This window comes from Bos javanicus, chromosome 1, assembly GCF_032452875.1.
Source record: "Bos javanicus breed banteng chromosome 1, ARS-OSU_banteng_1.0, whole genome shotgun sequence".
Lineage (NCBI taxonomy): Eukaryota > Metazoa > Chordata > Mammalia > Artiodactyla > Bovidae > Bos > Bos javanicus.
Genome location: NC_083868.1, coordinates 35,379,114 through 35,523,292, shown reverse-complemented (window position 1 = coordinate 35,523,292; position 144,179 = coordinate 35,379,114). Strand labels below are relative to the sequence as shown.

General features: G+C 38.1%; 2 protein-coding genes across 8 annotated transcripts; one reads left to right on the top strand and one right to left on the bottom strand.

The window, feature by feature from the left end:
- Positions 1-65,416: 65,416 nt before the first annotated feature.
- LOC133257155 (uncharacterized) lies at positions 65,417-83,137 on the bottom strand. 3 transcript variants are annotated; one of them, XR_009739450.1, is made up of 4 exons: positions 82,516-82,602; positions 81,971-82,101; positions 71,312-71,439; positions 65,417-65,604 (listed from the first exon to the last, which is right to left on the bottom strand). XR_009739450.1 is itself a non-coding variant. In XM_061432729.1 (3 exons), exon 1 carries the CDS (start codon positions 83,135-83,137, stop codon positions 82,535-82,537), a length of 603 nt encoding a protein of 200 aa, XP_061288713.1. In that variant the 3' UTR covers positions 79,208-79,846; positions 81,971-82,101; positions 82,516-82,534. The 3 variants fall into 3 exon arrangements, 1 of the variants encoding a protein (XP_061288713.1); XR_009739465.1 differs by lacking the exon at positions 65,417-65,604 and adding an exon at positions 67,009-69,423; XM_061432729.1 differs by lacking the exons at positions 65,417-65,604; positions 71,312-71,439 and adding an exon at positions 79,208-79,846 and having other exon boundaries at positions 82,516-83,137.
- A 167-nt stretch (positions 83,138-83,304) lies between these two features.
- On the top strand, positions 83,305-141,844 carry VGLL3 (vestigial like family member 3). Of its 5 annotated transcripts, none has more exons than XM_061432611.1 (4): positions 83,305-83,442; positions 95,567-95,684; positions 106,400-106,933; positions 132,274-141,844. In XM_061432611.1, exons 1-4 carry the CDS (start codon positions 83,317-83,319, stop codon positions 132,315-132,317), a joined length of 822 nt encoding a protein of 273 aa, XP_061288595.1. In that variant the 5' UTR covers positions 83,305-83,316; the 3' UTR covers positions 132,318-141,844. The 5 variants fall into 5 exon arrangements, with proteins under 5 accessions (XP_061288595.1, XP_061288344.1, XP_061288256.1 ...); XM_061432360.1 differs by having other exon boundaries at positions 95,402-95,684; XM_061432272.1 differs by having other exon boundaries at positions 95,399-95,684.
- The last annotated feature ends 2,335 nt before the right edge of the window (positions 141,845-144,179 follow it).

The window sequence follows — 144,179 nt, the reverse complement described above, 5'->3', positions numbered from 1 at the left end:
CTTCAACACAATTTCAGATTCTCAATATTGACTGTTCATTAGGATCACTTGGGTGTTTAAAAATATCCCAGTGCTCAGGCCTCATGCCCAAGCTATCATATCAGAATCTCTAGGGGTGGGATCCAGGAATCAGTAGGTTTAAAAGCTCCCTCAGATGATTCTAATGTGCAGCCAAAGTTGAGAATGATTCATTCAGAGAAAACTGGGATATTTCCAAGCATGGCTAGTTAGAGGATGAATGCTGCCTTGTCAACAGCACTTGACAAACTACATCAAAAATAATTCGGGGTGATGAATAAGTCAGAGCTTTGCCTATTCATATTCTTTATAAAGAGTAGGAGTTGTTTTTTATTTACTCATCCATGTGGGGCTTCTCTGGTGGCTAAGTGGGTAAAAGAATCCACCTGCCAATGCAGAATGTGTAAGAGATACAGGTTTGGTCACTGGGTCAGGAAGATCCCCTGGAGGAGGAAATGGCAACCCACTCGAGTATTCTTGCCTGGGAAATCCATGACAGGGGAGCCTGGTGGGCTGAAGTCCACGGGGTTGCAGAGTCAGACGTGACTTAGCAAAAAACCAACAATTCATCCAGGTAGATTATGATACAAATGAGAAAGCCCATATAATAAAAAAATGAGTGGTGGAGGTTCGGGTTGGGTGGAATGTGTGTAGCTGATCTATGCCAACTTATCAAAGCATTTGTATATATATATCCTATTGTTTTTTCAAGTTTTTGTTGGGGAGGAGTCAAAACCATTTGATCTTAGTATCAATTCTGGAAGAAGCCATCTCTATCAATTTGCCATTTCCTTTTGTTTTGCAATAATATGGAAGTAGAATTTAAGCATAGAAATGAGCCTCTATAGTAGTGAGTTTCAGTATTTCTTCTTCACCAATGGACAACGTAAGTAGCTTTACCCATAACCTTTGACAAGTTAGAAGTAAAGCTGAGGTTAGAATCAGACACCTTAAGTATAATGTTCTAGAACACATGCCATTGCTTAAAAATGTTTTTCTAGGTATACTTTTCTTCTTTTTAAAACTTGGATGGTCTGTATAAATATCTAGTGAGTTCACATTGAAGTCCTCTAAAGTTATTTCTTTCGTCTCAGGCTTAATGATTTCCCATTAAGATTATTATATAGAAAGAGAAAAAAAGTAGAGACCGACAAGATTAATGTATCACAAGCTCTTTGCCTCACTACCTGGTTTAAAAAGTATTAAATCATTGGAAAGCAGAGTTATTCTCAAATTTTACTATGAGTACAACATGAAAAATAATGTTAAAAAGGGACAAGATGTATTGAGTCAATTAGTACTGTATTCAATTTTCTTGTCAGTCAATGTCTATTTTGAGACTAAGATGATGGTTATAGATATGTATGCTCCATATCTACAGTTGGTAAAATAATTGATGTTTAAGAGGACAGGTTTGGAACAAAGGGGAAAGATTTTTATAGAGGTTTTTTCTTTGGAAAATGAAGAAGTGAATAATAAAAAAATGTTCAGATCTTCTGACTGATAAAAGAATAAAAGGGATTGTGAGAGATGCTTAATGGAAGACTAAGGGGGGAGATTGGGATATAGAACAGTGATTAAAGTTTTGTAATCTGACTTTGGCTCAAGAGTAATTGGGTTTGAATAGAAAGTTTGCCACGTCTTCAGTCCACAATTTGGGGCAAATTGCTTATAGTGTCTATATCTCAGTTTTCTCCTTCTCTGTAAATTGGGAGTAAATTAACCCTTATTTTATAAGTTGATGTGATAGCTAAATGCGTTTATGCCTAATAATCAATTTTAGAAATAGAAATAATCTCTGTCTAATATACTTATAAATACCTAATAAATATTCAGCTAGTATTAGCTATCATTCCAGGAAATGAAATTATGCTGGGAAAGAATGACATTGGCTGGTTAATAATATGGAGAAGTAATCTTATCCATAGGTAATAGAATCTGGTATGAATTGTATATTAAATATAAAGTTCAGTTCAGTCGCTCAGTCGTTTCCGGCTCTTTGCGACTCCATGAATTGCAGCATACCAGGCCTCCCTGTCCATTACCAACTCCCGGAGTTTACCCAAATCCATGTCCATCAAGTCGGTGATGCCATCCAGCCATCTTATCCTTTGTCTTCCCCTTCTCCTCCTGCCCTCAATCCCTCCGAGCATCAGGGTCTTTTCCAATGAGTCAACTCTTCACATGAGGTGGCCAAAGTATTGGAGGTTCAGCTTCAGCATCAGTCCTTCCAATGAACACCCAGGACTGATCTCCTTTAGGATGGACTGGTTGGATCTCCTTGCAGTCCAAGAGACTCTCAAGAGTCTTCTCCAACACCACAGTTCAAAAGCATCAATTCTTCGGTGCTCAGCTTTCTCCACAGTGGAACTCTCACATCCATACATGACCACTGGAAAAACCATAGCCTTGACTAGATGAACCTTTGTTGGTAAAATAATGTCTCTGCATTTTAATATGTGATCTAGGTTGGTCATCACTTTCCAAGGAGTAAGCGTCTTTTAATTTCATGGCTGCAATCACCATCTGCAGTGATTTTGGAGACCCCCAAAATAAAGTCTGATACTGTTTCCACTGTTTCCCCATCTATTTCCCATGAAGTGATGGGACCAGATGCCATGATCTTATTTTTCTAAATGTTGAGCTGTAAGCCAGCCTTTTCACTCTCCTCTTTCACTTTCATCAAGAGGTGCTTTAGTTCCTCTTCACTTTCTGCCATAAGGGTGGTGTCATCTGCATATCTGAGGTTATTGATATTTCTCCTGGCAATCTGGATTCCAGTTTGTGCTTCTTCCAGCCCAGCGTTTCTCATGATGTACTCTGCATATAAGTTAAATAAACAGGGTGACAATATACAGCCTTGACAAACTCCTTTTCCTATTTGGAACCAGTCTGCTGTTCCATGTCCAGTTCTAACTGTTGCTTCCTGACCTGCATACAAATTTCTCAAGAAGCAGATCTGGTGGTCTGGTATTCCCATCTCTTTCAGAATTTTCCACAGTTTATTGTGATCCACACAGTCAAAGGCTTTGGCATAGTCAATAAAGCAGAAATAGATACTTTTCTGGAACTCTCTTGCTTTTTCCATGATCCAGTGGAAGTTGGAAATTTGATCTCTGGTTCCTCTGCCTTTTCTAAAACCAGCTTGAACATCAGGAAGTTCACGGTTCACATATTGCTGAAGCCTGGCTTGGAGAATTTTGAGCATTACTTTACTAGCGTGTGAGATGAGTGCAATTGTGCGGTAGTTTGAGCATTCTTCAGCACTGCCTTTCTTTGGGATTGGAATGAAAACTGACCTTTTCCAGTTCTGTGGCCACTGCTGAGTTTTCCAAATTTGCTGGCATATTGAGTATAGCACTTTCACAGCATCATCTTTCAGGATTTGAAATAGCTCAACTGGAATTCCATCACCTCCACTAGCTTTGTTCGTAGTGATGCTTTCTAAGGCCCACTTGACTTCACATTCCAGGATGTCTGGCTCTAGGTGAGTGATCACACCATTGTGATTATCTGGGTCATGAAGATCTTTTTTGTACAGTTCTTCTGTGTATTCTTACCATCTCTTCTTAATATCTTCTGCTTCTGTTAGGTCCATACCATTTCTGTCCTTTATTGAGCCCATCTTTGCATGAAATGTTCCTTTGGTATCTCTGATTTTCTTGAAGAGATCTCTAGTCTTTTCCATTCTGTTGTTTTCCTCTATTCCTTTGCATTGATCTCTGAAGAAGGCTTTCTTATCTCTTCTTGCTATTCTTTGGAACTCTGCATTCAGATGTTTATATCTTTCCTTTTCTCCTTTGCTTTTCACTTCTCTTCTTTTCACAGCTATTTGTAAGGCCTTCCCAGACAGCCATTTTGCTTTTTTGCACTTCTTTTCCATGGGGATGGTCTTGATCCCTGTCTCTTGTACAATGTCACTAACGTCATTCCATAGTTGATTAAGCACTCTATCTATAAGATCTAGGTCCTTAAATCTATTTCTCACTTCCACTGTATAATCATAAGGGATTTGATTTAGGTCATACCTGAATGGTCTAGTGGTTTTCCCTACTTTCTTCAATTTCAGTCTGAATTTGGCAATAAGGAGTTCATGGTCTGAGCCACAGTCAGCTCCCGGTCTTGTTTCTGCTGACTATATAGAGCTTCTCCATCTTTGGCTGCAAAGAATATAATCAATCTGATTTCGGTGTTGACCATCTGGTGATGTCCATGTATAGAGTCTTCTCTTGTGTTGTTAGAAGAGGGTGTTTGTTATGACCAGTGCATTTTCTTGGCAAAACTCTATTAGTCTTTGCCCTGCTTCATTCCATATTCCAAGGCCAAATTTGCCTGTTACTCCGTGTGTTTCTTGACTTCCTACTTTTGCATTCCAGTCATCTATAATGAAAAGGACATCTTTTTTGGGTATTAGTTCTAAAAGGTCTTGTAGGTCTTCATAGAACCGTTCAACTTCAGCTTCTTCAGCATTACTGGTTGGGGCATAGACTTGGATTACTGTGGTATTGAATGGTTTGCCTTGGAAACGAACAGAAGTCATTCTGTCGTTTTAGAGATTGCATCCAAGTATTGCATTTCAGACTCTTTTGTTGACCATGATGGCTACTCCATTTCTTCTGAGGGATTCCTGCCCACAGTAGTAGATATAACGGTCATCTGAGTTAAATTCACCCATTCCAGTCCATTTCAGTTTGCTGATTCCTAGAATGTCGACATTCACTCTTGCCATCTCTTGTTTGACCACTTCCAATTTGTCTTGATTCATGGACCTGACATTCCAGGTTCCTATGCAATATTGCTCTTTACAGCATCAGACCTTGCTTCTGTCACCAGTTTCATCCACAGCTGGGTATTGTTTTTGCTTTGGCTCCATCCCTTCATTCTTTCTGGAGTTATTTCTCCACTGATCTCCAGTAGCATATTGGGCACCTACTGACCTGGGGAGTTTCTCTTTCAGTATCCTATCATTTTGCCTTTTCATACTGTTCATGGGGTTCTCAAGGCAAGAATACTGAAGTGGTTTGCCATTCCCTTCTCCAGTGGACCACATTCTGTCAGATCTCTCCACCATGACCCGTCCATCTTGGGTTGCCCCACGGGCATGGCTTAGTTTCATGGAGTTAGACAAGGCTGTGGTCCTAGTGTAATTAGATTGACTAGTTTTCTATGAGTATGGTTTCAGTCATCCCAAATAGAAAGAAAAGGAAAAACAGCAGGAGGAAATCATCACTGGAAGAGTTTAAGAGTTCCCAAAGACAGAGGAACATAAATTTGCCCACTGCAAAATCTACCTATGCCCCTAGAACATCCTATCATGGTATTTCAAATGGGCAAAATTTAGAACCTACAAACTTCCAGAGAAAAATACAAAACAAATACCAAATAACAAAATCAAAACGATGGGAAAAAAAAGTACAAATATATAAGCCAGACTCAAAATGGAGTTCTCAACAACAACCCTGGAAGCACAGAAGACAATGACACAGTGCTTCCAATGTTGAAGGAGCTCTATTTTTAATCTAGAATACTATAGTACCCCAATTGTCAATGAATTGCTAAAATAGAGCAAAAAATACACTTGAAATATCTCACCTCCTAGTCACAATTTCTCTGGAGGCTACTGCTCAAATAAAACAAGGGAATGAAGCAAGACATAGAGAGCCTTGAAATAAAACAGGAAACATAGGAGAAAGGTAAAAGGAATATCTAGGAGAATTTTGAAAGGAGATGAAAACCAGGCCTGGAAGCGAAATTAATTACACTGGAGCAGGTCACTAGAAGATTATCCAAGAAGCAGAAATTGAAAGATATCTCCTTTGTGGAACTTTAGATAAAGATAACACCATGCAATGAGTTTGGGATAAATGGAAAAATAAGCAATTAAAAAACTAGGTAAGTACAGATTCCAGGAATGTGAAACGCTGTAGAAGAAATTAAAGCTCCACTCTGATAGCTTATGATGAACGATGTCAGATTCGTGATCTCTGAGGAAGAAGATTTAGCTTCGGGGATCAGAAAGTGAAAGTGAAGTAGCTCAAACATGTCTGATTCTTTGCAACCCCATGGCCTGTAACCTACCAGGCTCCTCAGTCCATGGAATTTTCCAGGCAAGTGTACTGGAGTGGGTTGCCATTTCCTTCTCCAGGGGATTTTCCCGGCCCAGGGGGACCAGGCTTAATCACTTGAGCTTTAGTGTGGCAGAAGTTTTATTACAGTGAAAAAGAGAGAAAACGTCTGACACAGACATCAGAATGGGTATGAAGAGTGCCTCCCCTCTCTAGTGTTATCAAGGCCTTGAATACTTTTACCAGACCCACTCCCTCAGCATACATCTTAAATTAACAAGATTGGAATTAAAAATAGAAAGGTCTTACCAGACCCACTCCCACATATGTCCTCAAGCAAGATACAGTGTTTTTATATAATCATTTAGTTCAGTTCAGTTCAGTCACTCAGTCACGTCAGACTCTTTGCAACCCCGTGGACTGAAGCACACCAGGCTTCCCTGTCTTTAACCATCTCTCAGAGCTTGCTCAAACTCATGTCCATTGAGTAGGTGATGCCATTCAACCATCTCATCCTCTATCATCCCCTTCTCCTCCTGCCTTCAGTCTTTCCCAGCATCAGGGTCTTTACTAATGAGTCATTTCTTCGCATCAGGTGGCCAAGTATTGGAGTTTCAGCTTCAACATCAGTCCTTCCAATGCATATTCAGGATTGATTTCCTTTAGGATTGACTGGTTTGATCTCCTTGCTGTATAAGGACTCTAATGCCACAGTTCAAAAGCATCAGTTCTTTGGCACTCAGCTTTGTTTATGGTCCAACTCTCACATCCATATATGACTACTGATAAAACCATAGCTTCGGCTAGATGAACCTTTATCAGCAAAGTAATGTCTGTGCTTTTTAATATGCTGTCTAGGCTGGTCATTGGAGAAGGCAATGGCACCCCACTCCAGTACTCTTGCCTGTAAAATCCCATGGACGGAGGAGCCTGGTAGGCTGAAGTCCATGAGGTCACTAAGAATTGCACACGACTGAGCGACTTCACTTTCGCTTTTCACTTTCATGCATTGGAGAAGGAAATGGCAACCTATTCCAGTATTCTTGCCTGGAAAATCCCAGGGACAGGGGAGCCTGGTGGGCTGCCATCTATGGGGTCGCATAGAGTCGGACACGACTTAGCAGCAGCAGCAGCTAGGCTGGTCATAGCTCTTCTTCCAAGGAGCAAACATCTTTTAATTTCAAGAATGCAGTCACCATCTGCAGTGCTTTCAAATCCATTCACTTTCTTGCACCTCTGCCATCAATATCCTAGTCCAAGTCACCAGGGTCTCTTGACTGTATTATTTCACTGGACATCTGTTTTTTAATTTATATTTGTATCAAACTTATATGTGCATACATGAATGCTGCATGAATTAAACATTCAAATAGTATAAGAGTTGCAATATACCCACATCACACACCCAGGTTATCCTGGCATCTTCCTCCCCATTTCTCATCTCCAACCATTTTCAATCTATTAGTTATTCATTGAGCATTTATCTCTAGACCTCTACAAAATAAGTATTGTTATTTCTTGATTCAGAGTTGAGAGAGTTAATTCCTCAACTCTGGAATAGGTAGGTTGATAAGAAGTCTGGGCTCCTCAAAGAGGAGAAAGGGTTCTGGGGCTCTCGAGGAGGAGAAAGCAGCAAGCTTTTTTTTTCTATATTTTTTGTCTTAGTCACATAAGATGCTTTTTCTTAAACTGAGTTGTTATGACAATCTTTAAGACTGGCTTCCTTTAAGCCAAGAGTTACTGGCTCAAGGGTATGTTTTTCCTTAAGCTCTGCACTAATGATTATATGAAGGTCAAGAAGCAGCAGTTAGACCTGGACATGGAGCAACAGACTGGTTCAAAATTGGGAAAGGAGTATGTCAAAGCTGTATATTGTCACCCTGCTTATTTAACTTACATACAGAGTACATCATACAAAATTCCAGGCTGGATGAAGCACAAGCTGGAATCAGGATTACTGGGAGAGTTGTTGATCAACCTCAGATACGCAGATGACACTACCCTTATGGCAGAAAGCAGAGAGGAACTAAAGAGCCTCCTGATGAAAGTGAAAGAGGAGAGTGAAAAAGTTGGCTTAAAACTCAACGTTCCAAAAAAAAATCATGGCATCGGGTCCCATCACTTCATGGCAAATAGATGTGGAAACGATGGGAACAGTGACAGACTTTATTTATTTTCTTGGTCTCCCAAATCACTGCAGATGGTGACTGCAACAATGAAATTAAAAGACACTTGCTCCTTGGAAGAAAATCTATGACCAACCTAGACCCTGATGCTGGGAAAGATTGAAGGTGGGAGGAGAGGGGGATGACAGAGGATGAGACGGCTGGATGGAATCACTGACTCAATGGACATGAGCTTGAGCAAACTCTGGGAATTGCTGATGGACAGGGAAGTCTGGCATGCTGCAGTCCATGGGGTTGCAAAGACACAGACATGACTGAGCAGCTGAACTGAACTGATATGGGTGATGAGGAATACTGAATCATCAATTTATACTTTTAGGTTTCTTCATGAGCAACAGTGTGATAAACATCACCAGAAGGAAAAGAAAAACAATTAAGAGCATACAAGTTCTCTTTAATAATTACTTAGAGAGATTTGACATGGGTATATTGAATAATGACTCAGTGTAAGGGTCTGGAGCTCAAAGAAAAATCTAGGCTTGACACATTACTGGGAGTACTGGCCTGGTGTGACTCATTAATTATTCCTTCAACATCTGGGATGGTACATACGTAGAACCAATTACCAGAAAATGTAGCAAATAAAAACAGTCTTTCTATTAGCTGTTTATGAACACAGATGGTGTTCATAAACACCCTTCTCCTCCCTGCCCTCAGATTCCAGCTGATCTTTCTAAACCTCTGGCCTCTTCTCTAAGGTCCAGTTGTTTATGTTCCTCAAGGTCATAAAAATGGTGCATCTCAGTCACATCGTAATGGTGTAATCTTACTGTCTTCTCCATAAGAGGATATTTAGTTCTGTTTCTTCAACCTTATAAGTTATAAGTTAAAAAAAAAAAAATCTCTTGACTCTTTTACTCAGTTTTATGATGCTGTCCTCCCGTCAAAATGCTTGTGGGATGAGATGGTGTGGACTATCCTTCCCTGTTAAAGTGACATTGAAGGCTGCAAGTTAACCTGGAATAAGAATTTACAGTGAGAACAGAAGAGAGTATAAAAAGGAGTCCTGAGAAATTTCAACACTTAAATGTTGAGAAGAAGAGAAGCAGAAAAATTGTGAAATAGTGGACAAAGAAAGAAGAGAGGAAAGCCAGGAAAATTTAGTGTCCTTGAAATCAAGATAGAAAGAGTTTCTGTGAAGAAGAAATCAACTACATGGAAAGTTAATGGGAAGTTGTTTTTAAAGTGAGTCACTAAAAAGATCCATTAGATTGGACAAAATTGTGATTTTCTAATATAAATTCAATGGGGTGATAGAAGCCTTGGTGATATTAAAGAATTGTTTAAATGGAAGCTCTGACTTCTCACTTTCTCTTTAGATATTTTAAAGTCTTGAATAGTAATTTGTCAATGCTTAGTATATCCAGGGATTATGATGAGTGTTTGGTTTAAAATAAGAAGTGGTAGTAACCCTTTCATTTGAGTTTTTCCCCTTTGGAAATTGATCCACATAGCTTATACTGTGATTTCATTTTAAATATACACACACTCACATATGGAACCACATATGGCTAATAACTGAATGAAATGTTAGTAATAAAAACAGACAAAAAGCTGCTTTTTCTTATATTTAACCAAATAAGTTTGTTTTGTTTACATTTTGCTAGAGAAATGTATACTTTAGTGTGTAGTACTGAATATAACACTGTAAGTACAAATTTAATTGGAGAATTATACAGAAGTATATTTTGGTATAATAAAAAAATCAAACGTTGCTTAACTTGCAATATCTTACTGTTTATTAAGCTTCTACTTTATGTAAGACTCTTGCAATTATGTAACTGTATTTGTATATTAATCCTTTTAATACAAAATAAAATTGATGAATAGGATTAGAAACTAAGTGGGTTAATTTTGAATTTAGAAAGCCCATTGCATAACAGTTTGATTTGTAGGCCAACAATTGCAGGACCCACACCTATTAGGGTCTGGAAGCATTCAGGTCACGTTGCTTCCAGGATTATTTGATATCCTTCTATTTGAATAGTCTTGGCTTATGTTAAAAGTCTTTAGTCTTTCTCTGTGTACATTAGAGGAATGCTTAGCAACCTTGTGGTTGTGATACTTTTTAAACTCTTGGGTCACTTTCAGTGAATATCAGTTCAATCAACATTGGTCTTGAGAAGACTGATTTACTGCTTTGCATTTAGAACAAGACCAACATATCCCTTCCTGGTCTCAGGGAAGGCACCTCAATCCCTACTCTCTCTTCTTTGCTGCATTTCCTCCTGTAACGTCTATTAGAATTCTGTAGCAAAGGAAGACAACCCCAAAGTGTTATCCTTGTAAACTGTACCCTTCTCAATGGTCTTAAAAGACCTGCCATCCTGTTCTATTTAGATCATCCCCAGAGAGTTTTTTTACCCATCCTTTTAGCTGTTTCAGAGGGTTAAAGGAGCTAAACTTTTATTCAGTGTCCCTACTTGACTGCTGCCAAATCAGGCTTTACCACTATAGCATATAACAAACAACAAAACCTTGGAAAAAGGAGAGAGGCATGGCCAAAATTTTATTTGACTCAGTAAAAAATTGGAGAGCTGATAATTTTTTGCTTACAGCATAGTTGGAAGGAGAAAAAGTTATAACAGGGTTGTAATTTAGACCAGCTAAAACTATTGCCCAGAAGCTTCTAGATCTTTGTTTAAACCCATGCTAAGGGGTAAGGTTGGTAGTAGAGTAGAGGCAGCAGCAATGTGATAATGAAAGGTCGGATTTGCCATGGCCTTTGTATGACCTTGGAGAACTCATCTCTCTGGTCTGAGATTTCCTAATCAATAAAATGTGAAGGTTCTACCAAGTGGCTGCAGGGTATCTATTCTGCTCTTATATTCAAATACATTACCCTCTAGGATGCGCCTTAGTGGAGAGCTCTGAATATCTGGTTGGTGATGATATTACTTATAATAATTTCAGTGACTAATTAGTGCAGACTTAAAGAATAGATTTTCAAAACAACTCTCCCTGGTGCTTCAATACAGCAATACTTCTTTATTGCATGTTTTCATAAATATGCCCCACGATGCAATGTTTCTTTTTTTTTTTTTTAACCTCCTGGAATATAACAGTTTCAATTACTTGCCACATATCTAATGTTTTTAAAAGGTAAAGGACATTTACTTCCTTCCCCCAAATGTCATTTTACTTTTCTCTCAAATGTAATTGTATTTTAATAGTCAAGAGTAAATAAAAATATTTTAAAATGATAAGGTTTTAAGATTAAGAAGAGTGATATCACCAGAATTTTAGGATTAAACAGCTAACAAATAATTAGGCTAAAATTTTTTAAGTTGTGTCAAGTATTTATGGAGGCAAAGAAAATTATTTCCACAAAATCCTAAAATGAATAAATTTCTCATTTGTAATACACTAATGCTATAGAGTCAGACATGACTTAGCGACTAAACAACAACATTGCTATGTAAGACAATGTTTTATATAATGAATCTTCCCAAATAATGATGCAGTAAAAATATGTGTAATGTGATTTTAAAAAATCAGAATTAACGAAATGCATGGAGTTGGTTCATGGAGTCCATTCAGAGGTGTGTGCTGTCAGCCTGCTCATTAGTGCCACATTCTTTCCTTGGGTTCTTTGAAAGATGATGGGCTGTACTACTGCAAAATGTTAACAACATTCTTGCTGAAAAGCTGTTGTCTTGAGAGCTTTCCTGCTGTGTTGTTAATAACAGTAAGATCTTAAATGGAGCTATTACCTCCACTCCATACATCACAATTGTTTTTAATCAAAAAAACATTAAAATGAGCTAATTGCCACTGAGAGATTATTCCAGTTAAAAGGAATTTTAAGCTGACCTTAAGCAGTCAGACTTGGAGTAGACACATATATTGCTTTTGGGGAGGAGGCAAAGATTTCATTCATACATCAAAGGATTTCCATTAAGAAAGGTAAAAAACACTGATTCTACATTTATTACTGAAGGAAGAAAATACACAATCTCCATCAATACATAAGTTTCATCACTGAATTTCTGCTATGGGTTTACAATGTTCCATTCTGCTACCCAGAATCCTGGGAGGCAGGAAAAGAAAAGAGTTCTGGAGAGGGAGATATTGTTATTTATTTATCAACTCTACCTTTGAAGATTTTCAGTCCCTTTCAATTATTACCTGACATTTTTTTAATCTCAAAATATTTCACAAACCCTCATATGATAGTAAATTTGAATGGATAGCCATTCCCTTCTCCAGGGGATCTTCCAACCCAGGGATTGAACCCAGGTCTCCTTCATTGCAGGCAGATTCTTTACCATCTGAGCCACCATAGAAGCCTGCCAATTTTATACTTAGTGTCCATTAATTATAAAAACACAAAGAGCCAAAATCTATAATAAATTCAGAAACCCTTAAAAAACTATTTTAAACAAAAAATTGTAAGTATAAGTGAGTTGCATGTGTGAGATCAAGCTTATTCCATCTCTAGGAAATTCCTGGGGCATTTATGGATTTGCACATATTCAGGAGGTACAACCCTCAGATGCTCTAAGTCAATAATGTTTCTCTCAATGGTTCCCTTCAGATTTTCCATTACTCAGTCTGACTCTTTGGGACCCCATGGAGTGCAGCATGCAAGGCTTCCCTGTCCATCACCAACTCCTGGAGCTTGCTCAAACTCATGTCTATCGATTGGCAATGCCAGCCAACCACCTCATCCTCTGTCGTCCCCTTCTCCTCCTTCCTTCAATCTTTCCCAGCATCAGGGTCTTGGAGGAGTCAGTTACTTGCATCAGATGGCTAAAGTATTGGAGAGTCAGCTTCAGCATCAGTCCTTCCAATGAATATTTACAACTGATTTCCTTTATGATTGACTGGTTTGATCCCCTTGCAATCCAAGGGACTCTCAAGAGTCTTCTCCAACACCACAGTTCAAAAGCATCAATTCTTTGGTATTCAGCTTTCTTTATAGTCCAACTCTAACATCCATACACGACTACTGGAAAAACCATAGCTTTGACTAGACGAACCTTTGTTGGCAAAGTAATGTCTCTGCTTTTTAATATGCCATCTAGGTTGGTCATAGCTTTTCTTCCAAGGAGCAAGTGTCTTAATTTCATGGCTGCAGTTGCCATCTGCAATGATTTTGGAGCCCTAGAATAAAGTCTCTCACTGTTTCCATTGTTTCCCCATCTATTTCCCATGAAGTGATGGGACCAGATGCCATGATCTTCATTTTTTGAATGTTGACTTTTAAGCCAACTTTTAACTATCCTCTTTCACTTTCATCAAGAGGCTCTTTAGTTCTTCTTCACTTTCTGCCATAAAGGTGTGTCGTCTGCATATCCGAGGTTGTTGATAGTTCTCTAAGCAATCTTGATTATAGCTTGTGCTTCATCCAGCCAGGCATTTTGCCTGATATACTCTGCATATAAGTTAAATAAGCAGGGTGACAATATGCAGACTTGATATATTCCTTTCCCAATTTGGAACCAATCCATTGTTCCATGTCTGGTTCTAAATGCTACTTCCTGTCCTGCATACAGATTTCTCAGGAGGCAGGTAAGTTGGTCTGGTATTCCCATCTCTTGAAAAGTTTTCCACAGTTTGTTGTTATCTACACAGTCAAAGGCTTTGGCATAATGAATAAAGCAGAAGTTTTTCTGGAATTCTCTTGCTTTTTTCTATGATCCAAAAGATGTTGGCAATTTGATCTCTGGTTTCTTTGCCTTTTCTAAATCCAGCTTGAACATCTGGAAGTTCTCAGTTAATGTACTGTTGAAAGGCTGGCTTGGAGAATTTTGAGCATTACTTTGCTAGCCTGTGAGATGAACGCAATTGTGTGGTAGTTTGAAAGTTTTTTGGCATTACCCTTCTTTGAGACTGAAATGAAAACTGACCTTTTCCAGTTCTGTGGCCACTGCTGAGTTTTCCAAATTTGCTGGCGTACTGAGTGTAGCACTTTAACAGCATCACCTTTTAGGATTTGAAATAGCTCAACTGGAATTCCATCACCTGCACTAGCTTTGTTCATAGTGATGCTTCCTAAGGCCCACTTGACTTCGCATTCTAGGATGTCTGGCTCTAGGTGAGTGATAACACTATCGTGATTATCTGGATCATGAAGATCTTTTTTGTATAGTTCTGTGTATTCTTGCTACTTCTTAATATCTTCTGCTTCTATTAGGTCCGTACCATTTCTGTCCTTTATTGTGCCTGTATTCTCATGAGATGGTCCCTTGATATATGTAAGATTTTTGAAGATATATCTAGTCTTTCCCATTTTATTGCTTTCTTGTATTTCTTTGCATTGATCATTGAGGAAGGCTTTCTTAGCTCTCCTTGCTAGTCTTTGAAGCTCTGCATGCAAATGGCTATATCTTTCCTTTTCTCCTTTGCCTTTCACTTCTCTTCTTTTCTCAGCTATTTGTAAGGCCTCCTCAGTCAGCCATTTTGCCTTTTTATGTTTCTTATTCTTGGGGATGGTCTTGATCAATGCCTCATGTACTATGTCACAAACCTCCATCTCTAGTTCATCAGGCACTCTGTCTATCAGACCTAATCACTTAAATCTGTTTGTCACGTCTACTGAATAATCATAAGGGATTTAATTTAGGTCATACCTGAATGGTCTAGTGGTTTTCCCTACTTTCTTCAATTTAAGTCTGAATTTTGCAATAAGCAGTTCATGATTTGAGCCACAGTCAGCTCCCGGTCTTGTTTTTGCTGACTGTATAGAGCTTCTCCATCTTAGGCTGCACAGAATATAATCAATCTGATTTTGGTGTTGACCATTGGGTGATGTTCATATGTAGTCTTCTCTTGTGTTGTTGGAAGAGGGTGTTTGCTATGACCAGTGTGTTCTCTTGGCAAGACTCTGTTAGCCTTTTCCCTGCTTCATTTTCTATGCCAAGGCCAAATTTGCCTGTTACTCCAGGTGTTTCTTGACTTCCTACTTTTGCATTCCAGTCCCCTATGATGAAAAAGACATCTTTTTGGGTGCTAGTTCTATAAGGTCTTGTAAATCTTCATAGAACCATTCAACTTCAGCTTCTTTAGCATTTCTGGTTGGGGCATAGACTTGGATTACTGTGATACTGAATGGCTTGCCTTGGAAACGAACAAAGATCAATCATTTTTGAGATTGCATCCAAGTACTGTATTTCAGACTCTTTTGTTGACTATGAAGGCTACTCCATTTCTTCTAAGGGATGTGGTTCTCTTTCTGCACTGTAATAGACTCAGTGACTGAGATTCCTGTTTGCTATATGCTACGGAATATTAGACATATGAAATAGTGCTTTAGTTGTTTTAGGTGAGTCATTCTGAAATCAATAATAAATACAGCTATTTAAAGACTTCACCAATATTATGGGTTATGCACAATTCCTGGTTCAGTAGCTATTTCTAGTCTACCACTTTTCTCTGACTTCAAGAAACATTGAATGTTGTAGCATGTAAAATTGATGCATTTTATAGCTACTTTTGAATCTGCTTTAATTTTTTAAATTAATAATACATTTTTTTCCTTTTCTATTTTTGAAAAGTGACTCAATATCTTTCTTACAACTGTAGCTATGTTCTATTTGAAAATGACCAAAAAACAAAAAAAGGGCTTCTCTGGTGGCTCAGTGGTAAAGAATCTGCCTGCCAATGCAGAAGATGCAAATTCACTCCCTGGGTGGGGAAGATCCCCTGGAGAAGGAAATGGCAACCTACTCCAGTATTCTTGCCTGGGAAATCCTATGAACAGAAGAAACTGGCAGGCTGCAGTCCATGGGGTCACCAAAGAGTTGAATAAGACTTAGCGACTAAACAGCAACCACTGAGAGTAGGTTTGCTTTTGATACTGTAGATAGACAAATGTTAAGAGCCGTGGGGTCAGGGACAGGTTACATCAAAATGTCTTTGTTCAAAGTCAGTGAAACTGATGAAATTCTGCTAAACAAAATGTAGGTGTGACTGTCCTGACTACAAGTTCTAATATTCAGCTGAGTTTTAAAAGATTTAGTTATATCTGATTGACCTCAGTCAAAAGTGCTGGTGTGATTGCAAAGATGTGCTAATTGATCAGCCATTGCTCAGAAGGCCTTTAGGAAAAGACATGACATATGCTCATGTAACATCAGTTCAACTCTCAGCATGTTGCCCTAATTACATGCTTCGGTGTGTGTGCTTAATGACAAGTGGAATGAATGCCAGAACTGCCTTAGAGAATACAAGGCTACTGGTTCTTTCCTGGATCCTAGAGATTTCATCATATTCAGAAGATGGTCTCATGAACTGAAGCACTATTTCCTATCTTCTGATTGTCTTTATTTTCTGAAAATTTATATTATTTTTTTAAAGACATATTTCTTTGAGTTATTTGATTTTATTTGCCTGTTTTATTGTTGGGGCCAGGGATACTAAGTTGACAGGCAATTGGATAACATCACTTCCTCCATGGCACCAGTAATGAAGAGGCCATAAAAGAAAAAGAGGAAACATAAATGGTGAGATGGATGAAATCACTGATAACCTGGCCTCAGTTACCAGTGTTTTCTGCTCAACGTATTATGTTGCAAATCTCATTAGGTACAGAAATTCAATTTTTATGAGCCTTGACATCTTCCTTTTCTTTCAAAATTTTTTTTTTAAGTAAAGAATATGAGATTTGTTCATTTTGATTCCCAAGGTGAATACTATCAAACTCACAAAGTATAATCTTCAGTTTCCTTCTATTTCATAGTCCCATCCCCCCAAATCATTTTCCTGTTTTTTATTCATAATTGTGTATTCGTTTTTTCTCCTTTCCTTTTTTTTTTGAACTGCAGTGTGAGAATGGTGGTATCTTAGTTTCCTGGGCAGGGATCAAATCCCCATCCCCACCACTTGGAGTCTTTATAACTGGACCATCAAGAAATCCTAATTAGTTAAAATTTTCCTATTGATGTGTAGTTGATTTATAATGCTGTGTTAGTTTCAGGGGAACAAATTACATCAGTTCTACATATACTGATGTCCACTCTTTGCTTTTTAGATTCTTTTCTCATATAGGTCATTACAGAATATTGAGTAGAGTTCCCTGTGCTATACAGCAGGTTCTTGTTAGTTATCTATTTTATATATGGTAGTGTGTATATGTCAATCCCAACCTCCTAATTTATCCCTCTCCACATCCCTTGGTAATCATAAGTTTGCTTTCTACATCTGAGATGAATTGCAGGCCTCACAAAACCTGAACCAACCCCTACTTACATAGTATAAACTGGTAGTCCCTCCAGGGCTCTGGTATTTACATAGAGCCCAAAGCCTTAAACAAACAGATGAAATGGTTATAACTGAATTTCAGATATGTGGAAATTAGGAACAAAAAACTTTTCCAGAATGCAAAGGAAAATATTTTTGTATCTATATAGTAATTTACCAGTGGGGTGAATTTACAGGGGAGTCCTCTAAATTGTTCTCCTTTGTTTTCTACTTGATGACTAGGCCTTCTTATGCACAAAATTGGCAATTAATAATAATAATGATGGCAGGAATATTTATAAATCATTGAACATTTAATAAATACCAGAAACTTTGCTGACCTATGGCTTCCACTGCAAAATTTAAGAACAGTAACTGAAGAAGTTTCCTGAACATCAGGTATGGACCAGGATGTAAAGAAAAATTCAGGTCCGGAGGTAGCTTATAGGTTCAAAAGATGCAAGGGAATAGCTTTTATTTATATACTTTTTACAGAAGTATAGTTGATTTAATTACTGCTGTACAGCAAAGTGATTCAGCTATAGATATATACACATTCTTTTTTAAAATATTCTTTTCCATTATGGTTTATTGTAGACTATTGAACTGTGTCATGTAGTAAGACCTTACTGCTTATCCATCGCATATATAAAAGACTACATCTGCTAACACCAACCTCTCTTCCACCCTTCCTCCAAATCCTTCCCCCTTGACAACCACCAGGGGTTTTCTCTGTCTCTGTTCTCTATGTCCATGATTCTATTTACGTTTCATAGATGGGCTCATTTGTGTCATATTTTAGATTTCACCTGTAAGTGAAATCATGCAGTATTTGTCTTTCTCTTTCTGACTTACTTTACTTAGTATGATAATCTCTAGTTGCATTCATATTGCTACAGGTGGCATTATTTCATTCTTTTTTTATGGCTAAGTAGTAGTTCATTGTATTGTTGCTGTTCAGTTGCCCAGTCATGTCCTACTCTTTACAGTCCCATAGACTCCAATATGCCAGGCCTCCCTGTCCCTCACCATCTCCCAAGTTTGTCCAAGTTCATGTCCATTGCATCAGTGATACCATCCACCTGTCTCATCCTCTGATGTGCTCTTTTCCTTCTACCCTCAATCTTTCTCAGCATCAGGGACTTTTCCAGTGAGATGACTGTTTGCATCCGATTACCAAAATACTGGAGCTTCAGCTTTAGCATCAGTCCTTCCAATGAGTATTCAGGGTTGATTTCCCTTAATAGTGACTGGTTTGATCTCCTTGATGTCCAAGGAACTTTCAGGATCTTCTCCAGCACCACAGTTCAAAGACATCAATTCTTTGGCTTTCTGATTTCTTTACGGTCCAGCTCTCATGGCCATTTGTGACCACTGGGAAGATCATAGCCTTGACTATACAAACTTTGCTGGCAGAGTAATATCTTAATTCCAGCTTGGAACTCATCCAGCCTGACATTTCTCATGATGTGCTCAATTTATAGGTTAAACCAACAGGGTGTCAGCAGACAGCCCTGTCATACTCCTTTCTCAATCTTGAACCAATCAGTTGTTCCATACAGGGTTCTAACTGTTGCTTCTTGACACACATACAGTTTTCTCAGGAGCCAGGTAAGATGGTCTGGTATTCCCATCTCTTTAAGAGCTTTCCATAGTTACTATGATCCACATAGACAAAAGCTATATATATATATATATATATATATATATATATATATATATATACACATATATAAATATATATATATGCCACATCTTTATCCATTCATCTGTTGATGGACATGTAGTTGTTTCCATGTCTTGGCTCTTGTGACTAGTGCTTCTATGAACATAGAAGTGCATGTATCTTTTTGAATTATAGTTTTGTCCAGATATACACCCAGGAGTGAGATTGCTGCATCATATGATAATTCTGTTTTTAGTTTTTTGAGGAACCTCCATATTGTTTTCCACAGTGGCTGTACCAACTTATATTCTCACCAACAGGGTAGGAAGGTTCCCTTTTCTCCACATTTTGTCCAACATTTGTTATTTGTAGCCTTTTTAATGATAGCCATTCTGACTGGTGTGAAATGATACTTCATTATAAGTTTGATTTGCATTTCTTTAATAATTTTTAGCAACATTGAGTATCCCCTTATGTGCCTCTTGGTCATCTGCATGTCTTCTTTGGAGAAATGCCTGTTTGGGTCTTCTGCCCATTTTTTGGATAGTGTTGTTTGTTTTTGTTATTCTTGAGCTGTATGGGCTATTTATATAGTTTGAAAATTAAGCCCTTGTCAGTTGCATCATTTGAAGATATTTTGTCCCAAAGGGCCTCCCTTATAGCTTAGCTGGTAAAGAATCCACCTCCAATGCGGGAGACCTGGATTTGATCCCTGGGTTGGGAAGATCCCCTGGAGAAGGGAAACGCTACTCACCCCAGTATTCTGGCCTGGAGAATTCCATGGACTATACAGTCCATGGGGTCACAAAGAGTAGGGCATGACTGAGAAACTTACACTTTCTCTCTGTCCATAGATTGTCTTTTCATCTTGTTTATAGTTTCCTTTGCTGTTTGAAAGCTTATAAGTTTGTTTAGGTCCCTTTTATTTATTTTTGTTTTTATTTCTACTTAAGAAAACATTGGTATAATTTATGTCAGAGACTGTTTTGTCTAAGAGATTTTTACAGAATTTTAACACTAGAAAAAACAGTCACTATTTTGAGCCAAATTTTTAAAAAAATATTTAAAAATAAGTAATCAATCTCTTTTTACCCCTTAAACAAACACATTTCAGAACACAAGACCAAAGAGTCATAGAATATTCCAACTAAAAGCCCTTGAATTACCAGTTTCAGTCTTTTCCTTATTTTGTGAAGATCCTCTCTACCATCTTAACAGAGAGACCACTTAGCTTCAGCTATGTCTACTCTTGTAAACATTTTCATTATTTTTGGCCAAATCTGTGTCTCTCTGGCAGTCAGTAAACTATAGCCCTCTAGTCAAATTCTGTATATGCTTATGGCCTGCAAGCTAAGAATGGAAATCACGCTTTTGAATGGTTGAGAAAAATGAAAAGTAATATTTAATGACACAAGACAATTAACAATAGTTAAATTTGTGCCTTTAAATAAAATTCAGCAGAACATAGCCATACTCACTGCCTATTTATTCACTATGGCTGCTTACAGGCTACAGTGGCTCTTTCATTCTCTTACTTTAAAATTGGAGAGTATTTTACTTTGCCTTCACAATTTTTTCTGAATTGAGATAATTACAGATTTGCATTCAATTGTGTGAAATAATATGAGATCCCTTGTATATTTTTCCCAGTTTTCTCCAGTGGTTATATTTTGCAGTACTGTAGTTTAACATGGCTCATTATATTGACAGTGATACTGTCCACCGATAATATTTAGATTTCCTCAGTTTTATTTGTACTCATTTGTGTGTGTGTATAAATTCTATATAACTATTGTCACTTGTAATCACACGTTCAGAAAACTTATTATTCCTATGTTTTTTTCTGAAAAAAAAAATTAGATGTCAGCACTAAATGACTAATGATTCAAAATAAACAGAAAAAATCCAAAATTAGAAGATTATATATTATAAAGGCTGTGTGGTCCTTGTCCATATTACTTTGTTTACCTCAATTAATTACTTCTATTTTGGTGGACAAAACCAACAGTTGTGACTTTTGCTAAGTCTACACCTCAAATTAATAAGAAACATAATAATATTCAATAAGATTTTAAAAATATAATCTAAACATTTTCTAGCATCTCATTTATTAAGCCTTTTGCTTTCCATTAATCACAGTCTTTGTACTACTCATCATTATTTTTCTAATTTTTCCTACACTTTATTACATTCAATTTTTAAATTTTTTATTTTGAAATAGTTGTAGATATTAAACAATATATGGACATTCAGATTTTGCTAGTTTTTCCACTAATGTTTATATTTCTGTTCCAAGATTATATCCAGGCTCCACATTATATTTAGTTATTATTTAATTTGTCCTTAATTCCAGTTAGAAGAACAGAACACTTACTCAGTTTAAAAAAGCATATTTTAAAAATTATTGTTATTCAAGAAGAGTACTTTTGAAAAGAACTGGTTTGGTATTATTTTCTAACTCAACAGGCAGCTCTGTGAAGTCAACCAAAATGAATACATAAAAAATTGTCTTATTTTTAAAAATATGAAAGTGAGACCCATCTAGTGGACAAAATATTGTATCACACAATAACCAGATGCAACTCTAACTTTCTGCATGTACATGTAAATCATACGGGTACACATGTAAGTCAGTCAAATATTTTCTTCTTGGATTTTCTCCTGAAACAAAAATTTTTATAAGTCAGTTCATAATCCAGTATTATCTCTATTATGAAAGGATGCATCCAGAAACTTCTACACATTGTCTTGAAAATACTAATCTCAACTCTCATTTACATATTTTTCAAACACAGCAGAAATAATTAATTGAAAAAAATTTACTTATTTACACGTGTTCTATTTTCTTCCAGGTAATGGACTTTTACAATTTTGGAAATTACACTGAGTAAAGGTCTTGGAGTTTTGCGTATATTTTCATAACTTTACATCACTCTGTGACAAATAGGATTAATTTCTGCCTGATGGCCAATCTTAAACAATGAAGTGAAAGCTACCAGCAATAAATCAAACTATTTTTACTACAGATAACTAGCCTTCCAAGTGAAATGGAACATATTCATAATTTGTTTGATAAAACGATTTGAATTCCTCTATTTAAGGGGGCAAGTAGAATGAGCTAATTATAATATATTATAATATATACTAATATATTTCCTTCTTTTGAATTGAGCACTTTTTGGCAGACAAGTAATGGACAAAAGGAAGAGAATATTTCATCTAAGACACAGGTTCTGAAAATTTTCAGTAGATGCAACCACCTTAGTGATGGGTTAAGGGAAGGAACTCATGAAGCCTAAACAAAGAAGGCAAATTAAATTGGAAGCTGTTCAAGTCAAAATCAGAGGAGAATAAAATATAATTTTGTAAAAAGATAAAATTTTCCCTTAAGGTAAACAATGGAGTGCACCTTCTGGTTTCATTTACATTTATATTTATCCAGAGTAGTTTTCTCTCAGGGAAAACAATTTTTTCCTCTTTCAGTAAAATCTGTAAAATGTAAACTGTTAGATATCTGTAGACTCTTCTAGAATGCACAGCTGGAAAAACAAGGATATTTAAACCCTCAAATGGTTTGGGTCCATTTCAAGGTTTTGTTCTTGGCCTTATGAACGAACCAAAAAGTTGCCCTTGGCCTCTAAATTTGGGAATAACAATTTAAAACCTTTGAATAATGTGTTTCATTGGTGTGTATTTTATATAAAATTTGTCCATTTAAAACAATTAGTATTTAGCAACTTTAATAAGGGACTAAAACATATATATGGATATTAATAATATTTGGTTTCTTTTCTATGAAAATGACACCTTTTCTAAGCTTACACATGAACTACAATCATATCTTTAGGCATATTGTTTTATCTGAAAGTTGATAATTTTCAATTTAATATTCCAAATGTGGTTGAAAATTAATGTTTCAATATATTTAACATATTTCATTGTACAAGATGGTTTAAAAAAAGAATCTTTATGCATAAGCACTCATACAGTAATAATAAAAAAATGATATTATCTTTTGTAACAATGTAAATCAAACCTGGCAGCTGGTGCTTGGCAGTTTAAAGAAGACACACAAAATTATTCTTACGAATTATGATGAACAACTAAACCCAAAGCGACCCCTGGCACAACTGGCTAATAAGTTAGTCAAAGAAAGAATTACTAGCAATTATGTTTTCTGATTGCTTACCAGCTGGCAACAAAATCTGTAGTTGATGTAGTCCTATGTATGTCTGTTTTCTTTGCTAGCTTCTTGTTTTGGTGCTTAAAGCACCAATGACAAAACTTTTTACTTTTTACTTCAGAATCAGAGTCTATGTTCAGTCTAAAATATCTTCTGCTTCTGCCTTGTTAGCTCATGACTATAACTACTATAATGTGTATAAGGTTAATGTGTAAAAATCAACTGTTGTGAATTTTCTGTGAGCCTTTCTGGAAGCATACTTTCATGGATTTGGGAGGAAACTGGCAAACCAGAAGGAGAGAGGAAGACTTGATGAGATAAGAGAAAAGATATAATGTCCAGGTCCAACTTCTTTCCACCTCACCATTTGGCCTGTAGCCGCGTTGGGCTTCCCTTGTGGCTCAGCTGGTAAAGAATCCACCTACAATGGGGGAGACCTGGGTTTGATCCCAGGGTTGGGAAGATCCCTTGAAGAAGGTAAAGGCTACCCACTCAGTATTCTGGCCTAGAGAATCCCATGGACTGTATAGTCCATGGGGTCACAAACAGTCAGACACGACTGAGCAACTTTTACTTTCAGCATCAGTTGAAGTAGTGGTTTTAGATCCTGCCACTTGTCTCTGCCTCATATCCTGTTTGTAACATGGGACAGAATAATATTGTTAAGATATTAACTATGTCTCCTTTTCTTTCTCCCACCTGGATTTATTATTTCCCTTCCTCCCAACTCCAGTAAATAGACCTTGCCATGTTCATCTCTTCCAGGAGGGAAGCATCAAAACAAAAACAAATGCCCACAACAGCAACAAAAACAATAACAATTCTTTTAAAAGAGACTATTTGAGATTCTTCTTGGCCTTGGTTTTCAGATATTTAAGGCCTTGGGAGAATGAAGAAGATTTAAGATATAAAGATACATGAAAGAAAGATAATTATCTTTCCCACCAACTCTCCCAATAGTAAGGACAAGAAATGGAGAAGACAGTATAAGAACAGAGGCTAGGAGGGATGTGAGGAATGGAGAGCGATTGATTGGGGTGCCCTCCATCTGTGGGTAGTTTCCTGAGAGGTTGACATCAAGACCTAACATAGGCATCATTACAGCAAGTTCTGTAACATGTCATAGGGGCATGTATGTTAAGTCGCTTCAGTCATGTCCAACTCTGTGCAACCCCATGGACTGTAGCCCACCAGGCTCCTCTCTCCATGGGGTTCTCCAAAAGAAGCACCATATTAATAGCAAATAACAAACCCACTAGAAGGGGCCATGGGGGTAGGAATTTCAGTACTGAGCTTAATAGTCTGATGTCCAGTGACCACAGGCAGAAAGACAGGAATGAAATTATTAAAGATGTGGTTTACCACCTCTTAAGCACTTGGAATTATTTAATTCTCCCAAAACTTAAACCCAAGCCCAGGGAAAGGGGTAAGGGGACTAAATTGACTTACAACAATTTTATCCTACACTTATAAGATGAATGCTCAAAATAAGATTAATTTTGTTATAAAAAAGTAAAGTGTATTTCTTATACACTGAGTTCTTGCATACTTACCGATTGATATTTGCATCTACTATCAACATAGGACACAAACTCCTTGCAGTGAAGAAAGGTGAAAGTGAATGTGTCACTGCTCAGTCATGTTTGACTCTTTGCGACTCCATGACTATAGCCCACCAGGCTCCTCTGTCCATGGACTTCTCCAGACAGAAATATGGGAGTGGGTAGCCATTCCCTTCTCCAGGGGATCTTCCCAAGCCAGGGATCACACCTGGGTCTCCTGCATGGCAGGCAGATTCTTTACCATCTGAGCCACCAGTAAAGGAAGGCTTTGCACTGTTGGCAAAGGTAGCAACATTAGAGCAAAGTTGGAAAGATAAGTAGGAACACTCCAGATGAATAATGGATGAGGGGCATTTAGGGAAAAGGAGACTACACACAACACTGAGAAAGGAAAAGGGAGAATTGTATGTCTGAGTAAGATCAAGAGGTAACACATGGAACTCAGTCACCTAGATATTAGTAAGCAGAGAGCCCCGAGGATGCAAAAACAAACACAGCTGGAACATTCAAGTCCCTGTGAAGAAGTGTTTGTTTAGTTCTATACTGACAAGGATCTATGAAAATATTTTAAACAGAGGCATGGCATGAACCAATCTGATCTGTACAAAATTAATTCAGGTGGCGTGTGTAGGATTCTTTGAAAGGCAAACAGATCTGTTAGGAAGCTGATGAGAAATCATTATGGTTTAAACTGTAGGAGTGGAGATAGAAGACAGCTCAGATTTACTTGGCATGTATAATTGATGGGATTTAGAAAATTAGACATTAGTTATGAGGGAGAGGTTGATGATAGCTCCCAATTTCTGAATGGAATGTTAGTATAATTAATCAAGCAAGATAAGGAATATAAGAAAGAAATATGTAGAGATGACCAGTTGATTGTTGGAAATAGATTTTTGGATTTCTGGACTAAAAGCAGATTAGAGAAATTCCATAACCACAAAGCATGGTTTGAGTAAAATTGTACAGATTTCCCAATATTTGTGGTTTTTACCATGCTTTCGCTATTTTGCTGTCACTTTCCTTCTTCAACCTTGAATCAGCCAATGCATCTGGTATGTTCAGTGGTGCTCAAATTTGACATTCCTTGTGCCTCTCTTTGACTTCAAATTTGATCCCAATCTGCCTTCCATAGCATTGTTCCTCTGCTGATTAAACTGTGGAATCTTGACTATAATTCCCTTCCTTGAAGATTATTTGAAATTACCTTCTCCATCTTTATGGCAAGAAATAGGCCATGAACCATTTCAACAAAACAAAAAAATAACAGATTAGGAGACATTATAATTCCAGACACTATACTTGGAAAATCACCTTGTCAACAGATCAAGTTGGCATTCACTCATCATCTGAAGTGAGACACCCTGGTGGCTCAGATGGTAAGCATCTGCCTACAGTGCTGGAGATCCGGGTTCAACCCCCGGTTTGGGAAGATCTCCTGGAGAAGGAAATGGCAACCCACTCCAGTATGGTTGCCTGGATAATCCCATGGATGGAGGAACCTGGTTGGCTATAGTCCATGGGGTCACAAAGAGTCGGACACAGCTGACTGACTTCACTTTCACTGTCTGAAGACGCAGCAGCCACAAAGGATCAGCGAATTGCCAGATATATCAATTGCTCCCACCCTTATAGTAAGGGATAATACATATGTAGTGATGTTTTTATTCCAGGCTCATACTTTAAGTGCTTTACATATATTAATTCATTTAGTCCTTTGCCTCAACCCTGTGAAATAATTACTATTATTATCCCTATTCTATAGATGAAGAAGCTGAGATATAGAAAAATAAAACTGATTAGAATGCACAGTAATGTGGATTCAAACCGGTAGTCTAGCTTCAGAGACTTTACACTTGCTCAATATACAGTACCCATTTGCATTAACTTTCTATTGCTACTGCAACACATTACTACAAACCAGCCTTGTCTAACTTAATGAAACTAAGCCATGCCGTGTGGGGCCACCCAAGATGGACCAGCCATGGTGGAAAGGTCTGACACAATGTAGTCCACTTGAGAAAAGAATGGCAAACCACTTCAGTATTCTTGCCTTGGGAACCCCATGAACAATATGAAAAGGCAAAAGATAAGACACTGAAAGATGAACTCCCCAGGTCAGTAGGTGCCCAATATGCTAGTGGAGATCAGTGGAGAAATAACTCCAGAAAGAATGAAGGGATGGAGCCAAAGCACAAACAACACCCAGTTGTGGATGGGACTGAGGATAGAAGCAAGGTTTGATGCTGTAAAGAGCAATATTGCATAGGAACCTGGAATGTCAGGTCCATGAATCAAGGCAAATTGGAAGTGATCAGACAGGAGATGGCAAGAGTGTACATTGACATTCTAGGAATCAGCGAGCTAAGATGTACTGGAATGGGTGAATTTAACTCAGATGACCATTATATCTACTACTGTGTGCAGGAATCCCTCAGAAGAAATGGAGTAGCCATCATAGTCAACAAAAGAGTCCGAAATGCAGTACTTGGATACAATCTCAAAAATGACAGAATGATCTCTGTTTGTTTCCAAGGCAAACCATTCAATATCACAGTAATCCAAGTCTATGGCCCAACTAGTAATGCTGCAGAGTGAAGTTGAATTGTTCTATGAAGACCTATAAGACCTTCTAGAACTAACCCCCCTGCCCCCCCGCCAAAGATGTCTTTTTCATTATAGGGGACTGGAATGCAAAAGTAGGAATTCAAGAAACACCTGGAGTAACAGACAAATTTGGCCTTGGAGTACAGAATGAAGCAGGGCAAAGACTAATAGAGTTCTGCCAAGAGAATGCACTGGTCATAGCAAACACACTCTTTGAACAACACAAGAGAAGACTCTACACATGGACATCACCCGATTGTCAACAATGAAATCAGACTGATGATATTCTTTGCAGCCAAAGATGTAGAAGCTCTATATAGTCAACAAAAACAAGACCAGGAGCTGACTGTGGCTCAGATCATGAACTCCTTATTGCCAAATTCAGACTGAAATTGAAGAAAGTGGGGAAAACCACTAGACCATTCAGGTATGACCTAAATCAAATCCCTTATGATTATACAGTGGAAGTGACAAATATACTTAAGGGACTAGATTTTATAGACAGAGTGCTTGATGAACTATGGAATGAGGTTCGTGGCATTGTACAGGAGACAGGGATCAAGAACATCCCCATGGAAAATAAATGCAAAAAAGCAAAATGGCTGTCTGAGGAGGCCTTATAAATAGCTGTGAAAAGAAGGGAAGCGAAACGCAAAGGAGAAAAGGAAAGATATACCTATTTGAATGCAGAGTTCCAAAGAATAGCAAGGAGAGATAAGAAAGCCTTCCTCAGCAATCAATGCAAAGAAATAGAGGAAAACAATAGAATGGGAAAGACTAGAGATCTCTTCAAGAAAATCAGAGATACCAAGGGAACATTTCATGTAAATATGGGCTTGATAAAGGACAGAAATGGTATGGACCTAACAGAAGCAGAAGATATTAAGAAGAGGTGGCAAGAATTGTACAAAAAAGATCTTCACAACCCAGATAATCACGATGGTGTGATCACTCACCTAGAGCCAGATATCCTGGAATGTGAAGTCAAGTGGGCCTTAGGAAGTATCACTATGAACAAAGCTAGTGAAGGTGATGGAATTCCAGTTGAGCTATTTCAGATCCTGAAAGATGATGCTGTGAAAGTGCTATACTCAATATGCCAGCAAATTTGGAAAACTCAGCAGTGGCCACAGGACTGGAAAGGGTCAGTTTTCCTTCCAATCTCAAAGAAAGGCAATGCCAAAGAATGCTCAAACTACTGCACAATTGCACTCATCGCACACACTAGTAAAGTAACACTCAAAATTCTCCAAGCCAGGCTTCAGCAATACGTGAACTGTGAACTTCCAGACGTTCAAGCTATTTTTGGAAAAGGCAGAGGAACCAGAGATCAAATTGCCAACATCCGCTGGATCATCGAAACAGCTAAAGAGTTCCAGAAAAACATCTATTTCTGCATTATTGACTATGCCAAAACCTTTGACTGTGTGGATCACAATAAACTGTGGAAAATTCTGAAAGAGATGGGAATTCCAGACCACCTGATCTGCCTCTTGAGAAACCTGTATGCAGGTCAGGAAGCAACAGTTAGAAATGGACATGGAACAGCAAACTGGTTCCACATAGGAAAAGGAGTACGTCAAGGCTGTATATTGTCACCCTGCTTATTTAACTTCTATGCAGTGTACATCATGAGAAACCCTGGGCTGGAGGAAGCACAAGCTGGAATCAAGATTGCCAGGAGAAATATCAATAACCTCAGATATGCAGATGACACCGCACTTATGGCAGATAGTGAAGAAGAACTAATGGCCTCTTGATGAAAGTGAAAGAGGAGAGTGCAGAAGTTGGCTTAAAGCTCAACATTCAGAAAACAAAGATCATGGCATCTGGTCCTATCACTTCATGGCAAACAGATGGGGAAACAGTGGAAGCAGTGTCAGACTTTATTTTGGGGGGCTCCAAAATCACTGCAGATGGTGATTGCAGCCATGAAATTAAAAGACGGTTACTCCTTGGAAGGAAAGTTATGACCAACCTAGATAGCATATTAAAAAGCAGAGACATTACTTAGTGAACAAAGGTCCATCTAGTCAAGGCTATGGTTTTTCCAGTAGTCATGTATGGATGTGAAAGTTGGACTGTGAAGAAAGCTGAGTGCTGAAGAATTGATGCTTTTGAACTGTGGTGTTGGAGAAGACTCTTGAGAGTCCCTTGGACTGCACGGAGATCCACCCAGTCCATCCTAAAGGAGATCAGTCCTGGATGTTCATTGGAAGTACTGATGTTGAAGATGAAACTCCAATACTTTGCCACCTGATGTGAAGCGCTAACTCATTTGAAAAGACTGTGAAGCTGGGAAAGATTGAGGGCAGGAAGAGAAGGAGACAATAGAGGATGAGATGATTGGATGGCATCACTGACTCAATGGACATGGGTTTGTGTGGACTCCAGGGGTTGGTGATGGACAGGGAGTCCTGGTGTGGTGTGGTTCATGGGGTTGCAAAGAGTCGGATACTACTGAGCGACTGAACTTACTGAATAGCCAATCTGTTATCCAGTTCTTGAGGCCAGAAGTTCAAATGGATCATAGCAGACCTCTGGAGGTCAGCCTTCCAAAAGGGTCTAAAGTCAAGTTCTGTACTCATTCTGGAGACTCTAGGGAAGAATCTCTTACGTTTTCTAGCTTGCAGAAACAATCTGCCTTCTTTGGCTTGTAACCCTTTTCTTCATCTTCGAAGTCAACATAAGCATCTTTAAATTTCTTTTAAAATCTGCTTCCATGGTTACGCCTCCTTTTCTTCCTTAGATCCTCCCAAATCCCTATTACAAAGATGTGTGTGTATGCTCAGTCACTTTAGTCATGTCTGACTCTTTGTGACCCCATAAACTGTAGCCCTTTAGGCTCCTCTGTTTATGGGACTTTTCAGGCAAGAATACTGGAATGGGTTGCCATTTCCTCCTCCAGAGGATCTTCCCAACCTGGGGATAAAGCCCACATGTCCTGCATCTCTTGCATTGCAGGGGGATTCTTTACCACCGAGACACCTGGGAAGTATCTTACAGGAACACTTGTGATCAAATTGGGCCCACCCAGATAATCCAGCATAATCCTTTTACCTGAGATTTTAAATTTTATAATATCCGCAGAGCCTTTTTTCTACATAGGCAACATGTTCCCAAGTTTCACAGATTAGTATGTGGACATCTTTGGGGAGCACTATTCTTTCTACTGTACCATCACTGACATTTTGTAGATAATGCAGATATTTCCTCCCTCAGAGACCTCAGTATAAGCCTTCTAATTTTATGAAATTATTTGGCATAAAAATAACATCCTTCTTTCTCATAGACAAACACACATATACACCCATGCATACATACTTACGTATTCATACCACATAAGTTTCCAATGTGGAGCAAGAAGTTTACCTTAAACACATGAAAAAATATTATGGATGAGAACTGGTACCCCATGATGGTCAACACTTATATTCTTACCTAGATACTCAAGGAGCACCAGAAAATTTAGTCAGCAACCAGTATGGAGAACCAACTTCTTCCATTGTTTATGTGCATGCATTTATATCACACCAGAACCCTGACAGATGCTTTGGGTAATGTATTCACCTTACACTACTATTTTTTTCCCAAAGAATTTAAAGTGATAAATTGCCATTGAAACGGAATCATAATTATAATTCTCAATTCTTTTGTTGTTAATATATTCTTACCAAAAATGGAGGGGGATACCCAAAAATTAATGGTTCATAGTTACCTGTGTTTCATTCCAGAATAGTTACACTTGAGTCACAGGTAAAAAGATACATCAGGAATCACCTCATAGTCTTTTTGGGTGGCATAAAGGTACAGTCTTTTGTGGGAGAACTGATGACAGAAGACCAAGGTCATGGATTCCTTGGACTTTTATAGCAGACTAAGCAGTTAGCTTAGAACTTCCCAGGTGATGCGGTTGTAAAGAATCCACCTGGAATGCAGGAGACATGAGAGATGCAGATTCAATCCCTAGGTTGGAAAGACCCCCTGGAGGAGGAAATGGCAACTTGCTCCAGTATTTATGCCTGGAAAATTCCATGGATAGAGGAGCCTGGTTATAGTCCATAGGCTTGCAAAGGGTCATAAATGACTGAGGACACACACACACACACACACACATACACACGCACACATGCAGCGAGCCGCCATTTTCTTTAATAAATCCTTCATATGCTGTGCTTAGTCACACAGTTGTGTCCAACTCTTTGCGACCCCATGGACTATAACCCGCTAGGCTCCCCTGTCCTTGGGGATTCTTCAGGCAAGAATACTGGAGTGGGTTTCAATGCCCTTCTCCATGGGATCTTTCCAACCCAGGGACAGAACCCAGGTCTCCCTCACTGCAGGCGGATTCTTTACCATCTGAGCCACCAGGGAAGCCCAAGAATACTAGAGTGAGTAGCCTAACCCTTCTCCAGGAGAACTGTCTGAACCAGGAATTGAACTGTGGTCTCCTGCATTACAAGCAGATTCTTTAACAGCTGAGCTACCAGGGAAGCCCAATAAATCCTTCATAGCCTTATTATATTCCCAGATGGCTTATAATACAGAATTACACATTTAAATAAAGTGAATAAATCTCAGACATTTTAGTGAGAATTATTTTAACTTTAGCCTCTATTTTTAGAATATTTACAGAAGATTAAAGTGCTAAACATTTTTTTCTTTTTCAAATGAAGAGGATGAATATACTTTTGAGTCATTGTTCTAGTTGGGGCCAGTCCTAGGTTAAAGCTCTTGAATGGTTTTATACCAAACTTTCCATGAATCACTCCTTAAGATTTTCATTCTTCCCATGTGTATATTCCCTGTAGTCTCCAGAAACAAGTAGAAACAATCTCCTTTCACCCTTTGTGTGTTCTTTGTGCTGTTAGAATAAAAGTAGGGGTTTTGTAAATGAGTTATATCTTGCTCATGTTACTTACACTGGCAAATTGGTACAACTCCATGTTATTTTTGACTCTGCTTCCTAGAAGCTACCTATCTATTTTAAAATATTTATACAATTATTCTTTTTTATGTATTGACAATTCCTATATACATTCATTGCTACTTAAAGAAACAAACTGTCAAATGTTAAACTTTTATATTGTTACGGTGCAGCCAGTTTTCCACATTCCTGCGAGAAACGGGTAATGCATATTAACTAAACAAAGACCTGCTTCCTCAACTTCCATTTGATGTAAAACACTTGGATAATAGGCAAAGTAACTTTTCTCTTTTTTCTAGAACTTAAAGTTATATCTTAAATCCAACTAAGAAAATATGTTAAATTTCTTTCCTTTGAGGAAAAGAATGTACTGGGCACCGTATTGACTCTTTACGTCTGGATTTAAAAAGTGAGGCAAGTTGACTACCAATCGGCAGAAATGACTCACTTAAGTTCTTGCTCTTCTTCCAAGAGGTAACAAAACCCAATCTTAGAAATACAGCATATTTGTTTTAGCTGAAGGGGCGGTCTAGGGGTTCCCAGCCTTTTATAAACTTCCTAGTTCTACTTGCCCAAACTCAGATGTGTGAACAGGAAGGATTGTGAGCAATGCAAATTATTGCACACATGACCAGATTCTCATTAGATGCCTGTTGACTGAGTTGCTAGCTGGGGTAAGACCTGACACTGAGAATGTGGTCTGGGAAGTTCCAAGGATCGGGGATGGTTAGGGAAGCAACACAGGTAGCCAATGGAAAGTATGCTGTTTAGAGCAGAACAAAACACCAGATTGATTCTGGATTTATGTTTCAAGTATGAGGAAGAACAGGAGAGAGTTGTGATATATGTATATATATATACATATATCTATATTTTATTTTTATATAAAATATAAAAAAATAAATACATTTAAATTAAAAAATGTATATTTAATTTAAATTTATTTATTTTAATTGGAGGCTAGTTACCTTACAATATTGTATTGGTTTTGCCATACATCAACATGAATCCGCCATGGGTATACATGTGTTCCCATCCTGAACCCCCTCCCACCTTCCTCCCCATACCATCCCTCTGGGTTACCCCAGTGGACCAGCCCTAAGCATCCTGTATCCTGCATCGAACTTGGACTGGCGATTCATTTCTTATATGATATTATACATGTTTCAATGCCATTCTCCCAAATCATCCCACCCTCTCCCTCTCCCACAGAGTCCAAAAGACTGTCCTATACATCTGTGTCTCTTTGGCTGTCTCACATACAGGGTTAAAATATAAAAAATATATATATAAAAATATATATTTTATTTTTATATATTTTATTTATATTTTATATATAAAAAATATATATATATATATTTTTTTTTCTCAGAAGTGGAATTTCTCATTGCAAAACTGGATCACAATTGGCACTAAAAGAAAAGAAGTGGACTTGAGCATCCAAAGAATAGGATTTTAACAAATCTGAAACCTGCTCTGATACCAGCTGGAGTGTAGCTGCTCACCAGCATTGCGAATGGCTCTTCCTTTGTACAGTGCTGCATGTGTACCAGTTCCCGGGAAGAACATTCCCAAGGTCCTCAGGACCATGTTGTTGCCTGTCCACTTGAGAATAAGTACCTGGCATCACAAAATTCAGAACATCAAATTCTCCACTATTTTTAAAGTGAAAAATTTGAATTGGGTCTAAAGTTGTTTGCGAACTGCTTGTTGAGAAACTGAATAAACATGAATTAATCCTGAAACCCTATTTAATCAGTAGTTTACTAGAGAATGTTTTCTTTCATTCACTCCACACAGATTGATTAAGCAGCTGTCCCACAGCAGACAGGTTAGCGGAGAAACACTGATGGCCCCAAACAAAGAGATCGTTTCAATTATTATTATTAATTAAAATCTTATAATAATGTGTTTTGGAAGGAGCCTTATGAAGAATTTTAGCAAACATGAGGTGTGTAACATCTCTTCTCCTGTTTGAAGAGTCAGACTCCAGACACTCCCCCCATCCCAAAGACATAGTTTATTGCTTTTGGGCCAAGTAACCAAGAACAATAAAGCTGGCAATAATTTAGAAGTATGGATCTGTTAAAACAATTTATAAGTTTGTCCCTAAAGAAATCCTGGACTAGAATAAACTGAAATCTTTTATTCTTCTTACCTGCATTTCTCCAGTGTGTGGCTATGTTGTTTTGCTAGTTTATTTACAGAAAATAAATATATTTCTTCCCATGATTTGTAAAAGTCCTTTTATAGGACTATTTTTCAAGGGAGCTGTTGTGCCACAGCTGGGACTTAGCTCTATTTTAAAAGGAAATGAGAGTTTGCTGTGTGCAGTAGTAAAACAAAGACACCTAGGTGCTACCACCCTGGCAGATTCTCCTGGAATAGCATAAAATGATGAAATAATAACATACAAGTATGGAATATTTGAGGAGATATCTGTGGCAACAACAAATGCACTCATTGTCTGGTTTCTTAACCTTTCCTCTGATATTTTTAAGCATAGTTTCTCTCATCATTTGGGATTTAGTAGGGATTTTACCATAGATGCAGGCTTCAGGATTTGTCTTGTATCCCAGAGTGTTGCCTTTGCTCTGCTATCCTCATTTAACAAACCAGCAGGGATTTTAAAGGGCTGCTCATTACTTTTTTGTCTCATCATGGAACTTCAGAGGGAATAGCAACACTCCTGAGCTAAGGAGCCCAGCCTGCACAAAGAGTCAACCTCAACACATCCAGGAGGGGTGTGATGTCCGCTATTTCAGTCTTTATAGTCCACAAGTGAATGGCCAACACTCTGAGGCAAGGAACAAGTATGACTGTATGCTGATGCTTTTTCCACTGTGTGATCTTCTCAAATAATTCCCTAGTCTCTCCTTTTAAGAGGGTAGAGGGAGAGAGTAAGAGAGAGAGACTCTCTATGTCTTCATGTGGTGAGTGTTTGGTGAAGTATTTGGGGAGCATTTAGTAAGTGCTAAAAGAGTATGACTGAAGAAACGACATCTGGAGAGTACATGTCTTAATACAACTTAAGCAAAATGAATTCTGTCAGTCCTTATATTTTCATTAAAATCATTTGAATGAATGTATCTTAAGTGAATTAATCTGAAAAATCAAGATAATTTACCATCTCTGTGGACTGATACAGAATACTGAATTGAATGAATCAGATCAGATCAGATCAGATCAGTCGCTCAGTCATGTCCGACTCTTTGCAACCCCATGAATCACAGCACACCAGGCCTCCCTGTCCATCACTAACTCCGGAGTTCACTGAAACTCATGTCCATCAAGTCAGTGATGCCATCCAGCCATCTCATCCTCTGTCATCCCCTTCTCCTCCTGCCCCCAATCCCTCCCAGCATCAAAGTCTTTTCCAATGAGTCAACTCTTCGCATGAGGTGGCCAAAGTACTGGAGTTTCAGCTTTAGCATCATTACTTCCAAAGAAATCCCAGGGTTGATCTCCTTCAGAATGGACTGGTTGGATCTCCTTGCAGTCCAAGGGACTCTAAAGAGTCTTCTCCAACACTACAGTTCAAAAGCATCAATTCTTTGGTGCTCAGCTTTCTTCACAGTCCAACTCTCACATCCATACATGACTACTGGAAAAACCATAGCCTTGACTAGACGAACCTTTGTTGGCAAAGTAATGTCTCTGCTTTTGAATATGCTATCTAGGTTGGTCATAACTTTCCTTCCAAGGAGTAAGCGTCTTTTAATTTCATGGCTGCAGTCACCATCTGCAGTGATTTTGGAGCCCAGAAAAATAAAGTCTGACACTGTTTCCACTGTTTCCCCATCTATTTCCCATGAAGTGATGGACCAGATGCCATGATCTTTATTTTCTGAATGTTGAGCTTTAAGCTAAATTTTTCACTCCCCACTTTCATTTTCATCAAGAGGCTTTTGAGTTCCTCTTCACTTTCTGCCATAAGGGTGGTGTCATCTGCATATCTGAGGTTATTGATACTTCTCCCGGCAATCTTGATTCCAGCTTGTGTTTCTTCCAGTCCAGCGTTTCTCATGATGTACTCTGCATATAAGTTAAATAAGCAGGGTGACAATATACAGCCTTGACGAACTCCTTTTCCTATTTGGAACCAGTCTGCTGTTCCATGTCCAGTTCCAACTGTTGCTTCCTTACCTGCATACACATTTCTCAAGAGGCAGATCAGGTGGTCTGGTATTCCGATCTCTTTCAGAATTTTCCACAGTTTATTGTGATCCACACAGTCAAAGGCTTTGGCATAGTCAATAAAGCAGAAATAGATGCTTTTCTGGAATTCTCTTGCTTTTTCCATGATCCAGCAGATGTTGGCAATTTGATCTCTGGTTCCTCTGCTTTTTCTAAAACCAGCTTGAACATCAGGAAGTTCACGGTTCACATATTGCTGAAGCCTGGCTTGGAGAATTTTGAGCATTACTTTACTAGCGTGTGAGATGAGTGCAATTGTGCGGTAGTTTGAGCATTCTTTGGCATTGCCTTTCTTTGGGATTGGAAGGAAAACTGACCTTTTCCAGTCCTGTGGCCACTGCTGAGTTTTCCAAATTTTCTGGCATATTGAGTACAGCACTTTCACAGCATCATCTTTCAGAATTTGGAATAGCTCAAGTGGAATTCCATCACCTCCACTAGCTTTGTTCGTAGCGATGCTTTCTAAGGCCCACTTGACTTCACATTCCAGGATGTCTGGCTCTAGGTCAGTGATCACACCATCGTGATTATCTGGGTTGGGGAGATCTTTTTTGTACAGTTCGTCTGTGTATTCTTGCCATCTCTTTTTAATATCTTCTGCTTCTGTTAGGTCCATACCATCTGTCCTTTATCGAGCCCATCTTTGCATGAAATGTTCCTTTGGTATCTCTGATTTTCTTAAAGAGATCTCTAGTCTTTCCCATTCTGTTGTTTTCCTCTATTTCTTTGCATTGATCGCTGAAGAAGGCTTTCTTATCTCTTCTTGCTATTCTTTGGAACTCTGCATTCAGATGTTTATATCTTTCCTTTTCTCCTTTGCTTTTCGCTTCTTTTCTTTTCACAGCTGTTTGTAAGGCCTCCCCAGACAGCCATTTTGCTTTTTTGCATTTCTTTTCCATGGGGATGGTCTTGATCCCTGTCTCCTGTACAGTGTCACGAACCTCATTCCATAGTTCATCAGGCACTCTATCTATCAGATCTAGGCCCTTAAATCTATTTCTCACTTCCACTATATAATCATAAGGGATTTGATTTAGGTCATACCTGAATGGTCTAGTGGTTTTCCCTACTTTCTTCAATTTAAGTCTGAATTGGGCAATAAGGAGTTCATTGTCTGAGCCACGGTCAGCTCTTGGTCTTTTTTTGCTACTGTATGGAGCTTCTCCATCTTTGGCTGCAAAGAATATAATCAATCTGATTTCGGTGTTGACCATCTGGTGATGTCCATGTGTAGAGTCTTCTCTTGTGTTGTTGGAAGAGATTGTTTTTTATGACCAGTGCATTTTCTTGGCAAAACTCTATTAGTCTTTTCCCTGCTTCATTCCGTATTCCAAGGCCAAATTTGCCTGTTACTCCAGGTGTTTCTTGACTTCCTACTTTGGCATTCCAGTCCCCTATAATGAAAAGGACATCGTTTTGGGTATTAGTTCTAAAAGGTCTTGTAGATCTTCATATAACCATTCAACTTCAGCTTCTTCAGCATTACTGGTTGGAGCATAGACTTGGATTACTGTGATATTGAATGGTTTGCCTTGGAAACGAACAGAGATCATTCTGTCGTTTTTGAGATTGCATCCAAGTACTGCATTTTGCACTCTTTTGTTGACCATGATGGCTACTCCATTTCTTCTGAGGGATTCCTGCCTGCAGTAATAGATATAATGGTCATCTGAGTTAAATTCACCCATTCCAGTCCATTTCAGTTAGCTGATTCCTAGAATGTCGACATTCACTCTTGCCATCTCTTGTTTGACCATTTCCAATTTGCTTTGATTCATGGACCTGACATTCCAGGTTCCTATGCAATATTGCTCTTTACAGCATCGGACCTTGCTTCTATCACCAGTCACATCCACAGCTGGGTATTGTTTTTGCTTTGGCTCCATCCCTTCATTCTTTCTGGAGTTATTTCTCCACTGATCTCCAGTAGCATATTGGGCACCTACTGACCTGGGGAGTTCCTCTTTCAGTATCCTATCATTTTGCCTTTTCATACTGTTCATGGGGTTCTCAAGGCAAGAATACTGAAGTGGTTTGCCATTCCCTTCTCCAGTGGACCACATTCTGTCAGACTTCTCCACCATGACCCTCCCATCTTGGGGTGCCCCACGGACATGGTTAGTTTCATTGAGTTAGACAAGGTAACCTCGTCCAAGGTAAGCAGTAATGGCTGCGCTTTGCTGGAGCACCCTTGAAGAGATACCCCACACCCAAGGTAAGAGAAACCCAAGTAAGACGGTTACCTCGTCCAAGGTAAGGAGCAATAGCTGCGCTTTGCTGGAGCACCCGTGAAGAGATACCCCACGCCCAAGGTAAGAGAAACCCAAGTAAGATGGTAGGTGTTGCAAGAGGGCATCAGAGGGCAAACACACTGAAACCATATTCACAGAAAACTAGTCAATCTAATCACACTAGGACCACAGCCTTGTCTAACTCAATGTCTAACTCTAACTCAATAGAATGAATAGCTTTTAATAAATGCTGTATAATGCTTTTCTTTTTATTAGTCCAGGATCTTGGGCTATAGCAGTTTGATTTATCACAATTAGGAAATTTGGTCAAAACATTTTTTAAAAGAATCAAATTACAAAATATTAGGTGAGTTTAAAGGTAAAAATAGAGTATCATGAAATAAAAATGATAGAAATATTGATAGTTATTGTTAATTAACTGAAGTTTCAGTTTTCAGTTTAATATTGATAATTATAATTTATATGACAATATATTATATAAAGTTCTTTACCCAATCTTTGGCCCATTTTATTTATTAAATTTTTATCCAATCATTGGCTCAATAAACATTAAACAAGTCCTTTCTGTGTAAATCAGGGTGGGCACTGGAACTGCAGAAAGAACAAAACAGCAAAATGCCTTTATGGAACTTGTAGTTCTAGAATTAAATGTCACATCCATTTTTCTCTCACGGTGAATGTATGAGAAGATAACTATCAGTGCCCACATTTGTCAACATGGAACTGGAAATCTCAAAAGATAAATAATTCTCTGAGGATACCCAGCTGTTAAGCTGACTACTGGGAGTTTGAACTGTTTGTTGAATGACAACACCATTCTTAGGATCTCAGGACTCCTTAAGTAGTCTGTGAAAAACCAGTGTGACTCAGATTTAAGATGAAAATAAGATTGCTTTATCACTAGTTAGCATGAACAAAAGTGGAAATATGAAGTGTTTTGAAGTATTGACAATCAAGAAATAATAGTAATTTCATTTTCTGACTATAAAGAGTCTAGTCACAAAAAGCAAAAGTTTTACGATAAATGATAAGAGAAGACATGACTAACACATAAAATACTAAAGAATTTTCCTCTTGAAGAAAAAAGATGCATTTTCAAATAAAATTTAAACTGCAAGTTAATTTGATGTCGTCATAAATTTCATGCATAAAATTGAAAGATATCAGCCATCTTTTGATTGTCAGTCTATTCAATGACTGGTCTCTAAAATTAGAAACATATGGATGCCTGAATTTTTTAAATATTTATTTGGATTATTTTGACATTGGTCTAAATTTCTGGTGAAAGCTTTAAAGTTGGAAAAACATATTTGAAAAATTTCTCTAATATTAAAAAAACATTACCATATAACTTATGAAATTGTGAGAATGTATCATAGCAGAAATGGGGAAAAATGGCCATTTTCATGGAAAGAGGAATGACTTGGAAAATAATATATACAAACACTGCATTTTTAGTAAAATTAAGTCCATGTGCAATGCTGTTTTCCAAAATATGGAAACTAAACCATCTTTTCTGAATATAAATTAAATGCAGAAGAGGAAAATAGTTCCCATTCTATCCCACTTCTCTTTATGGTTTGTATAAAACCAATTTTGAAGTCTTTTTATTTTATTGTAATTGCTTACTGACATTAAATAGAAGCACATTTTAATGCTTCAAGTGTTGTTGATAGTTTTAAAATAACCTTTATACAGTACATATTAACATAATAGAATTTTTGAAACCAGAACTTTTATGGCCTGACATTAGACTTGTAATCGAAGTTTGTATATTTTCTTAAATGAGCTAGAATCGTGAAATATAAGGGTTGAACTCAGTCAGGAAGGGGTATTCTATACTGTGGTTGTTGTTTTTGCTAATAGCTCCCAAATCTGAGAAACAGCAACAGGTTTCCACTCATGCTATCTGTCCAACACAGGCCATCATGGTGCATGGTTCCATTTCAACCTCCAGTCATTACAAGTGAAGAAGGGAGAAGTACAAATCATGCATTGCAGTATCTTAAATTGGCAAGGAGCATATGTCTTTTCCTGAAGAAGGGAAAGGCAACCCACTCCAATATTCTTGCCTGGAGAATCCCATGGACAGAGGAGCCTGGCAGGCTACAATCCATGGGATTGCAAAAAGAGGGACACTACTGAGACTAACACATACGTACATACATATGTCTTTTCCACTAAAGTCAGTTGATATGCCACACTTCAGCCTAAAATGGGCCGGCTAGGCAGGAGAGGAGAATAGTTATAAACAGACCTAATGACTGTAATGAAAGATCTATAGAGGGAATCTTTGAGATCATCTAGATTTTACCCATTTTACAGATACAGAAAGTTATTTCTAGCAAAAGAAAGAAGATAACTCAAAACCATAAACTAATTAATTCAGATACTGGTTATAAGCAAGGGCTTGTTTTATTTTTCTAAAGATATATTTAAAGATACATTTTGTAAAGATATATTTCATGCAAAAATTGGGCACAATAAAGGACAGAAACAGCAAGGACCTAACAGAAGCTGAAGAGATTAAGAGCTGGCAAGAATACACAGAACTATACAAAAAAGGTCTTAATGACTTGGATAACCATGATGGTCACTCAGGGAGAGCCAGATATCCTGGAGTGAGAAGTCAAGTGGGCCTTAAGAAGCATTACTGCAAACAAAGCTAGCAGAAGTGATGGAATTCCAGTTGAGCTATTTCAGAACGTAAAAGATGATGCTGTTAAAGTGCTGCATTCAGTATGCCAGCAAATTTGGAAAAATCAGCAGTGGCCACAGAACTGGAAAAGGTCAGTCTAGAGTCCAATCCTAAAGAAGGGCAATGCCAAAGAATGTTCAAACTACCATACAATTATGCCCATTTCACATGCTGGCAAGTTAATGCTCAAAATCCTTCAAGCTAGGCTTCAACAGTACATGAATTGAGAACTTCCAGATGTACAAGCTGTATTTAGAAAAGGCAGAGAAACTAGCAATCAAATTGCCAACATCCGCTGGATCATAGAAAAAGCAAGAGAATTCCAGTAAAACATCTATTTCTGTTTCACTTACTACACTAAAGTCTTTGACTTTGTGAATCACAACAAACTGTAGAAAATTCTTAAAAGAGATAAAAATATCATCACTTTAAGAATTACCTATCTCCTGAGAAACTATGCAGGTCCAGAAGCAACAATTAGAATTGGACATGGAACAACAGACTGGTTCAAAATTGGGAAAGGAGTATGTCGAGGCTGTATATTGTCACTCTGCTTATACTTCTATGCAGAGTATATTATGCGAAATTCTGGGCTTCATGAAGCTCAAGCTGGAATCAAGATTGCCAGGGGAAATATCAGCAACCTCAGATACGCAGATGATACCACTCCAATGGCAAAAAGTGAAGAGGAACTAAAGAGCCTTTTGATGTGGGTGAAAGAGAAGAGTGAAAAAGCTAGCTTAAAACTCAGTTTTCAGAAAACTAAGGTCATGGCATCTGACTCCATCACTTCATGGCAAACAGATGGGCAAAAAGTAGAAACAGTGACAGATTTTATTTTCTTGCACTCTAAAATCACTGCAGAAGGTGACTGCAGCCATGGAATTAAAAGACACTTGCTACTTGGAAGGAAAGCTATGACAAACTTAAACAGCATATTAAAAAACACAGACACTCTGCTGACAATGGTCCACATAGTCAAAGTTCTGTTTTTTCCTGTAGTCATGTGTGGATGTGAGAGTTGGACCATAAATAAAGCTGAGCACTGAGGAGTAGATGCTTTGAAATTATGGTCCTGGAGAAGACTTTTGAGAGCCCCTTGGACAGTAAGGAAGTCAAACCAGTCAATCCTAGAGGAAATCAACCCTGAATATTCATTGGAAGGAATGATGCTGAAGCTGAAGCTCCAATACTTTGGCCACCTGATGTGAAGAACTGACTCATTGGAAAAGACCCTGATGCTGGGAAAGACTGAGGACAGGAGGAGAAGGGGATGACAGAGCATGAGATTGTTGTATGGCATCACTGATTCAATGGACATGAGTTGGAGCAAACCCTTGGAGGTTGTGAAGGACAGGGAAGCCTGGCGTACTGCAGATCATGGGTCACAAAGAGTCAGACATGACTTAACAACTGGACAACAACAGCAACAAAGATATGTATGTATTGAATAGCTTCTTTGTGCCAGTTTTGAGTTAGGTAGGATCTTGAAATTAAAAGAAATAAGGATAAGTTATTGAAATAATTTTCACAAGAGAGGGACTTCAGAGTAACATCTTAGATTAAAAGTAAAGATTCATAAAAACAAGAGAGAAAAAAACCTTTAGGTGGACAGAAGAGAATCAGAAGAGAGGCATGAAATATTAATATGATAGCACTGTGTTTTCATTGAGCCACAAATAAGTTAGTTTGACTAGGTAATAAGGTACAAATGAGGGTGTGGTCAACCACAAATTCAAAAGAGATCTGATATGAGGGCAGTAGAAAGAAAGGAGTTTGAATGTTTTCTGTTATCTACTATAAGGGAGGGGATCTTCTGACTTCCAATCCAACATTATTTCAAAACTGTTTTACTACAAAATATAGCATATGAATTCATTACTCAGTTCTTTCCAAGGGAGAGGAGATTTCAGGGGCTGTATTCAGGGGTCATTTGCATGTGTTTGAGACAAGTGTGGCTGAATCCCCATCTTTTACGACTAGATTTTCTGATGTTTCACAGCCCGGGAGAACTAATAAGTGATTCAGAAAGTCAACAAGGATAGGTTCCAGATTCCCAGTCTCCAGACAGGATTCAGCAAAGTGAGAGTGGATACCCCCGAGATTATTCTACTGCCTTTGCAGGCTCTGCTGTATCCCAGAGCCAGAGGGACCAGGACCAGGCATGCACTTTTACGTGCTTAGAGGCTTCTCTCTCCCAACAACAGTCAGTGGTTGATGACAAAGGGGCAGTTGGGCCTTCATTTTCCTCAGCAGAGTCTGAGCTCTGCTGGGTTAAAGACTCTCCTCATTCCACCTTGTATTCCACCCAACCCCATGCCTGGGAAGATATCGTTGATTTTCTTGACAAGTGTGGGAAATAACCACACAGAAAAATGTTAAAATTCAGAGAAACCAGAAACTTGTTTCAAAGCCAGTGAATCTGACTCTCTACACAGATCAATATTCAAAAAAGTATGGCTCCTTTCTTTTTTTAGACTTGTAACTTTCCTTATGGTAGGCAATTCTATGTATTTGATGAAAAACCATGAATAAGCACGATTGAAAATGTAAAACAAAACAAATAGACAAACAAAAAACAAGTCCAAAATGAAACACTTCTTCAGCAACCAAAATGCCTAGACTACAACAAACTTTAACTCTGACCACATGCAAAGCACGTTGCTTAGAAACCCAGAGCAGTGGGTTTGCCCAGCAACTTCAGATCCCACCAGTTACTCCTGGCAAGAAGCTGACACGGTGACAACAGCATTAAAGAAATACAGAAATGCAAGTCATCTGTAAAGGATAAGGAAAGGAACATAAGTGGATCTAAACATTTTAGTTGTTATATGATGTTTAAGAAACTGTATAAAAATGAAGCCCTGACTCTCATTGTTTTGGTCTAAGATTCATACTGTTCATGAGGGTTATACCCCGTGTGTTATGGCTTCCACCCTTTCTGGGCAAAATCTGTTCAAACATGATGTTAGCTTTTAGTAATCAAATGGTATTAGGCTTGCTACTGGTGCTAAGTCACTTCAGTCATGTCCGACTCTGTGTGACCCCATAGACGGCAGCCCACCAGGCTCCCCCGTCCCTGGGATTCTCCAGGCAAGAACACTGGAGTGGGCTGCCATTTCCTTCTCCAATGCATGAAAGTGAAAATCGAAAGTGAAGTCGCTCAGTCGTGTCCGACCCTCAGCGACCCCATGGACTGCAGCCCACCAGGCTCCTCCGTCCATGGGATTTTCCAGGCAGGACCCAGGCAGGAGTACTGGAGTGGGGTGCCATTGCCTTCTCCAGGTATTAGATTTAAATATGTTCTATTGGCCTATATGTTTTATTGATCTCACAACCCTATATGTATTAAACTCCCCTTTGATTTCTCATTAGGAATAACTAGACAGATATAATAATTCCAGATTATAGAATGGATAGAGTGAGATCACCTCTTAGCTGGATTATTGCTATGTTGTACATCTGTTTCAGTGTGGGCTGGCCAGTCCTCAGATCATAGTTTACACTAATAGAAAAAAAAAATTTATAAAAAGTAGATCTGGTCTTGTCACTCTGCTGCTTAAATGTTACTGATGGTTCATCCCTTAAATCATATTAAAATCTAAATTAGTATATTATTGCTTTCTGGTAATTTGTTATATTTCCTCAGTATTCTGAACATGCAAAGCCATTTTAAACCTCCACGAGTTTGTCCCAGCTCTTGCATAGCCCTGGAATAATCATTCATCTCCTCTCAATCTGATAAGCATCCATGCTGTGCTGTGCTGTGCTTAGTTGCTCAGTTGTGTCCAACTCTTTGCAACAGCATGGACTACAGACCACCAGACTTCTCTGTCCATGGGGATTCTCTAGGCAAGAATACTGGAGTGGGTTGCCATGTACTCCTTCATGGGATCTTCCCCACCCAGTGATCCAACCCAGGTCTCCTGCATTGCAGGCAGATTCTTTACCAGCTGAGCTACCAGGAAGCCTGATAAGCATCTACTCACACTTAAAAATCCAGCAATAATATTTGAGGAAAGCCCTCCTGATTTCTTCCAAACTAAAGTAACTATCAGGAGGGCTTTCTTCAAATATTATTGCTGGATTTTTAAGTGTGAGTAGATGCTTAACAGACTTCCTGGTAGCTCAGCGGTTATAGTAACTATTCGGAGAAAGCAATGGCGCCCCACTCCGGTCCTCTTGCCTGGAAACTCCCATGGGCGGAGGAGCCTGGTAGGCTACAGTCCATGGGGTCGCTAAGAGTCGGACAGGACTGAGCGACTTCACTTTCACTTTTCACTTTCAGGCATTGGAGAAGGAAATGGCAACCCACTCCAGTGGTCTTGCCTAGAGGATCCCAGGGACGGGGAAGCCTGGTAGGTTGCCGTCTATGCGGTCCAACAGAGTCCGACATGACTGAAGCGACTTAGCAGCAGCAGCAGCAAAGTAACTATTACAAATCCAATGTTCTAGATCTGGCCAAAGGAGGAGTTTAATAAATTTTGTTAACTTATGAATTAGAGTCCTTTTCCAGGACATACTTGAATCTCTGATATAAGTAATCTTCTGGTTATAATTTTAACTTCATTACATGTGAGTTACAGTCCTAAAGTAGGGGTAGTCAAAGAAATTTGCCATTTTATCATTATATAAAATCATATCTATTTGTCAACTTACATTTAAGTTTTGGAACCATCTTCCTCTTAAAGAATTTATGTCCTATCCCCAAACTGTTTCATGAAAACAGATTTCAGAATACAAATTTTTCCTTTAATGAGCATTCTGGTTTAATCCAGGTATAATAGAGAAAACTCAATTTTTCATAATTACATTAATATATGGGATAGGTTAATTTAATAAACAACATATGAGGAATCCATTTTAGTTAAAAAGAATAACAGACCATGTGATTATCTGGCAATTTTTATATTATTTGTATTCTAGGTCTTCATATTTCTCTGATTCACTCCCATTCCCCATCCAGTCTAATAGACACTGTTATTGAATCAACTAAGACTTCTTCCTTGAATTGTACAAATGAAAATTAGTTATGAACTTGTGTGTCTTCTTTAGAATGCAGACTACATGAAAGTAGGGACCTGGATATGGCAACTTGCTTAAAACTCTATCGTAGTGCTTTCCTCAATGTTGGAAATGTAGTAGTCTCTTTAACAAATATTCATTAAAGAAACAAATGCAAATATTGAATGCGCAATAAACATATTGGGCTTCCCTGGGGTCTCAGCAGTAAAGAATCTGCCTGCAAGGCAGGAGACAGAGGAGACACAGGTTCAATAACTTGGTGGGGAAGATCCCCTGGAGGAAGGCATGGCATCCCACTCCGGTATTCTTGCCAGCAAAATCCCATGGACAGAAGAGCCTGGCAGGCTATAGTCCATGAGGTCGCAAAGAGTCAGATACAACTGACGGGACTGAGCAGGCACACAATATACATATTAATTTTTCCATTTTTAAAAATAGTCAACACAAAATTTTTCCATAACGGGTTTGTGGAGACTTAATTTAATAAAAACACATAAAAATAACCAGTGCTAACCTCTCAAACATTCTTTTAAATTTTCCTACAGAAGGATGTATTGAGTACTTATTATTTGTTAAGAACAATGTTTATAGTAAAGACTGGACCAACTGGAGGTATTTCTGCAACCAACATAAGCAGATACTTGTGGATCTATAATCAGTTTTGCAGAACATGAAGATTTCCAAAGTTTATTTTGTTGCAAAATATCTGCTACTCCAAGTACTGACACAGTTTTAAAATGCAGACACACGAAACTCTACCTAATGAGTATGCAAATGTGGGTGCTTTCAAATCTCCTTTGTGTGAGGACACATGGATATCTGGCATAAAATAAGATAAAACATTTATACCCACAACATTGCCAGGAAGGGAAGATTAGGTTCTTGTGTGCTAAGAGAAGGGTTTTTTTTTTTTTTTTTTTTTATATAGACAATGAGGTCTGAAGACAGAGAGAGAGCAAGAAAAGAGAGAAAGAAGGAGAGAGACAGAGAGAAACTGTTTTGATCTCAGTAATTATCTCCTAGATCAATGGAATTTCTATTGACATATTGATGAATAGGTAATATTCCCATCAGGTTAAAAAAAAAAGATGGTAGGATGGTGAAGTGACATTCAACATGAAGAAAGAGCATTGTATTTCTCATTGAAGAACACTGAGGTTCTACTCACTTTTTAAAACCCAGTGATAATGCTTTTTAACAAAATAAGAAATACCTGCTTCAATTTTGTCATCTAAATCAGGGAAGAATTTTATTTTGATGTCTGCAAATGAATTTTTTTTTTTTTTTTCTTTTTGGAGGCTGTGTTCAAGTGCAAATCTAGTCTGCTGCTGTTGCTGCTGCTAAGTCGCTTCAGTCATGTCCGACTCTGTGCGACCCCATAGACGGCAGCCCACCAGGCCCTGCCGTCCCTGGGATTCTCCAGGCAAGAACACTGGAGTGGGTTGCCATTTCCTCCTCCAATGCATGAAAGTGAAAAGTGAAAGTGAAGTCGCTCAGCCGTGTCCGACTCTTCGCAACCCCATGGACTGCAGCCCACCAGGCTCCTCCATCCATGGGATTTTCCAGGCAAGAGTACTGGAGTGGGGTGCCATTGCCTTCTCCGGCAAATCTAGTCTAGTGATTGATAAACAAGTAGTGATGTGGGGAATGAGTTTTTTTCTTTTTTTTTTTTAAGTCACTAAGACAAGTTTGACTATTTGTGACCCATGCACTGTAGCCCATCCAGGGAATGGGTAAGAACAAGAAAAAACAGCAATATATGTTGCTCTGTTGTTTTTCACTGATATTATCAAACTTAATAGCTTTTCTCTGGTGCATTTTGAAATCTAAAAAAGTACCTATATTAGAGGCAGCTTATTAATAGGAAATTGAGTGGGGAGGTTAGAGTGTAGTTCAACAGGAGAGTGAAAATGGGGACTATTTTTTCCTTGTTTACAAAGGCATGCTGTTCACATTTTTCTGATATGAAATAATAATGATGACAGTTGGTTAACATTTTGACTGCTTACTCTCTATGTATGACCCTTTTGCATTATCTCTTTAATATTCATAGTAACCCTAAGAAGTTGGTTATATTATACTTGTGATTTTTTGAGTGAAAACATTGAGGGAGAGAATGGTTAAATACTCAGTCTCTGGTCACACAGCTAAAAAACAGTCCTCAGATTTGGACTCTAGTCTGACTGACTCAAGAGCCTCTGTTGTTGGCTTTGTTATTGCCACCACATCAGAGAAGGAGGGTAGCTAATCCCTGGGTGTGCTGAGTGACAAGATCTCAGGGAAGTGGTGTGAAGAGGGTGAGAAAGAGTTGAGGGACCTAAGTGAAGTGACCCAGGGAGAGAATGTGTATGGGTTCAGTGTGAGATCTAAAACCTATTATTTGATGAAAGTATTCTAATGATGAAGAAGCAGAGTTTACTTACATGAAATCCAGAGTCCCATTTTCCTAAAAAGAAGGTTATAAAGGGATAATTGAATGCACCATACATGAAGGCCCAGCCTACTTGACATGTGATACACCTTAACATTTCTTCCTTGACATCTTTGAAGCTGATATTTAAACTCTGCACTAAAATTACTTAATCCATCACTGTATCCTATCCATGCTACATTTTGGATGGAACTGAGAAATTATTTTAAGTTACTTAACAATTCAATTTAAAGAGAGAGAAATTAAAATTTGTACTTACAAAGGAGATTCAAAAGTAATAACATCAGTTCAATTCAGTTCAGTTCAGTCGCTCAGTCATGTCCGACTCTTTGCGACCCCATGAATCACAGCACACCAGGCCTCCCTGTCCATCACCAACTCCCGGAGTTCACTCAGACTCACGTCCATCGAGTCAGTGATTCCATCCAGCCATCTCATCCTCTGTCGTCCCCTTCTCCTCCTGCCCCCAATCCCTCCCAGCATCAGAGTCTTTTCCAATGAGTCAACTCTTTGCATGAGGTGGCCAAAGTACTGGAGTTTCAGCTTTAGCATCATTCCTTCCAAAGAAATCCCAGGGCTGATCTCCTTCAGAATGGACTGGTTGGATCTCCTTGCAGTCCAAGGGACTCTCAAGAGTCTTCTCCAACACCACAGGTTAAAAGCATCAATTCTTCAGCACTCAGCTTTCTTCACAGTACAACTCTCACATCCATACATGACCACTGGAAAAACCATAGCCTTGACTAGACAGACCTTTGTTGGCAAAATAATGTCTCTGCTTTTCAATATGCTATCTAGGTTGGTCATAACTTTCCTTCCAAGGAGTAAGCGTCTTTTAATTTCATGGCTGCAGTCACCATCTGCAGTGATTTTGGAGCCCAGAAAAATAAAGTCTGACACTGTTTCCACTGTTTCCCCATCTATTTCTCATGAAGTGATGGGACCAGATGCCATACCCCTCTCCAAATGGACCTATTTACATTGTATTCACACAAATATAGTGGAAAGTCCTGGGTAGTTTCTTAATATTTAAAGTGACCACTGAAATTAAAGCATAAATTTAGTGCAAGTCTTTATAAATTTTTAAAGAAAATTTGGTCTTGGAGGAATTTTTGTTACCAGAGAAGGTATCCATTACATTGATCTAAGGACATGAAAACTATATCTGATCTTTTCTCTATGTCATGAAAAGTTATTAGTTAACTCATGGGAATTCTCTGGCAGTCCAGTGGTTAGGACTCTGTGCTTTCACTACTGAGGACTTGGGTTCCATCACTGGTTGGAGAACTAAGTTTCCACACGCCACAGTGTGATCAAAATAATAATAATAGTAATAACAAAATAGTTAACTCATGTGTAATAGAAGTAGACCCAAGGTTATAACTTAAGCACATGGTGATACTGTAGCACATTTATGCAAATTCAGAATCCATGAAATTCCTTAGGAGTTATCAGAAATTCATTTGCTGTTTCACAGATCCGATGCATTGGGATTTCAGATTTACCACGTGTTGTCTCTATAGTTGTCTGGTATATGTTCAATAGCTTGAAAGTGAAAGTGAAGTCGCTCAGTCGTGTCCGACTCTTTGCGACCCCATAGACTGTAGCCCGCCAGGCTCTTCTGTCCATGGAATTCTCCAGGATATTCTCCAAGAATACTGGAGTGGGTTGCCATTTCCTTCTTCAGGGGATCTTCCCCACCCAGGGATCGAACCCAGGTCTCCCGCATTGCGGGCAGATGCTTTAACCTCTGAGCCACCAGGGAAGCCCTGGTTCAATAGCTTAGATAGTGTTAGATGAGGTGGTATATTATGGTGGCTGAAAGTGAAAACTCTGAGTTCTTACATACCTTGAAACACACTTGACTTACTTCTTGTTAGTTATGTGACTCTGAGCAAGTTCTTTATTCTGTACCTTAGTTCCTCCATATGTTCAAAGTGAATAGTTATGGGACCCGATTATTTGGTTATAAGGATAAAGTAAAATAATCAGCAGCCACACTTGATGCTGAATGTAACTAACTGCACTGAACTTGAGCAATAATCATCATTCAAGGAGTATCATGGCTAGCATTGCCAGAATAAGCAAATAAAAATAAAGGATCCCCAGTTAAGTTTGAATTTCAAATAAAAAATACACAGATAAATTTAGTGTAATTCTGCCCTTTGTGATATTGGAAACATAACACTAAAATATTATTTATGGTTGATACTTTATCTAGCAATCCTAATCATAATGCTGATGATGGCATTCAATGATTTAATGTAAACAGCTTTGTTTGAATATATAAATAAAATTATTGACTGGAAATTTTAAAGTGACTAATATTCATGCATTTAAATATGTTAATTTTGCTACATAGGCTAACCTTCAATCTACGTTTGAGTGTGCTAAGTTGCTTCAGTTGTGTCTGACTCTTTGAGACCCTATAGACTGTAGCCCGCCAGGCTCCTCTCTCCATAGGGATTCTTCAGACAAGCATATTGGAATGGGTTGTCATGCCTTCCTCCGGGGGATCTTCCTGACACAGGGATCAAACCTGCATCTCTTATGTATCCTACACTGGTAAGAGGGTTCTTTACCACTATCACCACCTGGGAAGCCCAACCTTCAGTTTAAATGTATTCTTATTCAACAATAGCTAGAGATCATTTATTCAACAGCTAGTATAGACGCTACTAGGTTACTTCCATTCGTTGGTAAATGAGACATCAAACAAGAAGAAATGACCGCACAGAGTGATAGTGATCCAAATTCAAATCAGTAAAGGCTTTTACTCAGTATGGTACAGATACAGAGAGACCATGGGCTAGAGGTCTTCGAGAAATATCCTGCAAATAATGTACCATATATTATTGCTCCATGGGTAGGATAAGTCCACAATGCTGAAGACCAGACAGGAAGATGATGTGATAATAACACAGATAAATATAAAATTACAACTGTGGTAAGTACGCTAAAGGAGGTATCAATATGTGGCGCTGTAAAAGAACAGATGAAGTTTGGATGTGGTCAGAAAAGTCAGGGAAGGCTTCTCTGGGAAGCAATAATAGGATTGAGATCTAAAGGATAAGAAGGAGTTAAGTAGGAAACAGAGATACAAGAATATCATTTTAGGTAGAGAGAATAGCAAGCACAAAGATCCCAAAGGGGGAGGTAGCATGATATTCAAAGAAACAAAAAGAGGACTACTGCAGTCAGAATGCTAGAGAGGAATGTGAAGAGTCTGAAAGGTAAATACGGCCAACCCATTGGATGGCATCACAGACTCAATGGACATGAGTTTGAGTAAACTCTGGGAGTTGGTGATGGACAGGGAGGCCTGGCATGCTGGTTTCCATGGGGCTGCAGAGTCCTACACAAATGAGCAACTGAACTGAAATTTGGGCTTCAAGTTATTAGTATTTATCCTAAGTGCCATTGAAATAATTTGAGTAGAGTGAAGGGATGATGAATATGTGTTTTTAAAGTATGTTCAGGCCACTTTATGGAGAGTGGCTTGGAGGAGCCAATGGAAACTCTGAATGGAATCAGTAGAAAGTTTTTACTAAAAAATATAATTTAAGATAAGTCTTGGAGGATTTAAAATGAAGATGAAAAATAAGATGCAAAGGAAAAAGAAATATCTGCTTCAAATTCTGGATCCAAGAGTACACTTGTATGATTGGAAGAGGGTCCATTCAGTGATGGAAGAGAGTGTCCATTTAATGGAACATGGAAAATGTTTGTATTGATGGAGGTGGAGTAGGAGGAAATTCAAAAGCCAGTAGAAGTACCTTGTGAATAAAGGTAAATTGTTTATAGTAACCCTATAAGGAGTGAGTAGTTACTGAAACTTTTTAGTAGAAACATAATTATGAGGAGTGCATTGATTTTTTTTTTTAAAGTTCATACAGTATCAGGAATACATAATTTAGGCTAGGAAATATAAATTGAAAACTGTGGGACTAGTTGGGGTTCCCTGGTGACTCAGATGGTAAAGAATCTGCCTGCAGTGCGGGAGACCTGGGTTCAATCCCTGGGTTGGGAAGATACCCTGGAGAAGGGCATGGCAACCCACTCCAGTATTCTTGCCTGGAGAAACCCCAAGGGTAGAGGACCCTGGTGGGCTACAGTCCATGGGGTCTCAAAGAGTCGGACATGAGTGAGCGACTAAGCTCTTAGTTACACATCTGCTGCTGCTGCTGCTGTTTTCTCGCTAAGTTGGGTCGACTCTTTGTGACCCCATGAACTGTAGCCCACCAGCCTCTACTGTCCATGAGATTTCCCAGGCAAGAGTACTGGAGTGGATTGCCATTTCTTTCTCCAGGGGATCTTCCTGACCCAGGGACTGAACTCATGTCTCCTGCATTGGCAGGTGGATTCTCTACCGCTGAGCCACCTGGGAAGCCCCTACTGTAGTATGATTACTGTAGTACGATTACTGTGAAGAGGGAAAAGTGTGATTTATAGACTTGGTTTGGAGAGAATGGAAGCAGAAAGATAAAAATAATGATGAAGGAGCAAAGAAGAGGTTGGGAATTAAATGCAGTCATATATCAAGCCCAAGGGAGTAAATAAAGAAATTCAAGGAAGTGAATGTCAAATGTAACCTGAATTTAAGTAGTTTCCAAGGTTTATCAATCAGTTTTGCTATTATCATTTATGCTGAGGTCACAAACTCAAAGCCTTCATTTTATACAACAGCACATGTTCATTTCTTAGGCTATAAGCAGACTGTGGAGTGACTGTGGCTGTGTGCCAGGCATCTTCTTCCCTAGATTCGGGCAGAAGGAGCAGCCCTATTAAGGACATCTGGTTCTCCTGGTAGAGGAGAAAGTGTGAGGAAGAGTCATGAATTGTTCCTTAGAGCTTCTACTCAGAAGCTGCACAGGTGCTTTCATTGACTAAAGAAGTCATACAGAGAATCCTGATATCAAAAGGCAGAGTATAATCTACTTATAGGGAGGGGCCATAAAAAATGTTTAAATGAAATTAAACAATCATTAGCATTCTGACTCAGCAATCCACTTCTAGTTACTTACCCAAGGGAAATGCAGACATAAAGCCACACAAATCTGTATGCTAATGTTTGTAGAGGCTTTATTCCTGATCATGAAGAATAGAAACAATCCTAATAGTTATCAACTAGTAAATGGAGAAATATGTGGTGCATCCATACAACAGAGTAATATTCAGCAATAAAAAATCAGCAAACTACTAATGATACATGTAACATCATGGATGAATGTCAAAGACATTATGCTAAGTGAAAGAAGCCAGATTTAAATGGTTACATACCATATCACTTCATGTATATGACACTCTGAAAAGGATAAAACTGTGGGAAAAGAAAACAGAAGAGTGGTTGGAAAAGACTGGTGGAGGGGGAGGCCACTGACTGCAAGAGGAAACAAGGAAATTTTTGGAAAGATGATGGGAGTATTCTATATTTTAACTGTGATGGCAGTTAGACAACTGTATGTTCATCAGAACTCATAAAACTATACTCCTAAAGGGAGAAATTTTATTGTATGCAAATTATGCCTCTATATTGAGTAACCTGTATTTGTTAGTTAGTAGGAAATCACTTTTACTTCCATGAGTTACTTCATACATAATTAAAAAATGAATGGATGCCTAAAAAGAAGTAATTTATTAACAGAGACAAAGCAAACAAATGAATATGCAAATGTTCATTTATCTTCAGATTTTTTAGAGGGGGACAGTAATTCACGAATTTTGATATAGTTTCCTAAATTGCAACTTAATTGCTAAATTTTACAATTAAGAAATTTAGCTCTTTATTTCCCTTTTAAGGAAATACCCTCAGCATGTAATGTATATCATAGAGTTTATGGACTGTGAGTTTTACAAGAGAAGTGGGCCTCAGTAAATAATTATAAATTGCTTTTTAGTCATTTCAATTCCCAAAGAAATACTGCATAATCTAAATAAGGAATGCTGCATTTTAATGGACATAATATTTTAATTTGGTAGTTACACAAAACTGTGTTCTGGCAGTTTATAAATTGTATGAACATGTGCAAATTCAACTGACATGCATTATTCAAGAATGAATAATTGTCCAGAAAGATGAGCAGAGAGAGAAGAATGAAATATAATTTATTTGCCTCTCTCTCACTCTCACTCTCTTTCTCATTTCAAGATAGCACAGCAAATAAAGAAAAAGAGGGAAGGATTACTTGGTTGCTTTTACTGGTGATCCAGTAGACAGTAAAAAAATAAACTATAATAGTACTGGAGAAAAATAGTTCACATCATTGTTTCTGTCCAAAATAGTCTTATATAATTTAAGTAATTCAGTCAACTAACTGGTGAACTAAGATAAGTATCAGATTAATTTTTTAACTAAGTGTTTTGAAACAAACAAAATTAAATCACACTGATTGCTTATGGGTATTTTCAGGGAGGGAAGAGGGAGGCTAAATTTATCGGTACTGATGTATTAGACACTTGTACTACAATGTACTGAACACTTCCGTGTGCTCTGATCATGAAAGATCATTTTGCAGAAAGAGATTATTGCTGATCACAATTCATGAACTCTTTTTGTGAACCCCAAGATAGCAAAGTAATGTTACAGTTCAGCATCTTTTGATTGATATGGACCAGAGACAATCAGAGGGTATGCTTTCATTTCTATCTTGATTCTAGAATCCTGTGTAGAATTTTGGTGGGAAGAGTCTTTTTCTGTTTGAAATTAGAATCTAAATTAAGTTCCCTGTTGGGGCAGCATTATGACCCATCCTGTCTAACCATTCAACATTCCCTAGGCATCTTTAATAAGGCGCAGTACCAACTATTTCATGCCTAATGGTGTATGTATTACAGAGGCACTGTGGCTTTTTGTCCCCCTCACTGTCACTTCTTTAATCACAAACCCTTTGAGAACCAAAGTGGTTGATTAGAAAGAGATTTAGAGTAATCAAAAATCTACTTTTATCCAAGTACTTAGCTAACCTCTCAGAAAATTTGGTAACAAAACACAAGATCAATTGTTTATATTCTTTTTCATATTCTTTCCCATTATAGCCTGTTATAAGATTGGTGGCTCAGATGGTAAAGCATCTGACTGCAATGTGGGAGACCCAGGTTCAATCTCTGGGTCGGGAAGATCCCCTAGAGAAGAAAATGGCAACCCACTCCAGCACTCTTGCCTGGAAAAGTTGAATGGACAGAGGAGCCTAGTGGGCTACAGTCCATGGGGTCGCAAATAATTGGACACAGCTGAAAGACTTCACTTTCACTTTTTCAAAAGATATTGAGTATAGTTCTCTGTGCTATGCAGTTGCTTATCTGTTTTATATATGGTAGTTTATTTATGTTAACCCCAAACTGCTAATTTATCCCCCTCTCCCTCTGCTATTTATTTTGGTAACTATAAGTTTGCTTTCTATATTTCTGAGTCTTTCTATTTTGTAAATAAGAAGTTCATTTGTATCATTTTAAAATTTTGCATATAAGTGATATCATATGATATTTATCTTTCTCTGATTTACTTCGCTTAGTATGATAATCTCTAGGTCCATCCATATTCTGCAAATGGAGTTACTTCATTCATTTTTATGGCTGAGTAATATTCCATTATACAGATGTATTATATACTACATCTTCATTTTCTATTTGTCTGTTCATGGACACTTAGTTGTGTGCATGTATGCTAAGTCGCTTCAGTCATGTCCAACTCTTTGTCACCCTATGGACAGCAGCCCAGCAGGCTCCTCTGTCCATGGGATTCTCCTGGCAAGAATACTGGAGTGGGTTGCCATGCTTTCCTCCACGGATTTTCCTGACTGGGGGATTGAACCCACATCTCGTATGTCTGCTTCATTGGCAGGTGGGTTCTTCACAGCTAATGCCACCTGGGAAGGCCTTGGTTGCTTCTATGTCTTGGCTATTCTACATAATGCTGCTGTGAACACTGCAGTGCATTTAAGAAAGATCACATCTAACAAAAAGTGGGCAATGTTATATATTTACATATCTCCACCCCTGTTTAGTATATTTTGTATATATATATATATGTTTCATCCTGCTCCCAATGATAGTCACAATTCTTCCCAACAATAAGTGATTTGTAATCCATCAGTAGGCAAATATTCTGGGTGTTGTGGGCAATCAACATCATGGAGCAACCAGATAATGTTCCCTGGGAAGACTAGAATGATGTGTGCAGGTCATTACTCTCAATCACCCCAAAGTCAGCAGCAGACAAGGAAGAGATTTCCGTTATGTAGAGACTAGGCAATTGGCTGAAATTGAGTTTCTTGCCCAGCACAGCTCCTGGGCATTAGAATTGTGCTTCTCATAAGATCTTTGTTCCCACATCCTTGCCCTAAGAGTTTCTAAAAGCACATCCACAGTAAGACCATGTTTAGAGACATTTGGCTTTTGGCTTCTTCAGGACTCTAACTTTTCCCAACTTCCCCAAGAATTTTCACCCACACCCTTTCATTCTCTCATAAATAAATACACAAATTGTTTTTTTTTTTTTTTTTGCCTTCTCTTCCCTTATAATAAGACTATCAGACTCTTGGAGAGGAGCACAGTCATCTGTTAGAACAGACCCTTAAATCCGTTAGCAATTTAAAAAATTATTTAGCCTTCCTTAAGGATAAAGAGAACTTTGTTTTAAGAAACATAGTGTTCTTGCCTGGCTCAAATTACAACAGGGTAAAGAAGAGGCTTCATTTTGTCCTGGGAAGGAGGACCCCTAAGGAAGAAATTGAATGGCTTCTTCTAGTGTAATGCAAAGGAAACTTGGATTTTCATATCAAAACCACAAGTTGAATGTATATATATTTTTTAAAATAGAAGAAAATCTTAATTCACTCAATTTCCTTTAAAATTGTTGTTTCCTTCTCCTATTTTCTTTTTTCCCCCTTCTTTTCCCTCTCCTGTTCCACATTTATATAAAGTATGCTTCATAAAGCAGTTCAGAAAAATTATTAGGATCCTAGGTCAAAGAGAAAAAAATGAAATTAAAGAAAAGCATCTATTGATTTCCTCTTTCCTCCAAAAAGATGAAAGACTTTTAATTTTTCAAAGGCTGCTATAAAATATCCAAATACTCACCAAGGTGCAAGGCAGTAAACCATAGCTGAAAGAATATCTGAATGGAAGTACACTATTTGAATGACTTGGTCAAGTTTTTCAACTTTTTTTTTTTAATTTCTCAGCTTCTTTATCTGAAAATGAACAAACTCTGCTAGATCCTATAATTATAGAAGTCTATGAATCTTCCCCATCCGCAGCTTTTTATTACCCTTAAGCATTAAAACAGTTTGATAATGTGATATATAAAACCACTCCTATTTATTGACTTCAGGCAACTAAAATGTTGTAATAATGAGATTCAAATCTGCCCCCTTTACCCAGCTATCTATGTACATGCTTGCACTTGGACAGAATTCTTTAATGTCAGATAATCTCATACCAGGTATTTCACAATAATAATAAAACAAGGAATAATACACACACACACAAACACACACACACACACATGGTACAGTGGTCACCACTGGCCTCCTTTCTTCTCTTTCCCCTATCAAATCTGCTCTTTGCTTAGTTGTTCCTATCAAGATGTATATGATTATAGATCAAGATGTAAGATGTTAGTATTGCACTGGTATGTACATTTTAAAAGAGAACAAAGATGGAACTTTAACCTGGATATTTCAGTTATGGATGAAGGAGAGGGCAGGAGCATCGCTCTTTGGCACCCCTGAAATCATTCAGTGATGATTCTGCTGGCAGAAAATTCAATGTGTGAAATGAGAATTTTGGACACAACAAGAAGAAAATGTGTCCAAAAGTGGCACAAGACCTAGAGAAATATAAGCTGAAAGAAGATTTATATGAATTATAGAGGAAAAACCGATCTGTCAAGGTGTTCATTATGGGGTTATTTGCCAAATAACCAAGTCATGAAAACAACAATATAACAACCATAGAAAGTAATTTAAATCAAAGGCTATTCAGGTAAGAGAATTCATAGTTCTTAAAAAAGATGGTTTATAAAAACCAGAGAGCAACATGAGAAATGTTTACATATTTAAAAAGTAGTTTTAAAAATTTGATATATACCACCTAAAAAGCTACAGCAGGAATATTTATCTGCTTCATTTTGTGTACCCCTATATCCCAGGCTCTATGAATCACTCCATGAAGACCTACAAGACCTTCTAGAACCAACATCAGAAAAACATGTTCTTTTCCTCATAGGGGAAGACTGGAATGCAAAAGTAGGAAGTCAAGAAAAACCTGGGGTAACAGACAAGTTTGGCCTTGGAGTACAAAATGAAGCAGGGCAAAGGCTAATAGAGTTTTGCCGAGAACTGACTGGTCATAGCAAACAACAACAGAAGAGACAACTCTAACAATACAAGAGACAACTCTACATGTGGACATCATTAGATGGTCAGTACTGAAATCATTGATTATATTTTTTGCAGCCCAAGATGGAGCAGCTCTATACAGTCAGCAAAAACAAGACCATGACTGGCAGTGGCTCAGATCATGAACTTCGTACTACAAAATTCGGACTTAAGTTGAAGAAAGTAGGGAATATGACCTAAATCCAATTCCTTATGATTATACAGTGGAAGTGACAAACAGATTCAAGGAATTAGATCTGATAGACAGAGTGCCTGAAGAACTATGGACGGAGATTTGTAACACTGTACTGCTGCTGCTGCTAAGTCATCTCAGTCGTGTCCGACTCTGTGCAGCCCCATAGATGGCAGCCCACCAGACTCCCCCATACCTGGGATTCTCCAGGCAAGAACACTGGAGTGGGTTGCCATTTCCCTCCCCAATGCATGAAAGTGAAAAGTGAAAGTGAAGTCGCTCAGTCGTGTCCGACCCTCAGCGACCCTATGGACTGCAGACTTCCAGGCTCCTCCATCCATGGGATTTTCCAGACAAGAGTACTGGAGTGGGGTGCCATTGCCTTCTCCGTAACACTGTACAGTAGGCAGTAATCAAAACCATCCCCAAGAAAAAGAAATGCAAAAAGGCAAAATGGTTGTATGAGGAGGCCTTACAAATAGCTGAAAAGAAGAGATCAGATCAGATCAGTCGCTCAGTCGTGTCCGACTCTTTGCGACCCCATGAATCGCAGCACACCAGGCCTCCCTGTCCATCACCAACTCCCAGAGTTCATTGAGACTCATGTCCATCGAGTCAGTGATGCCATCCAGCCATCTCATCCTCTGTTGTCCCCTTCTCCTCTTGCCCCCAATCCCTCCCAGCATCAGAGTCTTTTCCAATGAGTCAACTCTTTGCATGAGGTGGCCAAAGTACTGGAGTTTCAGCTTTAGCATCTTTCCTTCCAAAGAAATCCCAGGGCTGATCTCCTTCAGAATGGACTGGTTGGATCTCCTTGCAGTCCAAGGGACTCTCAAGAGTCTTCTCCAACACCACAGTTCAAAAGCATCAATTCTTCAGTGCTCAGCCTTCTTCACAGTCCAACTCTCACATCCATACATGACCACAGGAAAAACCATAGCCTTGACTAGACGGATCTTTGTTGGTAATGTCTCTGCTTTTGAATATGCTACCTAGGTTGGTCATAACTTTCCTTCCAAGGAATAAGCATCTTTTAATTTCATGGCTGCAGTCACCATCTGCAGTGATTTTGGAGCCCCCAAAATAAAGTCTGACACTGTTTCCACTGTTTCCCCATCTATTTCCCATGAAGTGGTGGGACCGGATCCCATGATCTTTGTTTTCTGAATGTTGAGCTTTAAGCCAACTTTTTCACTCTCCACTTTCACTTTCATCAAGAGGCTTTTTAGTTCCTCTTCACTTTCTGCCATAAGGGTGATGTCATCTGCATATCTGAGGTTATTGATATTTCTCCCGGCAATCTTGATTCCAGCTTGTGTTTCTTCCAGTCCAACGTTTCTCATGATGTACTCTGCATATAAGTTAAATAAACAGGGTGACAATATTCGGACTTGACGTACTCCTTTTCCTATTTGGAACCAGTCTGTTGTTCCATGTCCAGTTCTAACTGTTGCTTCCTGGCCTGCATACAAATTTCTCAAGAGGCAGATCAGGTGGTCTGGTATTCCCATCTCTTTCAGAATTTTCCACAGTTTATTGTGATCCACAAGGTCAAAGGCTTTGGCATAGTCAAGAAAGCAGAAATAGATGCTTTTCTGGAACTCTCTTGCTTTTTCCATGATCCAGTGGATGTTGGCAATTTGATCTCTGGTTCCTCTGCCTTTTCTAAAACCAGCTTGAACATCAGGAAGTTCATGGTTCACATATTGCTGAAGCCTGGCTTGGAGAATTTTCAGCATTACTTTACTAGAGAAGCGAAAGGCAAAGGAGAAAAGGAAAGATATACCCATTTGAATGCAGAGTTCCAAAAAATAGCAAGGAGGGATAAGAAAGCCCTCCTCAGTGATCAAAGAAATAGAGGAAAACAATAGAATGGGAAAGACTAGAGATCTCTTCAAGAAAATTAAAGATACCGAGGGAATATTTTATGCAAAGATGGGCACAATAAAGGACAGAAATCATATGGACCTAACAGAAGTAAAAGGTATTAAGAAGTGGTGGTAAGAATACACCAGAAGAACTATACGAAAAAGATCTTCATGGCTCAGATAACCACAATGGTGTGATCCCTCACCTAGACTCAGACATCCCAGAGTGAGAAGTCAGTGGACCTTAGGAAGCATCACTATGAACAAAGCTAGTGGAGGTGATGGCATTCCAGTTGAACTATTTCAAACTGTAAAAGATGATGCTGAGAAAGTGCTGCGGTCAATATGCCAGCAAATTTGGAAAATCGAGCAGTGTCACAGGGCTGGAAAAGGTCAGTTTTCAGTCCAATCCTAAAGAAAGGCAATGCCGAAGAATGTTCAAACTACCACACAATTGCACTCATCTCACACGCTAGCAAAGTAATGCTCAAAATTCTCCAAGCTAGGCTTCAACAGTTCGTAAACCAAAAACTTCCAGATGTTCAAGCTGGATTTAGAAAAGACAAAGGAACCAGAAATAAAATGCCAACATCCTTTGGATCATAGAAAAAAGCGAGAGAATTCCAGAAAAACATCTGCTTCATTGATACACTAAAACCTTTGACTGTGTAGATGACAATAAACTGTGGAAAATTCTCAAGAGATAGGAATACCAGACCACCTGACCTGCCTCCTGAGAAATCTGTATGCAGGTCAAGAAGCAACAGTTAGAATGGGACATGGAACAATGGACTGGTTCCAAACTGGGAAAGGAGTACATCAAGGCTGTGTATTGTCACATTGTTTATTTAACGTATATGCAGAGTACACCAGGAAAAATGCCTGGCTGGATGAAGCACAACCTGTAATCAAGACTGCTTAGAGAATTATAAACAACCTCAGATAGGCAGATGACCCCACCCTTATGGCAGAAAGTGAAAAGGAACTAAAGAGCCTCTTGATGAAAGTGAAAGAGGAGAATGAAAAAGCTGGCTTAAAACTCAACATTCAAAAAACCAAGATCATGGCATAGGGTCCCATCACTTCATGGCAAATAGATGGGGATACAATGGAAACAGTGAGAGACTTTATTTTGGGGGGCTCCAAAATCACTGCAGATGGTGACTGCAGCCATGAAATTAAAAGATGCTTGCCTCTTGGAAGAAAGCTATGACAAACCTAGACAGCATATTAAAAAGCAGAGACATTGCTTTACTGACCAAGGTCTGTATAGTCAAAACTATGGTTTTTCCAGTAGTCGTATATGGATGTGAGAGTTGGAGTATAAAGAAAGCTGAGCACTGAAGAATTGATGCTTTTGAACTGTGGTGTTGGAGAAGACTCTTGAGAGTCCCTTGGACTGCAAGGAGGTCACACCAGTCAATCGTAAAGGAGATCAGTCCTGAATATTCATTGTAAGGGTTGATGCTGAAGCTGAAGCTCCAATACTTTGGCCACATGATTCAAAGAACTAGCTCATTGGAAAAGACCTGATGCTGGGAAGGATTGAAGGCAGATAGAGAAAGGGACAACAGAGGGTGAGATGGTTGGATGGCATCACTGACTCGATGGACATGAGTGAGCAAGCTCTGGGATTTGGTGATGAACAGGGATGCCTGGCGTCTGCAATTCATGGGGTCGCAAAGAGTCAGACATGACTAAACGACTAAACTGAATTGATGTCCTAGGCATCTTAAACAGTATCTGGCACATAGTAGGTGTTCAATAAATATGTGTTGTGTGATTTTATTGATGAGTCATTTAAAGTAAATATTGAACGGTGATATACAAATAAATGCAATGATAGAGCTACATTAGGGTGTGAAATTATGGTACCTACTTTTTCCTGATTTTTCCTAACTTCTTCCTTTTTTCTCCCACCTTGCTGTCCATATATATCCTGTTGCTATGCAGTCGTGCATATATTTCAGTCTTCCTCTACCTCAGTACATGTCTGTTTATGTTTGCAATCTGAGCATAAATGATAATTCAATGAAGCGGGAAATTAGGAATTTTTAAAAAGATGATATTTCTTTGAAAAACAAAAAACAAGGTATCATGTGATACGCACTTTTTGTAGCTACAGTCCTGTCTACAGCCAGGGACAACTACATAGCACAGAAATGACTTCTCTCTGTTTCAGTCATGAGCTAGTTTTTCCATTGTACATTTATTCCACAGTTAATAAAACAGAGCAATTCTACTTGTTTTTAATGTTCTGCCAATGAACATACTGCTAAGAACAATAAGTATGAAATAAATTGCTGTGTTTTTTTCAGAGAGAATTAGTTTCTTACCATGAAGTTTAGCCAAGTCAGGCAAATTAAACCTAAACAATAAAGCTTCAATTAGACATGTTATAATGCAGACTTATGCGTAGAGTTTCTGAGTAGATTGTAGTTATGGAAATCAACAGATATGTAACAATACACTTAACCTCAGATTTTAGTTTTATTTTAGTAGCATATGAAGCCTGGGACAAACTGCACTATTTTCAAACTCAAAATTGCAACCTATAATTGCATCCACAGCTTGATGCACATCATTGTGGATGGTTCCTTTCTGTTCCAACGTTATTTTTCCATCCATTCACTGTTTGCTTCTTCAGGAAATTCACTTGCTAGCTGCATAATCTTAGGTGAGTTGGTGAATAATTTTGGCTTCAGTTTCCTCATAAAAGGCAGGCAGTATTTATCATTGTCTTATACGAGTTGCTGCAGTTGAGTAACACATGCAGCATTTTAAAAGTTCTGGCATACCTCAGAAGTGTTAGCTCCTTTTACTGTGCCCCAGGCGCTCTGCTAGGAATTGCAGGTATGGTGATGAAAAGGATGGGCTTAGTTGTGGTTCATGGCAGCCTGTATCAAAGTGGGTATCTTCATCAAAAGACAGTTCGCTATGGCCCTCGAGTTTCTGCATGGCTTATGAGCAGAAGCACTGACAGCCTTTTGTCCTGATTATCTTCTCAGGGATGTTTATATGGAGAACAACCTTGGAAGATAAAGATAGTGTCTTCCCCCAGAGAAGAGAGCTTTGGCTTGTTTTCCACCATTAAAAAAAAAAAAAAATAATAATAATAATGCCTCTCTCTCTGGGACAAAATGTGGGCAGATTTGCTTGAAGCCAGTTCTGAAAGACTGACACTTTCTAAATTTGAGATTCCTTTACTGCAACCCATTTTACGTACACATGTCACCTAGATCCTGTTATTCCTCCGTGTAATAACTGGGGTCTCAGACAATCAGGCCAAATGTTGATATTTAGATATAGCCATTAATGTGAATAATCTTTTATTTCTGATCCAGGACCTGTTTGACTTCTCCTAGCATCCAAGTTAACTTGTTAACTTGCAAGTTGGATAAAATTTCAGATTTTTCACAATTGCTAACAATCATTAGGTAAATTATCAGAAGTATATAACATGGCTGAATAAACACAAAAATGTACATACATTCTTGTGAGTGTAGGAAAATTGAGGATAGCTAAATGTTATAGGAATGTTGTACAGTAGGGTAAACTTGGTATTAATCTATTAATTTATTGAATTGACACTAAAAACCTTAGAAACAGGATAATTATCTAATTGAAACTACTAGCTGTCAGGAGTTTATGCCAGTCTTGCCTACTACTTTTTCTTCACTGCATATTAGAATAACTGGCATATAGTATAGTATATTGCATATATTATTAATAAATATGTGACTTATGAATATATTTATTAATAAATGTGTTCTTTTTACTTCTTTCCAATTTCCGTAATAGGATAGGTGCCTTTGCATGGGAAATCCGGTCCTTTGTTGAATGTCATTTTTGGAAGTTCTTCCTTACTGTAATAGTCAAGCTTCCTTATGTATTACATTGTGATAATATAAAAAGCACAACATAGTATTGAATGGCATTGCATAATAAAAAATTTATTTCTATTCTAATACCATCATTCAATATAAATTAGGAAGCTCACCTTCCTAGAGGCTTTCTCTTTCATGAGATAAATCAGAAATTGGGGCTCTTCTGTAATGTTGTTCCAACCAGGGATAAAATGAAAATGACCATGTTGTCTCCAGTGTACTTAATTTGAACTCAACTTTCATTTCTTAAACTGAACTCACTGATTCCAGTTTCTTCCTTGGAATAAAACAGAACAACAACAGCAATGAAAATTTATTCTTTTCACATGATATGACAGATATTATAATATTTATTTCCTTTGGTCTCTACTTTTTCTAGCCTCAATTTTCACAGTTTCCATAATCAGGCCTTACATGAAATCATCCTCAACTACTTTACCATTTTGATTATTTTTCTATGGCCATCTATTAGGTAGTCCATAGCATTCAAAGAATATCACTGAGAATGGAATACATCTCAATATATTCAGATTTTTGTCAGAGAGATTAGAAAGGCCAATGCCTCTAGTCTTTCCTATTATCTCATGAGAATTATGGGATGCCAGGAGGGATAATATTTTTCAGTATTAGCAGATGCTGGCCTATCTTATTTCATTTTACCTGTTCACCTCTCCTCCCTTTAGGTCACTAGACTTCAGGTGGGCATTGCCTCGAGGAGTGGTAGCTATGGAAACTGGACAACAAATATATCAAATTCTTAACTTCTAAATTTTGATAAGAACCATGCAAGAATACTTGATGATCAAGTTTTTCCTGACTTTGATGAGATAAGAACTCTCCAGGCTAGAAGAAATAGGGAAATGTAGAAGAAGCTAGAGCATTAGACACTGGTAAAGGCATAGGAGAGCAGGTTTCAGGCACTCTGTCCACTCCCCTCCACCCTCACCTTTAAAGTCAGTTCTAGAAAAGGGAGGAGGAAAAACAGAAGTCAGTCATAAGTGAAATTGGAACAGACAGAATTTCCCAGGCCTCTGCCCTCTCTCCGGCATGCTGAGAGAGGCAACATCCTTCAGGTGGCGAGGTGGGGTGTCAGGCTTGAGAACTCCAGGCAACTGCAGGCTCCCGTGCATGGCCTAGGGCCACAGATGCATTGCTGTCCTGCCCCTGCCACACTCCACCTTCAATAGCCTAATATTTCAGGCAGGAGTAAACAGGAACGATCTGAAATGTCCAGTGTAAACCTGAAATCATTGAATACATCCAGGAAAAGTTGAAAAATTTCTGAAGTAACTTGAGTTCACTTATACCTAAGTGAACTTATATCTAGGATTAACTTGTCTACCTTTAGGAAGACTCAGAGTTATAACAGGAAATATGTCATATCTTAGAAAGATACGGCCAACTCTTTTGCATTTCTAAGGACATAACTTAAAATATTTTGACAACCATAGATGGTTTGTTGTGAATGGACAGGTACTGGATTTTGCTTTAGAAGGTCTAGGTTGAATGAAGTCACCTTCTCTAGGTATTTGGCCCCATGAGAATTTCTCTCTTAGCAACAGTTTTATCATAAAAAACAGGTATGTATTATGACTTTCTCATGGGCAGAATGAGTGTATGAAATGAGGTAAGTGCCTAGAATATGATTTTATAGTGTATAAACTGTCATGAATTTATCACCATTAGCCTATTTCTACCAGGTGACTGTGGTCTTAAAATTAGGCTAAATTTAACATATGTGATTTGATGTTACACTTTGATATTGGATATAGAAAAACACTCCAGTTTAGTGCTTCTTGAATTTAACATGCATAGAAACCACCTGGAAGATCTCGTCACAGCACAGTTTCAGATTCAGTAGGTTTGGGATGCAGCCTGAGGTTTCCTACTTCTAACAAGCTTTCAGATGATAATGAACCTGTTGAACTATAGACCACACTTGGAGAAGCAATGCTGAAGTTAATGATGAGGTTTTGCATAGTTCCTGAGCTGAAACTAACAATATTCAATATTGTGTCTTATATTGACTTAGAACAGCTTTATCTCTCCCATCTGTTCATATCGAGCTCCTCATATTTGTAGCCTATCTGAAGCTGATTATGTCATGACCTGATTATCAAATGCTCTGAAATTACTTTTAGATTTTTAAAAATATTTATTATTCATAAAGAACATGGTGTACTTCCAGGGAAAGTATAAACAAATAGTTCAGTCCTTGAGAATTTATGGGTTTTAATCCCACAAAGTTGGCAGCTGATATGCTATTATTTCAGTTATCCACTTTTAAGAAAGAATAAAATGTATATTTGGATACTATAAGTAAAAAATAAACTGGACCAGTATTAAGACAGCAGAGGTACTATTTTATTTAGATGGTTTGAGTGCATCCGTATCCCCTCAAGATTCCAGGAAGGTGGTATACACAGAGGACAGGTTATCGTTCATGCTTTTGTCCCTCTGGTGAATAATACCACTACTGTCGAGAACACAGAACATCACTGCAGACATCCAAGATGAAAGATGTCTGTTCAATCACAAGAAAAAGTTGTAGACTAGAGACTGGGGTTTCCTATGATAGAATGGGTAAATTTATTCAGAACTGCCAAAGTTGCACATCAACTTTCTACAAAACCCTCTTTGAGACAGATTGTTTGGGTGATCATTTAATCACATGATATTTGATTTCCATATCTATTGTGAGGATTAGATGAGTTGCTAAAAGTAAATGTAAAGCATTTAAGACCTGCCAGACACATAGCAGACACTATGTAAAGGTTAACTATGATTATTATTGGTGTTATTTCTATTACTGTTATCATTATTTCTTAATTCCCCTTTCTTGATCAAGTTTCTGTTATGATTAGATAACTTCAGGAAGTCCACCCATAACTATACCATCAGGATGGACTTGACTTTGCAATCTCTCTGGACACTAATATATAAAGGATGAGCTACTATAATTTATAATAACTGGAGATGATATACATCTCCTGAAATCTCAGTGGACACTGTATTTTTCAGTTGTAACATAGTTGTATTATACTAAAGAGATTGCTTACATTAAAATCCGTAGAAAATGAAAAAAAAGTATTTTCAAAAGTATTACTCATCAACCAAACATTTTTATATTATTCCAAACAAAATATGAAAATTAAGCTAAAAATAATTAAAGGTATATTTTCTAATATTCATACAAAAAGTCCTTTGCATTTGTGTTCTTCCTGTTTGATGTTTAAAGAGACCAAAGCAAGACCATTTATAGATTAACAATCCACAACATTCACTGATGACAGAGAGTCATTCAATTCAAATTTATCTAAGCAGAGTCACAGCGTACCGACTTTTGGTGCTGTAGGAAACACCCAAGAAATATCCAACTCTACCTCCTCCATCATAGAATTTGTTTTTTGAATCTTTTCTTGATGGAGGCAATTATGATAACTGAAACGATCAGATCAAAATAAAGAACAATAAAAATAATAACTGTATGCAATCAAGTCACCAAATATAAGGTGCAGGCAATACAAATTATAATGGTATAAAGAAAGTTAATTTTCAAACGTTAAGATACACTACCTAGAAGAAGTGATGCCTATGAAGTAGGTGGGATTTTGAATATATTCCAGGCATCTATAGCCACAGGGATAATAACGTTAAACATTAAAATATCCTTTCCAGTATGACCTATTTATACAGTAAGAACAAAGTGGGCAGCTGGGATGCAGCTAAATTACTCTAAGGACTTTAAATGCGTGCATACCTTTGTAGGTGTGGAACAAACACAATGCATGAAAATCTGGCAAAAAACTAGCAGCCAAACAGAGGAGTCATTTTTTTGTTTGTTTGTTTCATAAAAGCTATTGGCCTTCAACAGGGTCCAAAATGTTTTCCTTAAATACAAAGCCTCTTTTGTGCTTATACACATAAATTACCTATAAAAATCATGACTTGCCCTCGTGTTCCAGGCCGACACCTCTTGTGTCAGTGAGAGCACAGCCCATAGCCAAGGGGTTGTGGGGAGGCGCAAGGCATCATGTTTCCTCTCTGCCTTCTCTCCTCTGAATGACAGCAACATGGGCTTTTGGCTTCATTTATCCTAAAATATTTAAATCAAATTATAAAACTAATGTATTAAAAATGAGAAATAAATTCAAACCAGATTATGCTGGCTGCTGTGATTTATTAGTCTAATTGGTCTTTGTCTGTGGCTTGTTAGCCTGGTGGGTTAGAACACAGTGTTAATGACGCCAAGATCAAGGCTTCAGTCCCTCCTGGCCTATTTAGCTTTGTTCCATTCCAAGGACAGAACTGCACCCACACCAGGCCAGACTTCATGTGAATATATTCCACTTGTCACAAGCTGACAGAGAGAATGTAGTTAGATTAGTCCACATCAGCCATTACGACCAGCAAAACTAGCAAAAAAACAACCAACTCAAGGTACACATTGAACTAATGGTCTGCCATTAGCTTCTATGAGGACAAATGATCCTTTCATGGTGAAGTACATACTCTTTGCTGACTTGTTAATGCAGGCTAAGAAGTGTCTTGGTATCTGTTCATCTTATCTCACTGTTCCCAACTTGGATTCCTTTATTATTAAATCTCTATTTAAGTATATAAATAAGTAGTACTATAAAATCTTACAATTCCAGCCGAAGTTACTAGAGGAAAAATAATCTCAACAAACTTTACACAGGGAGCCTGCTGACTGTTTCAAAACTGCATTCTAGTAGTAAACAGAGGTACAAAGAGTTTCAATGAACCTCCAGTGAGTGAGAAATTGGTGAAGCAGGTGATGATGCCATTTGCTGTATGTCCCTGCTGGATTCACTGGAGATAAAGTCTCATTTTTATTAAAAAAAACAAAACTAGAAGGACTGAAAATAGACTCATTATTAAATTGTAAGTAGATGAAACTTCATCCTTGGAGTCTTTACATGAGAGCTTCAACTTGTAACCAGCACTGTGTGCTCTGACCTAAACACATCATAAGAGAAGTAAATAAGACAGAGAAGTGACACTTTATTAGATGTTTAAAGTCATCAGGAAAAAAAAATACCATCTTGAATCAGAGTACAAATAATATCTCTGTAAGAAACCCTGCCTAAGAAATTCTTGCATGGATGTTTTTAAAACAATCTGCAGAGAGAACATGCTGACTCTTATAAGCTTAGCCATTAAATCTCACCAGGCTGGAGAGAATAGAATAATGCAAAACACAACAGGCATGTGCCGTGCACAACTCTTGTATGTCCTGTGCCCTAGATTGTCCATGGATTCACAGGCCTGGCTGGTTGGCTTGTGCATTTTTAGATCAGAACTCTTAAAAGGACCCACAAATTATTTTTTTAAAGTATTTAGTTGCTCTGTAGTTTGTCTGTTTCACAACTTGCTGAGGAAGGTTTGTGACAGGGAAATAAGCTAATATTTTGAAGTTCAGCATGAGTTGATTTCTCCCCTATGAGCTTTATATATTTTATTTATTAATCCTCACACAGGTCCTATAAATATAACTATCTCCATTTAGACATAAGAAAACTGAAGTTCAGACTTTTGTCTGGAGCTAAGGCTTGTGCTCTTTTCATTCTTCATGTAAGTATCTGAAGGCTCTTTGTGACACTGATTTACCAGTCACCCCGCAGCACAGCCAGCCCCTGCTCACTTGGTAAGGAGCTCAGGCAGCTGGTGACTTTCCTGATCACTGTCCCCTACCAGACTTGCTGTCCTGTCCACCTGCCTACTCTGGCCACTTTGCTGTATTCTCTTCAAAGTCTCCATTTCCTACAACTAAGGCCACATTTCTGGTAATATCAAAGATTATTCGATTTTCTTCTCTAGTTTTATTGAAATAAAATTGACATAAATCTGTAAACGTTTTTAGAAAAAGGAATCCTTCTACATTGCTGGTGGGAATGTAAATCAGTGCAGCCACCATGGAAAAGAGTTATGAAGTTTCCTTAAAAGAACAAAAACAGAGTTACCATATGATTCTGAAGTCCCATTCCTGGGTGTATATCCAGAGAAAACTCTAATTTGAAAAGGGACATGTACTCCAATATTCATCGCAGCACGTTTTGCAATAGCCAATATATGGAAGCTATCTAAGTAACTATTGACAGATAAACAAATAAAGGAGATGTGGTGCATATGCATAAGGGAATATCACTCAGCTGTTAAAAAAATATGAAATAATGCCATTTGCAGCAACATGAATAGACGGAGATGCTCATACTAAGTGAAGTAAGTCAAACAAAGGCAAATGTCATATGATATCACTTATACATGAAAAATAGGCTCGCAGACATAGGAAAAAACTTATGGTTACCAAAGGGGAGGTGTTAATTTCTAGGATTGTGTCCAAATTTTTGCAACCCCAGGACTGTAGACTGCCAGGCTCCTCTGTCCATGGGATTCTCCAGGAAAGAATACTAGAATGGATCGCCAGTTCCTCCTTGAGGGGTTCTTCCTGACCCAGAGATCAAACACTCATCCCTTACGTCTCCTGCATTGGGAGGCAGGTTCTTTCCCACTGGTGTCACCTGGGAATAACTGAATCGCCTTGCTGTACAACTGAAACTAACACAACATTGTAAATGAACGATACTTCAATTTAAAAAATGTTTAAAAACTGTATAAATTTAAAGTGTAATATGTAATATGACTTATGTACATCGTGAAATGATTACTATGGTAGGTTTAGTGAACACTCATCATCTCATATAAATACACTAAAGAAATTTTAAAAAGTATTTTCCTTGTGATGAGAACTCTTAGAGGATTTACTCTCTTAACAGCTTTCAGATATAATGTCAATTATCTCTACATTGTTGCACATTACATCGCTAGTACTTACTTATAACTGGAAGTATATACTTTTGACTACCTTTATCTAATCCCACCTAGCCCCACCCCAACCTCTGGTAACCACAAATCTGATACTGCTTTTAATAGATTATGAAAAGAACCAAATAGAAGCTAAAAATTAATAGGACTTTTCAGGAAAAAAAAAAAAAAAGCTTCTCAATTCTACCTAAGGAGGCAATTTTGAAGCTACTTCTTTAATCCCTAGCAATTAATTTTTTAAATGCACTTCAGAACTTTCAGGAGCTCCCTACCCACGTCTTTCCAAACCAGTTCTTAAAGCCAGAAACTCAGGTTCAGCAGGAAATTTTAATTAAATTGACCCATTAGACAAATAATTGATGAAGGAAATTTCTGTGAGCCTTATTAATTCTTTTATCTATCTTTTTATCTCTCTCACAACACAAACACATAAAGTTAAATATAAATATAGACCATTTTGTCAGACTTAGTGCTCATTAATTTTTATATAAAGTATGGTATGATGATAATTTTTTTAAAAAACATGTGTTTTGGAATCAGACCTGGGGTCAAATCCTGACTAGGCACTCACCAGCTAGGTAATCTTTAAGCTATTTAATTTTTCTGACCTTTACCTTTTTCATATCTAAAATGGTAACACTATCTAATTCATGGGATTTTTGTGAAAATTAAATGAGTAAGAGAAAAAGAATCTTAGCATAAATGCCTGGTTCATTGCAGGTGCTCATAAAATGTGAGTTCCCTTTTTCATCATCTTCCCCGTGAAGACGCAAAAATATTGATCCATATAAACCTACTACATTATTCATCTTCTCATAAAGCACATGCTTTACATCATCTAACAATTCTATAACGTATATTTTGGGTGGTGAAACATCTACTGCTAAACAAAGCCTATCCCTATAACTGTGACAATATTGAACCTCAAATGAAATTATCCTTTCATAAAGCATACAATCATGATTTCATTAAGTGTGATATAGTAGTGAATATGAATGAAACATGGGCTTCCCAGGTGGTGCTAGTGGTAAAGAACCCTTCTGCCAAGACAGCAGAGGTAAGGGAAGTGGGTTCAATCCCTCAGTTGGGAAGATCCCCTGGGGAGGGCATGCCAACCCACTCCAGTTCTCTTGCCTGGAGAATCCCCCTGGACAGAGGAACCTGGCAGGTTATAGTCTATAGGTCGCACAGTCAGACACAACTGAAGTGACTTAGCATGCATGCATGAATAAAACATATATATTTTATTTCTTCATGGATCATAGTGAGGAGACAGGAAAAAAAAGAGGGGGTTAAAAAAGCCTATATATAAAAATAGGATAAATACTAGGAAGGGGATGTGAGCAGGCTGTTATTGGAGAGAATAGTGGGGGCAGAATGGGGGTGCACTTTAAATTGAAAAATGTCTTTGAGGAAGCATGTTTAATCTAAGCTCTAGATGGTAAGTAGGCCAAGTGGGGGGAAATTTTTTCCAAGGAAAGGGTGCATGCAAAGATTTAGGGAGAGGGCTCATTGGACGGAAGCAAGTGGTAGGATGACATGTGCTAGAACAAAATTGCAGAGTGGATAGGAGGAGATGGGTAGAAATGGTACAGGTTAGCTGGCAGAGGCAGAGAGAAAGAAACACAGAGAGAAAGAGAAAGAAGGGAAGAGAGAATTCATGATAAAAAAAGCATTATATTCACCAGTGAGTTAAAACTTAGTAGAGCTAGCTGGATTAAGAGTCAGATGGGAGACATGAATCCTTTATTATTATTCCTTGAGTTGGTCTAAATTCCTACTTGGCTTCCCTGATGTCTAGGACTGTAAAGAATCTGCCTGCAAAGCGAGAGACCCAGGTTCAATCCTTAGGTGGGGAAATCCCCTGGAGGAGGAAATGGCAACCCACTCCAGTGTTCTTGCCTGGAAAATCCCATGGACAGAGGAGCCTGGCAAGCTACAGTCCATGGGGTAACAAAGAGTGGGAAACACTTTCACTTTCTCTTATATATATATATAAACCCTAACCATATATACATATATATATATATAAATAAATATAATATATATCTTAATCTGAGTATGATATTAGCATTTAAAGATTGGTTTATGTATTTTTTAAAACGACATGGTTCCTAAACATGGATCAATTTTTCATCTGGTGGTCAACTGAAGAAAAGGCAAATTTTTCAATGCTGGAGGTTAAATTGTCTGTTGAACTTTCTGAGACACAGTATATGTGATTTTGCAGGGGTTTGAAGAAATTTTCAATAATAATTTGGGCCATGCATAGTTTCACTTGCTTTATTTATTGACTTTCAGTTCAGTTCAGTCACTCAGTCATGTCTGACTCTTTGCGACCCCATGGACTGCAGCATGCCAGGCCTCCCTGTCCATCACCAACTCCTAGAGTTTACCCAAACTCATGTCCATTGGGTCAGTGATGTCATCCAACCATCTCATCCTCTGTCATCACCCTCTCCTCCCACCTTCAATCTTTCCCAGCATTAGGGTCTTTTCAGATGAGTCAGTTCTCATCAGAAGGCCAAAGTATTGGAGTTTCAGCTTCAACATCCGTCCTTCCATTGAACTGATTTCCTTTAGGATGGAAGGGTTGGATCTCCTTGCAGTCCAAGGGACTCTCAAGAATCTTCTCCAACAGCATAGTTCAAAAGCATCAATTCTTAGGCGCTCAGCTTTCTTTATAGTCCGACTCTCACATTCATACATGACCACTGGAAAAACCATAGCTTTGACTAGATAGACCTTTGTTGGCAAAGTAATTTCTTTGCTTTTTAATATGTTGTCTAGGTTGGTCATAACTTTCCTTCCAAGGAGTAACTGTCTTTTAATTTCATGGCTGCAGTCACCATCTGCAGTGATTTTGGAGCAGAAAAAAATAAAGTCAGCCTCTGTTTCCAGTGTTTCCCCATCTATTCGCCATGAAGTGATGGGACCGGATGACATGATCTTAGTTTTCTGAATATTGAGCTTTAAGAACCGTATAAGATATATTTCTATTCCATGAGTCTTGGGCTCTGGGCTAGATGCTAGTTTTTGTAAGTAACTTGCATATAGAGGTGATTTGAAGATGGATGAGGGGATAGAGTAATATGAGGAAAAAAAGCCCAGAAAAAAAACTAAAAAACTCGATATTTTGAGTTTAAGTAGAGGAACATTTGGTGAAGGAGATTGAGAAAGAATAGCCAAAATATAAGAAGGCAGATTATCAAAGAAGGGCATAATGGTAGGATGTCAAGAGAAGAGGTAAATTTAGGGAGGGATTAATCCATAGTGTCAAAATTTACAAAGCATCGATTAGGATGAAGTTAAAGACATAAAGTTAGAATTGTTAACATGATCATTACTGGTGACATTAATAAACTTTGGTGGGGTGATGAGGCAGAAATACGATTGTATATGGGTGGAAGAGTGAATAGAAAAGGAGAAAGTGGATTTTTGAGGGTTGGTAATGGTGGATAAGATAGGAGACAGTAGTTATAATAAGATGTGGGTCAGCATGCCAGAGGAACACAGTGAAGTTGCTGGGCACTGAAGAGAGTACCCTGAAGGCAGGTGATCTAAGATGACAACTGCGTAAGTGGTTTAACTGTTTTACATGGGACTTTTGATCTTCTGTTTTTATGTCTATTCTACTAGTATTATCAGCATCACCTTTTGGTCCAGACAACTAGAGTCCCTCCTTGGCCCCTGAGATTTAGAGAGCCTCACTGGTTCCTCTCCTATCGTGCCTCTCCTCAGAGGCAACTGTAGGGCAAAGGGGACATGCCCACCGAAGTCCTCTCTTCTAGCCTCCCCTGCCCCCCATTACACTGGTGATTAGTTTCCTACTGCTGCTGTAACAGATCACCACAAACTCAGTGACTTAAAGCAATGCAAATTTATTGTCTTATAGTTCTGGGGGTCTGAAGTTCAAACTGGTGTGGTTGGCAGGATTGCATTTCTTCTAGAGACCCTGGGGGAGCCTACTTCATGCCTTTTCCAGCTTTTAGAGGCCATGTACTTCTTGGTTCATGTTCCTTTTCCATCTTCCAGGTCAGAGATGGCCTGGAGAGTCTTTCTCACTTCCTGTCAATAGGACACTGACTCTTCTGCCTCCTGCCTACCCTCTTAAAAAGACCCTTGTTATTACTTACACTGGGCTCACTCATATAACCTGGGATAATTTTTCTATCTTAAAATCCATTCATTAGTAGGCTAAATTCCACTGCAATCTTAACTCTCTTTTGCTGTATAAGATAAACATATCCATAGGAATTATTCTGCCTAGAACACCTATGTTTTTGTACTCAAGAGTTGACAGCTTCATGAGTAGATGAACCAAGTCTACTTCCTCAGAGCCATACTTCCCAGAGCAGGATGCATTATCAGTGGGCTCAGCTGAGGCCAGAGGGCTGGCCAAGAATCAACTCTTTATACCCTAGGAAGAATGTTTGGATACACATGCTGAGCCATCTAACACATGCACTGCAGATCTCATTTGTTTTCTCACACTAAGACTCTAAGCTAAAGACAAGCCTAGCTGTCATCCTTCTAAAACAAAAGGCAGCCCCCGCTTTGCCCTATCTTATCCCAAGAGGTATTGGGGAGATCCACTTCAAGTTACCCCTCCAAAAGAAACTGGTTTGCAGGGTTCACCTCATTAAATTCCAGCTGGAAAATTTGGAAATATTCTGGGAAATTTGGTGGGTGGTGCCAAAAATACAGTGACTGTAAATCCCTGACTCAGAGAGTTGGAAACATTAAAGGCCATCTAAGTATTCTATTGGTGGTTTCCCAGCTGGTGCAGTGGTAAAGAACATGCCTGCCAATGCAGGAGACACAAGAGATGTGGCTTCATTCACTGGGTTGGGAGGATCCTCTGGAGTAGGAAATGGCAATCTGCTCCAATATTCTTGCTTGGAAAGTTCCATAGACAGAGGAGCCTGGTGGGGCTACGTCCATGGGGTTACAAAGAGTCACATACAACTGAGCATACACACATACAAGTATTCTATTAGAGCCACAGTGGCTGGGATATAAAACAGTAGGAGGATAAACACCAGATAGGCTTGAATTTCACGTCACTCAACCAGAAGAGGAGTGGGGCAGACTGAAAGAAGAAAATAAAGATAAATGAGTAATTTTTGAGAAACTTGAACTCAGAAATGCAAATCATCAAATTCCATCCTATTACTATGTTATTGCAAATAATTGTGACACCTCTGCATGACAGATATGAAAATGAGTACATCATTGGTCAGATTGAAATCTCTGGTCTGGATGACTCACTACTGTCAAATGCAATCAGCCTACATTCCCCCCAACCCACTCCTTTTTCACAACTCTAGGTTCACCAAAAGATGATCTCATCTAGAACCTCTGCTTATATGCACTAATGAATATGTACACGTATGCACACCCACATATATATGTGTGCATGTAAATATATATATATATATGCATGTGTGTGTGTGTGTGTGCATGTGTTTGTTTATATATATTATTGTGGGTGGTAGAAAACTGAACTAAGAGTCCAGAGACTGGGACACTTTGATTTTAGTTCTGCCTCCATTTCCTGTCACTCTTTGTGACCCCATGGACTGCAGCACATCAGGCTTCCCTGTCCTTCACCATCTCTCAGAGCTTGCTCAAACTCATGTCCATTGAGTAGGTGATGCCATCCAGCCATCTCATCCTCTGTCCCCCTCTTCTATCTGCCTTCAATCTTTCCCAGCATCAGGGTCTTTTCTAATGAGGAGGCTCTTCCCATCAGGTAGCCAAAGAATTAGAATTTCAGATTAGCATCAGTCCTTCTGATGAATATTCAGGATGGATTTCCTTTAGGATTGACTGGTTTGATCTCTTTGCAGTCCAAGGGACTCTCAATAGTCGTTTCCAACATCACAGTTCAGAAATATCAATTCTTTGGCATTCAGCCTTCTTTGTGGTCCAACTGTCATACCCATACATGCCTACTGGAAAAACCATAGCTTTGGCTAGACGGACCTTTGTTGGCAAAGTAATGTCTCTGCTTTTTAATATGCTGTCTAGGTTGGTCATAGCTTTTCTTCCAAGACACAAGTATCTTTTAATGTCATGACTGCAGTCATCATCTGCAGTGATTTTGGAGCCCAAGAAAATAAAGTCTCTCACTGTTTCCCCATCTATTTACCATGAAGTGAAGTGACTAGATGACAGAATCTTTCTTTGAATATTAGGTTTTAAACCAGCATTTTCACTCTCCTCTTTCACTTTCATCAAGAGGCTTTTTAGTTTTTCTTTGCTTTCTGCCATAAGGATGGGGTCCTCTGCATATCTGAGATTATTGATATTTCTCCCAGCAATCTTGATTCCAGCTTGTGCTTCACCTAGTCCAGCATTTTGCATGATGTACTCTGCATATAAGTTAAATAAGCAGGATGACAATACACAGTCTTGATGCACTCCTTTCCCAATTTTGAACCAGTCTGTTGTTCCATGTCTGGTTCTAACTGTTGCTTCTTGTCCTGCATACAGGTTTCTCAAGAGGCAGGTAAGGTGGTTTGGTATTTCCATCTCTTGAAGAATTTTCCACAGTTTGTTGTGATCCACACAAAAGCTTTAGCATAGTCAGTGAAGCACAAGTAGATGCTTTTCTGGAATTCTCTTGCTTTAGATCACTTGTTTGCTTATCTTTAAAAGATGTTGTAAACTAGGTGATCTTTTTTATTCTTTTCTATTCTAAAACCCTAAACTTCTACCTAGGGGAAGTCAGACATATCTTCTCTCCTACAAGGACTCCAACTTAGCTTTCCTTAATAGGAATTATCCTACCTCTCTGTCTGGGCATAATTTATCTTCATTTTCTTCTATCAGTGCAGGATAGGGAGGAAGAAAGGCACCAAAACATATATATTGCATTATAGAAAATTTTGCCAAACACCTCCAGACTTTTGAGCCTATGACATTAGTGTCCAAGAACTACGTCTTAGTCATACATTAAATATTTGCAACATACTAAACAGAGGCTCTACGGGACACAAGGAAGATGCAGAAATTGGAGCATGAACATGTTCGAGCTAGTTCTGCCTTTATTTTCTAAGTCAACAAATAGAACCTGAAAACCTCCTAAATGTTAGATATACAAGATATATATGATTCAGCAATACTCTAGTGGAGGAGACATAGCGCACATATAATTGTACAAAATAATCAGTTTTAGATATATTATCTGAAGATAAAGTTAGAAGTGTTAAGTGACTATACTTCTTCCTAGAAAGGGAGGTCTCAATTCAGATGGCTGAATGGACAGTTGCAGGAGATGGTGACATAGGTAAGAGCCAAAATCTGAATGTTAAAGAGTTGGGACTGCAGACTGTCAAGAGCTGCTGGGGAAATTTTTTTAAAAAGAAGGGCAAGCATCATTACTTTGTTGGATTTGCAGTGACTGGAACGGAAGAGAATGGACAAATGGATCAGAAGAGATTTGAACCTGGGGCCTGGAAATCAGGTAGGTGCCTCTTGCAGGATTCTGGGTGAGAGATCTCCCAGTGAACTAAGAATCATAGCAGCAGAGATAAAGAGATTAGGGGAGAGAGTCAGTAGAAAGGTATAAATGGGGATGAAATGGACTCCATGACCATATGTGGAGGCTGTGATGTTGGATGATACCCAGATTTCCAGCTCAGCAACTAGGATGGGAGTTTCAATACCTGAAATGGAGATCAAAAGAGGAAGATCAGGTCAGGGTTATGGGGACAATATTAGTGCTATTATGACTGAGGTCCTACAGAAGATCTGTATGGAGCCATCTGGACTGAAAAGATGAAATTTGAAACAGAGAAGATTGGTATGACCAGTGGTTTTCAACTTGAGAAAAAGCAGTAATAAGTATTTTAAATAAATTTGTATATGTCTTATTTATTGCCACCCTATTTATCTAACTTATACACAGACCACATCATGAGAAAGGCCTGGCTAGAACACTTATAAGCTAGAATCAAGATTGCCAAGAGAAATATTGCCAACAGCCTCAGATATGTGGATGACGCCAAAGAACCTGTTGATGAAGGTGAAGAAGGAGAGTGAAAAAGCTGTCTTAACACTAAACATTAAAAAAAAAACTGAGATCATGACATCCAGCCCCATCACCTCATGGCAAATTGTTTCTGTTTTTCAGTCACTCAGTCATGTCCAAGTCTTTGCAACCCCCATGGACTGCATCCCATCAGGCTTCTGTCCTTCACTGTCTCCCAGAGATTGTACAAATTCATATCATTGAGTAGGTGATGCCATCCAACCATCTCATCTTCTGTTGTCCCCTTCTGTTGTCCCTTCTCCTCCTTCCTTCAATCTTTCCCAGCATCAGGGTCTTTTCCAGTGAGTTGGCTCTTTGCATCAGGTGGCCAAAGTATTGGAGCTTCAGCTTCAGCATCAGTCCTTCCAATGAATATTCAGGATAGATTTCCTTTGGGATTGACTGGTTTGATCTCCTTGCAGTCCAAGGAACTCTCAAGAGTCTTCTCCAACAACACAGTTCAAAAGGATTACTTCTTTGGTGTTCAGCCTTCTTTATGATCCAACTCTCACATCCATACGTGACTACTGGAAAGACCATAGTATTGACTATAGGGACTTTATATTTCATGGAAAATAGAAAGGGGAAAGGTGGAAGCAGTGACAGATTTCCTTGGGCTCTAAAATCACTGCAGATGGTGACAGCAGCCATGATACTAAAAGATGATTGCTTATTGGCAGGAAAGCTATGACAAACCTGGACAGTATGTTAAAAAGGAAAGACATCACTTTGCTGATCAAGGTCCATATAGTCTTTCAACTAGTCACATATGATTGTGAAAGGTAGACCATAAAGAAGGCAGAGCACCAAAGAATTGGTGTTTTTGAACTGTGGTGCTGGAGAAGACTCTTGAGAGTCCCTTGGACAGCAGGCAGATCAAACCAGACAATCTTAAAGGAAATCAGCCCTGAATACTCACTGGATGGACTGATGCTCAAGCTCCAATCTTTCAGTCACCTGATGTCAACAGCTGATTCATTGGAAAAGACCCTGATGCTGGGAAAGATTGAAGGCAGGAGAAGAAGAAGGGGACAGAGGATGAGATGTTTGGTTGGTATCACTGATGCAATGGACATGAACTTGGGCAAACTCCTGGAGATGGTGAGGGACAGGGACCTGGCGTGCTGCAGTCCATGGGGCTGCAAAGAGTCAGACATGACTAGGCAACTGAAGAACAACAACTGATAGGAATATATCCTCTGTTACAGAAAGCACAATGTCTAAGTGATGAAAGCCCTTAATAAATATATTCTTAATTTTCAAGTAATCAGAGAATGAGCAAGTGAATAGGAGCTACTATGAGTAGCTAACAGTTCCTATCCAGTCACTACAGTTTGTATATTTGAGTGTATGAGGGAGGGCATGTGTGAGGGTACATGTGTTTATATATTTGTGTGTCTGGCTAGTTATATATAACCATACACACATTTATATTTATAATATTATAAAAATTAATAATGTAAACAGTATGTTAGTACTATACATGTGTATTAGTCTGCTAGGGCCTCCATAACAAAACATCACAGACTGTGTGGCTTAAACATAGAAATTATTTTGTCACAGTTTTGGAGGCTAAAAATTTAAGATTAAAGTACCCTCAGAGTTAGTTTCTGGTGAGGCTTCTTATCCTGACTTGCTTCTCACTAGGTGTTACAAGCCTGCCAAAGCAGACAGCCCTCTGGTATCTCTTCCTCTTCTTATAAACACATCAATCCTAGATTAGGACCTTGTGTTCATGACCTTTATTAACCTTAATTACCTCCTGATAGACTGTGTCTCCAAATACAGTCTCATTGGGCGTTAGGCTTCAGCATGGGAATTTTAGGGGGCCACATCTGTCCGGAACATCAGTACAGTTGACATCCAGATTAACTTCTCAAAGGCTAGTTCCTGCAAACAAAAAGAGATTGTTCTGTGTTACATATAGAGGGAGGGATATACTCGGTCAGAGACTTTGCTTCTTTACAAAGTAAGTATAATTCTTTTCTACTTTACTTGATTATATTGAAATACAATTATATTGGAGAAGATTGTAAACCACTTGCAAATAAATCTTTAAACAACAGCTGGATGTAGGTTTAATCGCGTGTCACTGTTTGTTATTTTATGGAAACCAGGTTGAAAAGGCCAGAAGAGGTTGACATCCCACAGGAGGTCATACCGTGAAGGTGTAAACTTAAAGCGGAGATTGTAGAGAACCGGGCTGCATTCTTGGCATGTGCGCTTTTGCAAGGAAGTTAGCACTTATGGTTATATTTAATGTAGGAGCTAATCCCACTTCATTTTGCGCCTGCTTTGTTTTACCTCTCAGTACACTTGGCCTTCATTTAGCCTCGGCCTCTACGTTGGTGTTCCCTGTAAAATCTCGGTGCTGGGAAGCCCTCGCCCCGGCGGCCAGGTGACAGGAGATGGGCTGGGAATCCGCGGAGCTTTTGTAAGGGCGTGGAGCCTCTCGCATACCATTCCCTCCCACCATCACCCCACTGCCGGGAGGCGGAGAGGGCTTCCAACTTCGCTCCAATCCGCGGCCGGTCCTCCCCGGGGTCCCCCTGCTGGGCGACCGGCCCGCCACCGGCCGAGTTGGAGGAACTTCGCCGAGCTCCGCGTCAGACCCGGAGAGGAGAGCGCTCCCTCTCCTTCCCGGCCAGCTCCCTCCCATTGCCCCCGCCTCCTGGTCCTCGCCCAGCCGGGAGCGCCGGTGATAGGACGAGCCCCGGGCGTGCATTGTGTATATGCAAACCAGAGCCCGGCTCCCCAGGTCTGCCCAACCCCGGCCGGCGCTCCGCAGCGGCTGGCGCGGCGGTGGGCGCCAGAACCCCGCACTGTCATGTCCCCGCCGCGCGGCGGGCCATTGCGTCCCCGAGTCGCTATATAAGCGCAGGCCAGGGGACACCCAGAGGGGCTGAAGATGAGGGTGCCCGCGCATGGGCCCCCGCTAACTGCCAACTCCTCCCGAGCCCGAGCGGCGCGCGGAGCCCGCGGCCGCCGAGGACCCGTCTTGGCCGCAATAGCAGCTGGAGCTGCGACAGAGGCGGCGGCGGAGCCCGTCGCTCCAGCCCATAAAGCCGCGGCCGCAGCCCCGGGGCCGCCGCTGCCCCGGCTGCCATGAGTTGTGCGGAGGTGATGTATCACCCCCAGCCGTATGGAGCGCCCCAGTATCTGCCCAACCCCGTGGCAGCTGCAACCTGCCCCACAGCCTGTTACCACCCGGCGCCCCAACCTGGCCAGCAGGTGAGTCACCGACCGGGCAGCCTGCCGGGGGCGGGGGCGAGGGGCACGGAGAGTATCGGTCTGGGGCTCCCGCGACGACGTCCCTCTGGGATCGGTGGCGCGGAGGATGCTCTGAGAGTTGCGGGAGCGCCCTTGAACAGAAAGCCATCGGAAGAGAAGAGCAGAGCAGAGTTTCGGGAAGGACGAGCAGCCAGGTGGCCGACGGGTAGGGATTCCAAGTGAGAAGTTACCTGGCTGGGGGCTTCAGTGAGCTGTGGTCATAGCCACCCTAGCTCTTAGGGCTCAGTTCTTTGAAGCTCACCAAGGGCACCTGTTTTAAGAATATGTGAGTAAACTTCCTTTAAACCAAGTATCTTGTTTCCTTTGAAAAGGTGGAGTGTACTAGGGTTTTCTTGATTAAGAGGATGAAATGTGTCACTGACACAGGGAAGGCTATCCGGATAGTGAGCCCACGGAATGTCTGTTCTGGGACTTTTTTGGTGGAACTTGGGTCTAGCGTGATATTCGTCAAATTATATTAGAAGTTCTCTGTAAAATCTGTCTTCTTCCATACTGTGACTTAGGGGGCAAGTATTGATCCCCAAATCCCTCATCTATTTTTAATTCCATCAAAGCACAGAGGTGCTATGGTTCAGTCTATTGGACAGAACCCTCTCCTTTCCCAAGCCAAGAAGTAACCTTGGATCACTGGATGCTGGATCTCCACCATGCCAAGAGTGACTGAATGCTGTTAGATAAGAAGGGTTCAGGAACTAGGGAGATGATAGCGTTCCTTTAGAAGGGAGAATAGGGTTCTGGGGAATTTAGCACTTGGTATCCCTGGATGTTCCTTTCTGGATGCCACAGAGTGTCAAGGGTTAGTCAGCCTACATAAAGCACATACGTGAGCACGTGGCCAGGGTGTACCAAAGTAGGGTCCTCAGACTCTGGGAGTTAGGCTGGGTTGGTTTGGTGAGACTTAAAAAAATGCTATTTATGTACTCTGAGGTGGAGATACCTATCAGGGATCTAGGTGCGCTTTTAATAATAACATCCACAGTGTTTATTGATTTTTTTTGTTTGTTTGTTTTTTAGTTTCTTAAAAACCCTGTGTTTTATTGTGGTCTTTAGGGTTTGGCTCTTTAATTAACCTGGTCATTTAAAATATTTCCTCTACTTCTGTCTCTTTACTAGATTTATTGTGCTACTCTTTGGAAAGAAATGATAACTTCTGTTTATAATTTAGGGACTGAAATTCAGCTGATTCTGGAAGGGTACATACTCTAGATTCATCTGGTGAACAGTATGAGCTTAACCAGGACAACTAGGGCAAAAGAGGAAGGAGCCTCACTCCGTGGCTTTTTTTTTTTTTTTTTAATATTCATCAGCTTCAGCATTTAAAAGCAAGATTACTTTTAGGGAGGGGAATGGGAAAGCTTTGTAATTTGTGGTCAAGGGTAATAGGTTAAAACATTTTGGTTAGGCTCTTTGTTTACATTCTTTGGCTTTAATATAAAAGATATAGGTAATGGAGAAAACCATTTAAATCCAAGTCAGGCAAGGGATGCAAAGAGACATTGGATATCTGTTTTGTGTGTTTTATGAACACTCTGTTTCAGATGAACCACCCTCTTCTTTCCTTTCTTCCACTGCAGACACTGTAGAGGCCTTCAGTTATCAATTGGAACATAGATGAGCAATAAACTCAAACTTTACTAAGCATTCATAAAGGTATTTTTCCCCATCAAAAGTAACTTTAGCAGATTACTTTTGAGTAAGATTTTATTTTCTAGAGTTGTGGAAATAGTTGCATTAAAATATGAATATTTAGTGAGGGTTAAAATTGGAATAATTTTTTGAGCTAGAAAATAAAGTTTGGTACCAGAAAAATTGTAAATAACTAATCATGAAATATAGTTTTTAATAAAAAATGACTCCGATGTCTTATCTAACTTTTGCAGTAGCCCCGGAACTCAGTTCCCAAATTGCATTCTTTTGCTAAGACCATCAACAAATCAAAAAATAAGCTTTCTTTTTCACTTGAAATGTCTACCTTGATGAGTATCATATATTAGTAAATAGTAATTTCTGCTACCCTTTGGGCTTCTGTAGATATTGTTTAAGTAGGCATTAGGCTGAGTTGAGCTTAAGAACTTTGTTGAGAAGTGTGCTTGAAATTTTTACGTTGCTTTTACTGCATTGGCTTGTTTGAGATTATTTTGTTTTGTGGAGTAAAGAAACTATCTGACTATAACTGGCTAGCAAAATAAAAGATAGTAGTGTAACTCCTGTTCTTTTACTGTCAGGAGTTTATTTTGATGACCTATATTTTCTGTTGGAAAAAGGATTAAATCAGGAAATTGTTATCAAGCTGACAACATTTTTAGACTCTGTGGTGTGTGGGTGAAGTGGGACTAATATTGACTTGTCCTCAACATAGTCATCTGAGAATACATATTTTGGTTGTTTTTGCATTCCATACGTTTTTATCATTATTATCCATGAAGATTGTTTTCTCTGCACATGGAAAGTGACCCCTAGTAGCATCTTGCATGAGAGACAAAAATAAGAGCTACAAGCCCTACTACATTAAAAAAATTGATTTGTTGAGGCCAAGAAGCAGAAAAAGTGATAGAGTGACAAAGTTTAAACATCATTTAGAAAAGGTTAGAAAAGATAGCATTAAAGTTTTGCTGTCACTTCTGTATATTCAATTATCGTAGTGTATCTTTGTGATTTTTCCCTCAAAGCCATGTAGCTCTGAAGTCCTTGTAAATTATTATGCCATAATGGTTTGTTACACTGGATTTTAAACTTAAGTATATTTTCCTTTTAATGTATGATTATATAGCAGAAAATTCTTTTTGAAATAGTAGAACTTCATACTCCAGACGCATGTACTCTCAGCTTTTCCCCTAACAGCACAGAGTATGTTTGAAATCTTAAGTTTTATTTTTTTTATTTGAACATACTATACATTGTTGGTGGGTAATAGGTTAGCACCTTATGTAAATATACCTGTAGAGTCAATTTTATAATCCTTGACGTTACTTCCTAGAAACTGCATGGCTGTGAATACATTTTAGTGTGGTTTCTAGAGCCAGGATTTGTTGAGGGCTGCTAAGCTCTCTGGTCCCTGTGCCCACCATTTCTTCCTAGCTCGAAAGTATCAGCCCCTACTATCTCCTCAGGAGAACTCTTGACCCCGTCTCTCAGCACATGCTCCAAAGGCATGATGACACTGCAGAACATGTACAGAAAGGAATGTACTTCTATCCTAGTAGTGACAGTAGGAAAAATGGAAAAAAATAAAAAACAAAAACTCAAGATATGTGTCAGGAAAAATTGAGGGAAATAATGTGAAATCATAAATTCCCTTCATACATTGGATTCCTCATCTTAAATGCGGGCAATCTGTGGTTGTCTAAAATCTCCCTCCCTCTCCCCCCATTCTTTCATAATGTTAACATTAGGGAGATACTTAAAGCAGAGCTTTCAGAACTGGGTAGTTCATAGACGAGGCAGTGAAAACAGAGGAGAATAGCCCTTGTTCACTAATTGTGCATAAGGGTTTTTAACAGTCACACTTTGGGCTTCATATATGAGTATATTTAATCTCCCCTCTTCCAGGGTGACAGCTGGGTGACTATACATGCATGCTTCCACTTAAGAGAATTAAAAGTCTTGGGAGGCAGAACTCCAGTTATAAGTTTGTAAGGGATTTTTCAAGCTCTTTCTCTGGCCTCTGCCACTTTGGTTAGGTCATAAAAATCTTTCCGAGATTCTGTTTGTTAGGGAAAAAAACCCTGGAAAACACACACTTCAACCCCTCCTTTTCCAGATGGAGAAATGCATGTTTATAGAGCTGAAATACCTGACTAAAGATTTCAAAGCTAATGGGTGACAAAATTAGGACCACTGGATGCCCTGCTCCCTAGGATAGCATCTTTCCACCATACCATGTGGTCCCCTGTCTTTTTTTTTCTTGCTATTGTGCAATAGACTTATTTTTGTCTTTAGTGCTCCAAATCAACTTTTTGATAAAGAAGATTAATACGCAGTAGATTCTTTGGCCTTGGGGCTTGAAATTCTTTCCAAGTCCTTGGTAGTGTACGTTTTTAGTTTAGGCATTCCGAAGTCCTTTTGCAGCATTTGTATAATGCTAATGACTTTTGCTATCCATGTTGCATCCTTTGTTGATGAAGCAGAATATCAGTTAGCAAATGAACATGTATTTATTTGAAAATAATATTCAGGAAGTGGTATTAACAGTCAGCTTTAGGTACCTTATATATCATTGCTATTCCAACATAAGTTTAGATTCATTAAGAGAAAAGCATATAATTACATTCTAAATAGTTTCAATACACAGGCCTCTTATTTAAGTGGGAGGATCTAATTTTCTTGCAACTGTAAGCAAGGACTTAAGTGGATTTGTAAGAGTCCATACAGGACTTCTTTGAGAAAGAACAGCCTCTCTGATTCCATACTACACAAAATAACTTGACTGTAGAGACTGAGAAGTTTCAAGTGCCTCAGCGCTTTATGCTCCCAATAACTTTCCAGCCAGAAAATTCAAAGCCAGAAGGAAAATTAAACTTTAAACTAACTAAACTGAACTGTTGTCTCTGGCAATCAACCAAAATGGAGATTACAATACCGATAGTACAGGCAGGCTGGAAAGCCATAAATTCACATGCAGTAAGGCTTCATTCACCAGAAAACCAAATGCCAGGACAAGGAAGCATTCTGTGGAAATTTAAGTTAAGGATATTTTCTCTCAATGCATGGAAGTCCTTCTTTACCTAGTGCTTGGTAGAGGCTCACATCTCACAGAGTTGGAGAGGACCAGGAGACGATAAAGGGAATGAGGGTGATCAGGAGGTAGAATGATCCTTCATGGTACTTCTTTTCGCAACTACAGAAGAGATGTTGTGCTGACCCAGTTCGGCAATATGTACATTTCTATCTTATATCTTTCTGTGCAAAGGGGGTTTTCAGTAAGACTAAAAATATTATGCTCAGCTATTATACAGAGTGAAGGCAGAAAGAGAAAAACAAATATTGTATATTAAGCATATATATGGAATCTAGAAAGATGGTACTGATGAATCTATTTGCAGGGCAACAATGGAGATGCAGACATAGAGAACAGACGTGCCGTCACAGGGAGTGGGGAAGGAGAGGGTGGAATGAATGGAGATAGTACCATGGAAACATGTACACCACCATATGTAAAATAGCCAGTGGGAATCTGCTGTATGACTCAGGGAACTAAGACCCAGGCTCTGTGATGGCGTGGGAGGTGGGAGGTGGGAGGGAGGTTCTTGGAGGAGGGGACAAAAATGTATACCTATGGGCTGATTCACATTGATGTATGGCATAAACCAACACAATATTGTAAAGCCATTATCCTTCAATTAAAAATAAATAAATTAAAAAACAAAAACAAAACAAAAAATATTATGTTTGGAATGCTTAAGTCACATTCTAAAGTGAATTTGAGAAGTTAAGTGACTGCTGTTCTAAAACCTGGACACTTAACTTGAATCTCATTCTCATAGGCTGTATTTCCAGTTGGCTTTAAAAAGAAATCTCAAAACTGATAAATCTAGTAATATATAACAATTTATGGTATTATCTCTAGGAAAAACATTTTCATTCAAGAAACAAAGCTCTCTAATACTTAAGTTTCCCGACTCTGGCAGAGACCAGTGAAGGAAGTAATTTTGGTCAAAACTTTGCACTGAATCTTTCAAAAAGCACCTCTTTCAGCAGCTGGTTTTCTACTTCAGCTATTCATTTAGGAAGACCCTAAGAATGCCTTGAACCATTAGATACAAACATTTGCTGCTAGAAGTAAGTCATAAATGCCATATTTATAGATATTTCAGCAGATATCAGATTTATGCTAGTAATTTACAAGTATGATCTAAACTAGGGTAACTGAACTATTTTTCACTTGTCTCCTACTTTAGTAAAGAAGAAAAAAAAAAAAAAAAGGAAAGGAAGAAAGGCCTGAAGTGAACAGGTGTCCTTTTCTCTTAAAACTGTATTATTTTAGTGTGCCGAAACACTTGTCCTTAGTGGGTAGGGTGAGAGGATTCGAAGGATGCCTCCTTTCCAGTTCCTGTGAAGACAGCTAAAGGAATTACCCAAACTAATTCCTAGGAATTGAGCTAGATGACCTACGTCTGCAAAAGAATTAGTCTTCACTGATCTGTAGGTTTTTTTTGGCCAATATCCTGAAAAATCAGAAGAGGCAGCCAATGTACGAAACAAAATTAAGTGTGAATTTGTCTAGAGCTCCAGCATGTTGCTTATTAGGATAGAGAATTGTACAAGCTCTCTGAGATAATCAAGTCAAAATTCCTCATTTTCAGAAGAGGAAGTTCAGGGCCAGAGGTTTTGGTTCTTTACCCAGATTTATGGACTAGTTGTGGTCAAATCTCCTTAACCATTCCAGTTCTTCTTTCTGCTGTGTTCCCTTCCCATCTGGGCTTCCTTAGAAGCAAGAAAAGCAATTAGTAATTTACCCAGTGTTACTGTCTTATTTTCTCATATAAAAATTTTTGAATATTAGCTACTTGGAGAAATTAGACAATTAGCCAGGTAGATGCACCCTCAAGTTCTCTTTATCATTTTCCTTACAACCCTCTCTCAAATGCTTTGACTATCATTTTTGTGGCTCCAAGTCTTTGCACAATGACTGACACAAAGTAGGAATTAACTGACAATTCCATGAACAATAGATAAATTTTTAAAAGTGAAATCATACCCTAAATCTAGTAATAGGATTATACAAACATACCAGAAATTTATATGTCAGAAATGTTGTTTCATTCAAAGCAGTCTGTTTGAGAGAGAACACATACCCTCATGATGTGATCATTGCTTAAAACATTTTGGGAATGCAAATTTTGAAATTCTCTCTCAGCCTGTGGCACATTTTTTTGAACATCTTCAAAACTGGAAAATGTTCATCCTTTAAGGGGGTGGGTTTGATTTTTTGATAATGACCAGAATCATTGAGCAGCAAGTGTGCTCATAAAGAGCCAGTGTTATTTTTGGTTTGCTTCTCCCACTGTTAAGAAAAATAAAAACAAACACACAAAGCTAGCAAACAAATCTTGAGGTATGAATGTATGTTGTAAATTGACTCTGCTCATATTTCCAAAACAGTATTTTCAGAAAAACTTTATTTTGTTTCTAACTTGCTAAGGGGGACAACATATTTCTAGATATAGAAGGGCAGGTTCCTCTAGGTATACATATATTTTGAAAAACAATGCTTTATTTAATAATCATATTTTGATACGTTTGCATTCCTAATTTTTAAATGTTATAACTAACTTTTGACTTTTCTTAGCATATGATACCATTCTGCCTGTGGGCTTCTGTTTGTTTATTCAATTAAATATTATATAGAGGCTCATTTTCTTTAATCTGTTTTTTTGGCAGATGCTTTCTAGTCAGATAGAAATAAGTTCTAATCCCATCCCTGCCATTTACTAGTTAGATGCTGGCCAAATAAATCAGCTTTTGCGTATATAAATTGAGAATAATTATTTAGACTGAATATTTGTGCACCGGTGAGAGTTAGTGAAACAAAATACATCAAAGTTCTGTGAACTATCTTCCTTATCCTGATCCTTATCCTGACCTCCCTCCACCTGATTCCCCCTCCTCCAAATAGACTAAGGGCCAAAACATCAAGTCTCTCTGAGATAGATTTAAAAATCTGTTATTCAAGTAAATTCAGAAAAATATGATCAAAGAGAAATGCACTACTTTATGGGATTTATAGTTTTGAAACATTGACTAGAGGCTAGTGGTCCTTTCTTATAGGCCCTAACCATGTCTGTCAGGATGAGAGAATCATTGCCTTAGAGAAGAAAGTCAGTAGAGATTTTTTTTTTTAAGTTATTTCCAAATATTCAGTGATTCATTAAAATATTTTTGTTTCCTTAGGAAAAAGTTTCCACATACGCACAGTAATCATTTGGCATTTGTAGGCTTAAGCCTTGGGGACTTAGTGGTATTTGGCTCCTGACATGGAAGCCTTTCTCTTGTCAGACAAATCCTTTCTCCGGCACATTCCTGTGTGAGTTTGTCTCTGTTGTGCCTGATGGCAGTCTGTGAGGTGGTTTGGTATGGTTTGCACTGCCTAGCCAGACTTCCTTCACACTGCTGCTTTCAAGTCTTTCAAAGTTAATTCTAACTTTGTGGCTGTTAGCTCAGTCATTGTTTCATCTAACTGAGGGTTATTTTACCTGAAGAAAACTTGTTATCATTCTGCCATGAGGGGTACATTCAATAAGCCAACTTGTAGTCTTTGAAATTCCTTCTGATGACTTATTTTTGTTAACAATTCTTAAGTGTCTAGTAAGAAAAGCATGAATACTTCTGACAGACTGGGCTATTTTTAGGGAGTGATAGTGCATTTTAAGAAAAATATGAACCACATTGCCTTTCAGCCTTGATTCAGGAAATCTATCTAGGTTCTGATGATTTGAGATTTATTTTCAACATTTTGAATTTTGTATATTCTTTTCAAGAACAAAGATCATGCTAGGGAAGTTTCATTCCAAGGAGCATACACCAAGTAAATATAGAATATGCCAACAGCGTATATAAGTAACATACTTAGATTTTTTTGTTTTTGAAGGCAAAGAATTGATTTATAGTCACAGAAGAACAGATAACAGAAGGTAGTCAGGGCTTAAGAATCAATGGGAAGGAAGATTAGAAAGGTGTGAATGTCAGCATGTGAATCAATTGCTGTTTTAATTTTGTGTTCCCATTTTCCTCATGATCACACTTAATGTTCAAGAAATGTGTGTAAGTTCAGTGTTGGCATTTTAGGAAGCTATCTGGCTAATCAGATACTTTAGAATTCTTATTTTAACCAGTGATGTTGATGGTGAGGTCATAAATGTGCTTGTGTTGTAAATGTAAATATTTAATTGGTTCACTAAAATTAGTGAAAATTTATACAACTCTATCTCAAAAAAAGTGAAAGAAGTGACAATAAATATGCTTTATGTCTTGTCCATTGGTCAATAAATCATAGGCTCCTTTTCTATTCTATTTGTTTGATAGTCTCCAGCAAATTCATTTAATTAGTAGAAGATCTGCCCCAAAAAGCTAGGAGAGAGAAAAAATAATTATTTTACAATTATCCAAGTGTATTTAAATAAAAGCATATAATATAGATATTTATGTAGTATTGTGTGTATTTGAAAGGAATATTCCAATATATATTTATATAAAACCATATATATATATGTATATTATATATAGGAAATATAAAGATTATAGAGAATCAATGCATCCATTGACAGAGAATTGACAGATAAAAGGTATTTTGATACAATGGAAGATTTTGCTTATCTTTTCCCATTTCATAGTGAAAAATGTGTAAATTTTAGATTAGTTTATTTGTATCCAATCACTTAACAATTGGGCAAAAAAGAATAGCATGAAATTATATAGCAGTTAGAAAATTGTGCAATCTTTAATAGACTGAAAATGTATAGTTTAAATTCAACTGCCAGCAATGTAAAAATTAAGATATTTTATTATCATCATTATTGATCATAATACTATGTTATATTTGCATACAAATGGAAGCTACATTTGTATTTGATTTGCAGTTAAGTCTTTCACATATAACTTATTTTATTTAAATGTCAGTTGCTAATTGGGATAAAATAAACACTTGCCTTTCTTTGGATAATTAACGTAGCCAGCCATTCTTTCATTTAAAGAATAAATGTTAAACAAATGAAACAAGGAGATGCAAAGCCTGACTCTCACAAACTGATTCTGTGCTGAACGTTAACAGAGAGGAAGAAAGCGATTTAATGGATAACACTGAACACTTGTGGCAGTGAAGCCACTCTGTAGTAGTTTTAATTTTTTTCCCCATATAAAAACAGTGCTTCTTTCTAACATGCCTGAGAATTCGGCAGAGTGTGTGCATTTGCTTAAAACCGTATAACTTCGGTAAATGCACGTGTGAATAGAGAGTGCCATCAAGAAATTATACTATTCGTTTAACTTCATAATGGAATTTATAGTCAGGAGTAAGTTTAGAGGTCAGTTAGTTCAATATTCTCATTTTATATATAACATGTTACTATGGTGTTTTTATTATTGAAGTTAAACATAAACATGTTCAAATCTATGCAAAACAGATTGTAAGAATTTTGTAACCACTCAGTCATTACCAATCACTTATTAATCAGCAAGGCATGTTCACTCACAGGGAATGAATTTTCTATTCATCATGAATCGATAACCCTACTGAAACAAATTTTAAATAAAAAGGAATATATATGTATGTATGTATGAATATGTAGGTACACACACACACACACGTATATATAATAGCCCTAAATAATAACCAACAGCTTGTAATGTGCCTGAACATTTCAGAGCCTACCTCACATAAGAACAACATATTCATTGCTAGGGAAAAGGGTTCAGTTTTTTGAATGATACGTTTATAATCTGTGGCTATAGATTTTGAAGCTAGTATTTACCATTAGAAACATTAAGAGTCTGGGTTATGTGTTTCGATAACATTTGACAATCTATGCTTACTGATATTCTAGAATGATTCACTTCTTATCTACTCACATTCACTTTCCAGCATCCATTTTTCTCTGAAATAAGAACAATGGTATAACAAATGGTCAGGTTTTGTAGGTATACAGATGGTAGGATGCTCATTTTGTCATTAAAATAATGAATTTTATAATTTTGTAGCATTATCTTTTTATATATATAGTAAAATTGTTGATTATAAAAGCGATAGGTACTTGATGGAAAATATTTGGAAATATTGGAAAGCAGGAATAAGAAAATAACAACTACAAGCCTACCACCCAGAAAAAGAATACAAAACATGACATTTTGGTGATTTTTTTCCACACTACATATCCTTCCCTGGCCTCCTCTGACACACGTGCACACGCACAAGTACATCTGTATATTTTTTGTATTCATTCTGGGCCCACACTTGTACATTCTGTGACCTTTTGCAAGGTCAAAATAGTAACAATAATAATAACAATAATAAAAATAAAAAAAATAATAAAACAATAATAACAATGTTTGTTGTAGGATTATAAAGATTAAATGGGGTAATAAATATGAGTGTCAGTCATAATATAAACTATGTCTATAGCTGTGATTATGTTATTTTGAAAATATTTTAAAATTATCAAGTGTTTTTCACTTTGAAAGCCATAGTAGCCATTGCTAGTACTTGTATTATTTTCAGTAAGTCATCATAATACCTTTTTCCCCTCCTTTTATGATAATGGTGGTAAGTGGAACATCTAAAAAATATGTTCCATGCAAAATGGATCTTCACACAGGCTTATTTTGTCATTTTAGTTTGATTTTTGAGAAATGAGTTCAGCACATCTGCCAAATCCTTTTATAAGATGCTACATTCCTGTTTTTATTTTAGTGTATTTCATTTATGAAAAGCTCTTTTCTTCTCCACCCCTCCCCCAGGCAGTGAGGCCTCCTTCTCTATTCCTCCCCATCCTGAACTATAATGTTGCTGTACATTAAATCTTTAAAATAGAAAATGGGAACAAAAGTGGAAGGGATCTGTCACTTTCTTTTTTAAAAATTCCTTCTTTTGGTATATCTAGGTTAAAAAAAAAAACAAAACACAACTGCCTTTCACAGTCTGAGAATATGCCATGGGATAAAGGACATTTTTTTCCCCACCAAATCTGAAATAACCGTCTTTTTTTCAGGGTGGGAAGCAGAAAGCCGGTTTGGGGAAGGGGGTGGGGGAGATGGAGTAAAGCAAATGAAGAAGAATCAGTTTGCGAACATATGTTAATATTTAGAGTCTTTTTTTTTTTTTTAAGTGAACAGTTAACTAGTTAATGCTTTTTAAATTTTTTTTACAAACTGTCTTTGATACTGTGTTTTGTTTATTCCATCCCAGAAGAAGTTAGCGGTATACAGCAAGATGCAGGACTCTCTGGAAGTCACCCTTCCCAGCAAACAAGAGGAGGAGGAGGAGGAGGAGGAGGATGAGGAGGAGGAGGAGAAAGACCAGCCTGCCGAGATGGAGTACCTTAACTCTCGCTGTGTCCTTTTCACTTATTTCCAGGGAGACATTGGGTCAGTAGTGGATGAACACTTCTCAAGAGCTTTGGGCCAAGCCAGCACCCTTCATCAAGAATCTGCCATTTCAAAAAGCAAGATGGGGCTAACCCCCTTATGGCGAGGTAAGAATTCCAGAGCAGATGCTCTCCAGGCCACTGGCTGTGTTTCGCAACCGTCTGTACCAGGTTCCAGCTGGAGACCTGCCCCTGGAGGACGGATATCCACTCGCTTTTTAATTTTTAAGGACAGCAAGGAATTTCTTTCAGACAAACAGCTGGATCAGTTTTGTCACATGTGGAATGCAGGGTTGGAAAGGATGCAGTCACACCCCTTAAATTCCTCATGGAAAGTAGTGATGCAACCGGCCTGAGTTTATAGTGGCAGGACTGAGCTGCGAAGCACCATTCCTTAAGCCCTGATGGCCCAATTTGGATCTCTAAATAATGGGCGTGCCTGGATCAGCGTTTAAAAATTAGCTCTTGCTCATTCCACTAGGTGCTATGTGGTGACATAGCAGAGATCTGAGTCTGCCCCAGGAATACAGACTTTGAAAGCCTTCTGTGTTTGCTTGATGGCTTACTCTGTCCCACTCTGTTGTGATGTTAACTCTTTGTAGTGTACAAAACAGATATCAGTGACTGTATCTGCCTGATTTCTGCTTTTTTTTTTTTTTTTTAACCTCAGTAAAGCAAAGCAATAGATTGGGCTTCTTCTCCTTTATTTCCCTCTCCATAGAGGTCACAGAAGTGTGTTCAAATCTTATTTCTGACTCACAGAAAATGATCAGGTGACAACTTAATTGAGATAATTACAACATTAGAGAAAAAACAATCCATCATTCCAATGATCCTTTTAGAGAAATGCATTATGAACTTTTCTTCTGAACTCACCTGGTTCCAAGAAGAATCTAGTGAAATGGTTCTCAAAGTGTGGTTTCCAGGACTGGGAACATGAGCGTCGCAAGGGAACTAGTTAGATATGCAAATTCTTGGGCTAAGCCCCAGACCCACTGAATCAGCAACTCAGAGGTAGAGTAACCTATGTTTTAACCGGCCCTCCCAGGGATTCAGGTGCAGGCTCAGGTTTGATAGTTGTAGATCTAGTGCTGTGAAAATCACAGATTGCCACCTCCTAACTCAGACCTTTGAATCAGACAGAGGGTCCAGAAGGAGGCTCTGGGAGTTACTGTAACAAGTGCCCCAGGCTATCCTGTGATGAGGAAAGGCTGGACACCTGTGTTAGGGGCGGGTGAGAGGTGATGTGTGGCCGCTTCCTTCTCAGCATCAGTAGAAGGGTTCGTACTTGCCTGTCTGCCTGCTTTTCCTTTCCTTTCCTCCTCTTCCCCTCATTCTATCCTTTCACCATCCCTCCCTTCTTTTCTCCTTCCTTCTAGTAAATATGAAAATGTTAATATACACAGAGACTCTAAAGAGGAAGGTGGAATCCACACTCAAGTGACCTAGACCTCGACAAGGTGAATTGGGAAGCATATTGCTTACTTGATTAATAACTATGGACTTACCAAAGAAACTTAGTCATTCGAACACTAAGATGCTAATAGAACCAGTGATGTCCTATTAGATAGCACATTGTGAATACTTTTTAAAACCATGGAGGGTGAAATTAGGAAAAGTTCAGTGACCTAGCTGGCTTTAATAAAGTGTTTGATATATCAATAATAAATGCTATCATGACAGCCAGTCCTGGGAAAGTGAGTGAAACTGTCAGTCACTCAGTTGTGTCTGACTTTATGCAACCCCGTGGACTATAGTCTGCCAGGTTCCTCTGTCCATGAAATTCTCCAGGCAAGAATACTGGAGTGGGATGCCATTCCCTTCTCCAGGGGAAAATGCAATGCCTAATTCTTTTAGCATACTGACATATGCAGCCCAGTGACCACTGAACTTGGAATATAGGAATGAAAATTCCAAATTACAAATAGATGTAAGAGTGATTGTCTAAAGTATCATAACCAGAGTAGTTTTAAGTGAAGTGTTGCGTAAATGTAACAACGCTACAATTCATTGTTTTCCCATAATCTGCCTGACTTAATGGAGAGGACCTTTAGAAAGATGTCAAATTTTAGCATCGAAAGGGTGGATAATGGTAGTGTTTTAGTATTATTAGAATTTTCTTGGCGTTATCTTGAATTTGGCCTACAAATCTGTCTCCTGTTTCATTCATTGACATTGACTTATGCAGCAGATATTTATTAAGGTCCTGCTATGTTCTAGGTAGTGGGAATATATCAGTGGACAGGAGAGTCTAAGCTTGTACACTCATGAAGCTTTCTAGTAGAAGAGACAGACAGTAAATATATCAATATATTGAGATGCAAGGTATTGTTTTACCTTGTTTTATTTAGGGTGACAATAGATGGTCTAAGATTTTTATTTCAGTACATACCCAAAGTAAATAAGAGTGCTTCTCATCACACAGATATCTAGAGGAAGATTACTGAAGACAGTGCAAAGGATCTGAGGAAGGACTGAACTTGAATGTTCAATGAGAAGTCAAAATGCTGGTGTAAGTGGAGTGAAAGGAAAAGGTGTAGGTAGAGACCAGAATTTTTAGAGCTTTGTAAGTTAGTTTATCAGAATAGCACAGGCAAGCATAGCATGCTTTTCAATCTTCATCTCTCCCTCTTCAGCTAAGACTATATGTGTCCTGTTTAGTTATCTCACATCATTTCCCCAATACTCAGGATAATGCACTTCTATATGAAAAATATGGAATATAAATTGAATGATCAAGTGATTAAATTAAATGAACCAAATTCATACTATGTACCCAGGATAAGAAAACAAAAAAGTCCTTAATAGAGAATTTATAGTAATAAGTTGTAAGAAATCTTTGGGTACAGTTTTATTTATAAAATAAGGGACTTGAATTAAGGGATTGTTGTGTTTCTCCATGAAGTTGTGATTTCAAATGTATTACTTACTATCCAATTATAAATAAAACTTTGTCATAGTTGTGAATTGGTGTTTTTAGTTAAGTGTACATAAGTTGAATAAGATTCATAGGAAATTTCCAACATAAAATTAAGAATTTGGTGACTATGTTATAGAAAAATGTAATAGGGATTCCCATATCTGGTGAAGAGAGTTGCTTCAAACATTAACTGCCAAAGCAACACCAGTTTGCATAATGCTGTCTTTGGTTGGATTATGTTTGTTTGGGGTTCAAAATTGGACCTTATTATTGCTTGGTGGCAATGTTATCCTCGATGCTCAAAGTATCTCTGAGAGTAGCTTCAACTATAATATGTGTGTATTATTACTCATCTCCTGTTGTTGTTGTAAAGATTTTTTGATGATATATATGAATAATTTAGCATAGGGCTTGATGCAAGGCATTAACTGAAGGTCAGATGACTTTTCTTTCTTAAGTAAGTTTTCACTCATTTGGCACACAGAAAACCAACCTTCTATCTTTATTCAGAAACATTGTTTTCTGGAAGTTTGTATTCCTGACAAAAAGCACAGTGTCTTGAACATACTAGATACGGAAGGCTATTGACAATTTTGATGGCCATGGCAGTAATACTTTATGAGGAGCTGTTGACCAGCTGTATTAAATTAAAGGGTCTAATTTATGGCATGAGGGTTTTTTTTTTTACAGTGCTACACAAGTGCTGTAGTGCTTCAAAGGAATTTAAAATTGAATTGTGTTTGATTGCCGAATATATTTCCACAGTAAATCTTCAGGCAAGTGATAGAGTGTCAGCTAATGATGGAATCGTGGTCATACTTTGAGCTTGTATCTTGATGGACTTAGGAAAGTCCTCTCTAGATGTTTTGTGACTTTTCCTGTCCTTTCCAAAGGAAATATTTGTCCTTTATTAGGCACAACATCACATGAACTACCTCTTCTCCCACTATATCTTCTAATGGATTATATAGGGCTTCTCAGTTAAGAAAACCTAATGAATCTGATTGTCTCATCCCATCCAAATAGAAACATCAACTTCAAATATATCTATTCCCTGATTTCAGTGCTTAAGTTTTATTACAGAAAGTGTGTATGTGTGTGTTTGTGTGTGTAGGAAAAGGGAGTAGTTAAGTCAAGACATAGCCAAATAGATCACTGACTTAAAAACTATGCTGAATGGTAAACTTGATATTATTTTTTCTTTTTATGATTGCAAAGTAAATATATTCTGCATAATTGATCTACACAGTATCTTCTTGGAGCAACGTTCTCATAAGAAAGATCTCTCAAAATGAGCACTAAACTCAGAGAGCAAAAATAAAGAAGGGTAAGGAGGGCCTGTCTCTTGGGTCAGCTGACACAGGGAAGGAGAGAGTTGAGCAGCCTCTCCAGGAGGCCATTGGAAGTGATTACTGTGGGGAAGTTTAAAATAAACACTTTGGAGAAAATTGAGGCCTGGTTTATCTCAGTTACTTGCCTTCAGGGATTATGGGCATCTGATAGCACCCCATGAAATTCTCATTTTAGAGTCACAAGGACTATTTTGAGCAACTCTAGAACAAAATAAATGGAGTTCAATCTTTGTACATAATAGTAATGCTTAATTACTGAGTGACAGGTAACACTGGAACACATATCGGTTCACCTCTGACCACAAAATTTATTTTTATAGAAAGTAGAACAAGAGGAACAAAATTGTAGACTGAGAATGGAGAAACATTGCTTTTCACTAAGGTTAATTAAAAAGGTAAATATTATCTTTTAGCATGGATGTTTTCAGTCAGTATTAATTCAAAGCATATGTTTTCTGGAAATTTTTAAGATCTTCAGTTCAGTTCAGTCGCTCAGTAGTGTCCAAGTCTTTGTGACCCCATGAATCACAGCATGCCAGGCCTCCCTGTCCATCACCAACTCCCCAAGTTTACTCAAACTCATGTCCATCAAGTTGGTAATGCCATCCAGCCATCTCGTCCTCTGTCATCCCCTTCTCCTCCTGCCCCCAATCCCTCCCAGCATCAGAGTCTTTTCCAATGAGTCAACTCTTTGCATCAGGTGATCAAAGTATTGGAGTTTCAGCTTCAACATCAGTCCTTCCAATGAACACCCAGGACTGATCTCCTTTAGGATGGACTGGTTGGATCTCCTTGCAGTCCAAGGGACTCTCAAGAGTCTTCTCCAACACTACAGTTCAAAAGCATCAATTCTTCAGTGCTCAGCTTTCTTCACAGTCCAACTCTCACATCCATACATGACCACTGGAAAAACCATAGTCTTGACTAGACGGACCTTTGTTGGCAAAGTAATGTCTCTGCTTTTGAATATGCTATCTAGGTTGGTCATAAGTTTCCTTCCAAGGAGTAAGCGTCTTTTAATTTCATGGCTGCAGTCACCATCTGCAGTGATTTTGGAGCCCAGAAAAATAAAGTCTGACACTGTTTCCACTGTTTCCCCATCTATTTGCCATGAAGTGATGGGACCAGATGCAATGATCTTAGTTTTCTGAATGTTGAGCTGTAAGCCAACTTTTTCACTCTCCTCTTTCACTTTCGTCAAAAGGCTTTTTAGTTCCTCTTCACTTGCTGCCATAAGGGTGGTGTCATCTGCATATCTGAGGTTATTGATATTTCTCCTGGCAATCTTCATTCCAGCTTCTGCTTCCTCCAGCCCAGCGTTTCTCATGATGTACTCTGCATATAAGTTAAATAAGCAGGGTGACAATATACAGCCTTGACATACTCCTTTTCCTATTTGGAACCAGTCTGTTGTTCCATGTCCAGTTCTAACTGTTGCTTCCTGACCTTTTAAGATCTTAGAAACCCATTTTTCATTTTAATATAGTCTTCATTTTTGGTGGCTCAGACAATAAAGAATCTGTCTGCAATGCCAGAGACCTGGGTTCGATCCCTCGGTTGTGTAGATCCCCTGGAGAAGGGAATGGCTGTTCACTCCAGTAATCTTGCGTGGAGAATTCTATGGACAGAGGAGTCTGGCGGTCCCCAGTCCATGGGGTCACAAAGAGTTCACATGACTGAAGGGCTAATACTTTCTTTTTTTTCCAAAATTAATAAAATATTTTTTTAAATTGTTTAATTTTCTCTTGCATAAAATATTTACCTTTAGATTTTTTTCAGAGAAACTGAACGTTAATGTAAAACATATCCCAGCTACTGTGAAATTGAAAAGTACCATGTTAAGCTCTTTTATGTCTCTCAGAGATATTTCTGTTAAAAATCACACCAGTGAGATTACTGGGTATGCATTGGGTAGGTTTATTAGACAATTTATTTTTTTTCCTTTTTGTTGTTGTTTAGAAATAGGGTATGTATGTTTGTGTGTATTTTCTAATCCCAAATGCAAACTGAACCAAAGTATATCTAGACATTTTGTACGTGTTAGACTCAGTGTGAACGTCATCCAAATACTGTCATTGAGCCCAAAGTCACCATAGAGTGTTAATATCACATAGTTCTGAATTGCTGAAAAGTAATATTGCGTGGAAATACTGTGTGCAGTTTTTCATAAGCTTTTTCATCCAAAAAATGTGGCTGTGATTAAATACTTGTAAGCAAAGAGTCATGTAATGAAAAAAATTTACATACATATGAAATAAGCATACTGATTCCCAGGCATGAAACAAAGAATATCATCTGTTTCTTTGTATCAAGAATTTCTTTTTAAACAATCAAGATACCAGATAGTGATTTTGAAATGTAGACTTGCCTATAAACATATTTTCAATTCAATATCTTTTCATTTATTTGTAGAATGCAACATTATTTTTTCAAAACACTGCATTGATCTCTGCAAACTTTATGTTAATCTCAGGAGACACACTGACTGGCAAAGTACTAAAGTTGCTTCTAATTTGATTTTTCCCTGGCACATTCTAAAGCTTTGTTCAGCCTTTATGGGGTGTGTTTTTTAGAACAGACTTCTACTTTCAATGATAACATGTTCACTAATCACAATACAATATGTAATAAATAGGATAATATTTTTGTAAGGAATTTTTTCATTATTTATATTTCTTCATGCATATCCAAAATGTGTAAACATCTGTACCATATATTAGGTCCATGGACATGAATGAAAGAAACAAAAGGAAAGCATCCAGGAAAATGGCATATACTCTCTGTACTTTTGACATTTTAATGGGAGATATTAATAAGGAGAACTCTATCTCTGGCACACACCTGTGGGTTGAGTTCAGCTGTTATTATGGGATTCTGGTCCCACAAGAGATAAAACTTATGAGCAGAATGAAGCGTTTGGTACCAAAGATTGGATCTCTGAGAGCAAAGGAGCAGGTCGGTGGCGGCAAAGCTGCACTATGTAATATAAGAAGCCTCTACAAGCTCTTTCATGAGTTTTTTTTTTGTTTTTTTATTTTTTTATTTTTAAACTTTACATAATTGTATTAGTTTTGCCAAATGTGATCTATTTAGGCATTGTCCTCCTCTGACATATGAAACCTGGGTGCCAATGACAAGAAGGGAAATTGTGTAAGGTGTAGGAAGAAAATTCAATTTGCGTTACATGATGGCAGTGCTAAGTCACTTCAGTCATTTCTGACTGTTTGCGACCCCATGGACTGTAGCCTGCCAGGCTCTTCTATCCATGGGATTCTCCAGGCAAGAATACCCAGAGTGGGTTGCCATGCCCTCCTCCAGGGGATCTTCCTGACCCAGGGATTGAACCCATGTCGCTTGTGTCTCTTGCATTGGCAGGCAGGTTCTTTACTACCAGTGCCACCCAGGAAGAGGATATATGATGGACATTTGTAGAATATTTCTATGAGTTTTGAACTTTAAATGTTGACTGCTTTCACTGTGAGTATGATAGAAATATTCTTGACATTGAATTTTCTTCCTACACCTTACACAATTTTCCTTCTTGTCATTGGCACCCAGGTTTCATATGTCAGAGGAGGACAATGCCTAAATAGATCACATTTGCCCAATGCCAGTAGGCTTGACTCTAAGTGCTATTTTCTAATAGATTGTGATTGTGATAAAACTAAGTCATCCAAGTAAAACTTTGCCAGGTCTGCTGGAAGCTTTGAAGAATAGTTTGCTTTTCATCCTTTGCCTCTACAAGATCATCATCATTTATGTTTCCTCAAGGATTTGAGATCCAAAGAGATTCTGGGCAGGGGCTGGGGGGAGACTTGAATTGAGACACTGAAAAGTTGTCTGTCTGTGGATGGGGTGGATGATAGCTCTGCGGTGAGGCTGACGGGGAGAGAGAGGAAGAGCTTACAGTGTAGTGACTTAGCCTTTAGTGAAGCTAAAGAAAGAAAATATTTGAAACAACCCAGTGATATCCTAACTATGTTCATCAAAGTACATATATGGAAGTTGAGTCAAGTTACTTAAAATTTCCCTGAGGTTAAAAGAAAAAAAAAATATGTCCTGAAAGTTTATGAAGAATGTGGACATGTCTGACATGTCCACGTTCTTACTTCAGAAACTTTTATTTCACATAAACTTTTTCATATAAACTTATTTCACAGTACTTCTTGGGATATCCTTCATTTCATGGAGATATCTAGCAAGGTTCTTTTATGTGGAGCCCAGTATAAAAATGCTGTTGTACTGTACATGCATAACTAATGTACTAACAACCTTATCTTTATAGATAGAAATAATCCATAGGACATGTCACAGAATGGTTAGAAGCATGGGGCCAGAAGATATTTGGAATTAAATGAGCTCAAATGCCTTATATTTGATTGGAAGACACTAAGCCACAAACAAGGCAACAGATCACTTTGGGTCCTACAATAAGAGAGGATGACTGCTGGATACCAGCTCTCGACCTGGGCTCTCCAGACTCCCAGGCCAGGGCTTGCTCAGTTACCTGTGCTGGACGCAACAGGCTACGGCTGGAGTAGCTATTTCTCTAAACACAGATCTTACCATAACCCTTCCTAGGAACTATACTCCATAAAAATTAATTTAAAAAGTAAAAACAAAACTCTTTTTAAGCTCACTGGACCTCCTCAGGATAGTACCCATATTTAGTGCATGGCTTGTAAGGCTATGAAAAGCCAACCTAGGCAGTATATTAAAAAGCAGAGACATTACTTTGCCAACAAAGGTCCATCTAGTCAAAGCTATGGTTTTTCCAGTAGTCATGTATGGATTTGAGAATTTGACTATAAAGGAAGCTGAGCACTGAAGAATTGATGCTTTTGAACTATGGTGTTGGAGAAGACTCTTGCGAGTCCCTTAGACTGCAAGAAGATCCAACCCGTCCATCCTAAAGGAAATCAGTGTTGATTGTTCATTGGAAGGACTGATGCTGAAGCTGAAGCTCCAAAACTTTGGCCATCTGATGCAAAGAACTGACTCATTTGAAAAGACCCTGATGCTGGGAAAGATTGAAGGCAGAAGAAGAGAAGGACAGAGAATGAGATGGCTGGATGGCATCACCAACTCAATGGACATGAGTTTGAGTAAACTCCAGGAGTTGGTGATGGACAGGGAGGCCTGGCATGCTGCAGTCCCTGGGGTCACAAAGAGTCGGACACGACTGAGCAACTGAACTGAACTGAACTGTAAGGCCATACCCATCTGGGTCCTTCTTGGACCGTAGTATGTTTGCCACCATCTGCCCACTGAGTCCTTTTTTGATTCCTCAAATGCTGCTTTGTGCAAGTATGTGTATTCTGGCCTTTCTCCACACACTTTTTCATTAGCCTAAAACACTCTTCCCTAACTCTTCTTATGGCTAGCCCTCCTGACCCTTTTGTGCTGTTACTTTCTAAGCCAGTTTCAATGCCCTGTCTGTGTATTTCCCCTCCTGAGAACACAATCTAAGTTACATTGCTCATGTCTATATATTTCTCTGTTCCCTTCCAGATGTGACTGAAGATGGCATCTGTCCAATCATCCCTAGTCACCCAATGTTTCACACATAGTAGGACATCTATAAATATGTCATGAACTTTGAGTGGATAAATTGAAGCAAAGCTTGGAATTGTTCTCTCTCTTGCTTATTTATCTCCAAGTGCTATTTTTTGATATCATTCCCCCCTTCTCAATATCTCCTCCAATCCATAACCCACCTGAATCTCCTCCACTCATGATTTCCACAGAATTTTCACCAAATTCTAGGTGTTCAGGTTATAGTTACAAGTGTGCTGACTTGTGGCAGGCACAGTTGTGATGAGTGACAGCCATTCCTTGCCTCAGCTTCTACATCTCTAAAATGCGGATAATAACAGTAACTACCTCATAAGTTTGGAGTGTGGACCCAATGAGATCAACCCATGAAAAGCTCCTGGCCTTGTATCCAGTACTGGGTCACTGACATTAAATGTAAACTATTATTATTTTCAGTCTAGAAACTCCCAGACCTCTACAGAAAAACTAAATGGGAATACATCTTTCTTGATGTAAAGTGAGTGCTGGCAAGTATCCTTAAGTATGATCTTACTTCCCTTTGTTTTGGCATTAAAATGGTTAGTTTGAGTGAAAATTGTATTTGCCTTTAAAAGAAGTTGGTAAACATCATTTGCAATCTACCTGAATCATGTCCATGGCATAACCTTTTTTTTTAACCTGTGACGTATGTACCCGTGACCTCTGCTCAGACCTAACTGCATTAAGACACCCAGGAGAAAGCGAAGTTTTCCAGTCCTAGACTCGTCCACCTCAGCCTAGACAGTGACCGCCTAAACTAAGCCAGCAACACTAGGGACTCATTCATCATCTGGGCCCCTGCGCCTTGGCTTGGCGAGAAACCTGTGTCTGGTATCATTACCTGGTATCATTCACCTCCGTGTGGGGAGAAAAAGAGTGCATACTCATTAGCTTGCTTGAGAATACTGGACAAGTAGAGGCAAGTCTATCCCAGAACTGAATCTTATGTAAATAATGTTATTTTTCTGTCTTCTCAGACAGCTCAGCTCTCTCAAGCCAGCGGACTAGTTTCCCGACTTCCTTTTGGACCAGCTCTTACCAGCCCCCACCCGCACCCTGTCTGGGGGGCGTTCATCCTGACTTCCAGGTCACTGCACCCCCGGGCAACTTTACGGCCGCCGACCCCAGCCCCTGGCCGGGACACGGGCTGCATCAGACTGGCTCTGCCCCTCCACCTCCAGTGTCGGAGTCCTGGCACTACCCGCTGGCATCTCAGGTGAGCCCGTCCTACGGGCACGTCCACGACGTGTACATGCGGCACCACCCCCCGCACGTGCATCACCGCCACCACCACCACCACCACCACCATCACCACCACCCTCCTGCGGGCTCCGCCCTGGATCCACCTTACGGGCCCCTGCTGATGCCCTCGGTACGTGCGGCCAGGATTGCCGCGCCCCCGTGTGACATCACAAAGACAGATCCAACGACAGTCACCACCGCTACCTCAGCGTGGGCCGGAGCCTTTCACGGAACCGTGGACTTAGTGCCTAGTGTGGGCTTTGATGCAGGTGAGCCCGGCGATTTCCTCCTTTCTATAGAACGAAGGAAAATGCCTGAAACGAATCACTGAGAATGGCGGGTGTTTTAAACATTATGAAGTATTTTTTTTTTCTCTTACAAGGAAAGTTAAGCTTTGTCCATATGGTTTTCAATTCACCGTTTTGCAAGAATTCCTGCATTCCTGCAGAAACTGGTGTGACTACCTGAGAGAGGTCTCAGAGCTTTTCTCCCATTTCTTAAGCTAGTAATCTGTGTATTTGAATTGGAATCTCTGGTACCTTATGTTTACAAAGATTTAAGCACATTGGTTAAATCTCCCATGTCTCCATACTCTCTAAGGGTGATGTGTAATGCCTGACAATTCAGATCTAGTATGTTTCAGTAATTTTCCCTTCTCCCTTTTTGTCAGATCTTATTTATGATTTATAAACCAAACTACTTTCTGAAATGCAATTCATGGAATATAATCATGGTCTTTGAAAAGAATTAGGAAATGAATTTTAAAGGAATGGATTTCTCTTCTCTTCCTACCCCTTTCGTTCCTCTTCATTTGTCTTTTGTTATTTCCCTCCTTCCTTCCCTTCTTTCCTTCCTCTTCCTCCTCTTTCCTTTCTCCCTCTCTCTTATTTTAAAGCATCAAACTTAAGACACTACTCCAAAATTTATATTTAACAGATTTGGGGAAAAAATAACAGTAAGGGAAATATTTCTTCAAAGGACATTCAGCTCCTCTCTGGAATTCACTAGGTCTGAAAACCATGGTGTTAAATGCTTGAGCTTGGTTTTTTGAACAGACTACTTATATTAATAGTGTTATTTGTTCCAAGTTCAGAAAAATCACAAACATTAGAGGCTAAAAAACAAATCAAGTCAGTGATTATATCCCCAGAAACTACATTCTAAAGATAGCCACCACCACCTCTAATCCCAGGTTCTTTTCTGAGAATCCTTGTGAAAAATTAGGGCTTTCTTTCCAGAGGTTTAAGGAAACACACTTTTAAATTTTTTATAAGTTTTAATTATTTCCTTATTTTCCCTGGAAATGAGAAAACTCACTCTTTTCATAGTGTTCCTTAGTTTTCCTCTTAGTGGTGGTGTTCAGTCACTGAGTCATGTCTGACTCTTTGCGACACTATGGACTGCAGCATGTAAGTTCCTCTGTCCTCCACTACCTCTCTGAGTTTCCTCAAATTCTTGTCCATTGAGTCAGTTATGCTAACCATATCATCTGCCACCCCCTACTCCTTTTGCCTTTGATCTTCACATCATAGGGTCTTTTCCAGTGTGTCAGCTCTTCCCACCAAGTAGCCAAAATATTGGAACCTTCAGCATCAGTCCTTCCTTATTCTTCATGTGTTGTTCAGTTGCTCAGTCATGTCCAACTCTTTGTGACTCCATGAACTGCAGCACACCAAGCTTTCCTGTCCTTTACTATCTCCTAGAGTTTGCTCAAACTCATATCCATTGAGTCAGTGATACTATTTAACCATCTCTGCTGCCTCCTTCTCCTCTTGTGCTGCATCTTTCAGATCATCAGAGTCTTTTCCAATGGGTTGGCTCTTTGCATCAGGTGGCAAAAGTGTTAGAACTTCAGCTTCAGCATCGGTCCTTCCAATGAGTATTCAGGGTTGATTTTCTTTAGGATTGACTGGCTTGAACTCCTTGCAGTCCAAGGGACTCTAAATTCTTCTCCAGCACAACAATTTGAAAGGATCAATTCTTTGGCACTCAGTCTTCTTTATGGTCTGGGCTTCCCAGGGAGCACTAGTCATAAAGAACCTGCCTGCCAATGCTGGAGACATAAAAGACAGGTTTGATCCCTGGATTGGGAAGATACCCTGAAGGAGGAAATGGCAATACACTCCAGTATTCTTGCCTAAAGAATTTCATGGACAGAGGAGCTTGGCAGGCTATAGGATCACAAAGAGTAGGACAAGACTGAAGCGACTTAGCACAGCACACACTTCTTTATGGTTCAACACTCACATCTAATCTGTACATGACTACTGGAAAAACCATAACTTTGATATATGGACCTTTGTTGGCAAAGTGATGTCTCTGCCTAGATTTTTGATATGTTGTCTAGATTTGTCATAGCTTTTCTTACAAGGAGCAAGTGTTTTTGAATTTCATCACTGCAGTCACTCTCCACAGTGATTTTGGAGCCCAAGAAAAACAATCTGTCATTGTTTCCATAGGTGTTTCCCCATCTATTTGCCATGAAGTGATGGGACCAGATGCCAAGATCATAGTTTTTCGAATGTTGAGTTTTAAGCCAGCTTTTTCACTCTTCTCTTTTACATTCATCAAGACACTATTTAGCTCCTCTTTCCTTTCTGCCATTAGCATGGGATCATCTGCACATCTGAGGTTGTTGATATTTCTCTCAGCAATCTTGATTCCAGCTGTGATTTATCCAGTCGGGCATTTCACATAATATACCCTGCATAATATACTCTGCATATAATGTATAGCCTTGATGTATTCCTTTCCCAATTTTGAACCAATTCATTGTTCCATGTCTGCTTCTATTACTTCTTGTCCTGCGTACAGGTTTCTCAGGAGGCAGGTAAGGTGATCTGATATTCCTGTCTCTTTAGTATATTCTTAGTGTACAGGATTTTAAATCTGAATGCCAATTCACAGCAGAGAACTCCACAGAGCAACAAATGCTCAGCATCCATTTATGTTCATCCTAACCTAAGTAGAACATCCTTATCTTGATTAACTGGTTCTCCACTAAGCTTTTCGATGTTGGTCATTGCCTAATGTCTCCAATCTCTGCTTCCTGTTTAGTCTTTGGGTTCAAGCTGCTTTTCTAAACTATCAGGCAAGAACTTGGTTCTTCCTCTATGTAAGAAGAGAATGTGATGCAGATAACCACCACAGGTTTGCCTCCATCCTTTGCCACATACTAGTAGTATGAACTCTTGAGTCATTCGATGCCTTGGGCCAGATAGAATGAGAGTCCCAGTGAGTTAGCTACCATCATTGGCAGTCAGTCTCTGGAGGCTCTCAATTTCCCAGAACCTGTGTGGCCAAGGTTAATAATGCTTTTAGAAGCAAAAGGAACATTCTCTTCTTTCTTAGTTTGGGCTGCTTCAGCAGAATACTATATACTGGGTGTGGTTAACAACAAATATTTAGTTCTCACAGTTAGTTCTCTGGGAAATCTAAGACCAAGATGCCAACACATTCAGTGTCTGGTGAGGGCCCACTTCCTGAATCATAGAGACTTTCTTTTCAATGTGTCCTTATTTGAGGTGGAAGGGACAAATGAGTTCTCTGCACTCTCATTTATAAGGACATTAATCACATTCATGAAGACTCTACCTTCATGACTTAATCTCCTTCTGAGGGCCTCACCTCTAAATACCATTACATTGAGGGATAAGATTTAACATGTGAACTTTTCAGGGATATAAGCTTTCCAGAAGTAGATGTGATTGCCTTTGCTTTCTGTTTCTGTCACTGATTACCTACTTTTGTACTTGTTAATTTTGATGTGAGCCTGATTCACTGACTCATTGTTTAGAATTTTGGCTTGAAATAATCTCTTTGGAATGAAAAGTCATCCTCCTACCTTCAGGAAGTAGGAGAAGATTTTCATTCTCTATAAAGAATCTAGAGAGAACCCATGTGGATATATTATATAATAGTTCTTAATGCTGAGCTATGAATTAATATGTATTGAGTATCCACTATATAAGATATTGCCAGAGATATTATATATATTTATATTATAATAAATATATATACTATATTAATTTATATATTATAATAAATAAAAAATATAAATAACACATTTTATTATTATATATTATATAATAATATATTAAAATTATATATATATATATATATATATATATATAATTGCTTGTAATTCTTAAACTAAATCTAAGATGGATCTTCTCCAGTTCAGTTACTAATAAGGAAATGGCTCGGTTTTCCTATTTGAAAACATCTTCCTAAATCTCAAATGCCCAAGCTATATTTGACCCCAAATCTGCCCCAAACTAAGGCATTGCTGGGGTAGCATCTGCCTTTTTATGTAGGTGAATGAAACTATTGATTAAAACTGTTATATTAGACTGTAAATGATTAATATTAAGGAATGAAGATTTACCTATAGGACATATGTAGTGCTCCTCTTTGTCATTGTGGGTTTAGGATGATGATCATGAGTCATTCCTATCCATAAGTTTAACCCAGTTGAACAAAGACAAGGGAATCAAGAAGATAAAGGTAAAATCATAGCATAATTATCACCTGTGTGTGTTTAGTCACACAGTCGTGTCCGACTCTTTGTGACCCCATGGATTGTAGCTTGCCTGGCTCCTCTGTCCATGAGATTTTCCAGGCAAGAATATTTCCGTGGGTTGCCATTTCCTCCTTCAGAGGATCTGCTGACCCAGGGATCAAACCCACTGAGCCATTGCATCAGTACAAATTTAGGCCAAATTAGAGATCTTAAATTAGGCTTACTACTACAATTGAGCTTCCTAGAATCTTCATTTAAATTTAGATTCTGGTAGATCCCATCCTACCAAAATATTCTCTTCAAAGAAGAGTCCCATAGACATCTTCCTTGTCACACAATTTAGAGCCTTGTTACTGTGAAAAGAGATAATGATTGGTCAGGTTTGCCACAGAAAAGTATAAACCGAGGCATGCCTTACCTTACACAGGTAGCAGAAGGAGCATGCCTCTCCCTTCATGTGAGGTCTGATCCCAAAAAGAGAGGATGGAAGGGATGAAGCCTTCAGGACTCATTTTCCTCTCCTAAACTCAGGCATCGTATCAAATATCGAATCTCTCTTCTTTTAGGAAGGGTTAGAAGTGTTTTCAGTCAGTTTCCCCAAGAAACAGACTCTAAGACACAATTTTGCTTGTAGAAAATTTGTGTAGTATTGTTCTCAGGACAAGAGAAGAATTAACCAGGAGAAGTCTCACAATGAATAAGTTCAACTGAAACTTAATGGATTCTACAGGGAGTTCTGGAGCTGGGATGACTTTTTAAAATTATCCTGCCTTAAGTCAAGGTGGATGGACTTTTATGTTCTCACTTTGATCAGTTACTGTGTGTATTTGCCCTTGGAAAAATAGTCAGTACACTAGGCAAGGTGGCCTTGTTCAGCTGAAGGCAATTCCCAGAGAGAGACAACTGAAGGCTCTATGCTGTGAACATCAAGAAAATGAATATCTCAACACAGGATACAGAGGGATCTGGCAGTCCCCAGTATCCACAAAGAGGGACAACAGAAGGGCAGTAGCTACTCTTCCACTTATCTAACTACTTGTTAAAGAACAGAAGTTTCTATATCATAAGCCCAAGCTGGAAAAGGTAAGATTGTTGAAAAGAAAGAGAGTCCCTGTACATAATCTGTGCAAGGTTGACCTAACCATGCCATGCAAAACAGCTCAGAACTCAACATCTATATCAGGTGGTTACTGAGCAGCTGTGAAAAGAGCCTGCATTCAGGTGATATAGGGATGAAACTTTCCAAAGTCTAGGTTCTTAGGCCACCAAAGTGTAGGTCATTTTCACATTAGGAGGCAAATAAACTAATCCAACCACTTTTTGAAAGGTATGTGGTAAAGGATACACTTATTTCCTCAGGAGGGAAGAGGTTTAATAATCATAGGTACATTTTTATTTTGCAGTCATTTAATGAAATTGAATGACTAGGAGGTTGAATATTATGTAATGCTTAGTGACCTAAGAAAGTTTTAGAGTACCTTGTATGGTATAATCCAAGGGTCAGTAAAATTTTTCTGTAAATGGCCCGATAGGAATATTTAATGCATTGTGGGGATCACACTGTTTTTGTTGCCACTTCTCAACTTTGCTTTCATAATATAGAAGCTACCACAGACAAAAAATGAATAAATGATGTACCTATGCCCAATTAATCTTTGATGGACACTGAAATTTGAATTTTGTTTGCTTTTTGTATGTCAATGAAAATGATACTTAGTTTTTTCATTCCTTCTTTCTCAACCATTTAAAATCCAGTCTTCCATTCTTAGCTCATGGATTATGTACAAACAGATGGTGGGCCTGATTTGGTCTATGGGTTATAGTTTGCTGACCTCTAGTATATATAGTCCCATGCAAATACTTTTTAATCTATCTATATACATACATATGCATGTATGTGCCTGAAAGTATATACCCCAACATATAATGGTCATTGCTGCTAGTAATTTGTGTGCAACATGAGCTTTGAAGTGAAACTGCCTGGTTTTATAAGCTTAGCTCTGTTCCTTGCTAGCTACAGAATTTGGGGCAAATTTTTAAATTGCTTGGTGCCTTTAATTTTTTATCTTTAAAATATGTCTCATTGGATGGTGTTGAGGATTAAGTAAGTTAATGAAGTTAAACATTTAAAAGATGTGCCCTGCACATAATAGATACAATATAAATTCTAGCTACAAAAGAGAAAGTGATCAGACCCTCACTCATTTTAGCTTTAAAAAATTTATTATCGAACAGTATTTCACCTATCATATACTTCAGCATGTTAAAGCCTTCAATTCAGTGGGTTTTAGTATGTTGATGATGTTCTACAAGTATCTCTATATCTAATTATAAAGCATGTCTGTTACCTCCGCAAGAAACCCATAACTGTAAGGAATCAGTCCCAATTTCCTCCTTTCACTATCCCCTGGAAATCACTAATCTACTTTCTGTTCCTATGGGTTTTTTTCACTGTGGAAATTTCATATATAGAGAGTCATACAGTATGTGGTCGTTTCTGTCTGCCTCCTTTCCCTTAGCCTGGGTTTTCAGGATTCGTCCATGTAGCATGTATAAGAACATCATTCCTTTTTGGGGTAGACATTAGTCCATTGTATGGATAGACCACATTGTGTGGGCTTCCCAGTTGGTGCTAACAGTGAAGAACCCACCTGCCAACGCAGGAGACATAAGAGAGATGGGTTTGATCCTTCCCTCAGTTGGGAACATCTCCTGGAGGAAGGCATGGCAGCATACTCCAGTATTTTTGCCTGGAGAGTTCCATGGACAGAGGAGCTTAGTGGGCTATTATCCATAGGGTGACAAAGAGTCAAACATGACTGAAGTGACTTAGCATGCACGTATGCCCCACATCTTGTGAATTATATATCAATTTTTTTTTCCTACTTTTTGTCTAATAAGGATAGTGCTGTAATGGATACTCATGTACAAGTTTGTGGGTGAACATATATTTTTAATTTTCTTGGGTATGTACATACATACTAGAACTGTGGGGTTGAGAGAACCTCACTTTATTTTGATACCTATTTCTTAAAGATATAAAGAGAATATACTTTAACTGTAATTAATTTTTAATTAATTAAAATTAATTTTTAAAATATTTATTACAGAATATTGTAATATAGTAATAAAATAGAGTTCTGAGGTTTGGTAGACAAAATTCTTCTCTAAGAATAAGGAGAGATAGTCCATCTTTTCTGAAGGGCCCAAGGTAAGGTGAGGAACACAGAATATAAAGAGATATTCACTTTCTGGGGCATGCAAGCACATAAATCCTTAAATTTTGCCTCAACCTGCCCTGGCCCTACTTTCGCTATCACTTATTGCTCCCTCTGTTGAACGGATATTACATAGAGATCTCTTGGAATGATCAGTGTGTTGATATAATCATAGAGCATCTCTGTCTTCCCTCCTTGTGCAAAATACCCTTCTTTACCAAAAGGCTGTTATCAAAATCTCACATAAAACTCTCCTCTTTTCCTTAGCAATCACAGAACTGGGTTCGGTTCCTTGGGAACAGTGGTTTCTAAATGTAATGAGAGGCTTAATTGAAAAACAGAAAGATTTTTGGTGAAATGAATTTGTTAACATTGCCTTCTCTGTACATCCCATTGAGATCAGAACTCAGTTTAGTATATAAAAGGCTATTATCCATTCTTTAGTAAAGAAACATTCTTTAGTAAAGAAACATCTTAAATTTTGCTTAATAGGAGATCTTCCACCTGACTTTCTTTTGGGCACATTTTGTTTTTAGCATACTTACGAACTTCTCATGGAATGCTCTTTGGGAAATGCTATTACTGTTTTTTCATCATAAAAGCCATGTGGTTTTCAACTTCTGCTAGTAACTTTCACCTAACATGTAGCTACTGTGAAGAGGTATGGTTTAGAAAGCGTAGATGGGTTTGAAGAAAATACCTAGAAAGGTAAACTGAAGAAGAGAGGACTCAGGATATGGAGGATTAAATTCAGTAATCTCAGAGTGTTGTATGATATCCTTTGTATGTCAGGAAGAAGAGAGTTAAATGTGGAAATATTTGTGATTTTGATACAATGTATTATTAGATATGTATATATGAATGCAAGAATATCATGCTCAGATTTTTTAATGATGACATTAGGTAAATTCTGACTTACAATTCATCTTTTAGTGGCCATAACCAAAAAATGCATCTTATGGAAATGCTGTCATATTTTCTGTTATTAACAACAATTTCTCTTATGTAGGACATAAAATGTTGCATATTTCAGCCAGTTTTAATTGATTTTTCAAGTAAGATTTGTTAATGAGGTCTTTTTTTTTACTGAAATACAAAGTTGAATTTATTTGTAGGTTCCATTTCATCCACTGTATTTAAATTTACAGAAAGGAAAAAGAGTCATGCTTTGTGACTTTTTTCCTGTAAACACAAGCTGCTCAGGGCTTGAGATGGTTTTCATCTCTAGATTCACAGATTTATTTTTCTTAGCATCCCTCATGTTATTTTAGCTCCAATTTCATTATAATTTTTTTTTTTTTTTTTACTTTGAGGAGTGTCACAATAATTCTATATAAAATATACATAAACAGCTTAGAGTTGAGGCATACATGTTCTTTTGCTAATGTTCATTTAGGTAGCTTAAAATTTAATAAACCAAACAATAGTCAATAATATTCTGTAGTATATCACAGGTTCAAGAAATCTGGAGATAAAAGAGAATTAACATATATTTATGTACTTTCTGGTTTCGCAAACATTTTGTCATATAAGCATTAACTGTGTGTGTGTAGCCTTGGGTGGCACTAGTGGTAAAGAACCCACCTGCCAGTGCAGGAGGCACTAACGTGACAGGTGTTCAATCCTTGGGTCTGGAAGATCCCCTTGAGGAGGGATGGCCACCCACTCCAGTATTCCTGCCTTGAGAATCCCATGGACAGAGGAGCCTGGAGGGCTATGGTCCATGGGGTCACAAAGAGTCAGACACAACTGAAGCGACTTAGCATGATGTGTGTGTGTGTGTGTGTGTGTGTGTCTGTGTCTGTGCGTGTGCATACAGTTGTCTCTGGCTCTTTGTGACCCAATGGACTATAGACTGCCAGGCTCCTTTGTCCTTTGAATTTTCCAGAATATTCCAGACAATAATGAATATACCTTCAGATATTGAAATCAAGATTACTTATGATAGAATGGGACAGAGTTCCTCCTAGACAGAGAAAAACTGTAACTGCAATAGTTAATAGATATGAAAATTTCTTGCTAAATGGGAGTTATGAAATTTTCCAGGAAAACTCAGGAAACTACTTTTCTAGTATTCTCACAAATTTTGAGGCATGTAGCAAATTATTTCTGAAGAGAGTTTCATACCGATGGGCTTGATTAACTTGGGTATAGGTATACTCTGTTAAGAAAGAAACCTGGAAAAAATATTTTTGAACTCCTAAATTGTGGTAGTGGATAGGGAGCATTGGACAACAATAGGGAAGTGAGAAGTTCACAAATGACCTTATCTTTTTTTTTAATTCTTCACAGACACTTTGTGTCTGAAAATATTATGAGTAAAATCACCTTAGTTTTCTGAATTTTTTGTGGTATAAGACCTGTAAACTACATATATTTGTATGTATAACTTTATAGTTATATTTATATTTATACATATGTATATATATTTATACATATATATGCGGTGCTGTGCTTAGTCGCTCAGTCGTGTCCGAATCTTGTGACCCCACAGATTGTAGCCCACCATGCTCTTCTGTCCATGGGGATTTTCCAGGCAGGAATACCAGAATGGGTTGCTATGTCCTGCTCCAGGCGATCTTCCCAACCCAGTGATCAAGCCCAGATCTCCCGCATTGCAAGCAGATGCTTTACTGTCTGAGTCACCAGGGAAGCCCATATATATCAAGTTTAATCTGAATTTCTTATCTGAATATTTTGTGAAAAAGACATCTTTCATAAATGACAAAATGTATTTTAATGCAATCTAAATTGTAATTATTGCTCACAATTATTATATAGTGTTTCCTTAGAAATAAGCTAGTTAAATTACTTCTTTGCTTAGGATCAAGGTGGTCAACTTGCTTAATACTATATGGATGCTTTACATTGAAATCCATTAGAAATATAAATATCTTTGTTTTATCAGATGCAGGAAATAAAAGACCAGGGTAAAAATAGTTCACTTACTAGAGTAGCAAATGGACAAGCAGTTTCTGTCTATGAAAGAGAAATGGATATCAAGTTACCACTTGCTCTTTCATCTAGCCTGTAAGTTACCATCTCTCTAGATCACATCTCAAAACCATGCTTTCTTGAAGGTGGGTCTGGTGCTGTCAAGCCTGGGCAAAACTTAAGCATGAAAGTTCTCAGAATAACCTTGCTAAGCTATTTTAACATCTCATTTTAAAATGTCACAAATTTTGGTATTTGGATCACGAAGGATATCAAAATCATGGAGCTTTGCATAAAATAACCTCTTTGAATTTGCATAAAATAACCTCTTTGAATTTGTTTCTCTCTATAGATATTTACATTAGATGCTTCTAAAGATATTTATATTAGATGTTTCTCTCTATAGACATTTACATTTACGAAAAAAGACTAAAGGAAACCTAAGATATTTGAATATTTACCTGATAACATAATACTCCAATTACAAGCTTTACAGTGAAAGAGAGATGTATTAAATTTGGAGAGAAATCATCTCAGTTCAGTTCAGTTCAGTTCAGTCACTCAGTCATGTTCGACTCTTTGCAACTCCATGAACCGTGGCACACCAGGCCTCCCTGTCCATCACCAACTCCCAGAGTCCACCCAAACCCATGTCCATTGAGTCAGTGATGCCATCCAACCATCTCATACTCTGTCGTCCCCTTCTTCTCCTGCCCTCAATCTTTCCCTGCATTAGGGTCTTTTCAAATGAGTCAGCTCTTTGTATCAGGTGGCCAAAGTATTGGAGTTTCAGCTTCAACATCAGTCCTTCCAATGAACACTCAGGACTGATCTCCTTTAGGATGGACTGGTTAGAATCCTTGCAGTCCCAGGGACTCACAAGAGTCTTCTCCAACACCACAGTTCAAAAGCATCAATTCTTTGGTGCTCAGATTTCTTTATAGTCCAACTCTCACATCCATACATGACCACTGGAAAAACCATAGCCTTGACTAGATGGACCTTTGTTGACAAAGTAATGCCCCTGCTTTTTAATATACTGTCTAGGTTGTTCATAGCTTTCCTTCCAAGGAGTAAGTGTCTTTTAATTTCATGGCTGCAGTCACCACCTGCAGTGATTTTGGAGCCGAGAAAGACAGCCACTGTTTCCATTGTTTCTCCATCTATTTTCCATGAAGTGATGGGAATCATCTAGAGCCACAGTAATCATTAACAGGATAGTATTAATTATATAAAAATATTAAAGCACTAAGACAGTTTTCAGTATAAAGAAGAGAGTGCATTAAAGCAACATATATGATAAAGGCTCAACTAAAAGCCATGTCACTCCTTCCTACTTTACCAGTTCTTTGGAGCATAGTTATTACTCATTTAATACGTTTATGAAGGTTGTGGGGTTGGTGATTTATTGTAATCTTTCCTAACATTATTAATGATTTTTACAAATAAGGAAATTAATGAATTTTATTTAATAGTGTCATAAAATAGAATAGACAGAGAAGCTTACTTCTAATCATTTGATTTCAGCAGGGAGACACATTAAATGGTTTTTTAATATAGAAGCCAGCCCTAGAACTATGTGATTTTTCAGTGACAGCTGTGCTGGTCGATAGAGATTTACAGATTTCTGGATACTTACCTTGAAGGCATTATCTTAATTAGGATAACTAAAGTGTCACAAAGAAATAGTTGTGGATTAAAGAAAATACTAGGAAGAATATTTGTAAACTAATACTTCCTGTGGACTTTTACTATTTTTTTGACAGTTTATTATGACTTGATAACATAAAGACTCTAGTAATTAACAGCTGATTGTGCCACTCTTTCTGCAAACCTTTGTTTTTCTTTTGGCCTGTAGCATAAGCCTATTTTCCACTGAAAGGAAAAAAAAAAAAAAAAACCCTAAAGTATGTTACAGTATTTACACACTCTTGAATGGTATTAGCTGTATAAGGCACATGTCCAGAATGACAGTTCCGTGACCAGAAGGGTAATGGAAACCGTCTTTGAGATGCATGTAGAATGCCAGTAGATCCCAGCCAGAGAGTGAGATCTGCATTAAAAGTAGCAGGATGGTGAATCAGAGGGAGAAATACATTCCAGAGCACTGCTGTCAGTTTCCAGCATCCAGGGCTAGATTCTGCAGGACCTTAATGAAACTCCCCTGCTCTCCCAGAGTGCTGTAGATCTTCCCATTCTCCATCCTGGCCCTTCATCCAGAGGGGTGTGTGTGTGTGTGTGCATGTGTGTGTGTGCGTGTGCGCTTAGTCATGTCCTACTCTCTGCGACCCCATGGAGTCTCCTCTGTCTATAGCATTTCCCAGGCAAGAATATTGGAGTGGCACTGCCATTTACTACTCCAGGGGATCTCCCGGATGCAGGGATCAAACCCATGTCTCTTGAATTTCCTGCACTGGCAGGTTGATTGTTTACCATGGAGCCACCTGGGAAGCCCATCCTTAGGATGGTGCCATAATGTTACAATGCCCAAAGCATGGAGGTTTCTTCTCAGAGATTCTCTTCCAATCTTACAGGACAAATGCAGACACATTCTGAGAGAATTCTGAATGTTTTAAGGTGCATTTGTATAATACAAATAAATGCCTGTGTGTGTGTGTGTGTGTGTGTGTAAATCCTTGTAAAAGACATCTTGGTTAAGGGAAAATGCTATTTTCATATATTGCTGTTACAAAATTAGAGAAGTGTAAGTTTTTTTTTTAAGTAAACTGAAATATGTACTACAGTTAAAAATTCTCCTAAATTTTGACCCAGCATTGACTCCTCTTGTGAGTCTGTACCACACAAATACAAGCAGCAGCATGCGAGGACAGGTACAAAAATGTTTATTGTAACAATGTTCATAATATCTCGGAAGTGGAATCAAGTGATTGCCATTAAGAGGGGATCTATGAGTGAAGCACGTTTTGTGTGATGTTGCTGACTAAAAAAAAAGATGAAGAAGCACATTTAGATGCCCTTTTCTTAAAAGGACTTTTTGATATGGACCGCTTTTAAAGTCTTTATTGAATTTGTTACAATACTGCTTCTGTTTTATGTTTTGGTTTTTTGGCTCCAAGGAATCTTGGGATCAGGGACCCAACCTGCAAACCCTTCACTGAGAGGCGAAGTCTTAACCACTGGACCACCAAGGAAAACCCTATATGCCTTTTTTTTTTCTGGAAAAAACAGATGGCAAGAAATCCTGTATGTGTATTTATGCATTTCAATGAAAGCAGAGAAGACTAGTTTGTTAATTTGGGTTTCCTTTTGGGACTGAAGGTATTGTTATCACTAATGTGGTTTAAGGAGGATAGAAGGAGAAATTTATAAGAGAAAAATATGTTTGAGTGTGTGTGCCTATGTGTATTCCTGTGTATATATGAGAAAGACACAAGGAAAAAGAGGAGAAATATTGATTTTTATGAATAACTTACTCTTCCTCCAAAACTTAGGGAGCTAAGATGAAGAATTGATGGTAAAATGATGGTAAATGTATAGGGAACATTAATCTTTGCAATGTTTATGGAAAAAGCAGAGGGCCAAAAAATAGATTCCTGGACCTGTATTTTATTTTAGCTATATTGTGCTGAGCAAATCTCAAAATCTCTCCACTCTTCTTTCTTAGATGCAAAATAGAGATGATACTTCCTACTCTGACACAACCAGGAGATTCCAATGCACTAATGCACATGAATGTGTTTTCTAGATTGTGACATATAGTGCAGAACTAAAGTTCTCGTTATTCTTCCTACATATGGTACATTTCAAACAGAAACACAAAGTCACACTGGAGATGTGAGGCATCATGCATGATAGAGACACAAACTTTAAATTCTTCCATCACTTCCTGTTTCTAGTTCAATTTATTTCTGTTCTTGAAGAATAGCTGTAATATTTGTCAGAGCCAAATTTCCCAGTAGTGGTGTCAGCTGGTGTTGGCCATACAATGAAAACCGGGTACTTTTATATTATTGGGCAGATTATAAGAAAAGGGAAGACAAAGAATCAAGTAAATAAGGATTTGAAGGGTCATCAGAATATTTTCACATTTTAAAATATAGTTTTCTCCATCTGGAACTCTCTACCAAGTGGTTCTGTTCAGTTCAATTTAGTTGTTCAGTAATGTCTGACTTTGCGACCCCACAGACTACAGCACACCAGGCCTCCCTGTCCATCACCAACTCCCGGAGTTTACTCAAACTCATGTCCATTGAGTCGATGATGCCATCCAACCATCTCATCCTCTCTCATCCCCTTCTCCTGCCTTCAATCTTTCCCAGCATCAGGGTCTTTTCAAATGAGTCAGCTCTTCATATCAGGTGGCCAAAGTATTGAAGTTTCAGCTTCAATGAATATCCCAATGAATCAGATCAGATCAGTCGCTCAGTCGTGTCCAACTCTTTGCGACCCCATGAATCACAGCATGCCAGGCCTCCCTGTCCATCACCAACTCCCAGAGTTCACTCAGACTCACATCCATCGAGTCAGTGATGCCATCCAGCCATTTCATCCTCTGTCGTCCCCTTCTCCTCTTGCCCCCAATCCCTCCCAGCATCAGTCTTTTCCAGTGAGTCAACTCTTCCCATGAGGTGGCCAAAGTACTGGAGTTTCAGCTTTAGCATCATTCCTTCCAAAGAAATCCCAGGGTTGATCTCCTTCAAAATGGACTGGTTGGATCTCCTTGCAGTCCAAGGGACTCTCAAGAGTCTTCTCCAACACCACAGTTCAAAAGCATCAATTCTTCAGCGATCAGCTTTCTTAATAGTCCAACTCTCACATCCATATGTGACTACTAGAAAAACCATAGCCTTGACTAGACGGACCTTTGTTGGCAAAGTAATATCTCTACTTTTTAAAATGCTGTCTAGGTTGGTCATAACTTTCCTTCCAAGGAGTAAGCATCTTTTAATTTCATGGCTGCAAGTCACCATCTTCAGTGATTTTGGAGCCCCCCAAAATAAAGTCAGCCACTGTTTCCACTGTTTCCCCATCTATTTGCTATGAAGTGATGGGACCGGATGCCATGATCTTACTTTTCTGAATGTTGTGCTTTAAGCCAAATTTTTCACTCTCCTCTTTCATTTTCATCAAGAGGCTCTTTAGTTCTTCTTTACTTTCTGCAATAAAGGTGATGAGAGATTACTAAAAAAATATACCCTATCTCACTATGATTATGGATTGTTGGGATATTTGTTCTTGTCACTCATAGACTGAAAGGAAATTTTATGTGCAGAACAAGGAAGTTAGACTATGCATGTAGTTAAATTCACTGAAACTCCATTAATAAAATATTCGCTATCTTCAAAAGTTGTGAGTAAAATGTGTTCTTTTTCCATTCTAGTATTAATTTTATAAACAAGTTTCTATGGGTAGCTATATAAATTGGATGGCATCCCTTGCTTTCTGAAATGTTTTCTTAAAAATTGCAAGCAAATGTGTGCTGCACAGTTTTCTTTTGTTTTCTTGAAGGAGTTGTCATCAACTCCCTGTCATTGGGATTGGCGATTTTGTCAAAGTACACAATGTCTTCCCGAGAGAAGCTTATTTGCTTGCCTAGGAGGGGAGCTATAGAGGTTGAAAAACTGTTTAATTATCACATGATTCCAAATAAATAACCACTCTAAGCATTAAAAGGCTTGTTTCAGAGGTCAGCATATTTCATATCAGCAAATTATCTTTTCATTACTGCTTCCCTATTTACTGTATCACATATAGCGGTACATCTAAAAGAACCAGCTCCTATGACAAAATCTGTTTCGTAACTTGTATCCAGGCAATTTTACATTAATTTTGAATTAGCCTACAAAGATTCTATACAAAATTTTATGTGGCTGGTGGAATTGACAGGTTCTTTTTATTCACTTTCTGGCTAACTCTTCTCTTATTCTATTTATCAACAATATAGTGTTTCACAAACAGTTGTCTGTGGCCAACATGTTCTGAATTCCTTGGCAAAAAGATGACCAAAAAAATTCTTGCAAGAGACAGATGAAAGGCCAAAATATGCCATTTGTTTGTTTGTTTGTTTGGTTGGTTACAGCCTGATATACTAGGGATTTAATTTTTGTCGACCACAAGCATGCGTTATAATGCTTATTTTCATAGCTGCCTTGTTTGAGCACTATCAGATGACACTTAGCATCTTCACAGTCATTGAAACCCTATTTATGTTTGCTTGGATTGGACAGAGGTTTCTGGAATATGTCAGAGAGCACGCTTGTGTTCATGCCACAGAGAAGTGAGATGAAAAATTACTGATGTCAGTGAAGAATTGATCTATATGCAACATGTCTCATTCTTACTGAATATTTTCCAATATGGTTTGATTTAATGGGGGGAATGATTACTTAAACTAAGTAGGCATAAAAGATACATTGTACTTCTGCAGTTAAAATGTGAGAGTCCTTAACTAACTCATAGTTTCAGGTAGAATACTTGCTGTGTTGTGTCCTTAATTAAGGTTTTATGGATAAGTAGTGGATCCAGATTACCTCTGCCTCTGGTTGGATTATCTATTTTCTGGATCGTAAAGCTGTCACTGCATAACCTAGAAACCTTTTTAAAGATGCATGTTTGGCTGCATTTGTTATCCAGCAGATGTCTGGATAGTTAGAATCTCTTGAGAGTATTATAACTTGTGGTTTCAGTTACAATAAATGATCTAGGCGTTTCTTTTTTTTCTTTTTTGGTCTTGTTCCTCTCCAGTTCTGGGGGAAAGTCTGTAGAAGAAATTACAGAAGGTATTTTATTTCACTCTTCCCCATTCCTTTTTTCCTTTATTCTTTGTCTCTATCTTCAAAGTTACTTTTTATCTGCTTTTGAAATTGAGGTCACTGACTTGGTGAGCAGTGTCTACACAGCATATTGCGCCTCCTGGGCCCCAGCTTCTCTCAGCCAAGAGGTTATCACACTGACATTCATGTTTTGAGCATGGTAAATTGGTGGTATGATCAAGAACTCTACTCAGTGCTCTGTGGTGACCTAAATGGAAAGGAAATTCAAAAAAGAGTGGATAATGTATATGTATACCTGATTCACTTGCTGAACAGCAGAAGCTAATACAACATTGTAAAGCAACTATACTCCAATAAAAGTTTAAAAAAAAAAACACAAAGAACAACAATAACAAAAGAACTATCAACTCTATGATTTGTATTTTATATTTGTCCTAAAGGTCAGTTGTAGAATGACTAGTTCAGATTTGTAATTACATATCCTGATGCTTAAAGTACTTGCCAGTTCCCTCCTAGCCGAGCATTTGAAGTGCAGGAATCTGAGGAAATGGATATCAGTAAGGGCAAAAGTTGGAGAGTCAGTGCATGAGTTTGTGGTTTTGGAGGGAGGAGGGTTCTGAGAGGGCAGACAGACTATGTGCCTACCGCTTGGGCCAAGAGCAGAGGGAGACACCTTGCCACTGAACTGCTAGTCACCTGCAATCTTGGCCTCAGGTGTGTGGGTCCCATGCTTCTTCCAATAATGTAATAAATTATGGTCTACCAGTAACATCAAGTTCAATGGGCTTTAAATTTCTCCTTCTCTTCTGAATCTGAATTAAAGAGATTTTGACAGGTTTAGACAGCTTTCACCTCACTGTTTCTGACAAGACTACTACGTGGACATTTTAAGACAATTCTAAATGTACCTAGGAAAATACCTCTACACACTGAGAACGCTCCCTCTGCTAACAAATGATTATGCATTCATAGTTAGGTATCTTTTGTCATTGTTTTAGTGTGTAAGAGTTGTAATGATACTTGGGTAATTGTAATTGAGTTTAACAATAAGTTTAATCTTTGGTCTGGTTCAAGAATACATTCTTGTTTGTGATGACTTTTAAAATAATTATTGTCCAAAGTTTAGGTAGTAAGTATGGAGGTATTTAGTGCTCATTAAATTGGCCAAAAATGTGTGTGATACATGAAAAAAAATACTAATATACCTAATATACAAAAGGCATTTAGAAATCAATGAGGAAATTATTTTGTTATTAATCAAAGCATAGAAAGTCAGCCAAAAGATAAAACACAGAGGAAGGAATACTAAATCACATAATGTTCAGCTTCATAAGAACTGAAGGAAATGCAAATTGAAACACTTAGATACATTGAATCTATAATAATGATAATAGTAAAATATGAATATTGATGCAAACTACTGAAACATTTACCACTCACCATGAATTATGTAAGTGTTTATGTAAGTGTAAATATATTTATACACTTGGGTTCAGTGATTATACAAATGTATATTCAGGAAGCTATCTCACCTACCAAAATAGTCACATAAGTAACAAATATATTTTTATACACACACACACTGTGTGTGTGTATATATTCAAATTATGCATATCTATATAGAACTGAGTAATTTATGGTATAGGGAAGAATGAATAATGTGCATATTGAAGAATTAATATTCTTCAAAAGAGTTGATCGACATATCCTGACATGAAATGGTTTTGAAAGTCAATATTGCTGGTGAAATAAGCATTGTTGTCACATAGGATATATGTGGTGTATGTACCTACATCTGAAGTATACTCAGCAAGTTGTGTGATGACAGGGTACATTATATAGAACTTTTACTTTCTAAATACTTCATAACTTGATCTTTAAACAACAAATCTATGATATTTTGAGGGTTTTTTTTTTTTTTGAAGTTTGAAAAACAAATGAAGGGACTTCTTCCTGATGCTTAAACATGATCTATCTTGATATTTACCTGCAATGAAATCAGTTCCCAAATTGAATAGCTTTCCACTCTTATTTTTACCCCTTCATTAGTGTTAAGGTATGTACTATCCCCATTTAGATCTTATTTAAACATTCTTCATTAGTGTTTAAACTGATTACCCAGGTGCTCAGACAAATGAAGTTGTATGATAATTGTCAGTGATAATTTTATAAAGTAGAAGAAGATAATGTGACTGTCTCTCACATCACGTAGTTTGTTATTTTGCAGTGTGTCGGTGTTAGATGTTAGGCTGTTGGTGAAGGCTGGGTATTTTGATATAGCAGCCAATACAGCACTGTGTATATTTGTATTTGTGATAATTATGGCTTTTCTCTATTAAAGCAAGGATGAAGCAGGTATTCATGTTTTAAATGTGGAAATAAACCACCAGCGTCTTTTAACATCAGTTCAGTTCAGGTCAGTAGCTCAGTCGTGTCCAGCTCTTTGTGACCCCATGAATTGGAGCACGCCAGGCCTCCCTGTCCATCACCAACTCCTGGAGTTCACTCAGACTCACATCCTTCGAGTTGGTGATGCCATCCAGCCATCTCATCCTCTGTCATCTCCTTCTCCTCCTACCCACAATCCCTCCCAGCATCAGAGTCTTTTCCAATGAGTCAACTCTTCGCATGAGGTGGCCAAAGTACTGGAGTTTCAGCTTGAGCATCATTCCTTCCAAAGAACACCCAGGACTGATCTCCTTCAGAATGGACTGGTTGGATCTCCTTGCAGTCTTTTAATATAGTATCAAGCATTTTGATCCACAGGGGTTTTCTAGATGCCTAATATCTATGAAACTAAATATTTTGTTTCAGTATTTTCTTTACTTTTCAGTCATTAAATATTCCACCTGCACATCCAGGTTTTATGTTCCTATTTTTCTTCTCTTTTTATCAACAGCATATTCACCAGTGCATGGTTACCACATTACCTCTTTTATCTCCAGCAATAAAATTAATTGGAATCATATTAAAGTTACTTAAGAGTGATAGTGATGTTGTCAAAGGATTATTCTTCTTTTGAAGTAGGAAATGCTTTTCTAGTGGATATGACTGATGATCACATGGTCCTAAAACTCAGATGTGCTGGAGTATAACATTTTCAGTAAGCCAGTTTATTATTTACTTCTACCCAATAGCAGAAAAGTTAGCTTTTCAATTCATTTTCTCTAAATTTATTTTATTCAAGTATAGTTGATTTACACTGTTGTTAATTTTTGCTATACAGCAAAGTGACCAAGTTGTATATACATTCTTTTTCATATTCATTTCCATTACGGTTTATCAGAGGATATTGATTATAGTTCCCTGTGTAATAATTACTTCACCAATTCTAAGTATTTGTAGTCCAGCCCAATGATTTCTTCATTGCTCAGTTTAAAACACTGTTCCACTTCTAGGTGAATCCTCTTCTCAGATGCTTCCCTCACTCTCTCCCTAGGGATTGCCTCTGTTTTCCTGTTAGTCATATGGTGAACATTGTTGATTAAGTGGTTGCTGTCTCTTCTTAGCTTTGTCATTTCATTCTTATCTTGCTTTTGTTTGCAAACATATCCCCTTCCCCACCATTTCTCTGTGCATTCCCCATACAGTGCTCCACTGATGACTACGTCATTCGGCTTCCTAAAGTTTGTGATGCCTCTGAGGTGCTCAGCTAGGGTGGCTCATATCATTTTTTCTGCCACGGGGTACCCACATCACAGCTATGGGATAAAGAGGCAGGCCTGCCAGAAATCTCTCTGAAGCAACTTCTGTATCTTTGTTTGAGGAGCCCATGAGAACTTTAAGATTTTTTTTTCATCAGACACCTAGGACTTGAAGGAAACAAGGGAGGGGGAAGTTTCTAGGCTTTCTCTGCTTAGGCACACCCTGCTGCCATCTCCACTTCCTTATTCCCAGAGGTCTTTTGCAAGAGAAGAAATCTGTGAAGCAATAAGCTCCCAAAAATTTCAGCTAGAAAATGAGTTACAATGCCTTGTTACATAGATTCTTCAAATTTTAAAGGGAAATCCAAATATGATTTCTTTTAACCAAAACTTCTAAAGGAGATCAGTCCTGGGTGTTCTTTGGAAGGAATGATGCTCAAGCTGAAACTCCAGTACTTTGGCCACCTCATGCGAAGAGTTGACTCATAGGAAAAGACTCTGATGCTGGGAGGGATTGGGGGCAGGAGGAAAAGGGGACGACAGAGGATGAGATGGCTGGATGGCATCACCGACTTGATGGACGTGAGTTTGAGTGAACTCTGGGAGTTGGTGATGGACAGGGAGGCCTGGCATGCTGCGATTCAGGGGGTTGCAAAGAGTCGGACGCGACTGAGTGACTGAACTGAACTGAACTGAGCCAAAACTTCTTTCCTACTCCTAAGTATTCAATGTATCTTTCCTATGTTTGTACTTCAGTTTTTCTATTCCTGGATTTGGTTTTTCTTTTTTCTTTTGATGGTCAGGTGGTGATGGTATTGGAACTGAAGCGAGGAACTGGGTCTGTGGGCTTGTGTTTTCTTTCAGGTTTATCTCCTGACTTGATCTCAGACTCTCAAACTCTGAAGTGAACAGTGTGATATCTTTGTTCTTTGGTCCCATTTCTGACAAACACCTGATGAGTCAGATGGCCACCCTACGTCTTCAGTTTTCATACTGTGGCAGTTTATTTGGGTGGGGGCAGGGAGGCGTGGTTACACATCTATTCATACAACATGTCCTATTACACGATCTGGAGTATAACAAAGGACTGTGTAATCATCTTCTGTGACTTAGAAAAACTTTGCAAAGGTATAGTTTAAAAAAAACACAGTTATTTTATTAACACTGGTATCAGTTCTGATAAATCAGGGTGTTTCTAAATAGTGCAAAAATCAATATTTAAAATGTATTGACTTTTCTTTGAATTGATTTAATGAAAGGATTTTGACTCCAGGAGTTGCAAGAATACAGGCTGGTGTCACAACCTACAGACAATATAATCCACAAAAGGGGAGCCATATACATTGTGGTTAAAACTATTGACTCTGATATCAAACCACAAACATTCAGTCCTGGTTCTACCACATAATAATTGGCATAACCTCTCTTACTCTCACTTTTCTTATTTGTAAAATGAATATATATATCCATTATATATATAGCGTGATTGGAAGCATTAAATATTTCACATAAAATAGCACAATGTCTAGTGTGTTCAGCCCTAAGAAAGTGTTTGCTAACATTATCATTGTGATGTTTATTTTACTTTCACTGAAAATATCACAGAGTAAACAACCTAAAACAGAGTTACTAATATCAAGAGATAAACATGGGTGATTTCAGCAAGCCAGTAAGTAGATTTCAAAATGTGTTGTAAACTAATTTCATATAGGTTTGAGTTTGAGGAGTGAGAAGCAAAAAAAAAAAAAAAAAAAAAAGCATGAATAGTAGCAAAATAATAGTAGAGTGTTTTATGTTCTTGTAAGAAAATTTGGGGAACCCCCAAGTATCTGTAGATCATGTAAGGATCATGGATTAAAGATTTATGCATCCAGTCCCATCACTTCATGGCAAATGGAAGGGGAAAAAGTAGACAGGTTTTCTTTTCTTGGGCTCTAAAATCACTGTGGGGGCTTCCCTCGTGGCTCAGCAGTAAGAATCCACCTGCAATGCAGGAGACACAGAAGACTTGAGTTTGATTCCTGGGTTGGGAATATCCCGGGGAGGAGGGCATGACAACTCCCTCCAGTATTCTTGCCTGGAGAATCCCATGGACAGAGGAGCCTGGCAGGCTATAGCCCATAGCGTTGCAAAGAGTTGGACATGACTAAAGCAACTGGAGCACAAAATCACTGTAGACTGTGACTGCAGCCATGAAATCAAAAGATCATTACTCCTTGGAAGGAAAGCTATGAAAAAACCTAGACAGCATATTAAAAAGAAAATACATCACTTTGCCAATAAAGGTCTGTACAGTCAAAAGTATGGTTTTTACAGAAGTCATGTGTAAATGTGAAAGCTGGACCACAAAGAAGGCTGAGCACTGAAGAATTGATGCTTTCGAACTGTGGTGTTGGAGATGACTCTTGAGAGTCCCTTGGACTGCAAGGAGGTCAAATCAGTCAATCCTAAAGGAAATCAACTCTGAATATTGATTGGAAGGACTGGTGCTAAAGCTGAAACTCCAATAGTTTGGCCACCTGACGTGAAGAGCTGACTCATTGGAATAGACTCTGATGTTGGGAACGTTTGAAGGCAAAGGTGAAGCGGGGTGGCAGAGGGTGATGTGGTTAGATAGCATCACTGACTCAATGGACATGAATTTGAGCAAACTCCAGGAGATTGTGGAGGACAGAGGATTCTGGCATGCTACAGTTCATGGGGTTAAAAAGAGTGGGACATATCTTAGTGACTGAACAACAACAAGACCACATTAAGAATCATGAGTTAATGATTTTGTCTCCTTTCACCACTGGGAAAACTCAGTGTACTGACTGATTCTTAAATATTTTAATCTTCCTTCAACAAGTGTTTAACAAGAAAAATCATATCCCTGTTACAACTTACTAGTAGTAGAGTCTTTTGTCTGTGGTTGTTCCTTTTCTTTATATTTACTTTGAAATTTACAGGTATGGATACTTGGTAATCAAAGGAAAAGTTGTATTTATGTCCCATCAATGAGAAGAAATTAAGCCAAAAGGACAACATTAGCCACTTAATATGTTGTAGGCCATAGGTGAACTGAGTTTTTTAAGGTTTGCTTTGGAGTAATGCAGACTTGGAAACACAGTTGAAGAGCAAGAGTTATTCCAACCATTAACTCTGATTAGAATATTTAGGACTATGTTAAGTAACATAATTCTTGTCCACAGAAAAAGGCTAACATGATTTTGGTGGAGTCATCTCTTTGCAAACTAGGGATTGCTTTTATTTAAGAAGAAAAAAAGACACTCAAACCACTTGATGATTCCAACACTATTCATGACTTGCAGTGCTGACATTCTATAGATTGATGGGGTCTTCAAGTGTGGAAAATACTGAGTCATACAGAAGATGAGACGTTTTAATAATGAAAAAAATATTTATGCAGTCAGCAGATTGTCGGTTAAGGTGGTTTAGATTATAAAAGTCACCCAACGGAGACTTTGTCAGGTTGCAAATTATTCTGACCACAAAATTATTTGAAACTGAATAAAGCAAACTTAGAGTGAGTTGATATGCCCCAGATCCTTTTTATTTTTTGTCTTCCTCCTCCTCTTCTTTTGAAATGGGAAAGGGAAACTGTGGCCTGTCTGTCTAAACATAATGCTAGTACACGAGATAAAACATAAGACGGCACCAATCATTTGGCATTCAGAAAGAGCTGATTTTTCCCAGTATACAAATGCTATAAAACCAAAGATCATGCCTTGTGGTTCTATGAGGTGTTTCTTTGACTCCTTTTTGTTCTTTTTCATTTTATGTAATTTGTTTAGTATAGTGTCTTAATGACTCCCATAATGACTGACTAATTGTATCTGTTTTGTAATGACATCCATTGCTTTACACAATTATTTGACAAGTTGAAAGACAAGAAATAAAATCACTACAGATGCTTTAGTGGGGCTTTCCTGGTGGCTCAAATGGTAAAGAATCTGCTCACAATGTGAGAGACCTGGGTTCGATCCCTGGGTTGGGAAGATCTTCCAGAGAAGGAAATGGCTACCCACTCCAGTATTCTTGCCTGGAGAATTCCATGGACAGAGGAGCCTAGCGGACTACAGTCGATGGGGTCACAAAGAGTTGGACATGACTGAATGCACACACACAAATATTTTCTGAAAGAGGAGGCAATAAAAATAAGTAAATTTAGTTCACTGCCTTAGTCCAAAAGTATCATCTGATGTTTGCTGAAAAGTGTTAACTGAAATGCTGCCTAAATACGCCCTAGAGATTAGTTGTATCCTTTTTTTCCCATGTCAGTAACTTTTGATATTAGAAATAAGAAAGCTTCATTTATATTATTTTATTTATTATTCATACCTACTCTAGTAAGATAAAGGCCACAGTAAAGAATGTGTACTGTGCTAATGGCACTGCTCCAGTCTAGAGTTTTCTTGGTCACTTAGTATTGGTTGGCTTTTTGAAACTTGTGAGCTCAGTTGCCACTTTGGTTTCTGTATCTAGTGTATTGTAGAAAATGCCCAGTCTCAAGTGCTACACGTATTGATACTTTTCTATTTCTCACACCTTTTCTAGGTCTACAGCATCAAGACAAGGGCAAGGAATCACCGTGGTACTGAAACCCACAGTATTATCAAGTCAAATTGGAGCGTGAATCCATGGTCCCACTGGGAAAAGATGCTGCCAGGGACTGTCATTCTGCAGTGGGACGTATTAGATGTGGAAGGAAAAGAGGAAGTGCTATCCAGCTGACTTTGGTTTGGAGCCTTTTCTTGAGAAAGCAGAATGAGTCCTAGACATTGAAGAAAAGCATTTTTGTTTATTTCTTTCCCTCATCTGAGCCTTTGCCAACTGTGCAACTCTCTCTCTCTCTTTTTCTTTTTGTCTTGCTTTTATCAATATATGGTTTAATTTTTGGTTTGACTTTTTTTTTTCCTTCTTTTTGAACCAGTTACCTTGTCAGGAAAAGATGAACCACAAAGAAAATGTTCATTCTTTCAGGAACACAATTTTGTATTTCTATGTTCTTCTATTTTTGTAAAAATACAGGAAGTTTGATTTAGCATTGATGGGCTATTTTTGAGGGATTTTTTTTTAAATATTGTAAAAATTGTTAAGTTCTGTTTAAAGAACTTGCTCTCAGAGAAGCACTGGCTAAAGTGTTTAAAATGCTTGTCTCTAAGATGTCTGTAATATGCTCTGTGCTCTAAGTTACCTCAAATGTTTGATAGTTTCTCCTTTTTGCGAAAGTAGCACCATAGCCAAACCAATATAGTATTGTTTTACATTAAGTCTCAGTGAAGATTTAATTCCATGATAGCTTACTTAGCTCTGAGTTACGTGTGTAGCTTGAAAAGGAAGTTTTTTAATGATCACACTAAATAAAAGCTATTCATTACTTTGATTTCTCCCAAAGACTGCTTGGAGGTTGACTAAGAAAGTTTTCATAAATTTTGGATTAGATGGAGAATTGTCTTTGTAGTCCATCCAACTTTGATAAAATGGAACCAGAATTTACAACCAACTACTGGAGAAAAAAAAAAAAAAAACATTTAACCATGCTATCTTTGAGTGCCAGTGACTTATTTTTCTTGTTTATAATGATTAATTCATGACAATTTTAGTCATATTTTAAGTGAGTTTTGCCTGAGGATAGTTTGAAAGGATTCTATTTGGGAAAGTACTAGACACATGACAGAACCTTTCATTCAGTGGCTGTTTCTGAGAGTTTGATCCATCATTATAAGTTGAAGGATAATGTATTGCATGTGTATTGTTTAAACAGGTTTTTGCGAGTCTTATTTGTTTAATTCTGGTTTTAATTGATCTGATTCTTTTTAAGAAAAGAATTGGGAGCAAGATAAATTTTTATACTATAATTACTGAAATTAATTTAATAAGCAATTTATTATTTGAAATTTATTTCTGGGGACTCAGGATTCAACTTGACATGTCCCTCAGGATCTAAATAAGAAAAGTTGGGATTATCATTAAAATACAATTAGGAAAAGATTAAGGTTATCAAATAGCAGTTATTGATATTTTAAGAACTTTCAATATAAAGTCCATTCTTTCCGACGCTTTCAGAGTTGGGTCATGTTAAAAAAGTAGTGTTACATAGATGTTTTAGTTCGTTAACAATGTTTCTCAAATTTTTCCCATCCCTGTCCTCATCCATGTGAAATTAAATGTTTAGTGAAATATCTTTTTCCGTCTTAAATAGGATAACTTATATCTGTGAACATTTTAGGTATAAGAACAATGCAGTCTGCTTAGCTAGGCAAAATTCCCATGGATCATTTTCAAATTTCCCTATTGTTCCATAGTCTTCTTTCCTGGTGCATCTTATTAGTTATAAATTTATACCCTCTCTTGTATTTTCATCACTATATTTCTTCTTAACCAGAGTCCATTTAACAGGGTATGCACGTTTACCTAATGTGAGGTCCAAACTTAAGGAATCATCCACTTACTAATGATTTACTAATGATATGAACTTAGATTTCTAGGGAGTGGTTTGATTAAATTATCTACATTTTGATCTGCAGTTTAATTTGATATAGTTATTTGTGCTCTGCCTTTATCTGTGTAGCACAAGGTTTAATGCATCTTTAAATTGGTTTTATTTTGTATCCTCCTGAATTCTTAAAGGCCAGTATTCAGCAGCTCCCACGGGATGGCTCAGTGGGGATGATTTATTTTTCTCTTCTTCCCTTGGAACCTGTTAATTTTGCAGTTTCTCTTAGAATTGTATGGTACTCCAGTTCATTCCGATCTCTCAATTGGATTTTCCCAATTTTGAGAAGAAATATATCAACTCTCTGCTTCTTTCCTTACTCTCTAGTGAATTGAGTTGAAGGAGAGAGAGCTGACAGATAGCTTCATCCTAAATTTAGGATGACACTGCTCCCTCTGTCATTCCTGGTAGCTATCTGGTAAAATATTCCTTGGCTCTGAGGACCCAAGAAAAGTTAGGGACCTAAATTCTGCTGTACACAGGAGAGATTTGTGAATAAGATCCCCCATTGAAAACAGGCCCAGGTGGTGTTGGCACTTTGCAAAGACTGGATCCTTGCATATACAAGGAGTGGATCAAAATCTAAGTCAAAGAAGAATGCATGTGTCTCTGTGATTGTCTGGCGTGCATTTGTTACCATTATATTACCATAACCACCAGATGCCATACAAGGGATGAGTTGTAATTTAGTATGATAGTCTGAGTTTAAGCTTAAAATGCCATCATTCTCTGGATGGATTTTCTCCCACCAAAAAGATACAGTAATCTTGGAGGTTTCCAGACTGTGTTATTGAGGGCTACCATTTCCCTCTCCAGTTTCATTTGGAAACACTCCGCTTTTGGTTATTTCACAAATTAGTCTTTATTCAAGCTTTCTAAAGATCTGTGAGCTAGACCCTAGGAAATTATCTCATTGATTTTCCATCTAATCTATGTTTCGACCACTGAACTATCTTGATCTGAGGAACAATAAAATAGTGACTAGTTAGATCCTAACAGGTTATTTGGTTCCTCACTGTTTATTTGAAAAGCACCTCTAAATGTTTAAAAAATCAATGTTTCATCTTAATAAGGTTAACAATCCCTTCTTAACTTCCCCTTTAATTTTTCTCCCCTCTCTTTCATCTTAAAGTTATGTGCATTACTATTTTAAGCAAAAAATAATGGGGATTGCTCTACATTTTGCCATGAGAACAAGTGGATTGCAAGTAACTGAGGAATTAATTTCTTTCATGTTGTAACAACCTTTAAAAAACAAAACAAAACAATTCCAGGCACTGGCATAAAAATGTGCCCTTATGAAGCTCCTTATTTATTATGCAAATAGCAATCAGATACTTTATATTTTAAGAAACTGCATTCTGTCCCTTACTGAGTACCCCTTCGTTACATAATATATGCCAAATTAAGAAAATGGGTCAGTGACGCTGCTGCTGCTGCTGCTAAGTCGCTTCAGTCGTGTCCGACTCTGTGCGACCCCATGGACTGCAGCCTACCAGGCTTCTCCGTCCATGGGATTCTCCAGGCAAGAACACTGGAGTGGGTTGCCATTTCCTTCTCCAAATCTCAATGTTACATGCTATCAATTAATCAACATGTTTCATAGGTATTTATTATTGATGATAGCTAACTTTTTAATATAAGAATTTTTAATAATACCAAACACACCCTTAAATGAAGACTCAAACCAAGAAAAGATTTTTGATCATGATCTACCTTGGTCTCTTTCCTGACAGAGACATTATGATAATCTTCATTGTGGCAGAAGCTGAAGTCCACTCCAGTATCTGTTACTGGTTCCTACACATAGATACAGCCATAAATTTTTTGATCACAGGAATCATGGTAGAAACTTGAACAGCATTGAGAACCCACCATCTCCAATGTGCTCTTCCTCATGATGAAAATAGCTTACACTGTTATCAACTAAGGAATCTTTAGGGAAAACTGGCAGCCTAGAGATCGTGGTCTTTTCAGTCCAGGTGCACCCATTTAGTGGTCTTTGTCGCCCTCCTGACAGAGGCAACATGATGATCTTAATCAGAGCAGAAGCTGAAATCAGCTTGTAGGATCCATTATGACCCACATGTATTTATACACAGGAAAACCAGCAGAGACTAAGCGGTAGAAAAGGACAGTATTTATGTTACAATTCCGACTGGAGGATGAATAGAGAAGCAATGAATCAATGAACAAAAATTGACTTGGACATTAGGTCATTTTCTGAATTCTGGCTTAGCCACAATTAGATGTGTGTTTTGGGGCTTCATTTATTTATCTCATGAGTAAAGTAGGATAATAATACCTAACTGGCAGGCTAGGAAGGTTGAAAATTATATTACACACACACACACACACACACACACACACACATACACTCAATAACATGGCTCATAGTAGACATTCAGTCAATGACAGATTCCTCAAGTATCTGTCAGTTGAGTAAGTAAATCATCAAATTGAGCTCCCAAGTGTCCCTTTTCTTTATATACCCATATCTATAGCAAATTGATATACAGCTGTGCTTTTATGTAAAAAATTGTTGCAAGAGAATCTTTGTCTTCTACTAGATGTTGATGATAAAATGTAAATTTCTTAATTATTTCTGATATTTTAATGTGCTGTTTATGAAAGAAAATAAATTAACTTCTTAGTGGTATGTAGGTCCAACTCTGAGTTTTCTTACGTTTCAGACTTATATTCATCCAGAACCCTGTGATTATTGTCTCCAAAATGAAAGTGACAGTTTCATGAAATTACCAAAGTTTTTATTTTGTTTCATTATATTTTGGGCTTTTTTAGCACCTAGAATAAAAACATCTCCTTTGAAGTTATCCGTTTTTTTAACTTGGAGGAAAAATTGCAAAATATGGTGGAAAAAAATTTTTCCGCATGAAAAGAGGAGAAAAAAAAAAACAAAAACTCTTTACAGTCTCAGTCAGCAGATTTATTTGACTTGAGAAAAAAGAAACAACTTCATTGGAAGCAGATGTTGACACTGTGTCAGTTGTTGAAGATGGAAAGGGTTCTCTTGAGCCATTGTGGTTACAAGGGAGGTATCGATGGCCGTTAGAATTCTTGGGATTAAGCATCTTCACAGCAGATAGGACAGTGCAAAAGCCAAAACTATGATACCAAGACTGAAATCAGCCTGCCAATTTTAATTTACCGGACCCTAAAGACTCAGTTGTTTTATTTTTTCCTCCTCCAGAATAAAAGTCATATCTTTCAAAAGATTTAAGTGGATTTTGAGAGAGAAATTAAAAAATGTTCTCTAAAACATGGCCCAAGAGCCCTTTATTATTAAAGATTAAAACTAATATTCAAGTCATTTTAGAAGAATCAGGGTAAAAATTTGGTTTAATGGTGTATGTTGAAGAAATAATCTCAAAGACATAGAGAGCAGACTTCTGGTTGCCAAGGGAGAGGTGAGGTGAGGGAAGGAAGGATTGGAGCTTGGGATTAGCAGATGGAAACTAGTAAATTTAGGACTGATAAACAACAAGGTCTTACTGTGTAGCACAGGGAACTGTATTCAATATCCTGTGATAAATCATAATGGAAAAGAACATGAAAAGGATATATACATATATATGTGTGTGTGTATATGTGTATATATATATATGAACTGAGTCACTTGGCTGTACCACTGTACTGAAAAAATTAACACTGTAAATCAACTATACTTCAATATAATTAGACAAATAATGTGTATTGAGTAAGGATATGTAAACTGTGCACAAATGGAAGGCTCTAGAAAGTGGGGAAAAGCTGAGGTCCACAAAGGAACCTCACATCCTAATAGCTCCTCAATGTTAATTAACTGGTGACTTGATCTCAGAGACTGGGCACAGAACAGACTTTCAGAATTTTTCAGTAGGTTTTTTTCTTTTTAGTGCTCTCTGGGAATTTCCCTCTGTACACTTTTCCAAAGTATAGCAATAGTCATAATTAAAATATCTTAATTCTGTCATTTCTTTTATTGTCCATTGTGTGTGCTTGTTTGAAAAATATTTTTATGGTTTCAAAAAATTGATCAAACTAATGTTCTCTTGAAATTGCAAATTAATTTGATCCAATTCAATTATCCAAATCTTCTTTTAAAATTTTAAGAAATGATAAGTAAAATTTACCAATTCTCTTGTGTAAATAAACAGCCACAACTTCTAGAAAATGACAGGTCATCATCAGTTAGCTTTCTTGTTAACAATTTTTGGACTACTAAATTTTGACCTAAGAATAACTCTTTTAGAATACAATATCCTTTAATTAGTTGTTTGGTATATGTATGTGAACTCTTCTGTGATATCTTTTTATATTGATAGAGCTGTACATTTTTTTCTTTGCTATGACTAGGGCAAAAATTAATGATTATTTACACACTTGATTTAATTTTTTAGACTGTTTACAATCTTAGATACAGTATCTGATTTAAAAATCACTATTCCATACATGTTTCTGGATACACAATTTAGGGAAGGGTTTTTATGTGAATTCTTTGTATCATTTTCAAGTTCGTGTACTGAAAGGGAAAACAGACTCTGTTTTCATCACATAAATTTAGATCAGGTGAAAGCTTTTGTAAAAATACATAGTACAATGAGATTTATATTTGTCACTTGATTAAGTGAACTGAAAACATAATAGAAATGTTATCTTAGAACCGTTAAATAAAAAAAATTCCAGATGTATTAGTTTGATGAGCAATTTTATGCTATCTTCCTTTTTACATGCCCAGAAAGAGAAATTAATCTTAGCTCTATTGTCATTCTTAATTTAGAAAGAATATATAACTCATAAAATTTTAGCTTCACAAGCTAACTATAAAATCATATATATATATATTTGTTGTTTTTCATCAGGATGCAGGAAGAGACATTTTTGTATTTCTATTCTCTCTTCAAATAGGTCTCATAACTATGTGTTGATGATATAAAATAATGGAGGACTTTGTAGTTAAAACAAATGTCATCTTCAGTTCAATAAATAATGTGAACTCAATGCTTATATTTTAATGTAGCAGTTTGGTTTTGTCCACATTTCTTGACAATTAACTAAAGCCCTCTGTTTTTTTCTTATTCAATTAAGCAACTTATAAGTATCTTTAGAAATTAAAACACCTTAGGTGTTGTTTTTTTTGTAATGGGGTTAATTTTACAGCCAAGGGATTTATGTGTGGTGGTGAGAATTGTATGGTTAGAAAACAAGGGTTGTAACAGAACAGCAAGTGAAATGGGCTATATCAATTACATAATAACAGGCTTGGGAACTTTTTAATACAATGCTTCTGAAGTTATCAATTAACTCTTTAGCAGAGGTGTTCTTTGTTGTTTTGCTTTTGCATTTGTTAATGTGGAACTTGCTGTAAGTCCTGTGGAAAACTTTGCTGACAATTCATTGACATTGAAGAAATACGCCTAGAAAGGAGAAGTCCAAGACCTTATATTTTTAAAGGAAGCTAGAGGTTCCCTTGGAGAAGGAAATGCCAACCCACTCCAGTGTTCTTGTCTGCAGAATCCCAGGGATGGGGAGCCTGGTGGGCTGCCGTCTATGGGGTCACACAGAGTCGGACACGACTAAAGCTACTTAGCAGCAGCAGCAGCAGCAGCAGAGGTTCCCTACATGGGCCCTCTATTTTCTTGTTAAATAAATTTTTGATATGTAAATGCAAAGCTTGGAGATCAGTATTTCAATTAGTAGACATTCATCACCACTGGTGAAAATAACGTGACACAGCCTTCTTAACTGTTTACCATATTCAGACTAGACAAGTGTAATGAATTTTCTGTGGTTACTGTAAAAAGTTACCACAATCTTAATGGCTAAAAGCGACACAAATTTATCTGGTGGCTCTAAGTCCAATATCCAGTACTGATCTCAGTGGGCTAGAAGCAAGATGTCAGCTGTGTTCTTTCAGGGAGAACTATTTCTCTGATGTTTCCAGAGTCCTTAGCTCATGGCCTCTTTCTTCCATCTTCAATTCCAAGAACCACTGGTCAAGTCCTTGTCATATGATATCACTCTGACCCTCTCTTTTGCTTCCCTTTTACAAGTTTAAGGACCTTTGTAATTGCATTGGCCCTGCCTGGATAATCTAGAATAGTCTCTCCATCTCAAGTTCTTCATTTTAACAAAAGTCCTTCGATGTGAGGTAACATATTCACAGGTTCTAGGGATTAGGAAGTGAACATTTTGAGGGTGTTATTCAACCTACCATAGTTACTATTGGATTTCAGTTAATGGTTATCAACGTTTTAATCTAAGAGGGTTTAATGTATCACTGTAAATAGCAAGGCGTGTTCCATGTTTTCAGTGGTCATTTGTGTAAGGATTCATCTACATTCACTTAAATAATTGCATATAAAGGAAATTCTTGTTATTTCAAATATTTATGTGCTTCTTATAGTGCCTTGGAATCCAAAGGGTTATACTGTGTTTATGTCAGAGAGGCACTCAGGGGGGTGGAGACCAGGACATCTGGTGCAGATTCTTCCTAGCTGAAGTGTGTTTTCTCTGGGGACAATCATCTACCATTTAATTGTTTTGCTTCCTTTTTTGGGAATATATGCCCATCCTGTGATGTCCTAAGTCTCCAAGCATCTTATTTGACCTGTTTATACTCATTTGACTAGCTATCCATATATGACTACATTGACGTGGTAAAGCTTTTACATTCCTGTCCAGATTGAATCCTTCCATCTGTTATCAGTTAAGCCGTGGAAAAACTGTTATGGAAAGCAAATATGTTTTGATACATTTAATGTGTAAAGTAGGAACCTAGATTCTGGAATGCTGTTGATCAATAAATGAACTAGAATCTCTTCAAAACAACACTTAAGCCCCACTGTTTTACTTTCCATACCAAGTTTGGCTGTGGCTGAATGAAGAACACCAGCATTGATCTTTGCTTTGCACTTGTACAAGAGACTATTTGTAGGGAGCCAAATATAGCCACAGAAGATTTAATATCTTGCCAAAAAATACAGAATCTGTTCCCCTTTAAGCACGACACTCTATCCTTTTCTTGTGGATCTTGCTAAAAGGAAAATATAACTTTCAACTAGCCCATTCCTCTGCTAGAAGTTCCCTAATCTTTTTCAAATGGGCTATGTGTGGTTTTCAGGAGATTTATGGTTCAAAAGAAAAAAAAAAAGGCTATATGAGAAATCCATTCAGTGTTATCATTTTTCTTACAAAAACCAACCCCTAAATCAAGAATGAGAGTAAACAGTAAGGAGGAAAATCACACTTTCGTGGTTTCAGGACTAACCAAGGATCACTGGGTTGTCTTTGTGTTTCATTTTGTATTGAAACAAAAGTAATAATAAAAAATTGGCTTCAACCAACCAGGTGCTTTAGAACATGGATGTTTCACACTGACTGTTGTCTGATGCGTAAATGAACAAGTCGAACTTTCTCTATAATGTGGGTAATGACAGTGCCTGTTCAGTCTCTTATGTTGTATATATAGAAATTTGAAAGCAGTGTTGCAAGTATCACCAAGAAAATAAATTTTGCACAGTGACAGCTTTACCAGACATCTCCGTGTGGGATTTAAAAAAAAACACAAGGCTATTTGGAAATACTTTGTATATGTAAATATGCAAAATATACTGATGAGTGCTAACAGCTGTATGGTGTACGCCCTTATCTTTGAGCAGAATATTTTGGTGGCAGCAGTTATTTTTTTCCATCTTTACTTGCCGTTTCCCCTTTTTGTCTCCACCCACTCACCCATCCATTACCTCCTCTTAAAACACACTTAACACCCTTCCCCCCATCCCTCCACACTGCTTCCAAGAGTCATTTGAGTAGATTCCCACTGGAAAAGGCGGGTGGTGCCTTGAAGGAATGTGTGACTTGTACTGTGTTGTAAAGGTTGAGCTTCAGAGAACTTGCTTGCACTTGCTCTGACACCAGCCCCGCACACAGCCCAGACACTCTGCAGGCCAGATTCCATTAAGGCTCGTCATTGCCCAGGGAGGGAAAGTCCTGTTGAGAGTGGCCTTCCTGCCGTGAAGATTCCAAAGATCAGTGTAATCACTTTAAGTGTGTGTTATCAAGTTCTGTAATATCAAGACGCTCATCTATTTATGAAAATAAGCATATGCCTTTCAGTCCAAAGCCTTAAAAGGGAGGGAGGAAGGACTCAACAGAAGTTAAAAATGAAAGTCACTTCTTACAGGATTTTGACAGGTTTGGAGAGGAGAAAAGGTGACAGATGTAAAAGGAGAAACCCTGGGTTCCTAGGACCAGTTCCATGAAAAATGTATTGATATTGCTGAGTCCCAAATTTCCAGTTTCTCAGTCCATTGAAGATCAAATGAAATAAAAGATGCAAACTGCTTTGAGAAAACTAAAAGTAGATACAAACAGACAGGAAATAATATTTACTATAAGTCCTCTATATACCTTGACCATTACATGAATTTATCTCAAGGAATTTTCACAAATAGCAACATGTAGATAGCATTATTTGTGAGGCTGTTAGCAATATTTTTAAAATGGGGATTTGAGTTTTAGTGATGCTGGTTAAGAGCTATGTATCCTTGAACAATTTCCTCAGCCTTTTTAAAAAAACTCTCTGTGTTCACCCATAAGATGAAGATATTTAAAGTAACTGTATCATAGAGTCATGAAGATTAATAAAGTATGTAAATAGTTTAATACCAGGTAAACACTATGGATTTCTTATAATCTTATTTTTCTCTAATCTGAGTACTTGAGCCCAAGGGCACTTGGCCACAAGTAAAAGTCAGGATTCAACTCCCTCAAATAGAATCTTAGAACAATACACTGCTCCAATGTTTTTGCTATTGTCACATCTAAATGTATTTGTTGTGAACATATTTTAATCATCTCTTAGCCAACTGGAATAAAGAGTCAGTAGGAGGAACTAAAAATTTCCAGAAATAGCTAAGTTCTTTAAAAGAGTGAGAGTAATGTGGCTTTCAGGAGCCAAATAGAGTTCCGACAGATGTTGCAATTCTGGAGCATTATTTGTAATTTGGGAATACAGAATCAATTCACTCAATATATTCTTCTGGTTTGAAGGACACTGATTATTTTTCTACTTAGATCAACCTCAAGTCTCAGTAAAATAGTGAATAACGGGTTAGAAGAATTAAACTTTTTTCTGCTGACATCTTGCCATAGTTTTCATCTGAAGGTGTCAACTCCCTAATCTTTTTAGGGATGAGCTCTCATTCACTGTGCTGAAAGAATCAATGTTACATTTTAATCCTGATTGTTTAAAATAATTCAGATTATGTTTATGCAGTATTCTCATTTTTCATAACCTGAGTGTATGTTGGGTCAGGAGTAATGGTGGTAAAATAAATCATTTTAAAATACACAGTATCTTAACTTGCAGATTCTCTGTTAGAAAGCTAAGAAATTACAAGATTTGGTTTTGATCTTTTTTACTCTCTTTTAGTTGGTTGATATGTGGAAAGTACTCTTCCTCATTAGTTAAAAAAAATGCTAACCCCTACTTTGTAAAGTAGACATGTGGATTAAATGAGATAATGTATAAATGCCTAATACAGACTTCTCAAAGGGGTATGATTTCCTGTATCAGTTACAAATGGCAGCAATTTACTAGGCATTTGTAACAAGGACATTTACAACAGTCACCCCACTGAATCCTCACACAACTTTCCAAGGTGGGTTTTTAATTCCCACATTACAGAGGAAAAAGCTGAGTTATAGAGATTTTAGATCACTTTCCAAAGCAAAATTAGGATTGTATCCTCTGTCTGTATACTTACAAAACTCGCATCTTTCCCACTGCACTGGTTTGCTTCTCAATCTACCTAAAGATTAAAATTGAGTGCCTGCTGTTTGCTCGTGTTCACATGCAGAATATAAGAATGAGTATAAACACGCTACTCTGGGTGATGGGATGCTTGGCTTCTAAACAGCTTATATTGCAAACTAGCTGTGCTCCCTGAACTAAATTACT

What these genes read in the sequence shown, in the direction of transcription:
- LOC133257155 (XM_061432729.1), bottom strand. Translation starts at nt 83,137, where the DNA reads ATGCGCGGGCACCCTCATCTTCAGCCCCTCTGGGTGTCCCCTGGCCTG.
- VGLL3 (XM_061432272.1), top strand. Translation starts at nt 83,317, where the DNA reads ATGAGTTGTGCGGAGGTGATGTATCACCCCCAGCCGTATGGAGCGCCC. An exon ending in CGCCCCAACCTGGCCAGCAG is followed by an intron (nt 83,443 to 95,398) that starts GTGAGTCACCGA and finishes ATTCCATCCCAG; the next exon opens with AAGAAGTTAGCGGTATACAG. An exon ending in TAGTGTGGGCTTTGATGCAG is followed by an intron (nt 106,934 to 132,273) that starts GTGAGCCCGGCG and finishes CACCTTTTCTAG; the next exon opens with GTCTACAGCATCAAGACAAG.